Source organism: Schistocerca cancellata, chromosome 1 (genome assembly GCF_023864275.1).
Source record: "Schistocerca cancellata isolate TAMUIC-IGC-003103 chromosome 1, iqSchCanc2.1, whole genome shotgun sequence".
Lineage (NCBI taxonomy): Eukaryota > Metazoa > Arthropoda > Insecta > Orthoptera > Acrididae > Schistocerca > Schistocerca cancellata.
Window position 1 is genome coordinate 1,274,920,091 of NC_064626.1, and position 144,179 is coordinate 1,275,064,269.

Sequence of the window (144,179 nt, forward strand, 5' to 3'; positions counted from 1 at the left end):
AGTTGTTTGCTGGTGATGCTGTGGTGTACAGAAAGGTGTTGAAGTTGAGTAACTTAGGAGGTTACAAGATAACCTATACCAAGATGAATGACAGCTAGCTCTAATGTAGAAAAAGGCAAGTTAATGTGGATGAGTAGGAGCAATGAACCATAATGTTCCATGTATAGCATTAGTATGTCCTGCTTGACACAGTCATATCATTTAAAAATCTGGGCATAACATTGCAAAGTGATATGAAATGGAATGAGCATGTGGGGATTGTGGTAGGGAAGGTGAATGGTCAACTTCGGTTTATTGGGAGAATTTTAGGAAAGTGTGGTTCATCTGTAAACGAGATTATATAGAAGACACTAGTGCAACTTATCCTCGGGTACTGCTTGACTGTTTGGGATCTGTACCGAGTCAGATTAAAGGATGGCACTGAAGCAGTTCAGAGGCAGGCTGTCAGATTTGTTACTGGTACGTTTGAAAACCGCACAAGCTGATGGAGACGCATCAGGAACTGAAATGAGAAACCATGGGGAGAAGGCAATATTTTCTTTGAGTAACACTATTGAGAAAATTTAGAGAAGTGGCATTTGAAGCTGAAAGCAGAATTATTCTACTGCCATCAGCAGACATTTCATGTAAGGCAACAAAGATAAGAATGTAGGGCTGATACAGAGGCATGTAGACAGTCATTTTTCCTTTGCTCTGTTTGCAAGTGGAACAGGAAAGGAAATGACTAGTAGTGCTATGGGGTACCCTCCGCCATCCACCACACGGTGACTTCTGCAAGCAGGTGTATACACAGATGCAGATGTGATTTGCAAAGTCATGAGCACATCAGATCTAAATTAAAGTTAGTAAACTGTCCATATTAATGAAATATTATTGTTATTTATAGTTGAGAATTTCAATTATATTAAATTCTATATTTTTAAAATTTATTTTTTAAAATGATTTCAGAAATACATAAAAGCTCCCCACAACAGTATAAAATGTGTACATTTGTAAATATTACTACTGGTACTCTGCTGTTCATTGTACTGGCAGTTCTGCTTGGTATCTGTGCGGGACAGACGGATAATGGAACTTTAAGAGTTGAGTCAGCGCGTGATACAGGTGCAACAGACACTACAGTTGAGTCAACTTCTGAGACGACTACCACAGACAGCACAACGAGTGACACGACTACCGTAGACAGCACAGTAAGTGACCCAACTACAGCTTCAGGGACTTCTGGATCAACACCACGGTCAGAGAATACCTTACTCATTCATTTCATTAGTGATCTGCAGTACAATATACTTCCTGTTGATAGCGAAATGGACTTATGCCAGGTTACAACAGGAGTAATATCTGAAGGTAAGCACTAATTTACACTTATGTGAATAACGTGTGTGTTGATTGGTTGTTATTACTTCTCTTTATAATCATTCAACATGCTCTGTAGACACACATACATATTTTTCCATTTTGAATCATCATTCGTTTAAATTAATTGGTTTGGTTCTCCAGTTTTCATACCCTACACTAATTTCTTCACCTTTGAATTTACAATACCCTCAGAATTATCAATACATGGTGTTAAATGTTATGATCTGTCTTACACTTCACCCTCTGGTGTTTTGGATTTCTTTGCATCTGTACCACCGCTTGCTTGTTTTGTACTCCATCATTCTTTTTACAACTCATTTTCTACTCATTGAGTGATGTTTAACATCTTTAAAATCACATTTCAAACATTTTTTCTTTCATACGCTGTCCTCTCTAGGTCTCATTATCAAAAACGACCTTCAGAGATAAGGAATGAGAACTTTAACAGGACACCAACAGTACTCAATAGTTCAAAAAAGAGAACTCAACAGAGAATGGATAAAATGCACAACGTTAATAAATTCACTGACAATATAATAAAATTTATAGAATATAAACTTGAAAATGGCTTTATCTGTTCGGATATCTTCACGAAACAGGAGCATGTTCATTTTTTAAAAACCCTGCAGTTAGCTTTTTTGCAATATTTCAAAGGAACTGTAGCAAAAACGCTGAGATATATACATTTCTTCCTCTTCTGACATCCACAGAGAGGATTAAATTTGATATCTGTTCATTGTAACTGGAAAAAAGGCGAACAATCATTGGGGTGCACAGCAGTTATTAAGCTTTTTGCTGGACTAAATCTTCTAATGGTAGGCTGGATACAGCTTAGTATTGTGTCAACACATGGATCCTTTCCAACTTTCCCCAAGCTCAACATCTTGTTGTTCAGAGAAAGGAACTAACAGTTCTGAAAACCAGGAATAGCATTTTCCTTAGTTTTCTTCCTATTTGTTGGTGGCACATGAAATTTCACATCCTGAAGGCAAATACTAGCCAGCCATTCTGCGTGTCTGTAATTTTACAGTTTTCTCATGTGAAGTCTCTTTTTGATACAATCAGTCCATTAAAGAAAGGGATCACTTGATGGAAAATACATCCATGGTAGAGGCAGGCGACCATTCAGATTTGACACAACTCTGAAATATAGAAAGATCTTGATTGCACAATTCTTTATATGACTTGTTTGATCAAGACCTTTCTATATTTCAAAGTTGTGCCGAAGAAAGTAGTAATGCTGGAGTAGATCTAACAATGAATTTAAAAAATTAAGTATGTGAGTGAGCTATTACAAACAGGCAACTCCTACATCAAAAGTGGAAGTTTATATTCCTCCTAGCCTGACAGATCATGAAGAGACTGAAAGTATGTATAATTATATGAAAGAAATTATTCAGATTGCAAAGAGAGGTGAAAATTTAATTGTGATGAGGGGATGAAATTTGACAATATGTAATAGAAGAGAAGGTGAAATAGTAGAACACGAGCTGGGGGAAAGAATGAAAGGAGAGGCCAGCCGGCAGAATTTTGAACTGTACATACTTTAATCATTGTTAACAGTCGGTTTAAGAATCATGAAAGAAGGTTGTATACATGGAAGAGGCCTGTTGGCACAGATTTTCAACTGTAAAATTTCTCGGGGAGCAGATGTGGACTTGGACCATAATTTATTGTTTACAAACTGTGGATTAAATGTGAAGAAATTGTAGAAAGGCAGGCAATTGTGTGTTTAGATGGAACCTAGATAAACTGAAAGAACCAAAGGTCACTGAGAGGTTTTTGTTTTTCTTTCTTTCTCTCTCTCTCTCCTTTTTTTATAGTGAAGGCAGCAGGTGATAAAATAGGTGAAACAATGAGGTCTAGTAGAAATCCTTGATTAACACACCAAGAATTGAATTTAACAACAATGTCCAGCTGATTCCAAACTTATGACATCCTTCCTACTCACCTTAATCAACTTTATACTTACCAACAACTACTTCATCTTTGAGGAGCAGACATACAGGCACAAACAGAGCAGAGGCACAGTCATGGGAACAAGGATGGCTCCTTCCTATGCTAACCTTTTCATGGGTTGTTTAGAGGGGACTTTTCTGGGATCCATAAGTCTTCAGTCCCTGGTTTGATTTAGATACATTGATGACATCTTTATCATATGGACTCATGGTGAGGCTGACTTTCCTCCAATTAAATTTCACATGGCCCTCTTCTGAATCCCTTGCCACTTTCCTAGATGTTGTTCTCATCCTCATCAAAGGCCAGCTACACACTTCTGCCCACATTAAACATACTAACAAACAACAGTACTTACATTCTGATGGTTGCCATCCTTTCCATGTCAAACGTTCCCTCCCATATAGCCTTTGCATTTGAGGCAAACGTATTTGGATGCAGACTCTTTACAGCAAAACACCACCACTCTCATGCTAGCCCTTGCACTGGACGTAACTATCCCAACTGCCTAGTTCAAAAGCAGATTTCCTGGGCCATCACAGTCAATCCTGGTACTGCTGATCCCTCCAAAAAACAACTTCAGGGCACACCACTTGTCACTCAATATTATCCTGGTCTTGAATGTTTTAATCAGCTACTTCAATAAGGCCATGGCTTCCTAAAACCATGCTCTGAAATGAGACCCATTCTGTCTGAGATTTTGCCCACAATACATAGAATAGCTTTTTGTTGCCCTCCCAATCTCTGCAATATTCTTGTCAGACCCTATGCTCCTCCTGCACCTACACTATGTGATCAAAAGTATCCGGACAACCCCAAAAATATAAGTTTTTCATATTAGGTGCATTATGCTGCCACCTACTGCCAGGTGCTCCATATCAGTGACATCAGTAGTCAGACATCGTGAGAGAGCAGAGTGGGGTGCTCCGTGGAACTCACGGACTTCAAACGTGGCCAGGTGATTGGATGTCACTTGTGTCATATGTCTGTACGCAAGATTTCCACATTCCTAAACATCACTAGGTCCACTGTTTCTGATGTGGTAGTGAAGTGGAAACATGAAGGGACACATACAGCATAAGTGTACAGGCCGACCTTGTCTGTTGACTGACAAAGACTGCGGACAGTTGAAGAGGGCCATAATGTGTAATGGGCAGAAATCTATCCAGACACTCGCATAGGAATTCCAGACTGTATCAGAATCCACTGCAAGTACTGTGACAGTTAGGTGTGAGGTGAGAAAACTTGGATTTCATGGTCGAGCAGCTGCTCATAAGCCACACATCATGCCAGTAAATGGCAAATGTTGCCTTGCTTGGTCTAAGGAGCATAAACATTGGATGATTGAACAGTGGAAAAAAATTGTGTGGAGTGACAAATCATGGTACATAATGTGGTGATCTGATGGCAGGGTGTGGGAATGGTGAATGCCTGGTGAACGTCATTTGCCAGCATATGTAGTGCCAACAGTAAAATTTGGAGGCAGTGGTGTTACGGTGTAGTTGTGTTTTTCATGCACCCCTTGTTGTTTTGCATGGCACTATCACAGCACAGGCCCACATTGATGTTTTAAGCACCTTCTTGCTTCTCACTGTTGAAGAGCAATTCGGGGATGGTGATTGCATCTTTCAACAGGATCGAGCACCAGTTCATAATGCACAGCCTGCATTGGGGTGGTTACATGACATTAACATCCCTGTAATGGAATGGCCTGCACAACATGATGACCAGAATCCTATAGAACACCTTTGTGATGTTTTGGAACGCCATCGATACCTCTCCTCAGTGCAGCACTCTATGAATAATGGGCTGTCATTCCCCAAGAAACCTTCCAGCACCTGATTGAATGTATGCCTGTGAGAGTGGAAGGTGCCATCAAGGCTAAGGGTGGGCCAACACCATGTTGAATTCCAGCATTACCAATGGAGGGAGCCTCGAACTTGTAAGTCATTTTCAGCCAGGTGTCCGGAAACTTTTGATCACATAGTGTATGACCCTCCCCTAAGGCTGCTATCCCTGTAACCATCCCCACTGCACAACTTGCACTATGCACCCTCCTACCACCACCTATTCCAGCCCTGTAACTGGCAAAACATATACTATCGAAGGGAGAGCCACCTGTGAAATGGCACATGTTGTACACTAGTTATGTAAACACTGTTACGGCCTTTTACATAGCATGACTACCATCCACTTATTAGTCAGGATGAATGGGCATAGGCAGAGGGTGTATGCTGGCAAAACACAATATCCTGTTGCAGAGCATCCTCTAGAATATGACAGTCATGACCTACAACATGACCTGGGTGCTTGTTTCACCACATGCGCCGTCTGGATCCCTCCCCCAGACACCAGTTTCTCAGAACTCCGCAGGTGGGAACTAGCCCTACAACTTGTTGGTGGTTCTCACCACTCACTTGGCCTTAATTTACATTAATTCCTTCTGTCTCACCATTTCTTCATAGTATCTACTTCTTCCTTCAGTCCGTTTTAGTTTTGTACAGCTGCTGTCCTGTTCCCACCTCTGTTATGTACAATGCATTTAGCTTTTCACTTTTATTAACTAGTACATGATGTTTTAGCAGGAATCTCTGTGTTGCATATTACCTTGTCTACCACCTTTAAGCTCTCAGGTTTTCAAATCTCGTCCGGTGCAGTCCCCAACAATCAGTCTTTCCTTCTCATCCTGTCCAGTAAGTCTCCCCTATACCACAGTTATGGGTGACTTTTCAACTCTACTCCCTTTCCTAGATCTCTGCAGTCCTTTTCCTTCACCCCTCTTCCTTCCACTTCAACTCTTCTGTCTGAAGAACGAGCCACTGGCTCCAAAAGCTTGCCTAATTATTTGGGTTGGAACTTAAATAGTGGCAACTATTTATTCACAACTGATACAAAAGAGTTGCATGTTTGCACCTGTTACTGTCCTTCAAAGTAGTCACCAGTGTTGTGTAGAGCCCATTTCCAGTGATGTGGAAAGTGTAGTATACTGTTAGCAGAGCCTGTTCTGTTGATGGTGTGAATGGAGCAGTCTACTGCCTGTCGAATCTCTGGAACAGTTCTTCATCTTCAGAATCAAATTAAAGTCCAAGGACTTAAGTCTGGGAAGCATGATGGATGGTACAGTACTTCCCAGTCCCATCGACTGATCAGAGCAGCCACAGCTTGCGTTGTATGTGCCCACGCATTGTCGTGCAAAATGATGGGTGAGTTGCGCAGAAAGTGTTGCCACTTCTTTTGCAAAGCTGGTCACAGATGATACTCCAAAAATGAACAGTAATACTGTGCATTGATGGTCTGCCAGGGAGGGACGTAATGTGTTAGGATAACACCATCACAGTTGTACACGAGAATCACCATAACTTTAGACCACTCCATTCACACCATCAACAGAACAGCCTCTGCTAACGGTACACTATGCCTTCCACATCACTGGCAATGGGTTCTACACAATGCTATCGACTACTTTGAAGGACAGTAACAGGTGCAAACATGTAACTCTTTTGTATCGGTTGTGAATAAATAGTTGTCACTATTTAAGTTACAACCCTCTTATAATTTTCTTTTATGTACGTGTTCTGCCACCACTTGGTGAGAGTTATTTTTATCTATCTACCACATTACAAATATTGAAATTAATTGAGAAAAGGAGAAAATATAACAATGCAGCAAATGAAGCGTGCAAAAGGGAATACAGCCATCTAAAAAATTAGACTGGCATAGACCTTAAAATGGTGAAGCCGGAATGGCTAGAGTTAAAATACAAAGCTGCAGAAGTGTGCGTAACTATGGAAAAGGTATGTACTGTGTATGGAAAAATTAAAGAAACCATCCGAGAGAAGAGAAGGATCTGCATAAATGTTGAGCACCCAGATGGCAAGCTAGTATTAAGAAAAGAAGCGAAGGCTAAAAAGTGGAATTAATATTCAGGGTTATTTCTATGTACCTTAGGGGCTTCAGGAGACAACTGTGCAAATACTACAGAAAGTAGGCACGTGTCAGTGGACAAAGCATCTCTTCAAGTTTCTTACTCACATTACAGCTGCTCAATATGGACACTGCTTGTGACTTGGTAAATGTCAATATGTTAAAAGTCTTACCATATACACCCCAACACACCATAATTGATATTAATGATCGTATGACAATTCACCTTCCCAGACACATGAGGTGTGTCTTCATCACTGGAAACCAGCTTCTGTGGAAAACTATCTTCCTCCAGTAGCCACTGCAAGTCATTTGGAAAGTCGGAACAAAGTCCACTATCAGAAGTAGCCAGCACATATGATCTTAACTATAATTCATGACGGAAGTTAGTATGTGCTGTCATCCCTGATGTAATTTGAATACTACCAATTCAACAGTGAATAATAATAATACAAAATAAATAAAATAAATAAAAAAACTTGCACAATATACTTATCTTTGTTCTTGATGCTCTTGTAGAATTGAAACTGGGCAGATATTACCTTTAGGTTTGTTGTCTCCGTTTGCAGAAAATGTTATAATGTATTCAGTTTCCACAAATAAAAAGCTAGACAATAGTCTCAATGATCTTCATAATGTATTCAGGCTCTTTGTTCCAAATGTAACTCAAAACCAAGAACATTGCAACATAAGTGCTAAGGTTGTGGAGTATCATAAGGAGTGCGTACATGGAAGTTTGTTTCCTAACACATTTTGTCAGCATCTGTCTCACCTGGATTTCAGTCCTAAACATAGTGCACTTAATATCTCTACTTCTTAGACATGATCATATTCTATAAAATTATAATTTAGCATTCCTGTTTTAAATGGATCACAAAACTTTATCTTATCAGTTATGATACTTATAAAACCAAAATTGTGATTTAATGTTGACTTTTCTCCTAACATAGCTTTTCAGGTTTTATATATTGTTTCATTGTTACAAAAAATCTAAATATGATGTTAGTATTGGTAGTAGTGAGGATTAAGTATATTTTAGAACTTCACTTAGATACACAATTTATGTTTTTAATACTTGGATTTTACCCCAACACAACAGCTTTGACATAATTTAAATGCATTGTGTTCACTCCTTTGTCCAAGCTTTCCAGTGAGCTATTATTTATTAAGAGGTAATGATTTTTTTACAAATATGTGAATTTCGAAGCTAAGTGTATCATGAAATTATGTATCGATTTCTGTTCTTTAATAGTTTGAGTGGTTTTTCATTTTGTTTAGGCAAGATGTGGTCATTGTCAAAGTAAATCAAGTATTATCCACAGTTAAATTGTTCTTCGAGATATTATCTTTAGATACTTATTTGTCACAAATATGGTCATAACTACTGTTTATCAGAAACCTTTCTTTTCTTTATTAATCCATGAGAATATAACTGAACATTATAAAATTATGTAAGCATAAATGTCTAAAATTGTATTCTGATGCACATTCCTTCATCTACAGGAGTTATACACTGATATTTGAGCATGCAAACTTCTAGTGTAGCACCCAACACATGGCAACTGGTACAGTAGTATCCATAAGTGGGCTAAAATATTATAACATGTAACAACTTAAGCTGATCTAGTTTCACATGTTTGTGTATAATGCAGCAGACTACTGACTGTGGTACCTGCAGCTCCTGAGACTATAGATACCATCTGTGGTCTAAATGCAGTTCTATGCTCGCACTTTTCATCAGTTTCTTCAGATTCCTGGTGAATGATTCCCACACATGCTCCACCTTCTCAGCTAATGGTCCCGAGAAACCTGTTTTCTTTGCACCACATAAGCAGCTAGTCTCACGATATATGATGTACTGTACCACCCATGAATTGTTTTGTCTGTTGGAGCTTTCACTTCACATTTAGTATGAAATCATCACCGAACCATCACAACTGACTCATGTTTAACAAATTCAAGAAAATATAATGTACACATCACTGCATTATATGTCATGTTCTGATATGTCAGTCCCATAGTGTTGTATTCTGTAACTATCCCACAGCACATATTACAAACAGATGCACATTTCGTCACAGCGCTATTTGGTAAGTGTGATAGCATTACAGAGATGTTTAGCAAACTCAAGTGGCAGACTCTGCAAGAGAGGCACTCTGCATCACAGTGTAGCTTGCTGTCCAGGTTTTGAGATGGTGCGTTTCTGGATGAGGTATTGAATAAATTGCTTCCCCCTACTTATACCTCCCGAGGAGATCATGAGTGTAAAATTAGAGAGATTCGAGCACGCACGGAGGCTTTCCAGCAATTGTTCTTCCCGTGAACCATACGCGACTGGAACAGGAAAGGGAGGTAATGCAGTGGCACGAAAAGTGCCCTCCGCCACACACCGTTGGGTGGCTTGCGGAGTATAAATGTAGATGTAGATGTATGTGTTACTTTTATGTGTGTCTTGTAGTTTTCACACAGTTGCCTCCTGGAATCCTGGAGGTACTGACGAATAATGCTATTTAGAAGGACAATCCAGCATTGAATAATGACACTGTTATGAAAAGGATAGGTTACTTCTGACCTTATATAGGAGATGTTGAGTTACAGACAGGGATATCCTCTTTATAATATTATAAATCATAATAATTAAAATGTAATAAATTACAATAATTATTTCATAAAGATATTCACAATATTATGAAAAGGATAGGTTGCTACTCAATCTGTAGAATATTGCAGATAGACATACCCTTTTTGTAACACTGCCTGTGTATACAGTATCTGCCATTAAGATCCCACCTCTGTGATTCAAACTGACATGCAGTCCCTTCTAAAAACCTCAGGCTCCTCACAAGGACTTACACCTCAATCCATAGATCATCTTACCCCTCTGAAACCACGCACCCCCACCTTTTACCTTTTTCCTAAGATCCACAAACCCAATCATCCTGGCCGTCCTATAGTTGCTGGCTTCAAAGCATCTACCAAATGTATATCTGCCTTAGATGATCAACACCTACAACCCATAGTACAAGGACTTCCCTCCTATATTAAAGATACCACCCATTTCCTAGGTCACCTGAAATCCATCCCTGTTCCACTCCCACCACACACTTTGCTTGTCACCATTGATGCCATCTCCCTCTATACCAATGTCCCCCATGTACATGGTCTGTCTATTGCTGAACATTTCCTCAATCAGCAGCCACCTGATTCCAAATCTGTGACATCCTTCTTGCTCACCTTAATCAACTATATATTTACCAAAGATTACTTCACCTGTGAGGGGCACACATACAAACAGATCAGGGGTACGCCTATGGGAACTAGGATGGCTCCTTCTTATACCAGCCTTTTCATGGGTCACTTAGAGGGGGCTTTCCTGGGATCCATAAGCCTTCAGGCCCTGGTTTTGTTTAGATACATTGATAACATCTTTGACATATTGTGAGGCTGCCCTTTAAAATTCCTGGGATCTCTTAATACCTTCTCCCAATTAAATTTCACATGGTCCCCTTCTGAATCCCATAACATTTTCCTTGATGTTGATCTCATCCTCACTGAAGACCAGCTACACACTTCTGGCCACATTAAACCTACTAACAAACAACAGTACTTACATTTTGACAGTTGTCATCTTTTCCATATCAAACGTTCCCTGCCATATGGCCTTGGCATTTGAGGCAAACATATTTGTTTGAATGCAGACTCTTTACAGCAATACACCACCACTCTCACCTCAGCCTTCACTGGATGTAAATATCCCAACAGCTTAGTTCAAAAGCAGATTTCCCAGGCCATCACAGCCAATCTCGGTACTGCTGATTCGTTCAAAAAACTACTACGGAGCACACTACTTGGCATTAAGTACTATTCTGGTCTTGAATGAATTAATCAGCTACTTTGACAAGACCATCACTTCCTAAAATCATGCCCTGAAATGAGATCCATTCTGTCTGAGTTTTTGCTCACCACGCCTAGAATAGTTTCTCATAGCCCTCCCAATCTCCTCAGTATCCTTGTTAGACCCTATGCTCCTTCTGCACTCATCTCCCTACCCTATGGCTTCTACCCCTGTGACTGTTCCCACTGCAAGACTTGCCCTATGCACCATCCTGCAACCACCTATTCCAGCCCTGTAACTGGCAAAGGGAGAGCCACCTCTGAAATGACACATGTCATATGCCTGCTGTTAATAAACACTGTTCGGCCTTTTACATTGGCATGACTACCCACCGGTTATCAGTCAGGTGAATGGGTAGAGGCAGAGGGTGTAATACAAGCAACACACAATATCCTGTTGCCAAGCATGCGCTACTACGTGACAGTCATGACCTACAACATTACCTTTGTGCCTGTTTCACCTCATACACCATTTGGATTCTTCCCCCAGACACCAGTTTCTCAGAACACCACAGGTGGAAACTAGCCGTACAACAAGTCCTTGGTTCTCGCCAGCCACCTGGCCTTAATTTACATTAATTCCTTCCATCTCAGCATTTCTTCACAGTAACTATTCCTTTCTTCCCTCCATTTTAGTTTTCTTCATCTTTAATTTTCTGACCTGTCTATTTTTTGTTGTCACCTCCTCGAACCTCTGTTATATATGATGACTTAGTTTTCCATTCTTGTTAACTTATGCATGATGTTTTAGTAGTAACCTCTGTCTTGCATATTACTCTGTCTTCCACCTTTAAGCTCCCAGGTTTACGAATCTCATCCAGTGCACTCCCCAACAATCGGTGTTTCCTTCTTATCCCATCCAGTAAGTCTCCCCGACCTGGTCTTCTGGGTGACTTTTCTGAACTGTACCCCTTTCCCTAAATCTCTCCAGTCCTTTTCCTTCACCCCTCTTTCTTCCCCTTTAGCTCTTCTGCCAGAAGAAGGAACCACTGGCTCTGAAAGTTTTAAAAGTTAAATCTTTTTGTGTGTGTATTCTCCTGTCACCACTTGGTGAGCAGATTTTTTATCTTTCCACTTTCATTATATTGCCTATGTATAGGACTAGACAAATTAACTTGAAGGCAATGTTATGGTAATAGAAGGAGGAAGTAGATGTAGCTTAAATGGAAAATGTATCACATTAAGTCGAAAGAAGGCACATTCTCTCAGAATTATTAAGATCTTAGGCACATACTATGATAAAATTAATTCACCTGGTATGCAAGGTACATGAGAAATACCTACAGACTTCAAGAAAAATATAACAATTCCAGTTCTTTAAAGGAGACAGCTGCTAAAGGTGTGAAAACTTCAGAACCAGCAGCTTTACAAGTATTGGTTGCAAAATGCTGTCACAAACTTTTACAGAAAAGTGGAAAGACTTGCAGAAGTTGCCCTCAGCAAAGACCAGTTTAGCTTCTGGAGAAATGTAGGAATATATGAGCCAATACTGGCCCTGCAAGTTATCTTAAAAGATGGGCTAAAGAAAAGCAAACCTATTGTACCACGCTCTATGTGGGCACAACAACTAATGAGCTGTCTGTCCGTACACGTTGCTAATACCAAAATGTGGCTCATTCATGCCTGCGGTCACCCTGGCCAGTACACTGAGCCTTTGTTAGTCCCTGTCCTCCTGCTGCCTATCACCATCCCTGCTCCCACTCCAGCCCTCCATATTCATTATAACCCACCAAAGCCCCTGCATAATCCTTTTCCGTTGTCTATCCCACCACCCAGCACAGCCTCCCAATGCTGCACAAGGCAGCCCTATCCTGTCTTCATCACATCCCTGAACACCCCCCACATGGCCCCGCCATAACCATACTATTTCAACCTCTTCTCACACCTCTACCTTACCCCCACTACATGCTGCAGTTAGACTGTTGGCCAAGTTAGACACGGTTACAGTTGCACCTCAGTGCCTTGAGACAGTGGCAATGAATGTGAGAGTTGTCCTTGTGTGAATGTATGTGCGTTTTCTGCTTTCGAAGAATGAGTTTGTTAGAAAGCTGAAATATTTCTGGTATTCATTTTCATTGTGCCTGTCTCTGACTCAGTGCCTCCTCTGAATAGGGAGTAGCAATCTGTCTCTCCCATGTTGTTGTTAAATCTATATTTATAGCATCTGTGGATTCAAGAAAGCTTTTGACAATGTTAACTTGAATATTCTCTTCGAATTTCTGAAATTAACAGCAGGTTGAAGAGGCAGTAGGTTATGCAAAGGTGAAGAGACTTGCAGAAGATAGACTAGGATGGAGAAATGTGTCAGCAGCAGCAGCAGCAGCAGCAGCAGCAACAACAACAACAACAACAACAACAACATATTTTACAGTTATGAGAAGCATACAGTAGAACTGCTGCAACACTTAGACATATCTTTGTTTGCAATGTAGATGTTGTCATTTCTTTTGTTGTTACACTTTATTTATTCCTTATCCATGAACATCTGAAATTTAATATAGTTACAGGCCTTTTATTATTATTACAAAGTTATGAGCAAGTAACTAGTTTCTGTTCCTAATTGTTAATTTAAATTTTGATGTGCACCACTGAAGATTGCTTTGGAGGCTATGGCCGGCTCGCTACATACATGAGGGACAAGAAAGTGGACACAGACATCTGGTTGAATGCTGGCAATATGTTGCAAGGCAGCCTGTTCAGTATACTGAAGTTTGACCCCATAGTTGAAGCTATGAATAGTCTTCAATTTGATGCTGTGGTAAGTAAAAACTCTGTTTTGTAACTTCTCCTATGAGGAGTATGAACTAAGAAAACATTGCATGTAATCAGGAACTGATATTTTTGTGGTTATTTGCTGCATAAGAAAGTGCAGCTTGTACAAAATCCTGAAAATTAAAGGAGAGCTAAGCACACTCATTTGAAGAATAAAAGCTGTGACCTCTGTAGAAGACACTGTAATAAATTTTCTTAGACACCTCAGACACCATAGACAGCTTAGACAGCTCAGCAGCATTGCACTTACATAATTTAATTTCTATCACAAATTAAAGCTTTATTCATTCTTAAGACATGATATTGATTTGCAAGACTTGTCCTGATTAAACTTACTACCATGAGTTGGTGAACTTATAAAATATTATACTGAGAAACACAGATATGATGGCCACATTCAATTTGCCACTATGTCCTGAAAATCACAGCCGATTCTGAACATGACCTATGAAACATTTATAGAAACTTTCTCTGAAAATTACCTAGATCAGCTGTTTCATCACCCTACCTATAATGAAAAAACACTAGACTTGTTGGTGAAAAAATACCTGGCCTCCTTGAGGACCTTCACATATAAACTGGCATCAGTGACCACAGGGCAATTCTAGCAAGCAGTGAGCACTAACACACAAACAGTTAGGACAGTAAGCACATGTAAGTCTACATTTTGAGTAAAATTGATAAGCAGAAACATGTAAGACATGGGGAAGGCTGCTGTGTCAGATGTCAGGGAGGAGCAAGTACAGATTAGATTAGATTCAGTTTTCATTCCATAGACCCAAAAAATGAGATGATTCTCCTGGGTGTGGAACATGTCAGAAAGCATGACACAAAAACATAAAACATTTGAATATAATACTTACTACCCTGACCATTTGTGAGGAGATAGACAAAAATAAGCTAATACAATGCAGTAAACTGGGCTAGCTAATATTTACAGAATTAACACACTGTCAGAATGAAACACTGTTATCCACTATTAGTGAATTTATCATACACAAAATACCTAATCTTGACTGTTGTGACCAAGTGTTGTCAAAACTGAATTCCAACAGATATTTTTATTAAGCTGACTTAACAGTCTCTGTTAAGATAATCATCTATGGAGTAGAAGGAGTTGCCTATCAAAAAGTCTTTCAAACTCTGTTTAAACTGTGCTTTATCTAAAACCAAGTTTTTAATGGTTGCTGGCAATTTATTAAAAATGTGTATTCCTGAATATTGGACCCCTTTTTGGACCAAGGCAAGTGATTTTAGGCCTTTGCGTAGATTCTTCTTATTCCTAGTATTGATACTGTGTACTGTGCTATTGGTTGCAACAAATTTCATTAAGGAATAAATATACTGAGCAGCAGTGGTTAGCATACAAAGTTTCTTGAAAAGGTTTCTACAAGATGTTCTTAAATTTACACCACAAACGATTCTTATCACACACTTTTGCACCCAAAAAACTTTTGCTCGGTTTGATGAGTTGCACCAGAAAATGATCCCATACAATGAAATAGAATGAAAGTAAGCAAAGTATGCAAGTTTTTTTTATATTTATATCTCCTACATCTGACATCATTCTCACGGCAAATACAGACTTGTTTAGGCGTTTAAGCAATTCTGTGGTATACACTTCCCAACTGAATTTATTATCGAGTTGTAATCCCAGAAATTTAACACTGTCAACATCTTTGGTCTGCATGTATTCATATGTTATACTCATGCTGGAAGGAAATCTCTAAAAGGTTCTGAACTGCATATAGTGGGTTTTCTCAAAGTTTGATGACAAAGAATTAGCTTTAAACTACTTATTAATGTCAGTGAAAATTTGATTAGCAGCTGTTTCTAAATCTGTACTTGACTTGCTACTCATCACAATGTTTGTATCATCTGCAAACAAACTTAGCATCTGGCAATGTAACAGATGAGAGGTCATTAATATAAACAAGAAAAATGGATCCAAAATGGAACCCTGAGGAACACCACATGTAGTTAATTCCCAGTCAGATGAAGACTGACTGCTTACTGCACAGGTATTTTGCAACGACACCCTTTGTTTCCTGTTAAATTGATAAGACTCAAGCCATTTCGCAGCATGGCCAGTGACACCATAATACTCTAATTTACTTAGGAGAATGCTGTGGTTCACAGAGTCAAAGGCTTTTGACAGGTCACAGAAAATGTCAGTAGCCTGTAATTTAGTATATAATGAATTAAGTACATTCCCACTGTAAGTGTAAATAGCTTTCTCTATATCAGAACCCTACAGAAATCCAAAGTGTGACTTGGACAATACATAATTTGCAGTCAGATGCTTAAGGAGACGCTTGAACACAACCTTTTCAAATATTTTTGAGAAAGCCAGCAAAAGTGAAATCAGTCGATAGTTTGATGGTATCTCTTTATCCCCCTTCTTGTAATGAGGTTAGGTTCAGCATATTTTAGCCTGTCTGGAAATGTTCCACTGACAAGAGATTAATACACAAATAACTTAAAATAGAACTTAACTCGCATGAGCACTCTTTGATTAACTTTGTTGATATGTTATCATACCCACTGGAATACTTGGATTTTAAGGATTTTTATGATGGATGCTACTTCTTTGGGAGATGTGAGTGTCATTTCCATTTTACTGAAGTTATTTTTAAAGATTGGTCTCAGATACTCCATTGTACTGTTCACCGAACCTGGTAACCCCAAGCTGTCAGTAACAGAAATGAAGTAGTTGTTTAAGAGGTTTGCAACACTAACTGTCCTTGTTACCAAAGTTTCATTTATTTTTACAGCTACCCGTTCCTCTTCCTTTTTGACCCCACCTGTCTCCGTCTTCACAATATCCCACACAATTTTTATTTTGTTACCTGATGTAATTATCTTTTTCTCATAATAAAGCTGCTTTGATTTCTGGATTACTTGCTTCAATATTTTGCAGTATTCTTTGTAATGCATTACAGTTCTATCCTCAGAGCTGTTCCTAGATAGTAGATAGAGTCTCCTTTTTGTCCTACGTGATATCTTTATTCCTTGTTTAATCAACGGTTTATTTTTTGACTTGTGTGTGAGCTGAGTTACCTTTAGGGGAAAACAATTCTCAAAAGTGGAGGCAACTTTATTAATGAATGCTTTGTATTTTCCATTTGAGTCAGATGTATTGGTTCAAATTGCCCAGTTGGCTGTGTGGTCTAACGCACGGCTTTCCTGGTGGTGTGATGGATTTTTTTTTTTTTTACGTGCGTGCATGCGTGCGTGCGATGCACCAACTGCGACGGATTATACGTCGCTGCTGCAATGCAATTTCTTTATAATTTTTGTTCACCTACCTCTTTACAGCGGTAGATCTTCGCACGTAAACTCCTGACTGCAGCTACTTACGAGATCACAGAAAAGCAGTGTTGAGGAAACTGTAACCTCATAGCTACACGCCGGAGGCCACTATAAGTAAAATTTGCTGAAAGTTGTCTGTGTACTTTAAAGAAATGATTTGGAAAGGGGATGTCACTCCTGCTTTAAACATGAAGTTCAAATTTAAACCTTCAATAGATCTTTATTGCCATTAAGCAAGATCATCAGCCCACATTTACGAAAATTACTAAAGTTTCTGCTCACAGTTATCACCATACCTAAAACAGCCAGAACTTTTACCTTCCCAAGTTCCGAAACCAATTACTTGTAACACAGTCAATGATTGGCCAATTACTTCTGCACATGATATTCAGTGGTTGTCTTTGGTAAAAGTTTATGCTCGCCATAAAATACTCAGTAAGAATATACGCAGTATCGCCATGCTATATAATTCAAAGTTCACTTGCGATTTTCGTCAGAACGAATTATCACAACACTCTAAAGTTTTCATAAACAGTTTCTGGTCACTACCAGATACCATTAACACTGGACCATAATGCGGAAGTCATCCCAAGACTTCATCTTACACATAATGCGAAAAGTCACATCCAGCATAACCGCCTCCATTCAAAGCTAGCTCGTGATTCTCCTCTCACTCTCCCACCGCTCAAAACTATATCTCCTCGCTAGGTGGCCAACTGTCTCGCTTCTCATTGGCTGTCAAGACTTAAGACCAATGAGAACTCACTTCTAGGGCGCGGCTTGCGCCAATATCTAGCAAGCACCAACCACTTCTCTAGGCTCATTGACGTCATCAAATTAAGTAACACAAAACTCTCTAATTAAATAAACAAACCAAAATGAACTATAAGCTTTACTCTATATCTGGAAATTTATTATGTAGTCGTGAATGTTCTGGCTGTCTTATACATAAGCATACATACTTGTTTAATAGGGAAATGATACATACTTGGACATCCGACATTCACTTGTAGGGGAACTACTAGTGGATTCGTTCCCACATTACAGAGTTGGAACACTTGCCAGTTCCTGTAGAGAATTACATGAATGATTTTTATTAATGCCGAATGTCTCACATACTCTCACGCACACATTCTCATTCACACGCACCCTAACACACGATACACGTATTTACTTAGAATTCTTGAAATTATTATTATAGAAAAGTCACAGAGGTTTTCTGAAACTAAAAACTTTCCAAATTTATATATGAACACTGAAAGTGTCATCAGATCATCGTACGTAGACACTGAAGGTGAACTATTACATCACTGTATTTATTTAAATTCTTGACTGTTGGAAAATTACATTTTTTTATGGAATTTTACTAATTTCCAAAATACAACTATTTTTGATCTCGGACTTTGACATATTGTTTGTTTTCACAACAGAAGGATGTACATCAAATATGACGTTCCTCAGGTTATTCCTTTATTAGTTATTAATATTTTTAGTTTCGTATAATGTAAGTGGCCTGCCAGCACTACTCCACTGCTTTCACACGCGCAGCTGCAACAGAGGGTCGTGACGTCAGTCTGCAGGAGACAACTCGTCCCTTACTGACCGTATAATACTCTACCGGCTTACATTGCAGCCCACATACATTCTGAAGTAAAGCTTTTAATAGGCAAATGGGCGATCACGCACTAGTTGCGACGCCACAGCGGGAAGGAGCGCTGGCCCCCAGCACGAATCCACCCAGCGGATTTGTGTTGAGGTCCGGTGAGCCGACCAGTCTGTGGATGGTTATTAGGCGGTTTTCCATCTGCCTCGGCAAATGCAGGCTGGTTTCCCTTATTCCGCCTCAGCTACAATATGTTGGCAATTGCTGCACAAACAAGTTCTCCACGTATGCATATGGGGGTGGAAGTTCAACAATGGCTACTGTAAATGATGTAACCGACAGTTGCACAGTTGTGTTTCACAGTTCTTTACTTTCACTGTTCACAACCCCCCAATATTACACAATTATATGGCCAGTCCACTAATGGTATTTATTTGGATCTATTCGAAAACGTATTAGCAAAGCTGGCTCTTAACTTATTCCAAAATAATTACCAGGTTAGTCAAAAGTATTGCTGAAGGAACTGTTGAAAAGAAGGAATTTTTTATGTATTTAGTTAATTGAATGAGTTATGTTTTAATTGTAATTTCTGTTACTTAATCATTGAACTATGTATAGTTTCAGTGCCTATTATTGTGAGGATACACAAAGGACTGATTTTTGGTCTTGAGACAGTCAGTCCATGGCCCATTTTCAGACATGAAACATGTATTCGTTATATTAACAACACTGTGTCAACTTAACACTGGAATAAGTGTAACACAAATAGGCCACGTGTTAGAACAATTAATGGCAATGTCTGTTTAATTCATTTGAAAAATAGTATCACACATACCGTATTATTCTGCAAGAACTGTGAACTGTGTGGTTAGGTTTTTACTGCTCACAGATGTTCAACAGCAAACTGTTGTAGCAGTATGCTGATGTTTTCTGCAACCTATTAATGAGGCTTATCAACAATTACCAGTAGTGAACTGGCCATATAATTGTGTAATATTGGGGGGGGGGTTGTGAACAGTGAAAGTAAATAACTGTGAAATGCAACTGTGCAACTGTCGGCTACATCATTTACAGTAGCCATTGTTGAACTTCCACCCCCGTATTTCAGCCAGTATAACAGTGCAGTACGTCAACACTGCTGAGGACTGTCAACAAAGAAATAAAGCAGGCAAATGTCACAATTTCACTTCACAATACAAATCAATATAACACAAATAGCTTGTATTGTGTCTCGCACTTCAAAACTTGTCCAGCCAACTCACTGCACAAAAAACAAAGATTTACCTCTAACATGTATCATATATTGATCTATTTAGGCAAAATCATATTTGAAACAAGCATTACATAAATAAAATAAAATAATTGCCTATCAATTTTGAGAATTCCATAATCATCATTGTAATTACATCAAGGGTTTATAAAAGTTGACATTTAAACATTTTCAGGTAGCTATTTAGTGGTGGGTATTTGGTTTTTATGTTTTTGATATGGTATTGGTCATTTTATATGATCCAAGATCGATTAGTACATTTATCTCACCATAACTTGTTTTAATCTGCAACGGGGAAAAATAGTTCAACATAGTATTCACATTTCCCTTTCAGAAAATCCCACATGGTTACACCATATTCTGACCATTGACACCCTCTTGTTTCCCAAAGTTGATTCATTAATTTTTGAAGTAAGTTACTAATGTGGGTGGCTGGTCACATTTTCACAGCGCTTGCCATGCTGAGATAGTGACAGACTGCAGCGAAAGATAGTGACAGCAAGGGAAAACTACAGCTGTAATTTTTCCCAAGGGCATGCAGCTCTACTGTATGGTTAAACGATGACGACATCCTCTCGGGTAAAATATTTTGGAGGTAAAATAGTCTCCCATTCATATCTCCAGTCAGGGACTACGTAGGAGGATATTATTACCGGGAGAAACAAAACTAGCTTTCTATGGATCAGAGCATGGAATGTCAGATACCTTAACTGGTCAGATAGATTAGAAAATTTAAAAAGGGGAATGGACAGGTTAAAACTAGCTATAGTGTGAATTAGTGAGGTTCGGTGACAGGAGGAACAAGACTTCTGGTCAGGTGAATACAGGATTATAAATACAAAATCAAATAGTGATAATGCAGGAGTACTTTTAATGATGAATAACAAAACAGGAACACGGGTAATCTACTGTGAACGGCGTAGTGAACCTATTATTGTAGCCAAGATAGACACGAAGCTTGCATGCATCACAGTAGTACAAGTCTGTAAGCCATCTAATTGCACATATGAGGAGGAGATTGAGGAAACGTATGATGAGATAAATGAAATTATTCAGATAGTTAAGGGAGACAAAAATTTAATAGTTGTGGGGGACTGGAATTCAATAGTAGAAAAAGGAAGAGAGGGAAAAGTAGTAGATGAATATGGAATGGGGGTAAGGAATGAAAGAGAAAGCTGTCTGGTAGAATTTTGTACAGAGCATAATTTAATCATAGGTAACACTTGGTTTAAGAATCATGAAAAAGGGTTGTATAAGTGGAAGAGACCTGGACACATTGGAAGGTTTCAGGTTGATTATATAATGGTAAGACAGAGATTTTGGAGCCAGGTTTTAAATTGTAAGACATTTCCTAGGGAAAATGTCGACACAAACCACAATTTATTGGTCATTAACTGTAGATTAAAACTGAAGAAACTGAAAAAAGGCAGTAATTTAAGGAGATAGGACCTCGATAAACTGAAAGAACCAGAGTTATAGAAAGTTTCAGTGGGAGCATTAGGGAATAACTGACAACAAAAGGGGAAAGGAATACAGTTGAGGAAGAATGGGTAGCTTTGAGAGACAAAATAGGGAAGGCAACAGACAACCAAGTGTGTAAAAAGATGAGGGCTAGTAGAAATCCTTGGGTAACACAAGAGATATTGAATTTAATCAATGAAAGGTGAAAATATAAAAATGCAAAAATTGAGGTATGTGAAAGGGAATACAAACATCTAAAAATTGAGATTGACAGGAAGTGAAAAATTGCTAAGCAGAAATGGCTAGAGGAGCATATATCACTAGTGGTAAGATAGATGCTGCATACAAGAAAATTAAAGAGATTTTTGAAGGAAAGAGAACTACCTGTATGAATATCAAGAGTTGAGGTGGAAAATCAGTCCTAAGCAAAGAATGGAAAGCAGAAAGGTGGAAGAAATATGTAGAAGTCTAAACAAAGGAGATGTACTTAAGTACAGTATTATGGAAATGGAAGAGGGCATAGATGAAGATGAGAAGGAAAATATAATACTGCGTGAAGAATGTGACAAAGCACTGAAAGACTTAAGTCAAAACTAGGCCCAGGAATAGACAGAATTCTGTTATAGCTACTGATAGCATTGGGAGAGCCAGCCATGACAAAACTCTTCCATATGGTGAGCAAGATGTATGACACACGTGAAATACCCACAGACTTCAAGAAGAATTACAAAGAAAGCAGGTGCTGACACGTGTGAAAATTACTGAACTATCAGTTTAATATGTCACAGGTGCAAAATACTAACACAAATCCTTTGCAAAAGAATGGAACAAGTGGTAGACGCTCACTTCAGGAAAGATCAGTTTGGATTCTGAAGAAATGTAGGAACACGTGAGGCAATACTGACCGTATGATTTATCTTAGAAGATAGATTAAGGAAAGATAAACCTACATCTATAGCACTTGAAGACTTAGAGAAAGCTATTGACAATTTATTTATTTATTTATTTATTTATTCATTCATCCATGGAACAATAAATATTGTATGGATGTCGTCAGTTTACAACACATGAGCACACATTTACATTTACAATGAAACAGGTTTCTCATATTTTGTGTAGTTTTTATAACTAGTCATACACACATTTATAATTACATAATATTTTGGTGATAATGTCATATGTTGCTAATAATCTACATCTATGTTAAATATTCTTTTACAGTATAACAACTTTTACTTACTAACAAGGTTTTAAGCTTTTGTCTGAAAGTGAGGGGCTCATTTATTTCTTTAATTTCCTGTGGTTATTTGTTATACAGTTTTATCCCATTATAAAATATACTTTTTTGCGTCTTTGCCTTGTTCTTTCTATCTAGATGGAGGTGGTGACAAGCTCTTGTTTCATGGTCATATTGAGATTTTTCTTAATGAACATAATGTTCTGAAAGATATACTCACAAGAAACAGTTAGAATGCCTAGCTTTCTAAATAATTCTAGACAGTGGGCCCTGTTGTCGCTGTTTGTTATTATCCTTATGGCTCTTTTTTGTACTTTGAACACAGTTTGTATGTTGCTGGCACTTGTTCCCCAAAACATGATCCCATAGCTGAGGACTGAGTGTAGATATCCGTAATATGTTATTTTAAGACAGGTATTATTGCATACCGGTGCAAGAATTCTAAGAGCATAGCATGCTGTGGATAATTTCTTTGCCAAAATGTTGACATGGTTTGTCCATTTCAATTGGCTGTCTACATTCATCCCTAAGAATTTGGCACTTGTTACACATTCTAATTCATTATTATTAACTTTTATTCTAATGGCATTGTGTTTTTTGTTCAATTGGAAATTTATATAGTTAGTTTTCTTTACATTTAGGGTTACTTTATTTTTTAATGACCAGTTGTGGACATCATTGAGAGTCTCGTTTGCTCTTTCTGACAGTTGTGTTGGATTTTCACCTGTTATTACTATGTTGCTGTCATCAGCTAAAAGTATTTTTTCTCCATGTCTGATACTTTGTGGGAAGTCATCAATGTATATAAGAAACAATATTGGGCCTAATAAACTTCCCTGTAGGACGCCTATATTCACATTTTTTCCGGGTCAGACAGGTGTTTTATAAGGGAATTGTTGACTGGAATACTCTCTTTCAAATTCTAAAGGTGGCAGAGGAAAAATATTGGGAGCAAAAGGCTATTTACAATTTATACAGAAATTTATACAGCATGAAAGGGAAGCAGTGGTTGAGAAGGGAGTGAGACAGGGTTATAGCCTATCCCCAATATTATTCAATTGCTGTATTGAGCAAGCAGTAATAGAAACAAAACAAAATTGGAGTAGGAAATAAAGTCCACGGAGAAGAAATAAAAACTTTGAGGTTTGCTGATGACATTGTAATTCTTTCAGAGATAGAAAAGGACTTGGCAGAGCTGTTAAATGGAATGGGCAGTGTCTTGAAAGGTGGATATGAGATGAACATCAACAAAAGCAAAATGAAAATAATGGAATGCAGTCAAATCAAATCAGGTGGTGCTTACAGAATTAGATTAGGAAATGAGACACTTAAAGTAGTAGATGAGTTTTGCTATTTGGGACAAAAAATAACTGATGATGGTTGAAGTACAGAGGATATAAAATGCAGACTGGCAATGTCAAGAAAAGTATTTCTGAAAAAGAGAAATTTGTTAACATCAAGCATAGATTTAAGTGTCAGGAAGTCTTTTCTGAAAGTATTTGTATGGAGTGTAGCCATGTATGGAAATGAAACATGAGTGATAAACAGTTTAGACAAGAAGAGAATATAAGCTATTGAGATGTGATGCTACAGAAGAATGCTGAAGATTAAATGGGTAGATCATGTAACTAATGAGGAGGTACTGAATAGAATTGAGGAGAAGAAAAAATTTGTGGTACAACCTGACTAGAAGAAGGGATAAGGCATCAAGGGATCATCAATTCAGTGCTAGAGGGAAGTGTGAAGGGTAAAAATTGCACAGGGAGACCGAGAGATTAAAATAGTAAGCAGATTTAGAAGGATGTAGGTTGCAATAGTTACTTGGAGATGAAGAGGTTTGCACAGGATAGAGTAGCATGGAGAGCTCCAGCAAACCAGTCTTTGGACTGAACAAGTAGTTTTATTACACTGTCCAGTCAACACCTGAAACCCCTTATCTGGTTCAAATTCACTGAAAGAATTTTTATGATCTGGATGCATGGCAGGGACAACATTTGCTCTTTCCTCCATCCTCAACATCTACTCTCAAATCCACAGCACCTGGTCCTTCTGAAGTCAATAAGCCAGCTTCCTATATGTTGTACCTTTATGTCCATCTTCTGAGTGTCTTGACCTCTTGAAACTATAGCATGCATGTCATCCTTTAAACCTGAGTTTCAGAAATCCATTGTGGCAGCTGCAGGTACTCATATCTCTGGGTTATTTGCTGGAAGGCAACAAAGTTTGAATTAACTTCTTGTAACTGACTCAGGATCGTAATCGATGATGTGGGGTCCAAAACATCTTGAGACAATGTTCAATGAAAGTGGTATTATAGGGTGTTCCTTGAGAGCTAATCTAAACGGCTGGATTCAATGATTTGCCCGCTGAAACTGCTATTGGGATTCATTAAATCCTTTGTCAGGAGAATTTTGATAGCTTGTTTCCCACTTGAGTCTGCAAAAGACGAGGTTGATGCTACAGTTTTGACACTGTCATACCACGCAGAATGTCCTGTATCAATGCACTGCTGTGCTACAGCCAATTTATCAGGCTCTAAGCCATGTGTATCATCAATGTTTGATGACTCTCATGAGTTGTTCACATCATCTGCCCAATGTAAGGCAGCCAACAACTGCAGAGGAACTTCCTGGCAGATTAAAACTGTGTACCGGACCGAGACTCAAACTCGGGACCTTTACCTTTGACGGATCCTGTTATTTCCAGCCTTATGAAGTATCAATTCATTTTTTATGGAACCACAAAGTTATCTTGAACGGAGGTGGAAATTCTCTCTGATTTTATGCTTTGTGAGGATCTGGCATACTGTTGATTAAAGAGTTCCTGTTTCATCTTCCTCATTCTATAGCTCCACCCTAGGTTGTATCCTTAATGTCCTGTGAATCTATTTTGACTGTTATTCAGCTATTGAAAGTAGTCATTTTCCTACATGGGGAAAACTACTTTTTTCAAGATAATTGTACAGCTGTGAAGCAAAGAATAAGAAAGACTGTTCGTATTAATTTGCCTCACAAACTCTTTTTAAGTGTGCATGCATATCTTACAGGTTTTCCTTGAGAGCAGTTCTGTACAGCCTATGCACTAGAGTACTATGGACATCCACAGACTTTTATCTTTTTTGGTATGTTTCCTTATCTCTGTATATTAGAAGTAATTTTTTTTACAGGCAGCTGAACCTGGTATGTTCAGATATGGTACAGATGCAGCAGAGCAGATTTATAAGGAAGGTCTAAAAGATGTATTGGTCCCCTTTAATTACAAAGAGCAATCTACAAAACAGATACAAAAAAGTGAATGCAAAATTGCATTTGTTGGATTTATTGATAAGGAAAAGGCAGTAAGTAAAAATCAATCTAATGATATATATGAAGTAGTGTTTTGCTTAAAGATTATCCTACACATGTGTGGTCAGGAGGAAACTGGATGGGCGAGGGTGGGGGATGGGGTCAAAGCCATTTGCTTGTTGTCACTGCCACTGGCAGACTGTTGAAAAAAAATCTACTTGCCAAAGCTAATCAGATATGACACGACTCTAGCCCCCCTTATAATGGATACAAACTCGCTATAAATTTTAAATAAATCTGGTAGAACTGCAAAATTAAATGCATGAGCTCACTGTTCCAAAATCCCAAAATATTATATCTCCAGGCCAGCACTAATTGTGATAAACACAAGGCCATCCAACACTCGACAAAATTATGCTAAGTGCCAAATGCTGTGAAAATTCAAAGTCCACATTGAAGCGTGAAAATTTTCTAAGTTTTTGAATAGAAGATCTTCTAAGTCCATGAAATTGTACAGCTAAATTGATACTCAGACTAGCATCTTATCAGAGCGATGATGGTGCCCAACTTTTATAAGATTGGTTCCACTAACCTTGCGATTTCCACAAATTTACGTCAGTCAGTGAGTGAGAAAAACCACCAGTCTGAATTACAACTTTTGATACAGAAATGCGATCTTAAAGCTAGAGGTGTCAGTTGAAGAGCACTGACATGCTGATTAAAATGATGTATTACAATGAAATATATATTAAGTGGTTCACCCACAGTCTTAATCAGAATGATTTCACATTTCAAATGATGAGATTATATTCAGTTTTTGTTGACTGTGCCTTCAGTAGTTGCAATACATACATAAGTAGCCCTTCAGTTTTGTAGGAAATGAGCCTGCTGTTTCCATTGATGCTATACAAATTTATGTATCTGTAATAGAATTTAAATTATGGGCAACACTATGGAAAATTTTGATTAATTAATTAAAATCAATACTTAAACACAGAAGAATTATTATTTAAGTGATTTTATAATGTGTGACTGCATTTACCAACACATACAGCTATGATGTTCATTTAGCTGTCTTGTGTAAGTTAATTAAACATCTGATTCAGTCACTTCTCACTGCCTAATTAAATTGGTAAATAAATGTGTAGTTAGCTCACTTGGTGCATTTTGATGAGCATTTTTATAAGGCAGATCAAACTATTTTGTAGTTACATTACTGCAGTTGTCAATGAAGTTGTTGTGAGAGTTCATTACAAATGAATGAATCAGTGAATGCTCTAACCACAACAACTGTCAGCATTAATTCTGTGAAGCACATCAGTAATATTAAATTAAAGATTACAATAGATATTACAAGAACTTTTGTCTTTTTAAAGGATGCCATGGGTGTTAATGATGTAACATTACAAGATGAAATGGAGTACATTAAAAAAGAAGTGGCAGCACTGGTGACAGGAGACAATGACATTATAATTTTAATGGGCAAGTATATTGACTTTTTGTAACTAACTGTTATGATGTAGTTTTCTGTAAGATCAAGCAAGTTGACTGCTACAATTGCATATGGAAATAATAAACGTAAGAGCAGATGTGAACAGTTTAAACTGACTGTAATGGTTAAAGACTGGGGATGGATGAGAGAGTGAGGGAGGGATGGGGGGGGGGGGGGGGGAGTGAGAGAGAGAGAGAGAGATAGAAAGAGAGCAAGAGCGGGAGAGAGAGAGAGAGAGAGAGAGAGAGAGAGAGAGAGATATCAAACTTCTGTGTGGGATTTGACGCTTGTGACAGCTTCTAGTATGGAGACAAGTTTGAAAAATAACAGTTTATATTGAAAGAAGATTCAATCAAGAAAACTAATAAATATGAGACACCTGCTGGCAACCACTTACCTTCAGGAGTCAAAATGTGTAGGACTGCCAAAAGACACATGTAAAAGTGAGACTATTAGTTCCTTTGTTAGGAACAAGAGAAAGAGAAATAAGAGTGAGGAAGGTTGAAAAAGAAAGTCATATCACTGAGACCCCAGAATTGTAAGAAACATGCTATTGAGAATGAAGGTACACAAGGATGACAGTGAAGGATGTAGTGCCTCCTGCTTCATCATTGTCTGTTGTCTACCCTTGTCCTTGCTACTGCCTGATCCCTCTCATTCTGGGGTCTCAGTGACATAGTTTTCTTATTCAACCTTTACCACTCTCTCTCTCTCTCTCTCTCTCTCTCTCTCTCTCTCTCTTCCTCTTCCTCTTCCTCTTCCTCTTTCCCTCTCTCTATGTCTCTTCCTCCACCCTCCTTAAGGAAGGAACTGAGATAAAGTCATCACAAAAATAACAACATATTGAGCATCTTTGGTCAGAATTTAAAGGTATTGTCCACTGTGTGCTAGAGAAGTATGTGCCTAACTGAAGTATAGAGGAGGGAAAGGATGCACCTTGGTACAACAAACATATTAGGAAGTTGCTGAGAAAGCAGAGCATTTTGCACAGTCATTTTAAACATAGTCACTGCCCTGCTGACAAACAGAAATTATGCAAAATGAAAGCAACTGTCAGAAGGACAACGTGAGAGATTCTTTTAACGAATTTGAAAGCAATATTTTATCTGCAGATTCTAAAAATAGCCCCAAAAAATTTTGGTCGTACGTAAAATCTATGAATGCTGCAAATAATTCAATGCATTCTCTCACTGGCAGTGTGGGTAATATAACTGATGAAGATAAACAGAAGGCTGAAATTCTAAACCTAGCTTTCAAAAACTTGTTTACGATAGAGGACTGCAGCACCATTCCCCCTTTCAATTATCAAACAAACGAAAGGATGGCTGACACAGTGTTTAGTGTAGCTGGGATTGTAAAACAGTTAAGATCCTTAGACGCCAGGAAGGCATCTGTCCCAGACGGTATCCCCGTAAGATTTTATGTTGACTATGCTACAAATATAGCACCATTCTTATCCGTCATCTATCAGAGGAACGGCGGAAAGTTCCATGGGCCTGGAAGAAGGCCCAGGTCATAGCAATCTATAAAAAGGGTAGAAAATCAGATGCACATAATTACCGGTCAATTTCACTGACATCGATTTGTTGTAGAATCATGGGACATATTTTGTGTTCAAACATAATGACCTTTCTAGACTCTGAGAAGCTCATCTGGAGAAACCAGCATGGTTTTAGGAAACAGTGGTCATGCGAGACACAGCTGGCCCTCTTTGTTGATGCCATATTTCTCGACTTTCGAAAGGCGTTCGTCTCAGTTCCACACTATTGCTTGCTACAGAAAGTGCGCACTTATGGCCTGTCCAATGATATATGCAGTTGGACAGAAAGTTTTCTAACAGACTGGGAGCAGTATGTCATCCTGAATGGGATGACTTCAACAGAAACAAGCGTAACTTCAGGCGTGCCCCAGGGCAGCGTAATAGGTCCTCTGCTTTTTACGATTTACATAAACGATCTGGTTGATGGTATTGACAGCGACCTTAGACAGAAAAGTAGTATGACTTTGATGCGAATTGTGCCCTTCGCCACACACTGCTTGGTGACTAGCGAAGTATATATGTAGATGTAGATGTAGAACAATTTTTGTGCTGTACTTGTAAGTCCCCATAAAACTGGGTTGTGGTGCACTCTATAACTGCTGATTTTTCATTTTAGATTTCCACTATAATTATCTTACTTAGTTGAACATATAATAATCTTTCTAGCTTTCAGACTCTATATCTTGGATAGTTGTATCCAGGAGAGATTTCCACATCCCTTTTCCATAGGCCAATCTGGAAAGTCTTGGGTTGAATTTAAATAATGCAAGGAGCAAAGGTAGTTAATAATCACTCATACTATAGTAGAGTTGTTGATAGATTGAGAGACACATAAACAAGATTGAAAACACCGCTGAGCTTTCAAAAAATGTCTTTCTTTGGAGATAATTAATGGTAAAAAAACACACACATGTGGATATATACTTATATTATAATTCATTTTCCACTAGACAGCCTTAGATTTTTTTTGGAAAGCTAGTATTATATGGGCCAATGGCTATGCCGCAGTGGTAACACCTGTCCCCGTCAGATCACCGAAATTAAGTGCTGTTGGGCTGGGCTAGCACGTGGATGGGTGACCATCTGGTCTGCCAGGCACTGTTGGCAAGTGGGGTGCACTCAGCCCTTGTGAGGCAAACTGAGGAGCTACTTGATTGAGAAGTAGCGGCTCCGTTCTCGGAAACTGACATATGGCCGGGAGAGCAGTATGCTGACCACATGCCCCTCCATATCCACATCCAGTGACGCCTATGGGCTGAGGATGACACGGCGGCCGGTCGGTACCGTTGGGCCTTCATGGCCTGTCCGGGAGGAGTTTAGTTTAGTTTTAGTATTATACAGACAATCATGCAGGTTTTTGGGTTTTTAGACAAACTTCTTAGTAACTCCATATCTAGATACCGAGGTACATTTTCAGATACTGTCAGTTGGTGTGGTATGCTTCACTTCTCATTCTGCCTCTGTGTATTGTAGATGTGTACACTAGCATTTGTAATCTGCTCTGGACTATCTTGTGTCAAATGTATTACTGTTTGATATGTGTACAAAGATATAAAAGTGAAGATCCCCAGATTTTTTAAGTAGTTACTGCATGTTTCAGAAATCCTCCTCCATAAAATGATCCTAATTGCCCTTTTCTGTAATGTGAGTATTTTTTTGTCAACTGAATGTTTGAGTTTTCTCACACTGTCATGCCACAGAGCATATATGGTTCAAAGAATCCATGGTATACTGTGCACAGAAGACGTTTATCTGCTTATTGTGATAGCTGTTTTATTATGAATATGGTAGAGCTAAGTTTTCACAAAATTAATATGCTGTTTCCATTTCAGCTCATTATCCACTGTGATACCTAAGAATCTAATGGATGCTACTTCTTCCAGCTTTCTGTCATCCACCTCTAAATTCTTATGCACTTTGTTTCTGAACATTGTGTACATCTACTTGGGGGTGTTGTCATGACTGGAAAGCTGTTTGGGCTTGAAATTAATATATGGCACTCATGTTCAGAAAGAGAAACACTGTTGCTTTATTTGCTCATTGCCAGAGGGTGAAAGAAGATAGCTCCAGCCCAGATCCATCTCAGATTAGAACGAAAATGTGAAGGTAAAGAAGACTAATCCATTTAGCATCTGCTTTGGTGGCAGCTTGGAAGAAAAGAGAGGGATGCATTTTGGCTGTGGTTCCAAGAGTTCTCGGTCTCACAAGTCAGGTGATCCTGTGGTGTGACAGCAACTTTGCTGACAATTCAGCCTATTCTAGCATGAGCCAGTTGATTGTTGCTATATCAGCAGAAAGGTGACAGACAAAAAAAAGGCGACCTCTTTGTAAAATTTAAATGATAAAAAATTTATTGTGTTTGGAGCCTGGGGCACCTTGTAAATTTCCTCCCCTCTCCCTGAAAGAATTCACCATGAGTGAATTCAACAACCTCCGTGGGGTTTTAAATCTAGGTGAAACAATATTTTATTTTCATCTAGCAATCAAGATCTTGAAATATGAGTACAATTTTATGTCACTGTGCAGTGACCTCAGTTGGTGATATAGGACTGTGGTGGTGATGGTAACATGAAGGTAGCTGAAGCTGGTTTCAGAGAATCCGAAGGAGTAAAATCAACTGAAACACTTGTATGACAGTGATTAGAACATAATGTGAAGGTATCAGTACATGTTTACAGGTTTTCTTTCTAAAATTAATTAATGAAGGAAGTGAATAATTGACTTCTAACATTACTAGAGGATGTTTCAACCTGGTGTGTTTCATAATACAATGGGAGCCGTATGACACTGAAAGAGCTCGTCACACTGCAGTCAGTTCTTTTTAAAATGACATGGGCATACAGTGTTCAGCATCCTTACAGTGACTAGGTAACCACCAGGGTGGCAGCTGTGATCATGGAGGACCAAAGTATTGCAAACAAAATTTATTTCAAGTTCATTAGCACCACTGATTAGATCCTCCAGATGATGTTGTAACTATTTAAATGACCAAAAAAAATTTGCAAAACTGAAAACATATTACTGTGAGGAAGGCACAAGTCAATCACTTGATTAAATCTTTCTCAGTGTTAACCAGAATGACGTATGAAACTAAATAGATTCAACTAACAAAAGTATGAAAATGACAACAGCAAAATATGATGATGCTTCTCATTGTGATAATGTGTATTTGAACAAATAACAATGCATCGAAGAACCTGACTGCTGTGAACGAGTTAACCAATCATGCTCCACTGCTACCCAGGTGCTATGGGTGCATTTAAGGGTGGCCACTGAGTTTTCCTTAAGTGCCATTGACATGTTTATGCATTCTCTTCTGCTGGTCCTCTCACTGCTGTGGATGAGTTTAAGCATCTGGGCCACAGGTACCTGCATACTCTAGACATGTTAACTTGCAGAGCTGAATTTCTACACAATTCTTCCACATAGTTTTAGAGTTCCCACTGCATAGTTTGAGTGTGCGCCTATGTTGCTGCATTTTTCCACTTCACCTTCTGTGTTTTTGTCAGTATTGTCTTTGCACTCTTCTATTGTACGAGGGAAATGTCACATCACTTTGGTTGTGCAAATGGAGATACTTACTACAATTGATGGTGAGAGACAGTGATGAGTTTCAACATAATCTTGAAGTAGTAGTTTTCAGCCCTGAACATCAGCTGGTATAGCAGACTAGTTTTACATTTCTTCAAGGGGTTTAGTAAGCAGATGTTCAGAATCTGCAGAATCAGAAAATTATAGCAAAACAATTTGGAAAGGAGCACACCTTCGTGACACTTTTGATTGGAAAAATTGATTTTCAGCCATTAAGGCATGCAATGATGAATCAGCTTCAGGGCACAAATGTCAGTTCATTAATTACTGAACCACTCTGTCATTTTTTATGATATTCCTGCCTGAAGGCCTCGGGCATGGATGTGTGTGATGTCCTTAGGTTAGTTAGGTTTAAGTAGTTCTAAGTTCTAGGGGACTGATGACCTTAGAAGTTAAGTCCCATAGTGCTCAGAGCTATTTGAACCAACCTGCCTGAAGACATATTTCATTTTATGCCAGATGAAACGAATCAATTTTACATTTACATCAAGGTAAATATGGAATGATACTGTATTTGAAGAACTTTATGGTTTTGGTGCCATTTGCCTTCTAATGGCTCAAGAAAAAAGTTGAAAGTAACTGATTATTGGTCGATGCAGACACTCAAACAGTCCATGGCTGTACTATTGGTCCATAGTGTCCAATGGGCACAATATTTTGGCAATTAGACATCTTGCCATCGTCAGGTGCACTGACAAACTGAGCTCCTGATGGTGGGTGGCTGTCTTCAATTGCCTCCCCCTGCAAGGTGTTCTCTCTGTGGTCTGCTCAAGTGGCCACAAGTCGGTGGTCACTGAGACACTGGCATCGGCATCTGTGGTGGCATCGGTGTAATTGCCTCGTCCACCTTGGTTTCCTGTTTGTTTTCTTTGCTGAGCATCTTTCTAATTAGACTCAATGCTGGTTCCCATGCCTTGCTGAGGTTATAGCCACAATCTCAGTTGATGAATCTGTCCCTGGTACGAATTTTGATAGCCTCTCTAATGACGCTGCCCCAGTATTTAGATGTCTGTGCCAAGACCCTGGTATGTTGGTAGTCCATTTCGTGATTTTTGGACAAGCAGTGCTCTGCAACCGCCGACTGTTGGGATACCTAAGTCGAGTGTGCCTCTGATGTTCTCGGCAAAGATCTTTGATGGTGCACACTGTCTGTCCAATTAAGTCTTCCCACACTGACACCGAATCTGGTATATGCCGGCCTTCCGCAAACCGTGATCGCCTTTGACACTTCCCAATAATGCTTGTGTTTTATTGGGTGGGCAAAAGACAGTTCCTACTCAGTGTTTCCTCAATATTCGTTCTATTTTTCCAATAGTGTGCCAGTATATGGTATATAGGCAGTGGCTACCTTTTCCTCCGTGACATCTTCCATCTCCACATGCTGTACTGTAGAGTTGGGGCGGAGAGCGAACCTGATCTACCATTCCGAGTACTCGTTTTTTTTTTTTAATACAGTTTTGAGGTGTTCCAGCTCATGGATGATGGGATGAATGACCTCAGCTGGTGGGTGTGACAGATGTTCAAGAATAGTAGCTTTAGCAGCAGAGTTTATAATGAGTGGGTTGTGGGAGGTCGGTCTTGTAAGCGACTGATGAGGCAAATGAAACATGAATTGTCACCTATTATGCTGTGGATTGCTAAAGCAAACCAAGTCTTTGGGTTGTCTTTCAGGTATCTGCCAGTCAGAATCTGCTCATAAACATCGACCAGGCCAGGAGCCTGAAGGACCTGGGTAGTGATGAGGAGCTGTGGTCAGCAAAATCTTGATCGAGCACTACATATGGAGGTAGATGTTGCAGAGCTGCGTCACTCGTGGTTGCCATGGAGGAGGGGGGGGGGGGCAGGAGGGTTTGAGGTGATGTTCAATGTTCACATGATGTGGCATTTGCTAGGGTGTGGTCGACTGACGTGGCAGAGATGACCATGGTCATCAGTGCAATACTGGTATGCATTTGGAAGGTGAGAGAGCATGATGTGCTGCAATGCTTGAGGTCTCTGCAGGGGATTGAGTAGACACAGTGCGGAAGGTGCGGGAGCACAGTTGACTGCCTTGGGTGATACAGGCATGGTTGTGAAAAATGGTAGCAGTAGATGTATAGAAAACAAATCTGGTGATGCTACAGTACACTGAGGTGCATTGTGAAACCAGTAGTTCACTGTTTGATGATTACCAAACACTAGTGGTGGTGTTTGTTGCATATTCACACACTGGGCAGTAATATCGCATTTGAAATGCATATGTTCCTGCAGCTTGTGGAAACATAAGGGCAGTAGATGCTGATTCTGCCATTCTGAACCTGGATAGTTAGGGAGATCACATGTTTTTCATGTGGAAGTAAATGTTCCTGATCCATTTTAACTGTGGCATGTACTGGCAGAAATGCTTAAGATTCACAGTTTGGAGCAGAGATATGAAGCGGAAACATGGGATTTGGTAAGCTTTACAGTTAATGGTTCATTCACATGCACCACACAGTAAACAGACATCAGAATAAAGTGCAGAGAAACAAAAATGAGCTTGGTGTCTCCAATGTGGTGTGTCCCCTTGCAGTAGATGATGTAACACAAACACACATTAACTTATTGAACACAGTTTGTAGGGAAGCAGCCTACTCACGCTGTAGTAAATTCACATCAGTTTCCATTGTGTGCCAGCCAGTCTGCTGTAACTAGCTCTGACGTCATAAATGTTGCGCAATACCTTAAAATTCAAGCAAATGATCTGAAACTTTTCCAGCATGTAAGGAATAATACTAAATTAATGTGTATTAAATATCAGTTCGATAACTTCAGCCATTTTTGTAATTTGGACGTTTTTCTAAAAAAATAATTGGCGCAACAGAAAGGAGCTAGAGACTTCAAAATTTATATTTAGACTCATCTTTCATAATGATTTAATAAAAACGGTACTTTGGATTTCACAGGTTAAGACTTTAGTGGAAATTCATGATTTTCTGGTTTTCATCTCAAAACTGAAGGAAGCAAGATAGATTAAGTAGGCTAATAAATAAGGCTAGGATGTTTAGATTTAAATAGGTTGGAGGTCCGCTATGACTATGAAGATGTGAAAAGTTTCTTTTGAATACCTATAAAATTATAGCGATAGCGGATCTCAAAAGGACCAGTTCAGAGCTCATCTGCTGCGTGCAGCGTAACTTAATTATTTCTCTCGCCCAAGATATTTAACTTAGCCACGTCATAATTTTATTATAAATACTTACCTGCGTGCTAAATGCATGATTAAATTAACAGCTTCATAAGCCATCAGCAAAAGAAGCTATAAATTATTATGTAACTTGAAGTGGTGCGTTACTAGCCCAGCGGCCAGTCGTGAGAGCCAACTTAGAGCCGGCGTTCTCTTAGCCGTCCGCACCGAGGCTATATATATAAGAGCACTGCGCGAGTAAGGAAGGCCCCAGTTCTCTCCAGACGCTGAATAGCACGTCAGCTGTGTCGGGAGTCGCTTCGCTACGGTAGCGCTGCTACAAACTGCCTCGGGTGCCGTATTGAGTTACGATGTATACGCGTAACTGTGAAAACATTTCAAATGAAGGATTATTTTTGGAATGATTTTCATTATCTAGCTTCAGTTTGCGTGTTGTTGTATTTTCACGTGCCGTCGCGGTACAGACATTCTACCAATCATTTTAGCGTGGCGTTTGATGAGATTTTCTCATCAAATTTTGGCGAGCATTCTTTTGACATTCAATTCGGACATTTATAGTTGCATCAGCGAATTAGACTCTGAACTGCTCTGTTTGTTAGGCTGTTGGGATAATTGTGATGTTATCAGTGAATTTCAGAATATACTCAACTATTTTGGAAAATTGTTTTTGATTAGAAATCCCGAACAATCTCCTACTTTTTCAGAGCTATAAGCTGCAGCTATAATAATATTCTCAGGTTAAGTGGGCACTAGGAACTCTCATTACAGGCTCCACGTTTCGTTAAATCACTTTCTGGGTGCCAAAAAGCAAAGAGAGAGCCAGTGTTGAGAACGGCGAAAGACAGCATTATACAACATTCCAAAAGCCGGGAAGTGCAGTGTTTTTTCCCACATTTAAATAACAAACTTTATTTTCACAAGCAATTTTGCTTACTCACTCGCCGCCCCACATATGGTGTATCGGCCGGGAAATCAACTAAGTGAAAGTGATTTTTAACTATTCGGATTCGCGAGTGAAATGCGACACGCAACTGAGTATAGAACAGTGAAAGTGTTACATAGGCAGGTGGACAACGCAGTTGAATCAACAACGCATCTAGATTGACGGAGCTGGCACTGAGTCTAGCGGTGCTGCCGGCATCGCGAGAAGCCAGTTTCGCCGTACCGCAGTCGTCCGCCGCAGCAGCCGGGGGCCGCGCCTGCAGTTACGGGCCACGTAAACACACCACAGCCGTCGGAGTGCCGTCTGCAGTTCAACGTGCCACGTCGCATCAGGAATCCTGGTACGCCGCGCCGGCTACGGCAACGTCGTGCAGAAGGAACTAAGTTAAGTGGAAAACTGTTAAAAATTTTACTAACCTGCACTAAGAGACTGTCGGCGATGGAACCGCCAAAAGAAACTGAGGTTAAACTTATATCAGAACCTATGTCTGAGGAGGGAACTGTAAATCCAGACAACGGTTCAAGTGTAAATATGCATAAAAGTGGTAATGTTAAAGTAAAATATGAAGTATTATCTCCTGACAGTAGTGTGGGAAGGGGTAATGATTCAATAATAGAGACCCCTGTAGTAAAGCAGAAAGTAGAAATTGTAAATTTATTGGATGATAGTTTCTCTGATGAATTAAAAATGAAACAGTCATCAGAGATGGTAGAGTTTAAGAAGGAGAAGTTAGATAGGACTAATCAATCAGAAGTTTCATTTAATTTTGATGATTCTGGTGTTGGAGCTAGTTTTTCGTCACCTGAGTGTGATAAAAAGCCAGCTAGTGAGCAACCCAAAAATGCTGGGGCTGTTGATCTAAATGTTATATTACAAGCAATCGCTGCCAGTAATGCACAAATGACAGCTGAATTAAAATCTGAAATAAGTGAACAGGTCAAAAACAGTAATGCTGAATTAAAATCTGATATAATTGAGGTAAATAACAGGATTGTGGCCAGTCAAACTAATTTTAATAAACGATTGGAGGTAATGGACGATACCTTCAAGGCTGGTTGCAATAAGTTGAAAGAGGATCTAGACAGTTTGAATTATAAAATTGATTACAACCATGAGGATATTAAGAAAAAGGTTGCTCAACAATTTTCTGAAATGTATAAAACAGTTAAATCTGAAGTTGCTGAGGTTCGCAAAGACTTCCAAATGGAAGATGCGAAGCTGGAGCACAAATTAACAGAAAAGATCGAGTCGGAATCTGAACTGTGCTCAGATAGATTTAAAGATGTTAATATTAAAGTAAACATATGTCAAGCAGACGTAGATGCAATCAAAAGTGATACTACTCATATTGTACAAAGAGTAGATAATGTTGAATTGAGAGTAGAAAATATCAGTACTAACATTGCTAACATTGAGAGTAAAGTAGCTTCAGTAACTTCTGGTAATGGTAGTGTACAACAAGTTGTAGCTGCAAACGCCGCATTTATCGGGTGTCGGCAGTTCTTGCGGTTTGATCCAGATAAAAATATCCACCCGCTAGATTTCTGGAACGATTTTGAAGATGTAATTCCACCAAATTGGTCTGAACGAGAGAAAATCTCATTTATTAAAAGCCATTTAGCAGGTGACGCCTTGCGTTGGTCCGCTGATGTTATGTTGAAGTGTAAAACTTTAGCGGAGTTTAAAACAGCTTTCATTAATGAATATTGGTCTAGTAATAAGCAAAATGAAGTGTTAAGAGAATTTTGGAGTGGAAAACGCTTCAGTGCAGGCAAGGAATCAATTAAAGAATTTGCTAGGTCATGGATTTCACGTTTGTCACATTTGGCGGAAAAGCTAAAGCCAGAAATGATTATATTAGGTCTTGAAGCCAAACTGCCATGGTATTGGCAAACCAGAATTATATCGGCCCCTAGAGACAATCTTGATCGTTTCATTGAATATTTGGAACGTGTAGAACGTGTTGCTGCCAATGAGGAGCAGGCACGTAATAACAGAAATGCCACTAACAATAATAGTAATTTTAGGAATGAGCAGAATGGCAATGTAAACATCAGAACAGTAGGTATTCGCCATCCTAAGAGAGGTAGGAATTGGGGAAATAATTATCAGAACCAACAATGGCGTCCAAGGGATAATAATAATGTTCCAAACAGAAATATGCATGTAAACAACAGTACGGAAAGCAATGCTATGCCAGCTAACTATAATGAAACTAAAGGAAACAGTAGGCCGAGGCAGGAAAACTAGTTCCCGTCTATGAGGACACTGGCGCTCACCAGGCGGTTACTTTTCCTAAGCCAGTAGTTAAGGGAATTGGTAAGACAGATCAGAATACTCAGACTGAACATGTGGATGAAGAGTCGGTAGCATCTAAGGATACAACAGAAATATTAGATCACTCACAGTATTTGATAGATACCGTGTTAGAAACGCTTTCTAAGTGGGAAGAAAAAGAGAAGGCGCAGCAGTGTAACAATAGGGAGGAGCTACAAAATACTGAATTGACAGGTGAAGAAGCAGAAGAAATTCATGCTTATATTTACGATGAGGATGATATGCTCTTATCTAAAGTACCTGTGCAGGATGTTGATAATGTACTAATAGATTTAGGACGGGAGATAAGTGAGAATGTAGAGGGTAGGCTGTTGAGGGTCGATGAACCCAGTAGCTGTGACCAGTTGTCACTTGAGAAGGAAACTGACGATAATGGTAAAAGTGGTTTAGCTGTAACTAGTGTTATGCCCGGTCTGGAGACGCAGAATCTCTCAGACTACAGTAATTTGGGTTATGTTCAGCAAACTAAATGTAATGAAGTTGTGCAGTGTTTCGATTTAAAATTAATAGACCGACTGGAAAAGGCAGCTGAAAATGTAATTCAGGAAACCCCTACACACTGTGACCTAAATGTAATGAAGACAGATGTCAATCACTTTAGTTGGAGGCAAATCAAAAAGGAACTACTAGATGAATTTGAGGAACCACCTGTACAACCTAGAATAAGCCACCCTATAATAATAGTAAATATGTTGGGTATCAATGTACGTTGTCTCTTAGACAGTGGAAGTGAGGTAAGTGCAATATCTCAGTCCTTCTTTGATGCATTACCTGGTAAAGATAAGCTTACAGTAATGAGGGTATCAGGACTAAGAATAATTGGTGCTACTGGCAAGGTATCAAAAACGGTAAAGCAAGAAGCTTTACTACCCTTTAACATTAATGGTAATTTAATTGATCATCCATGTTTAATTGTAAACAATCTCAGTATTGAGGTTTTAATTGGCATAGATTTCTTGTCAAAATATCAGAGTGTTGTTGACTTTGAAAGAAGCCAGTTAAAAATGGTCTTGCCAATAACCGGAGTAATTATAGTACCTTTTAGTGATAAACATGTAGTAACTGATCATGAAACTTGGGAGCTGCCTATACGAGTTCTGAAAAATAGGAGGTATTGGGACGAAGGTGTTAATCTTAGTAACAGTAAGTTGAACACAGAAGAAGAAGAAGAAGCAATTATTTTAGACAAAATAGAAGCTAAATTGCAGGAAATCGATAAAATTTCCGCCAATCAAAAGGAAGAACTGAGACAGGTTCTAAAAAGGCATCATAAGGTATTTTCAGATCGACCTGGCATAGTCAAAGGTTATGAATGTCAATTAAAAGTGAAACCCGGCCAAGTGTTTTTCAGGAAGCCATACCAAATACATGTAGCTAGGAAGGAGGCGGTTCGAAAGGAAATACAGAGAATGCTGGAGTGGGGTGTGATTGAGAAAGCGGTCAGTGAGTACAATAATCCTCTTGTTGTTGTACCAAAAAGAGACGGGAGTGTCAGATTGGTCTTGGACGCTCGTTGGTTAAATGAAATAGTGGTTAGGGAAAGTGATAGACCGCAGAATATGGACGAATTATTGCAAAAATTCCGGGGAGTAAAATTCTTAACTTCTATGGACATCACGTGTGGATATTGGAACTTGCCACTGGCGGAGAGTTCAAGAAAGTACACAGCTTTCTTGTACGAAGGAGTTTGTTACCAATACCGTGTGGTACCTTTCGGACTTAATATCTCTGTTTGTGCTTTCGTACGTGTGATGTGCCATGTTTTAGGACCAGCTTTAAGTAATAAAATAACAGTCTACGTAGATGATCTGTTAATAGCAACTCCTACCTGGGAAGAACACATAGCTTTATTAGAGGAAGTGTTAGAGGCTATTGAGAGAGGTGGCATGAAACTAAAGATTGAAAAGACAGAGTGCATTAAAGAGGAAATAGGTTTCTTGGGATATAGGATAAGTGGAAAAGGTATTCTGCCTGACCCAGGCAAGCTAGCAGTCATTGAAAAATTTGAGGCTCCCAGAAACAAGAAGCAGTTGAGATCAATGTTCGGTCTTTTCGGCTTCTATAGGCGTTTTGTTAGTGACCAGGCTTTTAATGCTCCCTGTCTTCACCTCCTGCTGAAAAAGAATACCCCTTGGGTTTGGACAGCAGAATGTCAACAGGCGTTTGAGGTGCTTAAACAATCTTTAATTAATAGTCCAATTTTACATCATCCTGATTTTGAAAAGCCATTCTGTATGTCTGTTGATGCTAGTGGCTATGGTATAGCTGTGGAAATATTCCAGGTAGAAATAGAGAACGAGCAGGAGGTGCACAAGACTATAGCTTTCGCAAGTCGATCTTTACAGGCAGCAGAGAGAAATTATGGCATCTCCGAACTGGAAGCATTAGCCATTGTATTTGGAGTACAAAAGTTTGAGCAGTATTTATTAGGTCACAAGATAATTGTTTACAGTGACCATAAGGCGTTGACCTTTTTAAAAACCTGTAAGTTGAGGAATTCTCGGTTGGTAAGATGGTCATTGTATCTCCAGCAGTTTGACCTTGAGGTTAGATATATTCAAGGGAAAGACAATCTGGTAGCTGATGGGTTATCTAGAAGTGCGGAGCTCTGTGATGACGCGGGGATTACAGCAACAGACCTAAATGAAGTCCGAATGTTTGCATTGCACGAAGTAAAGGAAGAAGGTGCATTAAAGAGAGTGATTAAGAACTTGAGACGTGAGCAGAATGCAGATGACCAACTGAAATTAGTGAAGAGCTATTTAGGAAATGCGAACTATCCTAAGGTTTCACAATACTATTGTTTGCATAAAGGTATTCTGTTTAGGAGGAAAAAGATAGGTGTTTCTGAGTGGAAGCTGTGCTTTCCCTCACAACATGTAGACTTGCTAATCGACTATGTACACCTGAGGTATGGGCACTACGGTGCAAAGAAGTGCATTGCAAAATTAAAGGAAAAGGTTGTGTTTGACAACATGTACCGCCATGTGGCCAAGCGTCTAGCATCTTGCGTAGTGTGCCAGAAGGTCCGTGCTGCTAACAGCAGAATACAAGGGGATATGCATTCAGTAGAGCCCACTGAAACCCTAGAATTACTGGCTTGTGATTTGTTTGGCCCTCTTCCTGTTTCGAGAGGTGGTTGTACCCATGTTTTTGTTGTTGTGGATGGATTCAGTAAATATGTTAAGCTATACCCAATTAAAAGAGCGAATGCAAAAACATTGGTTGAAAAGTTGGAAAAAGACTTCTTCGTGAACGTTGGCGTTCCGAAGAATTTGCTGTCAGACAATGGGCCTCAATTTACTTCTGATAGATTTAAGGAATGTCTAGATAAGGCCGGCGTGAAACATCTGAAAATATCTGCGTATTTCCCCCAAGGAAATATGAGTGAACGTATTATGAGGGAATTGAATAGGCTTTGTAGAACTTATTGTGCTCGAAAACACTCAAGTTGGGCAGAGCACATTAAGTATTTTGAGAATGTAATTAACAACTTAAGACATGATGCAACTGGTTTTGCACCATGCGAATTGATGTTTGGCCAAGAACCTCACAATGTGATAGCAGATATGGTAGAATTCCCTATTCTAACGCAAATATCCACAGACGAAAAGAAACTAAAGGCTAGGGCTAATATGAGAAAAAGAGCGTTGGAAAGGAAGAAGCGGCATGACGCAAAAGCTGTACCTACTAGCTTTGAAATAGGTCAATTAGTCCTTGTTAAAACCAAAGAAAAATCCAAGAAGGTAAATGCAGAAACAAAGAAATTCATGTTCGTATACCAAGGACCTTTCAGGATCATAGGAAAACCACATGCCAATGCATATAGGCTAGAATACCCTAAAAGTAAGAAGCTATTAGGTCTAAGGAACGTGATTGACCTAAAGAGATTCATAGGCAGCCAATGAAGGCTGTAGGGAGGAGGTTGTTCTGTAACCTCTACACAGTGTGGCAGCTGTGCAGTCCCAGCTGTGTGAGATCTTCTTTCCCTTTCAGGTCTCACTCATTCTTCATCTTTCCTATCCACCAAAATTTAGATCTCTTCTTTCAGACATGAAATTTTTCTGTCATGACTATCAGGCCATGAGTTATGTTACCATTCTATCTACCGATCAGTGAAGAAAGATACCTAATGTGATAAACTGAACAGTGACAAACAATAGAGAAGTATGACGTAATTAAGATACAAATGTATTTGAGTAACAATTATGTGTAGTACCCTGGTAATATAGTAAGTACAAAGTGTTGTTTGGTTGGAAATGGTCCATCAACAGTAATTTAAAAAGATGTATGAATTCGTGTACAAGCAGAATCTGAAGTTGTAATGAAACCTAGTGGATACATTAGAGCTAACTAATAAATAATAAGAAAGAGATTGCTAAGTGTTATGAAAAATATGCAGATAAGTTGTAAGTTTAAACTCACCTGATGTAGCAAGGAAAGGCAGTGTAATAGAAGTGAGCAGTGTTTGTGGTTGAGTCGTGAAGGACACGTCCCTGAAGTATTTATAAGGTTGGAGCTGGCCATTATTTTAGTGTAGTGTATGACAGGATACACCTACGCGTATTGAGGTTATGGGTTGGAAGCGTGAATGCGACCATAGGTACCCTTATGTTAGATGAGACAGAGCAGCTCATGGTGTCCTATAGGTTTAAGGAATTTAGCATTACGCTCGTCCATAATTATTTGATGCACTTTAGTGGTAGGTCCGAGAGAGACTACCTGAGGTTTCAGCATCCGATCGAGTGGAAATGGATTGCCACGTGAGCAAACTAATCAGCTGCAATACACTATGAATATGAAATAAATGTGCTATCCTATGCTTTAAATATTAATAGAGTGAGTGGTAAATAAGTACATACACTAGCAATATAAATAAGAAACATAATAGCAGACGTGAAACAGTAATTTTAGCTCAGCATAAATACACTTCAAAGTAAGTAAGACCCTAATTGCAGATGTGGAACTGACAACAGCAGAGGACCAATAAGTGGATTTTGTAGGCAACTAAACGTAGTGTGTTTTGAACACTCAGGACTGTACTATTACCAAAAGTTACTCACATATACAAAGAAGCTGAGAAAACAACCACTAATCATACTCATACTATCTCTAAGAATAAGATAATCAAAGATGATTCAGTTAAGTGCTTAATATACAAATGTCAGGAATGTACCGAGCATTGGTTCAGTGTTCCGGCCCAGAAATAATAAATTGACGTTAAATAGGATTCATGATTGTATGCCATGAGCATAGATTTTCTCTAGTACGTGACTAACGGCGTTTTGAGCCATTTATTTACTGATTTTATGACATTTAAGTAACCGCAAGAGTAATGTTGAAAAAAAGTTCTGTTAACTTTGTTCCAGTAATATATTGGAAGTTAAAATGTATATATCCCCATTTCATTGTGACCCACCCTTAGATATTAAGTGAACAGGGTCTGAGGCACTCTTTTGTTTGTTCTACAGGACAAACCAGATAATGGCAGCCTGGTAGCTGCGTGAAAGCGTGGAGTGACTTGGACACAACTCACAGTGACCCTCCCCTTTCCCCCATGTAAGTTAGAGAGAACGTGAAGGACGCACACCATAGCAACTTCCCCTCCTCTACCCTTGTGAATGGAAGTGTAGGACGCCAGCCAAAGCGGCTACAACCACGTGTGTAAAAATTATTTGTGAACTTTCTTTCAGGTTTAGAAAAGACTGCTAAGAGATAATCATCTGTTTATGTATCATGTTATTTTCTTTGAATTTGTGTATGTAAAAGTGTATTTAATGTATTTAATGGGTCTAAGATTTTCATAATTTTTCAATTATTATGTGTTTGTTGGTCTAAGGCAATATGTATGCCGAAATATTTCAGTGACTTCGCTTAAAATTTTGAGTACTGACATTGTTTAAAAGGCAGTGAACATGCCCACAATTTAAATAATTAATGTAGATAATCAGTTTTCTTTAATGTTTCTACATGTTTATATTTCAATTTTGATTTTTATAGGGAGTTAAATTGTACTCTTGCTTCCCTTTTTGTAATTAAATTTTTTTTCTCATTCATTAACATTCATAAACAAAAAAATTTAAGTAGAGGGTGATGTAGGGAAGCAGCCTACTCACGCTGTAGTAAATTCACATCAGTTTCCATTGTGTGCCAGCCAGTCTGCTGTAACTAGCTCTGACGTCATAAATGTTGCGCAATACCTTAAAATTCAAGCAAATGATCTGAAACTTTTCCAGCATGTAAGGAATAATACTAAATTAATGTGTATTAAATATCAGTTCGATAACTTCAGCCATTTTTGTAATTTGGACGTTTTTCTAAAAAAATAATTGGCGCAACAGAAAGGAGCTAGAGACTTCAAAATTTATATTTAGACTCATCTTTCATAATGATTTAATAAAAACGGTACTTTGGATTTCACAGGTTAAGACTTTAGTGGAAATTCATGATTTTCTGGTTTTCATCTCAAAACTGAAGGAAGCAAGATAGATTAAGTAGGCTAATAAATAAGGCTAGGATGTTTAGATTTAAATAGGTTGGAGGTCCGCTATGACTATGAAGATGTGAAAAGTTTCTTTTGAATACCTATAAAATTATAGCGATAGCGGATCTCAAAAGGACCAGTTCAGAGCTCATCTGCTGCGTGCAGCGTAACTTAATTATTTCTCTCGCCCAAGATATTTAACTTAGCCACGTCATAATTTTATTATAAATACTTACCTGCGTGCTAAATGCACGATTAAATTAACAGCTTCATAAGCCATCAGCAAAAGAAGCTATAAATTATTATGTAACTTGAAGTGGTGCGTTACTAGCCCAGCGGCCAGTCGTGAGAGCCAACTTAGAGCCGGCGTTCTCTTAGCCGTCCGCACCGAGGCTATATATATAAGAGCACTGCGCGAGTAAGGAAGGCCCCAGTTCTCTCCAGACGCTGAATAGCACGTCAGCTGTGTCGGGAGTCGCTTCGCTACGGTAGCGCTGCTACAAACTGCCTCGGGTGCCGTATTGAGTTACGATGTATACGCGTAACTGTGAAAACATTTCAAATGAAGGATTATTTTTGGAATGATTTTCATTATCTAGATTCAGTTTGCGTGTTGTTGTATTTTCATGTGCCGTCGCGGTACAGACATTCTACCAATCATTTTAGCGTGGCGTTTGATGAGATTTTCTCATCAAATTTTGGCGAGCATTCTTTTGACATTCAATTCGGACATTTATAGTTGCATCAGCGAATTAGACTCTGAACTGCTCTGTTTGTTAGGCTGTTGGGATAATTGTGATGTTATCAGTGAATTTCAGAATATACTCAACTATTTTGGAAAATTGTTTTTGATTAGAAATCCCGAACAATCTCCTACTTTTTCAGAGCTATAAGCTGCAGCTATAATAATATTCTCAGGTTAAGTGGGCACTAGGAACTCTCATTACAGGCTCCACGTTTCGTTAAATCACTTTCTGGGTGCCAAAAAGCAAAGAGAGAGCCAGTGTTGAGAACGGCGAAAGACAGCATTATACAACATTCCAAAAGCCGGGAAGTGCAGTGTTTTTTCCCACATTTAAATAACAAACTTTATTTTCACAAGCAATTTTGCTTACTCACTCGCCGCCCCACAAGTTTCATTCCCAAAAAAGAATCCACAAGAACACAGTTTTCACACCAGCCAGCATGCAAAAATAAAAGTGAAATAATACCAAAGAGTCTGTCTAGTCAAAGCACAAAGCTACTGTTTTGGTGGTCAATAGTCACCACACATTTATAAATCAATAATATTTGTCTCAAAATATAGTTCAAAGTGAATAACAAATGCAGGTATTCACACCCACAATACATGGAGGAAGAACCAGTTATGAATCATATATCGCCGGCTGAGAATCATTGATAATGAACACCAATACTCATGTATCAAGTCTGTAAGAAGTCTGCCCAGAAAGAAAGGTATGATGATGGTAACTTTGCACAGAATATCAAAAACTATCCAGTGGAAAAGGAATATTACAGTGTTAAATAATGTTATACATATTCATTGGTGTTAGAAAGCCTAATAAAAATTTCTGCTCTTTAAGATATATGTGATTTTGAAGGTTTTATACTATTGACCTATCTTATATTACATGTATACTCAATTACACAATGTAATCCTAAAGGATCAAATGAAAGTAAATAAAATAAGATTTTCTAGATTGTGAGCTTGAAATACATTTTGTAGGATAGCACACCTTATGTAAAACTACCATAACAGCAAATACTCTCACCCAAATGGCCATTTACAAATACAACATTAAAGATCTAGCTGTACAGGGGTATGGCATTCAGTTATCCTCTCTGAATGTAAATAATTTTTTCTATACATGGCCTCTCTTTTTGAAATATATAACTTGTAAATTTTTCTATACTTAATGTAATAAATGCACTACAAAAATATATGATTATTATATTTCTTATTGTATTCTAGGGACTACATCCAAAGGCAAGGCGTTGGAGATGGCTAATATTGAAGGAGTAGATTTGGTGATATACAGTGGTGCTGAGGCAGCAGGTAAGAATTGTTTAGTTGTTTACTTACATAATTAATAACTTTTAATTCATCTGGATCTTTATGTGTCATGTAATTTTAATTCAGTTGGACCTCTTTGTCAATGACAAATAATACACTCCAATGTATTACTAAACTAAGAAATGTCAAAATACACTGACTGAAAAAAAAATGGCAACACCAAAAAATAATTAATGTAAAGTAATGAAATTTCAGGAATACATTTGTCTAGGTAACAAACATAAGTCATTAACATAGCAAGATCACACGTTAATGTAAGTGTAAGATAAGCCATTGCAAATGAGATATGCTGGTACATTAATAACCAGTGTAACAGTATGATGTGCCAGAGCTATACGAAATGGAATAACATTGCTATGGGCGGAGCTGGTGTAGTACGCATTTCTGCCACTAGGTGTGTATAGTTCAACTCATTGCCAGTTCAGTGCCACCTGTGTTGCCAACCTGGCCCATTCCGTTGATCTGCAGTGATTGTTTTTGCTATCATGGTTTTGTTCTTGTTTCATTTTTTATTGTGGCAAGTTTAAGTAAACAATTTGCAGCTGTGAAGTTTTGTTTTCTGCTGGGTAAAAATGCTGCCAAAATGGTTTTAATGTGGAAATCAGTTTACCAATATGACAATATGAGAAAAACTCAAGTGAACAAGTGGTTGCTTGATTTAAAAAAGGCAACATTTCGACTGATGACAAACCTTGTTCTGGATGTCCAACTGCCTGAATTGATGAAAATATTGAAAAAATTCAAGAGCTTGTACTCACAGATGGTTGACAGACAACTGATCATCTGTTAGAGATTAGTGGGTTATTTTGGAGCTCGATTCAGTGAATTTGTGGCAGACAGGAGGCTGGTTCTTCCACTGCAACAACACACTTGCACACACAGCCAGCTGTATTAGACACCTTTTGGCTAAAAATGGCATGGTCCCACTGCCCCGTGCACCTTACTCACTTGACCTGGCTCTGTGTGACTTTTTCTTATTTCCACGTGTGAGAAGGGCATGAAAGGACACCAATTTGACAACTCTGAAGAAGTCAATTAAAAAAAATAAAATGAGGGAGGGGTGTCAACTGTTTCTAAAGATGAAAACAAAAAATGTTTCAAAGAGTGGAAGCATCAGTGGGGCAAAAGTACTGGCTATAGTGGAGAGTATTTTGAAGGGGATAAGGTTGTTTTGTAAACAATTTGAAAATATGTAGCTTTTAAAAAGTAATTCCAATTTCTTTTTGGGTACCCCCTCATACATTCTCTTGACCACCACTGCCAGCAGCCATGTACAGTGGCTACATTCCTGCCAAGTCTTTCTGCAAAATCACAGAAGCAACATCCAGCTTCCAATAGCCCTATTACGTGAACTTTTTCAAACTCAGTGAGGTGCTGATAAGGGCATCTTTGTTGCCTTAAAGGCATTCTTGACTACCATCAACTCACCGCCTTCAATCTCAAAGATAACTAATGCTCACGATTTTTGCTATTGAAAGCAAAACTGATTTGCATCCTCATGGTGGTGCTACTGTGCCACTCTTATGTAACTGGTATGAAATTTTCATAGAAATCACCTTTGTGATGTAGAAACATGTTTTACAACTTTCATTTATGTTGCAAAACTCCTTCTTGGTGTTGTGATTTTTCTTCAATCAGTGTAATAACAATGAAAACATTAATGAATCTTTGAGTTATCAAATTTATGTTATTGGGTTTTGTATTTATGTCTTGTATGCATTGAAATTATGAACATCAGTGAAAAGCACATTCAAAGAAGTCCTCTCAACCTGATTGTGAATTGTGTTTTATTCATCTCATGATGTACATTTGCAATCCATTTGGTTTGCATATAGGAGACATGTCAAAAATTTATAAAACAATTACAATGATTTTTACATTAATAAATAATAGCACTATAATAAATAATGACACTATAAGGATAACACATTGCACCCAGCTCAAATTTCCAGTTTGTCCCGCATGAATTCATCCACTGAGTAATAACACTTCAGTGTCAGTACCTCATATAGCTTTCTTTTAAGTGAACCTAAATTCATCTGCATCAACTTGTTCCCTTTTATTTTATTACAAAATTTCATTCCCGCGTATTGCAGTCCCTGGGCATACGGTCTGAGGTAGTGGGTGGGGAGCATAAAATTTTCTTTATTTTTGGTATCATGTGAATGGACAAAATGGTTTCCCTCAATAATTCATGTCTGGTGTACAAGACTATGATGATCTCATATATGTGTAGGGGTAATTTCACTACATAAAGGAAAACACTTGTGTGGAATTTATACTGTGAACGACCACCTTTATTGTACCGCACAAACACACTTGATACATCGTTAACGCGGGAAAACGAACACTCATCGTGTCCCCCAAAGAACCCCGCTCGTCAAGAGAATCTCTCAGTGTCTTGTCGACTATCGACTTGTCACTCCCACACAGCCCCCCCCCCCCCCCCCCCCTGAAGTGCGGAGCACCCGGTATGGTGGGGTACTTAAACTTCACCTCTCGGCCTGCCCGAGTGCGGATAGTGCGGGTGCTGCTTGCTGATTCTGTTGCTGCATTAGGCCCCCTGGTGTGGGGCTCATGTGGGACACAGCTGTCTGGTTCTGCGTAAGGTGTGGGTTCGTTGCAAGTTGTGTCTGAAGTCGTCTGTGAGACTGTCGTCGGTGCTGGCATTGTCCAAGCGGGTTTTACTCGCTCAATGGAAACTTTGGTCGACTTTCCCTGGAGGAGGATATCCATTGTGTGTTTGTCCCATCCTAGCACTTGGTACGGTCCAGTGTACGGTGGCTGTAACCAATGACGTACCAGGTCTGTGCGGAGCATGATGTGGGAACAAGTATCGAGGGACTTGTGTATGAACACTGGATGCGTGCCGTGCTGAGACGTCGGGGCTGCACGTAGTGTCTCTGCCTGCTTCCTCATTTGTTGCAAGAGGTGGGGTAGTTGTGTGTCATCTGGGAGAGGAACTGGTGCAAGGAATTCTGCTGGAACTTGGAGTGGTTCTCCGTATACCAACTCTGCCGAGGAACAATTGATGTCTGTTTTTAATGCGGTCCGTAACCCCAACAAAACCAATGGCAACGCTCGAGTCCATGAGTCCTCATGGCACATCAGGGCAGCCTTTAAGGTCCAGTGCCACCTTTCCACCAAACCGTTGCTGGCCGGGTGGTAGCTAGTAGTACGGTTTCGGTGGAAGCCGCAGAGTTTTGACAGTTGTTGGAACAGTGTTGACTCGAACTGGCGTCCTTGGTCAGTGGTAACGAAAAATGGGCACCCAAAACGAGCCATCCAAGTTTCCAAGAATGCACGTGCAGTAGTCTCTGCAGAAATGTCCCTGATTGGTGTAGCCTCTGCCCACCGCGTGCAACGATCCACTGCCGTAAACAAGTACCTGTAACCTTCTGAAGGGTGGAGGGGTCCAACCAAGTCAATGTGTACATGCCCAAAACGTGCCGTTGGGTTTGGGAATTGTCCTACTGGAGCATGAACATGGCGTCCCACTTTGCTACGTTGACACTGATAGCAGCTGCGGGCCCACTCCCGTGTATCTTTCTTGATTGAAGGCCACACAAAACGGTCCGTCACTAATTTCACTGAGGCATTGGTTCCCGGATGTGCCAGGTTGTGAATGCTGTCGAATACCTTTTGTCGGAACTGGGGGGTGATGTATGGGCGTGGTCTAACCGTGGAGGTGTCGCACCATAGCTTACATGGGCTGCAGGGGACATCCACAAGTTGTAAATGTAGGCCAGTGGACGGGTCCGCCAACAAGGATTGCAGCTGCGCATCTGAAGCCTGAGCCCTTTCCAATTCGGAATAATCTAACATTGGACTTATCCCATTAATACGTGAGAAATAGTCTGCCACAATGTTTTCGGCACCATGGATGTGACGCACGTCTGTCGAAAACTGGCATATAAACTCTATATGGCGGGCCTGGCGGGGGGGAAGATGAATCGCTGACTTTGTAGAAAGCTGCCACGAGAGGTTTGTGGTCGGTGTATATGGTGAATTGCCTGCCCTCAACTAAGGGGCGGAAGTGCCTGACACTTTCATACATTGCGAGGAGTTCCCTGTCATATGCACTCCAACGAGTTTGACTCATCTGTAGTTTTTGTGAGAAGAAACTTAGTGGCTGCCAATGACCCTTCACTCTCTGGTGCAGTGCTGCCCCGATTGCGACTTGGCTTGCGTCCACTACTATGGCTAGCTGAGCTCCTGGTGCAGGGTGTGCAAGCCCCACTGCGTTGTGAAGGCTGTTTTGCAGTGCCTTGAAAGCCGAGTCCATCTCGGGTGTCCATGGGAGTGGGCGCTTGCCAATTTTGTTGTGTCCGGCCAAGGCATTGTTCAGTGGCATCTGGATTGCTACTGTTCCGGGGAGGTGGCGACGATAGAAATTTATCATCCCTAGGAACCGTCGGAGATCGTGGTAGGTTTGAGGCCGTGGTAGGGTACGCAACAACTCCAGCTTCTCTGGCAGTGGGAAAATGCCCTGAGCTGACACTTTATAACCCAGGAAGGTTACAATGGGTTCCCCAAACACGCACTTGTCCTTGTTAAGTGTAATTCCATGAGCACTAAGCCTGCTTTGCACCTCACTCACGTGTTTCTGATGGTCAGAAACATTCTCCAAAAACACCAGAATATCGTCTAAATAGGCGAAACAATATGGTAGTCCTCTTAGTACGCTGTCTAGGAACCGTTGCCATGTCCAGGCCGCATTTTTCAGCCCAAATGGCATCACCAAAAATTCAAACAGCCTGAATGGGGTTGTCACTGCAGTCTTTGGTATGTCCTGCTCTGCCATTGGGATCCGATTATAAGCCTTACGGCAATCCAAAACACTGAATATGGATGCTCCGGCCAGTGAATGGGTGAAATCCTGTATATGTGGCACAGGGTATCTGTCTGGAACAGTTCGGGCGTTCAAAGCTCGATAATCACCGCACAGGCACCATGACCCATTCTTTTTATGGGCGAGATGCAGAGGAGAGGACCACGGACTGTTGGATGGCTGTATAGTTCCTTCCTGTAGCATCTCGTTGAAAATGGCCTTGGTTTCCCGCAAGCGATCAGGTGCAAGCCTGCGAACACGTGAGGAGACTGGTGGGCCTGGAGTTGTACGGATGTGGTGCACCGTCTCATGCTTCGCCCTGCTCTTTCTTGTTCCCTGTTGTGGTTTGGGTGTCACCTTTGTGGTTGAAACAGCAGGAGCCTGTTGTTGTGTCGTTAACTGTTTTGATGTCGTTTGAGCCATGTGCCGGTCAGCTTCCTTCGTTGCTGTGGTGTCCTCCCAGGTGGGTGCACTGAGGTTATCTACCCTTTGGCATGCATGAGAAGTCGGACGTCCTTGTATTCCCGGAATAACAAATCCATTGACAGAATGGATGAGTTGTGACTTGTGTAAATCCACGGACAATGCATGTTTTGCCAGGAAATCAGCACCTAGTATAGGTTGGTCGATATCAGCCATAACGAAGGTCCAGTTGCATTCTTCTGGTAGCCCAATGTCCACTGGCAGTGTTTTCTGTCCATATGTGTGGATGACTGAGTCGTTGACTGCTTTCAAAGTGGTTTCTTCAGTGCGTTTGTCTGAAGCGAAGAAATTTACAGGCAGAGTGCTGACATCTGAGCCAGTGTCGACCAAGAACATCCATCCTGTAGAGCGATCAGGAACGAAAAGTCTTTGTGAAACAGCGTACCTTACAGCTGTGGGAGAAGTCGATCCACATAACGTAGGCTCGTGCTGAAATGGGGGTGTTCCCCTTCCATGCGTCTGTGAGTTTAGGCGCAGTTGCTTGTTGTCACGGTCGGCTGCGCCTAAAGCAGGCCGTGGGATGCGTTTGGGTGTGAGCACGGCGTCTTACACTTCGTAGCTTGCGCGCCGAAGCGCTGGTGGAACCAGCAATAACCGGTGCCGTTGTTTGCGTGACGCGGCGGTCGCATCGGCTGGCGACGACGTGTGTGTGTGTCAGCTGCCGCAACGTCGCGTGGCTCTAGCCGCTGCAGCTGGGCGGTCAGCTGATCGATGGCAGCGCGGAGAGATCGGAAATCTTCGGTCGCATCCGGCGCTCGTCGTGCGGTCGTGGCAGCACAAGTTGGAGGCGCCGCGGCGACCGGTTCCGGCCGTGCTCGGCTGGTGTCGTTGGCCGAGGTGGTTGCGGCGGCGGCCACTGTGGCGTGCGAGTCGAACAGGGAGTGCGCTCTATCGGCTACTTGCAGCAACTCGTTTAATGGCCAGCCCTCGTAAGCAATTAAGGTTAAGCCCACCTGCGGAGGTAACTGCTGTTGCCATATGTGCAAAAGTAATGTGTCTGAGAACACGGAAGGGTCCACCATAGCACGTAAATGCCGGTAAAAGTCTGAAGGTGACCTGTCACCGCATTTCTCGTGGTACAGGAGCTGTGATATCCGCTGATCCACAGGTTTTGTACAACGCGAAATTAAAGCCGTCTTGAGAGTGGTGTAGGCTTGTTGTGGTGGGGATTGCATAATTATATCCGATACCACTGACGACGCACGTTGGTCCAGGTTGCATATCACTAGCGTGAACTGTTCAAAATCGTTGACTATTTGTTGCTGCACGAAAATGTTCTCCATAATAGCGAACCAAATTTCCGGACGCTCGGGGACGAAAGGTGGGGGTCGAATTTGTAACCGAGACGCGGGTGTCCCACGATCACTGGCGAACGGAAAGTGCGAAACTCGTGGGAGCGTTACCGACGCGGGTGATGAAAACGGGAGCAGTTTGGGTCTGATATCGGCGTGTCCTGCGCGCTGGTTGTGCGAGGCAATGTTCTGTGGCAGCAGCGCGGGACCCACCGGCACATGCGGCGCGGTTGGAAACGTAACGTCGTGGGCGAAGTCGGTTTGAGATGTACGCGTCCGTGGCACTGTGAACTGAGGGTTTTGCTGCATCGTGTCGAGCTCCTTTTTGATGTTTTGGATGACGCCGTCGATGTGGCGGAAGAGGTTCTGTGCAGACGACATGTCGATACGAGACGTCGTGGAAAATATCTCAAGAAACTTGCCTACTGTCACACTGCTTAGTTACGGGGTCACCACTTATGTAGGGGTAATTTCACTACATAAAGGAAAACACTTGCGTGGAATTTATACTGTGAACGACCACCTTTATTGTACCGCACAAACACACTTGATACATCGTTAACGCGGGAAAACGAACACTCATCGTGTCCTCCAAAGAAACCCGCTCGTCAAGAGAATCTCTCAGTGTCTTGTCGACTATCGACTTGTCACTCCCACATATGTATAAGGATGCAGAGTTAATATTTTAAGTTTTCTAAATAATGGTCAACATGGTTCTTTGTGATTTGCAGTGCACATATTTCGTATGATTTTTTTCTGTATTTTTAGTATCCGCACTATGTTTGTCGAGTTACCTCAGAAACCAATACCATACGTTATAATGGATTCAAAGTAGCTTGTACATGCTACTTTTCATGTGTCCATGTCAGTTGCAGTTGACAATATTTGCATTGCAAATGCAAAGCTGCTCAGTTTGTTTGCCAGGTGTTCAATGTATGCCTGCCAGCTCAAATTTTTATCTACATTTAAACCTAAGAATTTGACTGAGTCAACTTCTTCTATACCTTGGTTGTTGTGTACAATCTTAAGCTGCTCACATTTTGACTGTTTGGTTCTGAACTGCATCACGTGAATCTTACATATGTTTAGATTCAACCCATTTAGCTGAAACCAAGTTTCTAAGGTACTGAAGGTACTGATATCAGATTTGTGAATTTTTTCCGAGTCCTGATCTTCAACTAAGACAGAAGTATGATCTGCGAACAGAACTGATGGGGAGCTGATATGTAATGGTAAGTCATTAACCTTAAAAAAAAAAAAAAAAAGGACTGGGCCTAATATGGAGCCTTGTGGAACATCCTGAGACTTTTTTTTTCCAGTCAGAAAAATAATATGTGCCATTTTAAGAAATGCTAACTCTTTGCTTTCTGTTGGATAAGTAGGATTTAAGCCATTGTAGGGCACTGCCGCTAATGCCATACTTTTCAAGTTTGTAAGCAATCAAGGTCGCAGAAAATTCCAGCCACCTTATTTCTCTTGTCTAATGATGTAATTATTTTCTCAGTGAAACTGATTACTGCACCGAATGGTGTTTTTACCCTGCTGAAATCAAACTGATTGTTTAGAATGACAGAATATTTTGCAATAGTGTTTTTACCCTGCTGAAATCAAACTGATTGTTTAGAATGACAGAATATTTTGCAATAGTGTTTTTACCCTGCTGAAATCAAACTGATTGTTTAGAATAACAGAATATTTTGCAATGAAGTCTTTGATTTGTGCAACAGCACGTTTTCAGATATTTTAAATGGGACTGGGAGAATCGAGATAGGGTGATAATTTCTTATGATCTCTCTTGATCCCTTCTTGAAGATTGGTTTGACTTCAGCATATTTCAGTACCTCTGGGAAACAGCCCTCTTAAAAACATTGATTTATTATCTGAGCTAGTGGGTTTGCAATTCTATTGTGTACCATTTAAATAACTTTGCTGGGTATTCCGTCCAAACCAGCAGATTTTTTGTTTCTTAATGTTAGAATAGCATTTTCTACATCCTCCACAGAAATGTTTAGGAATTTGATTAAACCATTAAACGATGTTGTGAGTGAGACTCTGTCTCACTCACATCTCTTATCCAGATAAAATCAAGCATACACAGTAATTCATTATTGAATAAATAAAGTCAGTTGGCCAACACTGATCTTCAGAAAGTGCACATCCTAGAGCAGTTGAGAGAAACACACATATACAAATACAATAGCACGCCTAGCTTTTGGTACTAGAGGTTCTTTTTCAGGGGAGAAACGAGTAAAGCATGTAGAGGCATTATAAATGTGGCACATCACGCAAAATCCAAGTTATGAGGGCACTATTATGAGTGGGGTGGTGGGAGGGAGGATGTGAGTGTGAGGGGGGAGAGGGGGGAGAGGGTAATGCAGGAAAGATCACGTGAAAGTTCCAGTTATTTATAGTACAGCTTACAGTTCACAAATTGACCTCTTATTTGCTAGGCTGGACAAGCATTCACTACTAAAATTTTCTGAGCTGTGACTGTTTTTAGGGTAATCCCTGACACAGCTTGAGCTTTTTTTTTATAACTTCTGCAGTTCTTGTTTCTACAACCTTTTTTGCCTTCCCTACCCTCTCAGTGTAAACTGTGAACTACTTTCTGATATAAGTCTTCTATTTCAGATTTCTCACCTGATAGTAACTATCTCTGGAATGATACTCAAAAAAGTAATGGTGAAAAGGTTTACATTGCGAGCCTGAAAATTGATGCTACAAAACCAGAATCTTTCTTCACAGTGGGAGAAATATCTCTGACAGTCACTGATGACTGCACAGTGTCTGATGCAATATTTAATAATGTTTCAGACTATGGGCAAGCGAATATCAGTAAGTTCCTTTGCTTGTAAGAAATTTACTGTAATATTTATTTATTTATTTATTTTCTTAAATTAAGCTGTAGTCACGCAAGTATAAACAAAGATATACTCATTCTACATTTTGATCTCTCTGTCTCTCCTGATGATTTGAATGCAAGTTCTTTGACTGAGTATCACTTTTAAACATGGCTGCTGCAGCACAGAACTCAATGATCTGCACGTACATGTTAATACCCACGTCATTTAGATACTCACAAGTGCCATAACAGAAACACTTACCCATGTTCATGTTTTTTGTTCTCATTTAAAATGACTTACTGAATTAAAGGTACTACTAAGTGTGAAATACATGCACTGATTTATTTTATGAATGCCATAAATGAAAAATCCTCAAAATTCCTCGGTAGATAAGTTAAATTTATGGAGAAAACACTATGAGCAACAGCTGGCAAGGGAATGGATGAGAATATTTGATGATGACCACGCTAATGCCCATTATTAATTGTGAAGTAGGTGACTATCCATCATCACCGAAGACATAATGCAGAAAGTTGATGCAAAGTTTGATAGACACTTTACAAATTTGTCCTTCTCGTATGAGTTTTCATAATTTTTGAGAATTGTTCTGTATGAGATTCATGCAGAATGCTTTAACTACTGTCAATAGTGCTCCTGCTGGGTATTGAAAGTGCTGACTGATTTGAACAAAACCAATTAAGTAGCCAATACTTTCAATTTTCTTGAGTGATACAGTAATGATGAATTTTAAGCTGAATTATCACTGGAGATGGAACTTGGGTGGCTTGTGTTACATCAGAATCAAAACAAGATTCCATGGAAAGGAAACATTGGACATTGCCTCAGAATGTGATTATCGTGAAAACATTTTCAGTTTGAAAAAATGTGCACTGTGTTTTGGGATTGACAGGAATGTTGCTTGTGGATTTTTTTACTTCAGTGAAACTCATTCAGTTCCGAGATATTGTGCGATCTTTAACAAGCAATTATGGACAAAGGCATGGGAAGCTCAGTAGAGAGACTGAGGTTTATTACACGAACATCCCTGTCCACGTATGGCTCAACAAATAAATTGACTCATCATTTCATAAGATTAGATTAGATTAGATTAGATTTACTTTCATTCCAAATGATCCGTAGTGAGGAGATCCTCCAGAATGTGGAACATGTCAGAAAAACAACAATACATGACAAATATTTACAACTAAAATAAATAAGCTAATGTACCATTCCACAGGTCCCAAGTGGAATGATCATCATTTTTTAATAAACACTAAGAGTCATTTTACAAATACTAATGCACTGAATTTAAAGTAAAAAAGCTTTTTATTTATTTATAAGGTAATAAACATGTAATACAACTACTGTAATACTTATTGACAATGAACACATTACTGCACTGAAATGGTGCAGAAGTTAGATTATACTTACACACACACACACACACACACACACACACACACACACAGATTTTCAATGAACACATTACTGCACTGAAATTGAGCAGAAGTTATGTTGTACTTATATACAAATCAATGATATGAATATAATATACGGAAACATTCCACATGGTAAAAATATATCTAAAAACAAAGATGATGTGACTTACCAAACGAAAGCGCTGGCATGTCGATAGACACACAAACAAACACAAACATACACACAAAATTCTAGCTTTCGCAACCAACAGTTGCTTCGTCAGGAAAGAGGGAAGGAGAGGGAAAGACGAAAGTATGTGGGTTTTAAGGGAGAGGGTAAGGAGTCATTCCAATCCCGGGAGCGGAAAGACTTACCTTAGGGGGAAAAAAGGACAGGTATACACTCACACACACACACATATCCATCCACACATATACAGACACAAGCAGACATATTCAGAGGCAAAGAGTTTGGGCAGAGATGTCAGTCGAGGCGGAAGTGCAGAGGCAAAGACGTTGTTGAATGACAGGTGAGGTATGAGTGGCGGCAACTTGAAATTAGCGGAGATTGAGGCCTGGTGGATAACGGGAAGAGAGGATATATTGAAGAGCAAGTTCCCATCTCCGGAGTTCGGATAGGTTGGTGTTAGTGGGAAGTAACCAGATAACCCAGATGGTGTAACACTGTGCCAAGATGTGCTGGCCGTGCACCAATGCATGTTTAGCTACAGGGTGATCCTCATTACCAACAAACGCTGTCTGCCTGTGTCCATTCATGCGAATGGACAGTTTGTTGCTGGTCATTCCCACATAGAATGCGTCACAGTGTAGGCAGGTCAGTTGGTAAATCATGTGGGTGCTTTCACACGTGGCTCTGCCTTTGATCGTGTACACCTTCCGGGTTACAGGACTGGAGTAGGTGGTGGTGGGAGGGTGCATGGGACAGGTTTTAGACCAGGGGCAGTTACAAGGGTAGAAGCCAGAGGGTAGGAAAGGTAGTTTGGGGATTTCATAGAGATGAACTAAGAGGTTGCGAAGGTTAGGTGGACAGCAGAAAGACACTCTTGGTGGAGTGGGGAGGATTTCATGAATGATGGATCTCATTTCAGGGCAGGATTTGAGGAAGTCGTATCCCTGCTGGAGAGCCACATTCAGAGTCTGATCCAGTCCTGGAAAGTATCCTGTCACAAGTGGGGCACTTTTGCGGTTCTTCAGTGGAAGGTTCTGGGTTTGAGAGGATGAGGAAGTGTCTCTGGTTATTTGCTTCTGTACCAGGTCGGGAGGGTAGTTGCGGGATGCGAAAGCTGTTGTCAGGTTGTTGGTGTAATGGTTCAGGGATTCCGGACTGGAGCAGATTCTTTTGCCACGAAGACCTAGGCCGTAGGGAAGGACCGTTTGATGTGGAATGGGTGGCAGCTGTCATAATGGAGGTACTGTTGCTTGTTGGTGGGTTTGATGTGGACGGACGTGTGAAGCTGGCCATTAGACAGGTGGAGGTTAACGTGGAGGTTAACGTCAAGGAAAGTGGCATGGGATTTGGAGTAGGACCAGGTGAATCTGATGGAACCAAAGGAGTTGAGGTTGGAGAGGAAATTCTGGAGTTCTTCTTCACTGTGAGTCCAGATCATGAAGATGTCATCAATAAATCTGTACCAAACTTTGGGTTGGCAGGCTTGGGTAACCAAGAAGGCTTCCTCTAAGCGACCCATGAATAGGTTGGCGTACGAGGGGTCCATCCTGGTACCCATGGCTGTTCCCTTTAATTGTTGGTATGTCTGGCCTTCAATAGTGAAGAAGTTGTGGGTCAGGATGAAGCTGGCTAAGGTAATGAGGAGAGATGTTTTAGGTAGGGTGGCAGGTGATCGGCGTGAAAGGAAGTGCTCCATCGCAGTGAGGCCCTGGACGTGTGGGATATTTGTGTATAAGGAAGTGACATCAATGGTTACAAGGATGGTTTCCGGGGGTAACAGATTGGGTAAGGATTCCAGGCGTTCAAGAAAGTGGTTGGTGTCTTTGATGAAGGATGGGAGACTGCATGTAATGGGTTGAAGGTGTTGATCTATGTAGGCAGAGATACGTTCTGTGGGGGCTTGGTAACCAGCTACAATGGGGCAGCCGGGATGATTGGGTTTGTGAATTTTAGGAAGAAGGTAGAAGGTAGGGGTGCGGGGTGTCGGTGGGGTCAGGATGTTGATGGAATCAGGTGAAAGGTTTTGTACGGGGCCTAAGGTTCTGAGGATTCCTTGAAGCTCCGCCTGGACATCAGGAATGGGATTACCTTGACAAACTTTGTATGTGGTGTTGTCTGAAAGCTGACGCAGTCCCTCAGCCACATACTCCCGACGATCAAGTACCACGGTCGTGGAACCCTTGTCCGCCGGAAGGATGACGATGGATCAGTCAGCCTTCAGATCACAGATAGCCTGGGCTTCAGCAGTGGTGATGTTGGGAGTAGGATTAAGGTTTTTTAAGAAGGATTGAGAGGCAAGTCTGGAAGTCAGAAATTCCTGGAAGGTTTGGAGAGGGTGATTTTGAGGAAGAGGAGGTGGGTCCCGCTGTGACGGAGGATGGATCTGTTCCAGGCAGGGTTCAATCTGGATAGTGTCTTGGGGAGTTGGATCATTAGGAGTAGGATTAGGATAATTTTTCTTCGTGGTAAGTGATATTTCCAGCAGAGAGTATGAGTGTAGGACAGTAAATCTTTGACGAGGGCTGTTTGGTTGAATCTGGGAGTGGGGCTGAAGGTGAGGCCTTTGGATAGGACAGAGGTTTCGGATTGGGAGAGAGGTTTGGAGGAAAGGTTAACTACTGAATTAGGGTGTTATGGTTCCAGATTGTGTTGATTGGAATTTTGAGGTTTTGGAGGGAGTGGAGCTGGAAGTGCGAGATTGAGTAGATGGGAGAGACTGGGTTTGTGTGCAATGAGAGGAGGTTGAAGTTTGCTGGAAAGGTTGTGGAGGGTGAGTGAGTTGCCTTTCCGGAGGTGGGAAACCAGGAGATTGGATAGTTTTTTGAGGTGAAGGGTGGCATGCTGTTCTAATTTGCGGTTGGCCTGTAGGAGGATGCTCTGAACAGCCAGTGTGGATGTGGGAGAGGAAAGATTGAGGACTTTTACTAAGGATAGGAGTTGACGGGTGTGTTCATTTGGCATTCATTCCCGGGATTGGAATGACTCCTTACCCTCTCCCTTAAAACCCACATCCTTTTGTCTTTCCCTCTCCTTCCCTCTTTCCTGACGAAGCAACCGTTGGTTGCGAAAGCTAGAATTTTGTGTGTATGTTTGTGTTTGTTTGTGTGTCTATCGATGTGCCAGCGCTTTCATTTGGTAAGTCACATCATCTTTGTTTTTAGATATATTGTATACAAATCAGTTGGTTTTACTAAGAAATTCATCAATGGAGTAGAAGGAGTTGGCCACCAATAAATCCTTTAGGCTTCTCTTAAACTGAATTTCATTGGTTGTTAAGCTTTTTATGGCTGCTGGCAAGTTATTGAAAATGTGTGTTCCTGAATAATGCACACCTTTTTGTACAAGACTAAGTGACTTTAAATCCTTGTGAAGATTATTCTTATTTCTATTATTGATTCCATGAATTGAGCTGTTGGTTTGAAAAAGTGATATATTTTTAATGACAAATTTCATTAAGGAATAAATATATTGGGAAGCAGTAGTTAGTATCCCTAGTTCCCTAAACAGACTTCAGCAGGATGTTCTTGAGTTCACACCACATATAATTCTTACTGCACGGACAACTTTAGCTTGGCTTGATGAATTACCTCAAAAAATAATCCCATATGACATTATGGAATGAAAGTAAGCATAGTATGCCAGCTTTTTCACTTTTATATCCCATATGTCTGACAAAATTCGCATTGCAAACAGAGATTTGTTAAGAAACTTCAGCAGTTCTGTGGTGTGCTCCTCCCAGTTGAAGTTATTATCAAGCTGTAATCCCAAGAATTTTACACTGTCCACTTCTTCTATCTTCTTGTCATTGTATGTTATACATATACTCTTGGGACACCCCTTACAAGTTCTGAACTGCATGTAGTGTGTTTTTTCAAAGTTTAGTGACAAAGAATTGGCTAGGAATCAGTGATTAATGTCCACAAATATTTTATTGGCTGATCTTTCTAAGACTCCACTTGACTTCCTATTTATTGCAATGTGTATCATTGGCAAACAAAACAAACTTGGCATCTGGTAATGTTACTGATGAAAGGTCATTGATATACACAAGAAAAAGTAAGGGCCCCAAAATGGAACCTTGTGGGACCCCACATGTAATTAGTTCCCAGTTGGATGATGCCTGATAGCTTGATACATGTCTCTTTCCTAATAACACCCTTTGTTTCCTGCCAGAGATATAAGATCTGAACCATTTTGCAGCATTTCCTGTTACACTATAATATTCTAGTTTACTTAAAAGGATATTGTGATTTACACAGTCAAATGCCTTTGACAGATCACAAAATATACCAGTTGCCTGCAATTTTTTGTCTAATGAATTAAGCACATTTTCATTGTAAGTGTAGATAGCCTTCTCAATATCAGAACCTTTTAGAAATCCAAACTGTGACTTTGACAGTATGTTATTCGAGATAAGATGGTTATAAAGACGACTGTACATTACTTTTTCGAAAATTTTTGAGAATGCTGGCAACAGTGAAATTGGACGGAAATTTGATGCTATTTCTTTATCTCCCTTCTTAAACAGTGGCTTAACTTCAGCATATTTCAGCCATTCAGGAAATATTCCACTGATAAACGACTGGTTACACAGATAGCTTAATATGTTACTTAGCTCAGAATCACATTCTTTAATTAACTTTGTTGATTTTCATCATACCCACTAGATGTTTTTGATTTTAAAGATTTTATGATGGACATTATTTCTGTTGGGTTAGTGAGGGTCAAATTCATATTATGGAAGTTACTTGAAATGTCTGGTCTAAGGTAATCCATAGCAGTATCTACCAAACCTGAAAACCCCATCTTTTCAGTAACAGTTATAAAATGTTTGTTAAAAAGTTCTGCAACACTATACACATCTGTCACCAATGTATCATTTACTCTTAATGCTATTTGTTCCTCTTCATGCCTGGTTCTACCGGTCTCCTCCTTCACTATATCCCATATTGTCTTTATTTTGTTATCTGGTATGACTATCTTTTCCTTGTAATATATTTGCTTTGACATCCGTATTACAGTCTTTAATATGTTGCAGTATTTCTTATAATGTGCTGTAGCATCAACATTGGAAATGTTTCGGATTGACAGATACAGTTTTCTTTTTGTTTTACAAGATACCCCTATCCATGGCTTCTTTGTAGACTTTGCTCTAACCTTGGTAAGTTTTGGGGGAAAGCAGTGTTCGAATAAGGTAAGCACTTTATTAGCAAAAATGTTATATTTTTCATTCATGCCATGAGCACTGTAAACATCAGTCCAGTGAATGTCTCTAAGGAGTGTCCTAAAATAATCAATTTTTGGCTTACTGATTACCCTCTTGAGCTCAGATTTAACAGATTTTATATCCTGTTCAGTATTAACATTTAACAGAAGGAACTGCATGTCATGGTCTAAGAGGCCATTGACTATTGGTTTTGTAATATAATTTTGTTCATTGGACTTTTCTATAAAGATATTATCAATGGCTGTTTGTGAGCAAGTGGCTATCCTAGTGGGGAACTTTACAGTGGGAATTAAGTTGAATGCTAGTGTTACTAACTCAAATAAGTTCTTATTGGGAGAGTCTTTAAGGAAATCTACTTTGAAATCACCAGCAACCACTATTTCTTTGTTTTTGGTTGTTAAATGGGCCAGTCCAGCTTCAAGGTGGTTTACAAACAGATTAAAGTTACCTGCAGATGCTCAATATACACTTAATATTATGAAGGATTTTTTGTGAAAATCTAATTCTGTTGCACATGCTTCCATATGCTGTTCTAGGCAAAATTTATGAATGTCTATGTTCTTAAATTTATGACAGTTCCTGATGAATGTGGCAACTCCTCCTATCTCCATTTCTGAAGGCCGGGAACAACCTGATTTGGCACAGTATAGTCCCAATGATTACTAATTGTTCCTGCACTTGAAAAATCATTTAGGCAATCAGTGCCATTATGGTAACAATGATGTCACATTGGCCTTTCTGCAATGTTGACAAATTACATGGAAGACTGTTATAAGAATGGGATCTAGAAATTGATTGTGAGAAGTGCCACAGTATTTCAGAAAATTATGATGAAAAGTAGATTAACATAATTGGAATTCACATAATAATAATTCATATGTGTGTATTTAATAAAAAAAATAACACATTCTTAAAAAGCACACCTCATTTTAAGTATTCAGTTTTCCAGTTAAGTGAACCAATCAGAAATGTGCATTGTTATTGACAAGTGTCAGTCTCATCATCTTTGCTGGAAGTCACTTATGAGCTACATCATATCATTTGTTAGTGAACTGATGAAGTTACCATAATTAGCCCATGAGTGCTGCATTAATCACATCATTACTGCTTCTTTCACTAATTTTATAAGAATGCCTTTCTGTTTGTGTGCTGCTAAATGAAAGGTATTAGTAGTAGAAAGTAGTTGGTAAGCTGAATTGCTAATTATAAGAAGAAAAAGAACAAGAAGAAGAAGAAGTGGATTAAACATGTGGGAATTTGCATCCTTATCATTATAAATAATAACCAATTGATCCACTTGTTAAAACAATGAGCACATTTATTGCCACACTTCAGATATACGTCATTACACATCGAAAGTATCACATAGACAGAACATAATGGCCGCCTTGGCCCAACGAGTTTTGCACGCCGAAATTTTATGGCACGTCAATGTTGCCACAGAGAGAGCCCCTCCCCCCCCCTGCAGTGCGGAGCACAAGGCTCTGGCTGTTGTGGGGTGAGGGAGCAGGTGTCACGCCATCTTCGTCCGGAGGGGGAACTGGGTGGGGCGGAGCCAGGGTTCGAGCCCTTTTGGGTGGAAAAATGTAATCACGTTGCCACACCAGTGGGAGTATGTGGCGACCGGTTCCTGAGGTGACAGAGGGGGTGGGGGGAATAGACGGAATAGACAGAGACACGGGGTTCAACACGTACAGTGTCCCCGTGGCATCAATGAAAGATTGAATGAGGGAAGGCTCTAAGGAATTGGGGAACGGTGAGGAGTGGAGAACGGAAAGTTGGAAGGTGTCATTGTTGGCGGAGCAGGGGGGAGCGTGGATGACTAAGAGAGAATCATTTGTGGTAGTTATACAGATGTCAGATGGTGAAAAGTGTGAGAATTCTATGGAGATGGTAGTGGGTTGTTGAATGTCGGGTGAGAAGTGTGTGACTGGCATAGTAGGAGAGATTGGGGTGAAGGACGTGGATCCCGGACTCTGCCCAGTGAGGGTTCCCGGTGTTACGGAAGGGGGCATGGCTGGCGTGTCGTCTCTTGAGGAGGCGGCGGTGTGGAGGTCGTCGTCCACCGCGGTCGGTGGCATCGGGTCGCTGGAGGTGTTGTCGTCTGCAGTGACCCACGTAGTTGCGCGAATGCTCGGGTGGGCGAGACTGTGCAATGCATCAAACACTGAGCGACGCAAAGAGGAGGGGCCGAGGGGGTGTGACACGCCAGTGGAAGTGTCACACAGTAGCTCCGAGCGTGTGCTGGGAATCGTCTTGCGTGCCAGGTGCAGAGAGTGATTATTGTCAGATAAATGTCTCGCCAAGGAGTCATCATTTGTTTGCACTCGAGCAAGAGCGTCAAAGTCGATTGAGGAAGATATGCCCAATATCCAGGAGAAATAATCAGCGGCTATGTTGTCGGATCCTCGAACGTATTGTACATTAGTTGTGTATTGTGAAATGAGTTCGAAATAATGGAACCTCCTAGGAGGTGGGTCGGCTGGAGGGTTTGTGAGTGCTTGGGCGAGAGGTTTGTGGTCTGTAAAGATTGTGAAGGGGCATCCCTCGACGTCTTCACGGAAATATCTAATGGCTTCGTAGACAGCTAAGAGCTCTCTGTCGAAAGCGAACCATTTGCATTGAGAAGGAGAAAGTTTTTTAAAAAGGACTTAAGAGGTTGCACCACCTCTCCTCTGTGTTGTTGAAGTACTGCGCCGATAGATATTTCAATAGTGTCCATGATGAGCGAAAGTGTTGCATCTGGGTGTGGATAGGCAAACATGATGGCTTCTGCAAGTGCGGTTTTGAGTTTTTTGAAAGACGCATGCGTGACCTCTGTCCACGGCAGTTGTCGATAATTTCTATTTTCTCTTGTGTGGACCAGATACCATCGGCTGAAACTATGTGTCCCAGAAAAACAACAGAATCCTGTCTCTGTTTGCATTTGTCTTTGTTGACAATCACACTGTGGGATTGTAATGTGTCAAACAGCGCCTGGATGTGAAGTTCGTGTTCCTCCCGAGAGGAAGAAAAGATAAAAATGTCGTTCAGGTACATGTAGCAGAAAGGTAAGGGTTGTAACACTGTATCTAAGGACCTCTGCCAGGTTTGGGCAGCGTTTTTCAATCCGTAAGGCATGTAAACGTATTCGAAGAGGCCAAAGGGTGTGGTGATGGCCGTTTTAGGGATATCTTGTTCATACTTTGGTATTTGGTGATATGCTTTTCACAGTCTACCACACTGAAAATTTTAGCGCCTTCCAACTGAGAAGCGAAGTCCTCAATGTTCGGTATTAGATAATTATCCATGATTGTGCGGTCATTGACATCTATAGTCGTCACAGAGTCTGTAGGAACCATCCTTCTTCGGTGTGATATGAATCGGTTATGACCAGTCACTGGAGGATGGGCGTACAATGCCTGCTTTTAATAGGTTCGAGATGATTGCTTTTGCCGCTTCGAGTTTGTGTGGATTCAGGCGTCGTGGTCGGTGTCTGACTGGAAGGCCCTCGGTCATATTGAGTTTGTGACATGCGCCACCCGTTATTGATAACGTGCTACATGCGCGGGATGTGTCGTAAGTGTTCAAACACTCGTGCAATGAGTCAATGATTTGAGTGCACGCCGGTTTGTGCAAAGAGCGAATACCTCGAAGTGAGGCGAGTTTGAATTTCATGCTCTGTAATGTCTGTTCAGTACGTTTGATAAGGGAGGTGAGCTTGGCCTCTGTTTGCTTGAGTTCACTGATTTCTTGTTGTTGTAGTAGCACGTCGCAACTTTTACTAGTTAACTTGGCCGCAAGAAGAGCACATTCGGTCTGCAATAGTGAAATGTCAATGTTTGTTGACCGAATGGGTGATACAGATGCAGTGGCCATAAGGGCGATAGTCTTTTGCGAAGTTTGGTGGACTAATGTACTTCACGGAATGTCTAGCAAAAATTTGTGGTGTCACAGAAAGTCGATGCCTAAGACCGGACAAGTCACCTGTGCCACATGAAAAGTCCATGAAAACTTCAAGTCTTTTGACAGTTTGAGCATTAAAGGCACTGTACCTAACACTTTGATATGAGAGTTATTAGCTGTGCATAACAGTCTGGGCGAGGAAGTTAACACGGTAGGTGCGAGAGCTGGGGGTATTACACTAATATCAGCACCACTGTCAACGAGGAATTTAGTTCCTGAGACGAGGTCAAGAGTGAATAGACAACTGTCAGCGCTTACCTTGTTAGATGCTGTTGTTGCTGTAAGGTGTCTTTTTTCCTGTGTGCAAGACGCTGCGCCTATGGTACCTCGCGAGCTGCATTTCCCGTCGTGCAAGGGCTGCGACATTTCCTGGCTGTGTCATCGAAGTTGGCGTGGAACCGACACAGCAGCCAGGCTGCGTTAGGCAGGGGTGGTGAAGAGCTCCTGGTGTCAGCTGTGTCTGTTGTGGAGTGCTGCAGTGCGGTGTCAGTTGTCATGGCAGATGTCGCGGAAGCTGTATCTGGTGCCCCGCGACGACGGGCAGATGTCACCACTGTTGTAGCGTGAGCACTGAGGAAGCGTGCTCGCCTGAAACCTGGAGGGGGAAAGGGGGGGGGGGGGGTGGCATGCCATTGAGATCGTTACCTCCACTCTTCATGCTGTGCGCTCGCCTGTTAATAATACTGAAAGCTCGATCCGCGACCGAAAGCTTCGCGTCCGAGATGCTGTTGGTGGGCAGCAGGAGCTGTAGTTGTAATGCTTGCGGCATTTTGACGAGCCACATCGACCATAACACTGTATTGGATAGCAAATCCACAGGTGCGAGGGCGCGGAGTTGTCACCATAGTCCCAATGGGGTGACATTGTGCAGGTGTTCCTTGTGAATGATATGATGAATAATCTCGTCCGGAGCTCGAGGAAGTCTTTCACAAATGAGTCTTCTCGCATTTGTATATTTCAGTGAAGGCGATGGGCTGATCACAATGTCGCTAATCGGATCCAAATGGTCATGCAAATGTCCCACCAAACATGAAGCGTGATTCTTCTGAGTCAATGCCTGTGGCGGCGAAAATAGAGTCGACTAACATGAACCGTGTGTTGGGCTGCGTTTTTGCAAAATTTGGCAGTTTAGGTAACTTAGGTGGTTTGAAATCCACAACCACTGGATGTCTAAGAGCCACAGGTGCGTGAGCAGTCAACATGGCGTCTGCCAGGGGAGGGGGAGGGAGAGGGGTAGGCTCGGGGGCCTGTAAACTGTTACACCCCTCAGATCGGTCGTTATTGCTGTCTGATGTCTATCAAAAGTGGGCGAGGTACTAGGAGAGGTCACATTCACTATACACTGTTCAGTTCGATCAGAAAATTGAGAATGTGCTTAGCCAGGCGCAGAACCGATTCGCGGCATGGATGATGTAGCAGCTGTGTAGTGGCACTGCTCCAAAAGTTGGTGCAAAGTTCTGAGGGGGTTGTGCATTCCTGAGCGTGCGACATTAGCGCTGGAATGTCCGGATGTCTTTTCACACTTTGTCCTGTATGTTCGAAAGAACGATCTTTAGGCAAGATGGCGGGCGGTACGTATGCGTTGTCTGTGAGTGTTGTGGTACTGCTATCCACTCGCAGGTCGGAGGGCCTCGAAATGTTCAATGCATAGAGTCCATAGAAATCGTACAGCAGTACATATCGTTGCATAGGCCACATGACGATACAGGCGGTTCACTCATAAATACATGATTGTTATTGTTATTGAACTCAGGTAGAACACGAGAAGAGCGTCACAAACTGTCGTCGGGGTCACCAATGTGGGAGTTTGGGTCCTTATCATTATAAATAATAACCTGTTGATCCACTTGCTAAACAATGAGTACATTTATTGCCACACTTCAGATATACGTCATTACACATCGAAAGTATTACATAGACAGAACATAATGGCCGCCTTGGCCCAAAGAGTTTTTGCGCGCCAGAGATGTTATGGCATGTCAGTGTTGCCACAAGCACTTTGTACTGAACTGAGATACAAGCTTTGGGCTACATTTTAGATTAGTTGAAATGTACTTTCATTCCAATGTCTAATTCATTCCTCTGGGATGTGGAAAATGTCAGAAAACAAGAGTACATAATAAATACTAACAAAATAAGAAACAGATATGGTAATGTACCTTGCACAGTTCCCAAATGAAATTACTCTTGTAGATGTGGGGGATGGAAATGTGTACCATTCTGAATATAAAAAAGTTAATTATGGGGTGCCCCAGGGCTCGGTATTGGGACCTTTGTTATTCTTGCTTTTTTATTAATGACCTACCTCAACAGTTTTCAACAGCTGATACCATACTGTTTGCTGATGATACCAGCTTCACTATAAAAGGGAAGAATGATTATGAGATGCAGCAAAAAAATCGACAAAACAGCAGAACTGGCAGAAAAATGGTTTAAAGATAACTGTGTAGTTGTCAATGACAAGGAACAAAAATAGCACCAATGTGAAATTCACGTTATTGAATAGCCAAATTCAGCAAAAGAATCACATAAATTTGTTAGGATTATGGGTGGATGAGCATCTAATGTGGGAAAAACATGTAGAAATGCTCAACAAAAAATTAAGCAAGTACTGTTACATATTAAGAGTGCTTAAAGATTGTTGCAGTACCAAAACAGTGTTAAGTGCTTATTATGCATACATTATGCAACAGCTTCTACAGCATTAATGAATACCTGGAATTTTGCTCAAATCTGTAGATCTAATTCATAACTCTCCAAACAAAAATTCATAACTAACAACCATATCTAGATAAAACCAAAATTCTTTCATCCATGTGTGTATGTAATTATGCACCTAGCTTTTGTGCAATATGTTACTATGCCTAGTTAACTAATGTACTGGTATCTAATAGTTTTAGTAAAATCAACCAATTGGTTTTGCAAGCTTTTCTTCTATCTGTATGTACGTAAGCAGAATAATGTTTTTGTTATTACGATGTGTTGATACCAATGATAAGATTTTGTACATGATATAAATATGTAATATTTTATACTGTTCTGCACTTTGACAAGTCCAATATCATGAATGTGATAATACAGGCACTAAATAAATAAATAAAAATAAATAAATAAACGTTATTAATAAAAGTGTTGTCTTTCTCATTAATGCTGTGAGCACTGTACACATATCTCCAGTTCATGTCTTTGAGGTATTTCCTAAAACAATCAAGTTTTGGCTTACTAACAACCCTCTTGAACACAGACTTAGTAAATTTTATATCCTGATCAGTATTAACATTTAGTAAAAGGAACTGCATGTCATGGTCTGAGAGGCTTATTATTGGTTTTATAATATAATTTTGTTCATTAGACATTTCTATAAAGCTATTATCAGTGGCCATCTTTGAGCCTTTAGCTGTTCTAGTTAGAAAGTTAACAGAATTGATTAAGCTGAATGAGAATGCTATACTCTGTAATAAGTTCTTCCTGGAAAAATTTTCACAAAAATTTACATAAAAATCACCAGAAACCACTAATTCTTTATTTTTTATTTTTTAATAGGCCAATACAGCTCTTCAAAGTGATTTATGAACAGATTAAAATTACCTGCTGATACTGAGTACCCACTTATTATTATGAATGATTTATTATGGAATTCTAGTTCTGTTGCACATGCTTCCATTTGCTGCTCTAGGTAAAATTTATGAATGCCTATGTTATTAAATTTATGGTAAAAATTCTTGATAAATGTGAAAACTCCTCCATCCTCCATTGTGGCCCTACAAAAGTGAGAAGCTAACCTACATCCTGCAACACTTTACACATCTATACCAGTGATTATATAAATCTCCTATCATTTGAATAATTTATTCAATGGAAAATCCTGGATGGAATGTAACATTATTATGAAAAGGAAAGTTGCCACTCACCATACAGCGGAGATGCTGACAGTCTTTTTGTTGTGCCTATCTGTGATTCAGAATCTCCACTACATGGTGAGTGGCAGCTTTCCTTTTCATAATATTGTTACAAATAATTTATTCATTCATTTTAAATGATAATCAGTTTACAAGACATCAATATCATCCACATAGTGCACAAACTATGCTTTCATTAAGTACAAAACAGAAACTACACCGTCTTTCTATGCATGAGCATAACCTATACACCATTTGCTGTACAGACTGTATTAAGTAATGAAAAATACAGGGGATAGGCAAAATAATGTGAACACCTGTACTTACTTGGGAATGGTTTATTAATAAGGGGCTGGACCCCATTTGCCCATAATACATCTGCGATTCTTCTTGGAATACCGGCATATAATGGTTGTATAGTCTCCGGTGGAATGTTATGCCACTGTTCGATCAGAAGCTCTTCTAACTCTTGTAGTAATGAGGGAGGTGGAAATCTGCTCCAGAGGTGGCATTGCAATGCTGCCCACAAGGGTTAATAATGCTCAAGTCCGGGAGCTGTGCTGGCCAGGGAAGACACTGCAGTTCAGTTGCATGCTCCTGGCTGTGTGTATGGGTGCATTATTCTCCTGAAATATGGCATTATTGTTGGGGAACAACATTTGAATCATGGGGTATATCTGATCACTTAAATTGTTCATGTAATCATTGGCCGTAACACAGCCTTTGAGAGTAATGATGGGATCAGTAGAATACCATGATATGGTTGCCCACGCCATCACACTTCCACCTCCATGCTTAACTATTGGAATCAAACAAAACAGGATTGTAGGTTTCTCTTGGTGTTCTCCCTATGTAAGCCCAGCTCAATGTTGGAAATAATGAAAATGTTGACTCATCAGACCGTATGACCTGTTTCCACTGATCAGCCGTGCAGGCTTTATGCTCCTGACGCCATGTTTTACATTTATTTGCATTGGTTGTCATCACTAATGGTTTTGGTACAGCAGCTCATCCATGAATCTTTACGGAGTGCTTGGCAGACATTGTTGACAGATACGGGGGTCTTGAAGATGGCAATTGAGTTCTGCTGCCACTCTAGTCACCGTAGTTTTGTGTTGTTTTGACACAGCTTGTGTTAGCGTATGCCGATCTCTGTCATTTAGTTTTGATTTTTGCCCATTGTTGTGTTTACACGATGATGTCTTTCCATGTTTTGTGTAGGCTGTCATGACTCTCGAAGCAGTTGCTCTTGAAATATTCAATAAATTTGCTGTCTTGGTTACTGATGCCACCAAAATCTGCTCTCTTTGGAACTCCGTTACATCTTTCATTGCACATCAACCTTGGCCTCTGAATGCAAATATGAAGTGTGCACTACTCATTAACAATCTGCACTGATGACTTTTCCGTAATGAACATTCACAGTCCAGTGTGACATGTGCCTTACCCGCGTTGTTGACCATCAAATGCAACCATCCCATTACTACCACTGTTCACATTATTTTGCTTATACCCTGGATGTATAGCATCCAGTGTTGTGATGGCTCCATTGATGTTTGCACTTAATTATGCTGTATATGGAAGTTCATAAATCAACTCATTTGGTGAAACATCCTGGCAGATTAAAACTGTGCCGGGCTAAGACTCAAACTCATGACCTTTGCCTTTCGCAGGCAAGTGCTCTACCATCTGAGCTACCCAAGCACAACTCATGCCTCGTCCTCACAACTTTACTTTCGCCAGTACCTCGTCTCCAACGTTCCAAACTTTACAGCAGGGGGAGGTTTCCAGAATGAAATTTTCATTCTGCAGTGGAGTGTGTGCTTATATGAAACTTCCTGGCAGATTGAAACTGTGTGATGGTCCGAGACTTGAATGCAGGACCTTTGCCTTTCACGGGTAAGTGCACTACCATCTGAGCTACCTAAGCACGACTCATGCCCCGTCCTCACAGCTTTACTTCTGCCAGTACCTCATGTGGCTAAGCCATGTCTCCGCAATATCCTTTCTTCCAGAAGTGCTAGTCTTGCAAGGTTCGCAGGAGAGCTTCTGTGAAGTTTGGAAGGTAGGTACTGGTGGAAGCAAAGCTGTGAGGATGGGGTGTGAGTCATGCTTGGGTAGCTCAGATGGTAGAAAACTTGCCCCACAAAGGAAAAGGTCCCGAGTTCGAGTCTTGGTCTGGCACACAGTTTTAATCTGCCAGGAAGTTTCGTATCAGTGCACACTCCGCTGCAGAGTGAAAATTTCATTCTGGACACATCCCCCAGGCTGTGTCTAAGCCACGTCTCCACAATATGTATCACTTAATACAAAACAGCTTTTGCTATGAAATTACCTTTTTCTCATTCACTCTTCTTCTGCTGCTCTGTTGCTGTTGTTGTGGTTGTCATATTGATCCATCGTCTACACGGGCGCAGCAAGTTGTAAGTTTTTGGCAAGGCATCTTGTTTACCTGCGGTCAGCTGCATCCACCTGCGTGCTGATTGGCTGCTCCTTTGCTCAGTGGCTGCTTCCATAGAACCTGCTCGCTGATTGGCTGGTGTCATACTGTGGCCATGAAACCCGTGTGTTGATTGGCTGTTACACCACTATACTGTAAACAGCTGTCAAGTTCATGGCTCAAAATTTGCAAGTACTTGTTTATTGTGGCTATGTACAATATTCCTCATCCGGGGCACCATGTGTAGAGGATTGCCTACTTTGTTTCTTCGTTTGTTGTCCTTGGTGTTGACGTACTGGCTGAAAAAATAGGGGGTGGACGTGCAGTACTATATACTGCAAATGATGTATCTGACAGATGCACAGTATATATATATATATATATATATATATATATATATATGATGTGACTTACCAAATGAAAGTGCTGGCAGGTCGACAGACACACAAACGAACACAAACATACACACAAAATTCAAGCTTTCGCAACAAACTGTTGCCTCATCAGGAAAGAGGGAAGGAGAGGGAAGACAAAAGGATGTGGGTTTTAAGGGAGAGGGTAAGGAGTCATTCCAGTCCCGGGAGCGGAAAGACTTACCTTAGGGGGAAAAAAGGACGGGTATACACTCGCACACACACACACACACACATATCCATCCTTATTTTTCCTTCGTGGAATGTTTCCTTCTATTATAACCATATATATATATATATATATATAAAAACAAAGATGATGTGACTTACCAAATGAAAGTGCTGGCAGGTCGACAGTCACACAAACGAACACAAACATACACACAAAATTCAAGATTTCGCAACAAACTGTTGCCTCATCAGGAAAGAGGGAAGGAGAGGGAAAGACGAAAGGATGTGGGTTTTAAGGGAGAGGGTAAGGAGTCATTCCAGTCCCGGGAGCGGAAAGACTTACCTTATGGGGAAAAAAGGACGGGTATACACTCGCACACACACACATATCCATCCACACATATACAGACACCAGCAGACCAACTTAATGGGGTGGTTGTGGGGGTGTTGTGAGGGTGACATGGTATTAGAAGGTGGAAAGTTTAACATGAGGTTGAAATGAAAAAGAAAGATAGAAATATATGGGGAGAGATGAAGGTGAACTAGAAAGCAATTGGAGATCTGGTCTGAAAAAAGGCGAAAAAGTGTTGGTTAAGTTGATCCTGTGGTGAACTTGGGTTGGTAGACAGCGATGTGCAAAAAGGTTAGGAGGTTGTGTTGCCGCTAAATCACGTTAAAGGACGGAGAAATTCGGGAAAATTTCGATAAAATTTCGAAAAAACGTATTAAAGGAGTGGTGTTGTGGTGAAAGATTACGAAAATGGGGCTAACAATTGTAGAAATAATGACGTTAAAACCTGTGGGGAGCGGCTAAAATGATCAGTGATGTGCGAAAAACGGAAGTGGAAATAAAGTTAAAGTTATTAGAACTAGCCGAAATGGTTGTTAAATACGTGAAAGCAGCTGTTATTGAACTAGAAACGGTGGATTTTATAGCAGCGGTAGTGTTGAAAGCGGAAACTAAAATTTTTGGTTATGGTCGGGAAGTGGGTTACGTATTGTTGAGCGTATATAGGCGGGATAAAATTGTAGAGTAGATTACGGTAAAAGGGGAAGGTGAATACAAAGTGAAACTACTGGTAAAAACAGAAAGAGAAAATAAAGAGAAAAAAAAAAAAAAAATAAGACGACAGGAAAGATTTCGAAATGCAAAGGCGACAATAACAAACGTAATTGTTGGGTTCAAATTAATGATAAACTATATATATATATATATATATATATATATATATATATATATATATATATATATATATATATATATATATATATATACATTTGTGCAGACAAATGTCTGCTTGTGTCTGTGTATATGCGGATGGATATGTGTGTGTGTGTGCGAGTGTATACCTGTCCTTTTTTCCCCCTAAGGTAAGTCTTTCCGCTCCCGGGACTGGAATGACTCCTTACCCTCTCCCTTAAATCCCAAATCCTTTCGTCTTTCCCTCTCCTTCCTTCTTTCCTGATGAGGCAACCGTTGGTTGCGAAAGCTTGAATTTTGTGTGTATGTTTGTGTGTCTATCGAAGGGCAGAACATTGGTGGAGCTGCGATTTGTACTCAGGTGATTCATGTGAAAGGTTTCAGGCATGATTATGGCTGGACTATGGGAGGAATTAATGGACTCTGAACTTGGAATGGTAGTTGGAAAAATAAAATATATATACATACATACATACATACATACATACATATATATATATATATATATTTAAAAAGAAAGATGATGAGACTTACCAAACAAAAGCGCTGGCAGGTCGATAGACACACAAACAAACACAAACATACACACAAAATTCTAGCTTTCGCAACCAACGGTTGCCTCGTCAGGAAAGAGGGAAGGAGAAGGAAAGACAAAAGGATATGGGTTTTAAGGGAGAGGGTAAGGAGTCATTCCAATCCCGGGAGCAGAAAGACTTACCTTAGGGGGAAAAAAGGACAGGTATACACTTGCACACACACACATATCCATCCACATATACACAGACTGGTGTCTGTGTATGTGTGTGTGCAAGTGTATACCTGTCCTTTTTTCCCCCTAAGGTAAGTCTTTCCGCTCCCGGGATTGGAATGACTCCTTACCCTCTCCCTTAAATCCCAAATATATATATATATATATATATGTGTGTGTGTGTGTGTGTGTATATATATATATATATATATTTTTTTTTTTTTTTTTCCAACTACCATTCCAAGTTCAGAGTCCATTAATTCCTCCCATAGTCCGGCCATAATCATGCCTGAAACCTTTCACATGAATCACCTGAGTACAAATCGCAGCTCCACCAATGTTCTGCCCTTTCGTACTTAAGTATGCAATACTATCACTAGCTGTATATGTATGTGCTCATCGCTATCCCATGACTTCCGTCACCTTAGTATATATAATTTAATATGTTTCAGGTGACTCATTCTATGACCAAACAGTCGCCCTCCTGGAAGGTATGCAGACAGCAGTTGCCAAAACATCTGTCCCACTGACTGGAGCTGACAATGTATGCCAGCTGGGAGAATGTCTGCTGGGCAACTTGGTGGCTGATGCAGTGATGTCAGCAGTTTCAACAGCGGAAGAGATCCCGGTAATATTTTCTGTTTTTCCGACATGGACACTGTTCACAAATGTTTCTTTAACAGGTATGCAACTTACAGATTATTATAAATTCCATGTGTGCTTGTACACTACTGGCCATTAAAATTGCTACACCATGAAGATGATGTGCTACAGATGCAAAATTTAACCTACAGGAAGATGTTATGATATGCAAATGATTAGCTTTTCAGAGCATTCACACAAGGTTGGCGCCGGTGGCGATGCCTACAACATGCTGACATGGAGAAAGTTTTCAACCAATTTCTCATACACAAACAGCAGTTGACCAGCGTTGCCTGGTGAAATGTTGTTGAGATGCCTCGTGTAAGGAGGAGGAATGCATACCATCACGTTTCCGACTTTGATAAAGGTCGGATTGTAGCCTATCACCATTGCGGTTTATCGTATCGTGACATTGCTGCTTGCATTGGTCGAGATCCAATGACTGTTAGCAGAATATGGAATCGGTGGGTACCGGTGGGTAATACGGAACGCTGTGCTGGATCCCAACGGCCTCATATCACTAGCAGTCGAGATGACAGGCATCTTATCCACATGGCTGTAATGGAATGGGCAGCCACGTCTCGATCCCTGAGTCACCAGATGGGGATGTTTGAAAGACAACAACCATCTGCACGAATAGTTAGACGATGGTTGCAGCAGCACGGACTATCAGCTCGGAGACCGTGACTGCAGCAGTTACCCTTGATGCTGCATCACAGACAGGAGCGCCTGTGATGGTGTACTCAACGATGAACCTGGGTGCACGAATGGCAAAACGTCATTTTTTCGGATGAATCCAGGTTCTGTTTACAGCATCATGGTGGCCACATCATTGTTTGGCGACATCGCGGTGAACACACGTTGGAAGCGTGCATTCGTCATCCTCATACTGGCGTATCACCCGGCGTGATGGTATGGGGTGTCATTGGTTACACGTCTCGTTCACCTCTTGTTCACATTGACGGCACTTTGAACAGTGGACATTACATTTCAGATGTGTTACGACCCGTGGCTCTACCCTTCATTCGATCCCTGCGAAACTCTACATTTCAGCAAGATAATGCATGACCGCATGTTGCAGGTCCTGTATGGGCCTTTCTGGATTCAGAAAAATGTTCAACTGCTGCACTGGCCAGCACATTCTCCAGATCTCTCACCAATTGAAAACGTCTGGTCAATAGTGGCCATGCAACTGGCTCGTCACAATACGCCAGTCACTACTCTTGATGAACTGTGGAATCATGTTGAAGCTGCAAGGACAGCTGTACCTGTACATGCCATCCAAGCTCTGTTTGACTCAATGCCCAGGCATATCAAGGCCGTTGTTACTGCCAGAGGTGGTTGTTCTGGGTACTGATTTCTCAGGATCCATGCACCCAAATTGCGTGAAAATGTAATCACATGTCAGTTCTAGTATAATATATTTGTCCACTGAATACCCGTTTATCATCTGCATTTCTTCTTGGTGTAGCAATTTTAATGGCCAGTAGTGTATATTACGTGTAAAAACATTTTATTCTCTCATATCACTAATAGGTCTAACAGTTTAGTCCTATGAATTACATAGATTAGAATTGTTCTTAAAATACATCCTTCAATTCTGGCATTCTCCTGGCCTCTGTTTCCACTACAATACATACTTATGGAAAAGTGGCCTCGCATAGACAGTCAGCAATAGTGAAGCATGAACGGAATGATGTTTACTTGTAGGTGGTATCAAAGAGTGAGGAAGGTACCATTGAAGTTGCCACACCTTGGGGCTGTGGACAAAGAAAAAAACAAAAGTTGTAAGTGATTTTGATCAGTTTGTCATTAGACCATTTTCTTGTTAGCGAAAATCATCCTTTGTACCATGATGATGTTCCATCAGATGCTGCACAGCTATAGCATGAGATTCATCTCTCTGTGCCTGACAAGAGAGGTAGACTGGCTGATGCAGCTTTTCTGAAGACTTTAATTACGATTTTTCTCTAGTAGATGATCATCTGCTGACACCATTATCAGAAACAGTTGCAAGCTATGTCTTTTTAGTGTGATTTGGCGTATATTATAAACAAATACAAGTACACAGTCACATATTTATAATAAATTGTCTGGAAGTCATGTTTTACATATCTTCTTAATCATGTAAGCTCTGCAACTTTTCCATTACAGACAATAACAGATTTCAGAGAGTTGCAGACTTCTTGCAATTTGGATGCTTCCAGGCAATGTAAGACCAAATTTTTCTAATATTTCTTTTTGTTTACAATTCATTATATATTTTGCTTACTGAATTCACATGATTCTGCTGTCAGTTCTTGTGTCTTCAAAAATGCCAACAATATGAGTCACACTTTCAAATTCACATCATAAAAAAGTTATAAACATTCAAAACTATCTCACTTGCCTGTTTCTGATGCGTTTCTTGTTTACTACTGCCACCTAACATATTTATTTACAGATCATACTAGCACACTTACAGACAAACATTGACAGCTTGATAAATTACACTGTATCATCTCAAATCAGGGCAACAGTGCAGACTGCAAAAAAGCAGTTACTGTCATTTGCTGTTATGTCACAGCTACGTGCACAGAAAGAGAATAAATCTTACGATTTTCTAGTGATTACATAGATGGGATGTGCAGAAAAGCTGAAAATTGGGCCACCTACCAGCAAGGTGTGAGCTGTAGCCTCTGCCCCACTCTCATCTGTCCCCAAGCTTCCCACTTAACTCCATTAATCCCTACATTTACAGTACAGTCTCTCTCTTTCTTTGTTCTACCTCCCACACCTCTTCCAAACCACTCCTTCACCTCATTGTTCTTCTCAACGAATCCCCTCCACAAGACACAACACACCCCAGTCAAGTTGCAGCACTGCTGAGGGACAGTGAAGGGACAATGTGTGAGTGAGGCTTGGCTATAGTAGAAAATTGAGAAAATGCAGATAAGGAGTAGGAATATAAGAAATGAAAAAATATGTTCCTGGAAGCAAAAATATCTGTGGCACACATTGCCTGGAAACTATTAGAGAAGACAGAAAAAATTGTGCTGCCAGTACTTTTTTGTCGATACAGCTACACAGGTAGGTATCAGCAACTATTAACTCTTTCATTTTAAATATATCTTTTTATTCCTGTTCAATAAAATTTGCATCACTCTTTAGATAGAATTCCAGAGGAGCTATTCTCTCCTGTTGTGTCTCTCATTATATTTCCTTCCAGCTATATTTACAATTTGTGCTTTAAGTTTTGGCAAACGGGTCTTCTACATGTATGTACATACTCCACAAACCACCATACAGTGCATGGTGGAGGGCATCTTGCACTACTGCTACTCATTCCCTTTCCTGTACTACTCACAGATGGAGCATGAGCCCTAATTTATTTTATCTTGTCTTTGTGGTGAGTTGATGGCAGTAGGATCATTCTGCAGTCTGTCACAAATGCTAGCTCTCTAAACTTTTTCAATAGTGTTTTGTGTAAAGAACATCTTCTTCCATTCAGGAATACCCATTGGAGTTGACTGAGCATTTCCATAATACTAGTGTGTTGATCAAATCTGCCAGTAACAAAACTGCTAGCACGAATCTGGATTTCTTCAACGTTTTCCTTTAATATGGCATGGTAGGGCACCCAAAAACTCAAGTGGTTCCCAGGAGCGGGTCGCACAAATGTTCTGTACACAGTCTCCTTTATCAAATTGTCCCTGTTATAATGTCAAGTTTAACACATATATTTCAGAATGACACAACACATATAAGTCACAAAGTAAGTTGACAAGCAAGACATGTGTACACATTGGCATTCGAATGAGCACTGAGTCCCAGTCTAGCGGCCGCTGCTCGGCTGGCCACTTAGGTGGCGCAGCTGCTGCATGGCTGGCAGACAGCGCCGCATGTAGAGGACGCGCGTAATTGCGCAGCGGCACTTTGAATGATCAGCGAGTCACAACACTTTTCCCCCCTTTGAAATTGTTGCACTGGTCTTGATGGAGGTGTCCTGGAGATGGCTAACGTCCATAGGCGTTGTTTGACTCACCGTAAAGTCTCGAGGAGGAGGCTTCCCGTACGGACGGAAGTGTCCCTGATGATAACGGGTCGAGATGACAGGAGACGTAGGGGTCGAATCTGCTGGGGCCCCATGCACCAGCCGGCCGCGGTGGCCAAGCGGTTATAGGCGCTCCAGTCTGGAACCGCTCGACTGCTACGGTCACAGGTTCGAATCCTGCCTTGGGCATGGATGTGTGTGATGTCCTTAGGTTAGTTAGGTTTAAGCAGTTCTAAGTTCTAGGGGACTGATGACCACAGATGTTAAGTCCCATAGTGCTCAGAGCCATTTGAACCCATGCACCAATCTGCCCGTTGCGGTAAGTCCAGTTGATATGACAGGAGACATGGGCGATGTGTCGGCGTCCGTTGGAGGAGGAGGCGAGTAGATTTGCTCTGACAGAGGATGGTCATCCGGTTCCTGCATGGGCACGTCTCCTAGTGGCATCCATTCTGGTGCTGGCATCGCGATGACGGGGAGAGGGCTGCATTGTGAGTATTGAGAGATGCCAAGATCCCGAGCGTCAGGTAGAGCCAAAGGTGGTGTACCAGCATACGGAACAGGTGTTGCTGGCACACGAGGCCGAAGCTGGTCCGAATGACGCACTGCAACACCTGTGTCCGTCTGGATTTCATGCAGGCGTCTGCCACAGTGTCTTAAGATGTGGCCTGGGCTCCATTTTGGCCACCTGCCATATCCCTGTACCCAGACGAGGTCATCGGCGGTGAACCAGCCAAGTGAGGGCACCCGCAGAAGATGAAGTAGCATGCGGGGCTCTCAGCCATGTAAGAGCTCAGCCGGGCTGTGGTCGCCCATGGGGGTGAAACGGTAAGATGTCAGAAACTGGAGAAGCGCATCATCAGCAGCAGAAGAAGTCAGAAGTTTTCGCATCTGAGCCTTAAATGTGCGGACCAGTCGTTCAGCCTCACCGTTGGATTGTGGATGGAACGGCGGGGCCATGACATGCATAACGCCATGACGAGCACAAAAATCCGCAAATTCAGAAGAGGCAAATTTCGGACCATTATCAGTAACAAGAGTAGAGGGGAGGCCTTCCAAAGAAAAAATGCGGGCGAGAGCACTGGTGGTTGCCGCAGTGGTAGGCGACGTGCAACGGACAATGAAAGGAAAGTTAGAGTAGGCGTCAATTACGAGGAGCCAATAAGTACCTAAAAAGGGTCCCACAAAGTCAGCATGAATGCACTCCCAGGGCTCTCAGGCGAAGGCCACGGTGACAAAGATGACTTCGGGGCAGCGGCCTGTGATGCACAAGGGCCACAGGCAGTGACCATGTGTGCTATTTCAGAGTCATTGCCAGGCCAGTACACGTGATGGCGTGCCAGAGATTTTGTGCGAGACACACCCCAGTGATCTGGCCAACCCTTCTGAATACAGCGTAAAACACGGGAGAGAGTAGGGTCGGAACCCGTAGCAGCCGCCAGCCGGTCCCCAGTGATGGGGAACCTGTCCACAACCTGCTGCTCGGCAACATCCAGGTGGAAACACAAAAGTTCATCCCTATCGAATGCCTGATCAGGACCCATGGGAAGGCGAGACAGAGCATCAGCATTTGCATGTTGAGCCATTGGCCGGAAATGAATCTCATAATTGAAATGAGACAAGTAAAGAGCTCAACGCTGGAGGCGGTGTGCAGCCTTGTCGGGAAGTGACGTTGATGGATGAAACAAGGAAACAAGTGGTTTGTGATCTGTAACAAGATGAAATTTTGAGCCATAGAGAAAAACACCAAACTTATGAAGAGCATAAATAATGGCCAAAGCTTCTTTCTCAATTTGAGAATACTTTTGTTGGGCATCCGTGAGCGTTTTGGAGGCATAAGCAATGGGTTGTTCCGAACCATCAGAAAAACGGTGCGCAAGGACTGCACCGACCCCGTATTGAGAGGCGTCTGTGGCAAGAACAAGATGTTGGCCAGGTTGATAAGTAGCCAGGCACGGGGCCTGTTTCAGCATAGTCTTCAGTTTCTGGAAAGCCGCTTCGCATGATGCGGACCAGTGAAAAGGCACGTTTTTATGCAACAGGCGATGCAACGGCTGAGCTACTGAAGCCGCAGACATAAAAACTTGTGATAGTATGCTATTTTCCCCAAGAAGGCCTGCAGTTCATTAGCAGATGTAGGGCGAGGAGGGCATCGATCGCAGTGACTGTTTGCTGAAGCGGACGAATACCATCCCTAGAGAGTTGAAACGCCAAGTACATGATAGATGCCTGAAAAAATTGTGATTTCTGAAGATTACACTTAAGACCGGCAGTCTGTAAGATATGAAAAAGTGTGCAGAGATTTTGAAGATGTTCTTCAGTGGTGGAGCCAGGGACAACAATGTCGTCCATGTAATTGATACACCCAGGGACAGGGAGCAATAATTGTTCCAAGAATCGCTGAAAGAGAGCAGTGGCATTAGCAACCCCAAATGGCAAGCGTTGGTATTGATAGAGGCTGAAAGGCGTGTTAAGGACCAGAAACTGCCAGGAAGCAGCATCGAGAGGAAGTTGATGAAAAGCTTCTGACAGGTCAATTTTAGAAAAATACTGGCCTCCAGCAAGTTTAGTGAACAGTTCTTCAGGACGGGGCATAGGGTAAGTGTTGATGAGGTATTGAGCATTTACAGTGGCTTTGAAATCGCCACAGAGATGAATATCACCATTTGGCTTAGCGATGACAACGACAGGAGAGGACCACTCACTGGAAGTGACAGGAAGCAAGACCCCTGAAGTAGTGAGACGATCCAACTCCCGTTTTACCCGATCACGAAGGGCCACAGGAATGGGCTGAGCCCGAAGAAACTTAGGCCGAGCAGTGGGTTTGAGCATAATATGAGCTTCAAAGTCGTTTGCACAGCCTAACCCAGGAGAAAAAAGGGACGAAAATGTCGTCAACAAGGAATCCAGTTGAGCATAAGGAATAGCATCAGAGACAATATTGACAGAGTCATCTATGGAGAACCCAAAAACGCGAAAGGCATCGAAACCAAAAAGATTTTTTGCGTTGCTCTGGTTGACCACAAATATGGGAACAGTGTGAACGATGGATTTGTAAGATACCTCAGCATTAAACTGTCCCAAGAGAGAAATCTTCTGTTTATTGTACACCCGTAATTGCCGAGTGACAGGTGACAGGAGTGGAGAACCCAACTGAAGATACGTCTGAGAATTAATTATAGTGGCAGCAGAACCAGTATCCACTTGCACTTGTAACATCTCGACCAAGGATTTTGTGGTGTCACCGCCAGACACCACACTTGCTAGGTGGTAGCTTTAAATTGGCCGCGGTCCATTAGTACATGTCGGACCCGCGTGTCGCCACTGTCAGTAATTGCAGACCTAGCGCCACCACATGGCAGGTCTAGAAAGACGTACTAGCACTCGCCCCAGTTGTACGACGACTTTGCTAGCGACTACACTGACGAAGCCTTTCTCTCATTTGCCGAGAGACAGTTAGAATAGCCTTCAGCTAAGTCTATGGCTACGACCTAGCAAGGCGCCATTAGCCTTACAGTGCTTGTATTTACAGACTCTCAATTGTATCGTCAAGAGCGATGTACCACAATGATGGAATAAAGTTAAGTATTCGAGGAGCTGCATACTTTTCTCTATAGCATTCACAAAGTATCCTGTTCCAGAACTCACGCCAGCTGGTGTGTACACGTGCTTTCGGTTACCCATCACTGTGGACTGGCTGTCTTGTCAGTCCACTACAGATTTGGACAGTGAGGAATAACTTCCCTGAAAGGGAAGAAGTGCAATTGACAGACAACACAGAATCAGAAACAGCATCATGTTCATGAACATCATGTATGTGGTCGGATTTGCAAACGGAAGACACATGACCTTTCTTTTTGCAATTGTGACACACAGCCCAACGTTGGGGACAATCCTCGCGTGAATGTTTTGTAAAACACCGCGGACATGAAGGAAGTTGCCGGGGGTTTTGCTGCAGTTTCTTAGCGGGTTGTTTACGGCTAAGTTGAGGCTGTGCGTGGGCGCACACTGCGGCCACGTCGGCTGGCAGGGACACGCCGCACGCATCGTCAACAGCGCACAGAGGTTGTATTTCCCCGACATCACCCCACGCCTCTATTTGCGCCCCAGTGGCGCGAGAAATTTCAAAAGACTGCGTAATGGAGAGAACTTCATTTAAAGTCGGATTCGCCAACTGAAGGGCACGTTGCCGAACTTCTTTGTTGGGCGCCGACCAGATAATAGCATCCCGTACCATGGAATCAGCATAGGATTCTTTGTGAACTTCAGTAACAAATTGATACTTTCGACTGAGGCCGTGAAGTTCAGCAGCCCATTTGTTACATAGTTTAATTCTTAATTTCTTTGCATGTTTTTGGTACTTGCATTATTTAAATCATAAATTTCGGGCGTATTATAGTATTTGAGAGTTGTAGCATCGCGTTTTAGTACCTGAATAGTGTAAATTCGCGTAGTCGTCTGTCTTCTGTTTTTGTTTTGAACGGCCAGTGTCGGTTGGTCACAGTCAGTGTGCTCCCTGCCGCCGTTGGATAAGCAGCTGCCGCAGCAAGTCGTATACTCCTAGCTCACTCATTTGTTACATAGTTTAATTCTTAATTTCTTTGCGTGTTTTTGGTACTTGCATTGTTTAATTCATAAATTTTGGGCGTATTATAGTATTTGATAGTTGCAGCATCGCGTTTTAGTACCAGAATAGTGTAAAATCGCGTAGTCTCCTTCCGCCGCCGAGCAGTGTGTCAGCAGTGCTCAAGTGGCAGCATTACTGCATTTACTAGGCAATCTTGTATTTTAATAACCATTTAAATTTTGTGTCGATTTGTTTGCGCTCTGTAGATTAGTTCAGACGTTCTTTGCACAACAGTTTTTAGCATGGATAGGGACTGCAACTGCTGTGTTCGGATGCAGGCTGAGTTGGCATCCCTTCGCTCCCAGCTTCAGGCAGTGTTGGCTACGGTCACACAGCTTGAGGCTGTTGCCAATGGTCATCACTGTGGGGGTCCGGATGGGGGTTTGTCGGGGACAGCCAGCTCGTCCCACGCATCCCCCGATCGGACTACGACTGTGGTTGCCCGGGATACTGCCCGCATTGAGGCTGATCCCTCACCTGTGGTAGAGTGGGAGGTCGTCTCAAGGTGTGGCAGGGGGCGAAAGACATTCCGGAGGGCTGAGCGGAAGGCCTCTCCAGTTTGTCTGACGAACCGGTTTCAGGCTCTGTCTCAGGCTGATACTGATCTTCGGCCTGACATGGCTGCTTGTCCTGTTCCAGAGGTTGCCCCTCAGTCTGCAAGATCCGGGCGGTCGCAGAGGGTGGGCTTACTGGTAGTTGGGAGCTCCAACGTCAGGCGCGTAATGGGGCCCCTTAGGGATATGGCAGCAAGGGAGGGGAAGAAAACCAAAGTGCACTCCGTGTGCATACCGGGGGGAGTCATTCCAGATGTGGAAAGGGTCCTTCCGGATGCCATGAAGGATACAGGGTGCACCCATCTGCAGGTGGTCGCTCATGTCGGCACCAATGATGTGTGTCGCTATGGATCGGACGAAATCCTCTCTGGCTTCCAGCGGCTATCTGATTTGGTGAAGACTGCCAGTCTCGCTAGCGGGATGAAAGCAGAGCTCACCATCTGCAGCATCGTCGACAGGACTGACTGCGGACCTTTGGTACAGAGCCGAGTGGAGGGTCTGAATCAGAGGCTGAGACGGTTCTGCGACCGTGTGGGCTGCAGATTCCTCGATTTGCGCCATAGGGTGGTGGGGTTTCGGGTTCCGCTGGATAGGTCAGGAGTCCACTACACGCAACAAGCGGCTACACGGGTAGCAGGGGTTGTGTGGCGTGGGCTGGGCGGTTTTTTAGGTTAGATGGCCTCGGGCAAGTACAGAAAGGGCAACAGCCTCAACGGGTGCGGGGCAAAGTCAGGACATGCGGGGACCAAGCAGCAATCGGTATTGTAATTGTAAACTGTCGAAGCTGCGTTGGTAAAGTACCGGAACTTCAAGCGCTGATAGAAAGCACCGAAGCTGAAATCGTTATAGGTACAGAAAGCTGGCTGAAGCCAGAGATAAATTCTGCCGAAATTTTTACAAACGTACAGACGGTGTTTAGAAAGGATAGATTGCATGCAACCGGTGGTGGAGTGTTCGTTGCTGTTAGTAGTAGTTTATCCTGTAGTGAAGTAGAAGTGGATAGTTCCTGTGAATTATTATGGGTGGAGGTTACACTCAACAACCGAGCTAGGTTAATAATTGGCTCCTTTTACCGACCCCCCGACTCAGCAGCATTAGTGGCAGAACAGCTGAGAGAAAATTTGGAATACATTTCACATAAATTTTCTCAGCATGTTATAGTCTTAGGTGGAGATTTCAATTTACCAGATATAGACTGGGACACTCAGATGTTTAGGACGGGTGGTAGGGACAGAGCATCGAGTGACATTATACTGAGTGCACTATCCGAAAATTACCTCGAGCAATTAAACAGAGAACCGACTCGTGGAGATAACATCTTGGACCTACTGATAACAAACAGACCCAAACTTTTCGACTCTGTAAGCGCAGAACAGGGAATCAGTGATCATAAGGCCGTTGCAGCATCCCTGAATATGGAAGTTAATAGGAATATAAAAAAAGGGAGGAAGGTTTATCTGTTTAGCAAGAGTAATAGAAGGCAGATTTCAGGCTACCTAACAGATCAAAATGAAAATTTCTGTTCCGACACTGACAATGTTGAGTGTTTATGGAAAAAGTTCAAGGCAATCGTGAAATGCATTTTAGACAGGTACGTGCCGAGTAAAACTGTGAGGGACGGGAAAAACCCACCGTGGTACAACAACAAAGTTAGGAAATTACTGCGAAAGCAAAGAGAGCTTCACTCTAAATTTAAACGCAGCGAAAACCTCTCAGACAAACAGAAGCTAAACGATGTCAAAGTTAGCGTAAGGAGGGCTATGCGTGAAGCGTTTAGTGAATTCGAAAGTAAAATACTAGGTACCGACTTGACAGAAAATCCTAGGAAGTTCTGGTCTTACGTTAAATCAGTAAGTGGCTCGAAACAGCATGTCCAGACACTCCGGGATGATGATGGCATTGAAACAGAGGATGACAAGCGTAAAGCTGAAATACTAAACACCTTTTTCCAAAGCTGTTTCACAGAGGAAGACCGCACTGCAGTTCCTTCTCTAAATCCTCGCACAATCGAAAAAATGGCTGACATCGAAACAAGTGTCCAAGGAATAGAAAAGCAACTGAAATCACTCAACAGAGGAAAGTCCACTGGACCTGACGGGATACCAATTCGATTCTACACAGAGTACGCGAAAGAACTTGCCCCCCTTCTAACAGCCGTGTACCGCAAGTCTCTAGAGGAACGGAAGGTTCCAAATGATTGGAAAAGAGCACAGGTAGTCCCAGTCTTCAAGAAGGGTCGTCGAGCAGATGCGCAAAACTATAGACCTATATCTCTGACGTCGATCTGTTGTAGAATTTTAGAACATGTTTTTTGCTCGAGTATCATGTCGTTTTTGGAAACTCAGAATCTACTATGTAGGAATCAACATGGATTCCGGAAACAGCGATCGTGTGAGACCCAACTCGCTCTATTTGTTCATGAGACCCAGAAAATATTAGATACAGGCTCCCAGGTAGATGCTATTTTTCTTGACTTCCGGAAGGCGTTCGATACAGTTCCGCACTGTCGCCTGATAAACAAAGTAAGAGCCTACGGAATATCAGACCAGCTGTGTGGCTGGATTGAAGAGTTTTTAGCAAACAGAACACAGCATGTTGTTCTCAACGGAGAGACGTCTACAGACGTTAAAGTAACCTCTGGCGTGCCACAGGGGAGTGTTATGGGACCATTGCTTTTCACAATATATATAAATGACCTAGTAGATAGTGTCGGAAGTTCCATGCGGCTTTTCGCGGATGATGCTGTAGTATACAGAGAAGTTGCAGCATTAGAAAATTGTAGTGAAATGCAGGAAGATCTGCAGTGGATAGGCACTTGGTGCAGGGAGTGGCAACTGACCCTTAACATAGACAAATGTAATGTATTGAGAATACATAGAAAGAAGGATCCTTTATTGTATGATTATATGATAGCGGAACAAACACTGGTAGCAGCTACTTCTGTAAAATATCTGGGAGTATGCGTGCGGAACGATTTGAAGTGGAATGATCATATAAAGTTAATTGTTGGTAAGGCGGGTACCAGGTTGAGATTCATTGGGAGAGTCCTTAGAAAATGTAGTCCATCAACAAAGGAGGTGGCTTACAAAACACTCGTTCGACCTATACTTGAGTATTGCTCATCAGTGTGGGATCCGTACCAGATCGGGTTGACGGAAGAGATAGAGAAGATCCAAAGAAGAGCGGCGCGTTTCGTCACAGGGTTATTTGGTAACCGTGATAGCGTTACGGAGATGTTTAACAAACTCCAGTGGCAGACTCTGCAAGAGAGGCGCTCTGCATCGCGGTGTAGCTTGCTCGCCAGGTTTCGAGAGGGTGCGTTTCTGGATGAGGTATCGAATATATTGCTTCCCCCTACTTATACCTCCCGAGGAGATCACGAATGTAAAATTAGAGAGATTAGAGCGCGCACAGAGGCTTTCAGACAGTCGTTCTTCCCGCGAACCATACGCGACTGGAACAGGAAAGGGAGGTAATGACAGTGGCACGTAAAGTGCCCTCCGCCACACACCCTTGGGTGGCTTGCGGAGTATAAATGTAGATGTAGATGTAGATGTAGCCCAAGCGCGATAGGATTGATGTGGCTGTTTTTGACAACGATAAAAGGCAACATGAGAGGCTACCACATGCGTTTGCTTTTGAAAATAGGCAGACAGAAGTGAGCACATTTCAGCAAAGGACAAAGACGCAGGATCCTTCAAAGGAGCCAATTGCGACAACAACAGATACATTTGAGGTGAAATCCAGGAAAGGAACAGAGACTTGCATGGTTGTTTGTCCGTGACATGAAATGCCAAGAAGTGCTGTCGAAGACGTTTTTCTTAATCAGACCAGTCTTCCGCCGTCTCGTCGGAAGGAGGAAAAGGAGGTATAGCCAATGACGAGAAACGCCCCGCATTTGATGCCGCAACGAAATCGCGAATCGCCGCTGTTAGAAGCATTTGCTGTTCAAGGAGATTTTGCAATAGTTGCTCGACAGTAGCCATGGAACGCTGTGGGTCAACAGTGAAAAGGAAAAATCCCATCCTCATCGCCAATTGTTATAACGTCAAGTTTAACACATATATTTCAGAACGACACAACACATATAAGTCACAGAGTAAGTTGACAAGCAAGACATGTGTACACGTTGGCATTCGAATGAGCACTGAGTCCCAGTCTAGCGGCTGCTGCTCGGCTGGCCACTTAGGTGGCGCAGCTGCTGCATGGCTGGCGGACAGCGCCGCACATAGAGGACACGCGTAATTGCACGGCGGCGCTTTGAATGATCGGCGAGTCACAACAGTCCCAATAAACTGAAATTGATCATTTGTCTTCCCTACAACTGACCTTACTTGCTAGTTCCATTTAATAATACTGTGCAACATTACACCTAGATTTTTAGTCAATGTGACTGTGTCAAGCAGCACACCACTAATACTGTATTCAAACATTATATCTTTGATTTTCCTACTCGTCTGCATCAGTTTACATTTTCCCACATTTATAATGAGCTATCATTTATCACACCAAACATAAATTCTGTCCAAATTGTCCTGCATCCTCTTAAAGACACTTAACAGATGACACTGTCCCATACACTACAGTGTCATCAGCAAAGAATTGCAGACTGATACTCATTCTATCTGTCATAAGTGAAGAAATTGTGTAAGCCATCTTTAAATGTTTCATATACTTTTCAGTGTGTACAGTTCTCTCTTTAGGTTTGTTGTATTCATGATCTGTCATATTTTACTACTATGTCCAGGGGAATTAACTGCATACTTTTTGATTTTTCTGAAATCAAAATATTGTGCTTAGGCAGTGGAGTAATTTCAGTAAATTCTGGTAGGGTCCTAGGTTATAATTTTGTCTGCAACTTCATTCAGTGATTCACACATGTTGTTCTGTAAAACCTACCATCAAGGTGAGGGTTGTGGAATATGTCAAGTTATAAATTAGGAGATAGAAGCAGCCTTTGCAGATTCCATCTGTCACTACACTAACAACAATTTGTTATTCAGCTGCAGTCTCAAAATCTCTTTGAACAACAAATTATTGACTGTTGTTACTGTACACACATAGTAATTATGAGAATTACAAGTAATGCTGCAAGGACTCAAAAATCTAAGTACAATTTTTAACTCAATTAATATTTATGAATGTGTCTCTACATTTCTGAGCTCAGAAATGTGTTGGAAGGACATAAAACTAATCAATTCATATATAAAATGATCACATGATCAAAATTTCATGTAGCTGCTTTTTACAAACAAAAAATGTTGGTCACAAAATGTGTGCTTCAGAAAAACTGTATCTCCTCCCGACTTGGCTGGTAGAGACACATGGTGGATATTTCCCTCAGAAAAGATGTGATTTTTTTTATACATATCCTCTGCATATTGCAAACATGAACCATGAAGTCTCCTGCATGGTCACTTGTTTTGACATCCATGTGTTGGTGGCTTGTTCTGGCCACAGGAAGTTTTTAAAGGTAGTTCCTATAACAAAAATTTTAATATTAATTACTGGCTAAACTGTTTGCCACACAAAGAAATGGAAGAGGTATTTTCCTTTGCAAGTTATATACATCTTCTGTGGCTGACATTTCTGTATACATCAACAAGTAACCTCATACAAGGGTTGTTCAAAAAATAAGGTGACTTTTCAAATTGTGCGGGCAATCTACATTTGATTATCAATCTTTTGCTTTTTGTTATGTTGGAATACATGTTCCCAAAACATGTTCACAGTTTCAAGTGTACAGCATATTTGTTTTGTTTTTGACAGATAGAAAGGTTAGACATGTTTTAGTGTGCTCGGCAATTTTTGATTATTACAAAAAATTACAAAGAATTTGCATCAAATTTTGTGTGAGAAATGGAATCAAGTGCTCCAAAACACTTGAAATGTTGACAGTGACATATGGTGAGTCTACTTTAACTTTAAAAAAAATGTTTATGAATGGTACAAGCTCTTCAAGATGGACGAGAAGATACCAATGACAAACCTCACTCTGGACACCCTAGCACTTCAACAACAGATGATAAACTCAATGCTCTGGAGGAAATTGTTTTAGAAAATCATTGAATTACCATAAGAGAAGTTGCTGAGGATGTTGACAAATTGGGTGGCTCGTGTCAAGCAATTTTTTCAGATGTTTTGGGCGTTAGATGTATGTCAGCGAAGTTTGTTCCAAAACTTCTCAATTTTGAGCAGAAGAACCTTCGCATGAGCATTGCTCAGGAGCTCTTGAATGACATCAGTGATGATGACTGGTGACAAAACATGGGTTTATGGTTATGATGTCAAAAGCAAAGCCCAATCATCCCAATGGAAGCATCCTGGAGAGCCAAGACTGGAAAAGTACGCCAAGTTCGATCAAATGTCAAAGTTTTGTTCACTGTTTTTTTTCAATTACTGTGGTGTAGAGCATCATGAATTTTTGCCTCAAGGTTGTACAGTCAATAAGGAGTATTACCTTGACATTATGTGCCATTTGCGACAAGCAATAAGCAGAAAACATCCAGAATTGTGGAAAAACAATTCATGGCTTTTGCATTATGGCAATGCACCTGCTCATTCATCATTGCTTGTGAGAGACTTTTTGGCCAAAAACAATATGATAATCATGCCTCAGCCACCATATTCACCGGATTTGGCCCCCTGCAACTTTTTCCTGCTCCCAAAACTGATGAGACCTATGAAAGGATGAAGATTCTCAATGATTGAGGAAATAAAAACTGCTCACTGGAAGTACTCAAGACTGTACCAAAGAGTGGTTATGAGAAGTGCTTCGAGGATTGGAAGAAGTGTTGGCACAACTGCATTGTAACTGAGGGGGATTACTTTGAAGGGGACAATATGAATATTGATGAATAAATAAACATTTTTTCATAAAAATATAAAGTCACCTTACTTTTTGAGCACAGCTCATATATTCTCTGCCTGTCAGAAAAAGTGAAGCATCCAGAAGACATTGTTTGATGTTATACATACGTGTTCACATACACACCATCAACAGGTATGTAAATTATTGTAGTTGCAATACTCTGTGACAGATAGAATGGCCAAGGGGTCTGAACAGCATTAGATGTTGAGTGGCCACTGTGAAGGACAAGGAGATCATGTGCAGTCATGTGAGACAGCCTTTTCAGAATCTGACAGAGTTTGAAACAGATCTCATTGTGGGCCTCTATTTGGCCAGCTAGTCAAATCATGTAATATCCAGATTTTTGGGGGATTTTGATGTGATAGTGGCCCATAGTGGACTGTATGGGAATGTGAAGGCAGTGCATCATTGTTCAGTAACTAGCAGCAACCAGACAAGGAAATTAACATCCCATGCATAGGCTGCCATTAACACCACAACATAAACATCTGCATTTGGAACTGTTCTGTGACTGGGAAGTATGGACTACTGATGAGTAGCATCTCATTGAGTTCCTCCTCTAATGTTTTGGAGACATAAAGCAGTGTTACTCTTGGCATCACACTGTGGGAGCCATTGGGCAGAACTTGAGGTCATGGCTGGTATTGATGAGGGAGCCCTGATGATATAATGGTATGTCAAGGACAACCTGTATCCTCAATGTGTCAATATTCATACAGCAGAATCATGGTGCCATTTTTCAACAGAACAATGCTCATCCACATATGGCCCATTTCTCCTAGAACTGTCTGTGTAATGTTGAGGTACTCCCATGGCCAGTGAGATTCCCACATCTGTCCTCATTAGAACATGTGTTGGTCCAGCTCGGACATAAACTCTGTCCCACCACCAGTGTCCACGATATCACGGACCTGTTACAACAGTTGGTCAGCTTGCCTCAGGAAAGGATACAATGACTTTATGACATAACTAAAACAGTGCAAGCATCCAGGCCACAGGGGAATGTAACATCATACCGACACATGGGCTAATACTGACAAGGTCATGGAAAACTGACTTGATTTTGTAAAGCCTGAATTAACATCACATACCCTCTCAACCCATTAAGTTTCATTTAATTTCCTCCTCTCTTTTTGGGTGCTTCACTACTTTTGTCAGGCAGTGTATATACTGTGTTGTCTCCACCTGAAAAGTTACAGTAATGTTAGATACATGCGATAGCTATCATGTCCACACACCATCCTCAATCTGTACAAATAGCTTTTGCCTGTACTGAAAGTACTGGATATACTGGGCTATTACAAATGATTGAAGCGATTTCATAAATTCACTGTAGCTCCGTTCATTGACATATGGTCACGACACACTACAGATACGTAGAAAAACTCATAAAGTTTTGTTCGGCTGAAGCTGCACTTCAGGTTTCTGCCGCCAGAGCGCTCGAGAGCGCAGTGAGACAAAATGGCGACAGGAGCCGAGAAAGCGTATGTCGTGCTTGAAATGCACTCACATCAGTCAGTCATAACAGTCCAACGACACTTCAGGACGAAGTTCAACAAAGATCCACCAACTGCTAACTCCATTCGGTGATGGTATGCGCAGTTTAAAGCTTCTGGATGCCTCTGTAAGGGGAAATCAACGGGTCGGCCTGCAGTGAGCAAAGAAACGGTTGAACGCGTGAGGGCAAGTTTCACGCGTAGCCCGTGGATGTCGATGAATAAAGCAAGCAGGGAGCTAAACGTACCACAGCCGACGGTTTGGAAAATCTTACGGAAAAGGCTAAAGCAGAAGCCTTACCGTTTACAATTGCTACAAACCCTGACACCCGATGACAAAGTCAAACGCTTTGAATTTTCGGCGCAGTTGCAACAGCTCATGGAAGAGGATGCGTTCAGTGCGAAACTTGTTTTCAGTGATGAAGCAACATTTTTTCTTAATGGTGAAGTGAACAGACACAGTGTGTGAATCTGGGCGGTAGAGAAACCTCACACATTCATGCAGCAAATTCGCAATTCACCAAAAGTTAACATGTTTTGTGCAATCTCACGGTTTAAAGTTTACGGCCCCTTTTTCTTTTGCAAAAGAAACGTTACAGGACACGTGTATCTGGACATGCTGGAAAATTGGCTCATGCCACAACTGGAGACAGACAGCGCCGACTTCATCTTTCAACAGGATGGTGCTCCACCGCACTTCCATCATGATGTTCGGCATTTCTTAAACAGGAGATTGGAAAACCGATGGATCGGTCATGGTGGAGATCATGATCAGCAATTCATGTCATGGCCTCCACGCTCTCCAGACTTAACCCCATGCAATTTCTTTCTGTGGGGTTATGTGAAAGATTCAGTGTTTAAACCTCCTCTACCAAGAAATGTGCCAGAACTGCGAGCTCGCATCAACGATGCTTTCGAACTCATTGATGGGGACATGCTGCGCCGAGTGTGGGAGGAACTTGATTATCGGCTTGATGTCTGCTGAATCACTAAAGGGGCACATATCAAACATTTGTGAATGCCTAAAAAAACTTTTTGAGTTTTTGTATGTGTGTGCAAAGCATTGTGAATATATCTCAAATAATAAAGTTATTGTAGAGTTGTGAAATCGCTTAAATCATTTGTAATAACCCTGTAAGCTTTAGGTGGATGCTTGGGTCAGTTATTCCAAATGACACCTCATCATCAGTAGTTCATTTATTCACATCTTTACACAAGCAAGGCTTACAAAGAACTGGATGGTGGAACTGCACAAAGATAATGTTTAGCTTAGTTCAAAGACGATACTCAGATCAATACTGGTGACGACGTCATCGGCGCCACAGTCCCCCCCCCCCCCTCCCCAACCCCTGCCATATGGAGTACTCTTGAGAGGCCGGGGGAAGGGGTTGATTATGGCGTTGGCAGGGGTGGTTCGCGGGAGCCAGACCGCGGTCAGCTCGACAGCGTCATCGGGGAGCCGAGTGGGTAGATGTCGTGAAGGAAGGTCCGGCCACCAAACCTGGAAGTTGTTGAAGCACTCCGGGCATCGTACTGGGCGTGCTGGTCGAGCGGCGACAGGTAGGCAGGCAGTTTGCGGGAGGAACGGAGCAACGACGACGATGTCTCCGGTGGGCGTGGCGAACATATGAAGCATGTCCAAGTCGATGTCGGGCGAGAGGGGAACACATTTCACCAGGAGGCAGGGAATGGCAGAGGTTGTGTCATGAGCACCAGATTGAAGGGAAACACACGATGAACAGTGTATCATCACATAGTATTATGGAGATGTCGTGGATTATGTCCGAGGGAACAGGCACAAACACTTCGAGCGAGGGCACGTTCATGATGGGGGGGGGGTGTGAGAAACCTCGCAGGGCGAGGCAGGCGAAGGGGAAGAGGTCGAAGGGACCAGCAAAGGGACAGGGGGCAAGGGCATGATCATAGGTAAGCTCGACTTGGGGAGCATGGGGTCACTCGACGGAGTGCGTGAGACCGGAGCAGGGAGCGAGGTTGGAGGAGAGCTCGACGAATGAAGCTGGAGGTCACTCGATTGAGTGTGTAAGTCCGACCTGGAGGGAGTGGTCAGAGCATCGTGAGCCACGACAGTGAGTGGCTGGTCGTGACCTGAAGGGGGGTAGAAGAAGGCTTGACATGAGCAGGCTTACGTCTGTTGATAGAGACTGTGACAACTGAATCTTTTATCTGGATGTCATAGGTGTTGGCTGAGCGCCGGAGAACTCGGTACTGGCCGGTTTACAGAGGTTGGAGGGGAGTACGGACAGTGTGATCTTGGAGCATGACGTATTCGCAATTGTCCAGAGATTTCAGGATGTGAACCTTAGGGCGGGAGTGGCTGGCAGGCAAAGGGATATGGAGGTTGATGAAGTGGTATCTGACGCAGTCCACAAAGGAAGATAAGTCAGACTGAGGGAGAGAAGCGGAAGGGTCACAAGTTCGCCAGGGAGAACAATGTTCTGGCTGTATACGAACTCGGCTTTTGTGCCCTTGAGGTCTTCCTTATAGATCGCACGAATGCCGAGTAGCACAAGGGGAAGGGCCTCCGTCTATAGAGAGTCATGGCATCGAAGAGCCGCTTTGAAAGTGCGGTGCCAGCGCTCAACTAGCCCGTTACTTTACGGGTGATATGCTGTGGTATGGATGCGCCGGATGCCGCAGATGTTACAAATCTCGTTGAACAGGGCTGACTCAAATTGTCTGCCCTGGTCAGTCATGATGATAGCTGGACATCCAAAACGCGTTACCCATGACTCGACAAAAGCTTGAGCAACAGTTTCTGCCGTAATATTGGGGAGGGGCACAGCTTCGACCCAGCGAGTTGTTCGGTCGATAGACGAGAGGACATAACGAAACCCATTAGAGGAGGGGAGAGGGCCGACAATGTCAATATGAATATGCTGGAAACATCCAGGAGGGATCGAAAAGGCGCCGAGGGGGGGTGAAGTGTGCTTGTGTACTTTGCAGCATTGGCACATGACGCAGGAGCGTGCCCATTGCTGGCAGTCCTTGTTGACATTTCTCCACACAAAGTGCTCTGCAACGAGACGGGTGGACGCAGGAACACCGGGGTGGGCTAAATTATGCAGTGTGTTGAAGACAGCTCGACTGAGCTTGGTTGGGATGAGGGGGCGTAACGTGCCTGTACTGTCGTCACACTAGATCTCACCAGAAATGCCAGGGAAGGTGGTGTGGACGAAGTGTAGTGAAGAGGTGGAGTCTGAAATCAAGTCCTGTGTGTCCTCATCGGCGGGTTGGAGGATAGGCAGTTCAGAGAGGTCTAACAGCGAATGAACAGGGTTGACTCATGAAAGGAAATCAGCAACTATATTGTGTCTGACATCGGTATGAAGTCCATGTATCTGAAGCGGCGAGAAGGCGGGTCCGCTGGTGGGTTTGTAATGGCCGCAGCCAGGGCTTTGTGGTCCGTTAAAACATAGAAAGGGTGTCCCCCAACGTCAGTCTTATAATGCTTGATCGCTTCGTAGACCGCGAGCTACTCCCTGTCAAATGCGGAATATTTCCGTTGTGCGTTGGTGAGCTTGTGCGAGAAGAACTGCAGAGGCGAAGTCTGGCCGTCGATTGTCTGGCTAAGGACAGCGCTGATGGCAGTATCGCTCACGTTTGTGGTGATGAAAAGCTGCGCATTGGGATGAGGATGCGCGATGGTGCAGACCTTGGCAAGAAGACTTTTGAGGGTGGTGAAAGAGTAAGTCATAGCAGGGGTCCATGGAACGGTCCGAGATCCAGAAGTGTGGGTGCCTGCCAAGGCATCCGTCAGTGGAGCCTGAATCTCTGCAGCTCGAGGTAGATGTCGGCGATAATAATTAACCGTCCCCAGAAAGTGCCGGAGCTCTTTGAATGACGCAGGTCTGGGTAGGTTTAGTATTGTTTGTACCTTCTCAGGGGGTGGTGAAATGCCGTTGGCAGAGACCCGAAAAATAAGAAAGGTGACAGTGGGTTGATGTAGCTGCAATTTGTCCTGGTTGGTCTTGATGCCTGCTGCTGCAAAATTGTTCATAACAGTTTGCACATGTCGAATGGTGTCCTCAATGGAGGAGCTGAACACAAGAACATTATCAAGGTATGCAAAGCAGAATTTTAGGTCGAATAGCGCTTCGTTGATGAAGCGTTGCCAGGTCTGCGTTGCATTTTTCAGACTGAAGGGCATGAGTCGAAACTGAAATAACCCAATTGGGGTGGTGATTGCTGTCTTCTCAATGTCTTCAGGTGCCATGGGGATCTGGTGGTAGGCCCGTTTGCAATGACCGAGAACATGTTCGCACCTGCGAGGGAACTGGTAAAGTCGGCAATGTTGGGTATGGGGTAGGTGTCCATAATTGTTCGTGCGTTTAGTCGACGCTAGTCTCCGCACATGCATCAGCACCTGTCTTTCTTGGGTGTCATATGTATGGGCGTAGACCAGCTACTGGCAGAGGGTTCAATGACGCCGGATCTTAGAAGTTCAGAAATCTGCTTTTTAAGGTCGGAGAGGCACTCGGGACAACGTCGACGTGGTTTACTGGAGATCGGAGGGCCTTGCGTGAGGCGAAGCTTGTGAACCGTGCCATTGGTGATGACAGAAATGTTGCCGGCTCCATGGTAGGAGGCTTGTTTACAATGTGTGGCGGGTGGGGCAGACGGAGCACGGTCGTGGTGTTCGGAGCCACTCGGCGGATCTGACAGGATCCGAGGCGGCAAAGTGTCCCAGGAGTCAACGTGACAAAATGGCCGCCGGCTCAAAGCAGTGGCACCGTGGTCGGGTGAGCTCGGTAGAGCTCGTGAAGCATTAGTGAGTCCATTGTCCGAGGGCACGGCCTGTGGCAGCACGGTCGCGGACGAAGCAGTAGGCGCGAGTGCACTGTTTTTGTTGTGAGTGGCGGTCGCACAGCAGCACGCAGGAACCGAAGTTGCATAGTTTGAGGTGCTGTCTGTGAGGAAAGGGGTAGGAGCTGTCAGTTCGGGAATACGTGAAGCTCGTTGCGCATGTGCACTCGTGTCTGGCCGAGTGTCAAATGCTGCCGTCTTAGGGGGGTGTGGTCCTGTGGAACTGTCAGTACATACTATGGCAGACTTGATAGCACAGTTGCGAGGGGTAGTGGGAGGTAAGCACACGGAGGCTCGATTGGAGGGACTACAAGCAGATTCAGCGCACTTACTGACCTTGCTTTGTCCTTGCTGCAGTGTCTGTAGTTCCTTTGCTGCACTGGAGAGCTGGAGCTGAGTTTTGTGGAGCCGGAGGGAGAGCTCAAAGTTTTCCTTGCATATGCGAGTGACATTTTCTAGCTCGACAAGGCACTTGTGCGTTGTTCCTTGTAACATCGTCGACAGAGACGAGCATGTACGGACGAGATGAGCCCGCACCGATGTGTCACGGGGGGTTTGCTCGACGGAGCACAGGGGAAGTGAGTTTTGGACGGGTGATGAAACGTGGTGTTTCGCACTAGGTCTGATGAAAGTTTGTGGTGTTGCAAGAAGTCAATGCCTACAATAGGTTCCTCAATATTGCACACTAAAAAAGTCCACTCGAGTTTGCAGTTTGCGGAGAGTGAGACGACGTGTGAGGTTGAACCCGAGCATTGTAGTTTAGTTGAATTCACAGCTTGCAGTGAAGTATGATGAGGGTGGATGTTCAATGACACTAAGGATGTAGGCAACAGCGAAACATCGGCGTCTGTGTCCACTAGGAAAAAGTATCCCGACGAAATGTCTTTAATATAAATTTTATATTTAATTATATTAATTTTATATATAATTATCCAATTGTTCCCGGACAGAATGGAGCACTGGGAGGTGCCTGTCATGTTGTGTGCAGGAGGTGGCACCCGGACCTACCTGCGACTGGCATTTGGGAAGCAGCAGGGTGGTCTGCAGTTCCGTGCCTCCTCACCAAACCGTGTGTGGAAGTAACAGTACAGGTAATGCGGTTGCATTTCCTGCGGAACGTTCGTTGCCAATGGCGGTGGCCAAGGTTCAGTGGCACAGCAGGTTTGGTTGCAGGAGGGGGCGTGACCGAGTGCGGAGCTGGTGACGTCCCAGCTGCTTGTTTACTGCTTCCTGGAGCGAGCGGAACAGTCAGTACAGTACGGCCCCGGCCATGGGACAAAGAGCCTGAACCTGAGACTTGCCAGGTAGGCAGTGGCTGGCGAAATAGAGCAGTGATGCATTATGTAGTTTGTCAGCAATTGTCATTTGTTGCTCGACAGGTTCAGGAGACCTCTGAGCCAGAGCAAAGCGGATGTGAGGAGGTAGTTTATCTGAGCAGATGGCAAGGAGAGCTGTGTGGGAGAGTAGATCGTCACTGACCAGGGCCAGAAGCCGTCTCCAGAGTTGGGAAGATTTGTCATTGCCCAGTTGCTCAATGTGGAGCACTTGCCGTATTGCTGTCTCGGTGAGTGTACCGGGTAGCTGAGTCCGGGGCATCAACCAGGTCAGCAACCGAGCCCTCCTGGTCGTGCAAGTGGGTAATAAGGCACAGAAATCTAGTTGATTCGTCAAGTTTGAAATGGTCGAAGACTTCGTCCACAATTTTGAACCAGGTTGTTGCCCTGTCGGGATTGAACAGCGGCAGCGTCGGGAAGCGTTGTAGAATGTTCGGAAGAACAGGTTGAGTTGAATTCGTCAGGGCACTGCCTGAAACGAGCTGCTGTTGCTGCAGTATTCCAGGAGAGTGTGTCTCCAGGGTATATGGCGACGAAGGTTGGTCTGGTGGCAGCATGAAGGTGACACATTGTGGTTGAGCGTGATCTGTCATGACGTGGAAGTGCATTGTGGGTGAGACACCATAATGTGTCAATTGCAGTTGCGGAAGTTCAACACGTTGCGGGTGTGTTCAGATTGACGTGTCGTTGAAGACCGACGCGGATGAGGCACCGAGATGTGCTGAGAATGGAAGCGGAAACTCGACTGGAGCCGGTGCGGGGGCGACAGGTGAGAAAAAGTTCAAAGTTTGAAAACGCGTGCCAGTCCGCAGAAAACTCGACGTGCAATCAGAGTCGGAGCCACCTGTGTTGCAGGGAGGCAGCAGAGGTGCGAGCTGTCCAGAAGCACAGTGAGGAAAATGGTGTTGAACGTCGGCCGGAATGTGTGAATGTTCACTGTTCATAGTCACTCCACTCAAAACGGTGTGTGGATAAGGTGAATGTCGTGGCACAAAACATTGAGGCGTAGCATTGGGACGGAGGTGGAGGTCAGGCACAGATAACAAGTTATTGTTCCTGTTGCAGGCCAAGGTACTGAAGCAAGAATACATGTGTTGATGCTGAACAAGGCAGGCACGGGTGTGGTCGGATGCTGAAGCAGTTCCGGCCACGTGGCAGGAATCCACATGGTACTGCATGGATTGCGGCGTGGCAAATCATTGTCCTGGTGGTGGTAGGTTGTCCAACGAAGCATTTGCAGAAATCGGCATTGGTCCCACACTGCACGGAGATCCGTAAGAGGTAACTGCACCGTCAGTGAGGGAGGGCACATCTGGTGGGAACAAAGGAGACTGATAGCAGGAGTCATGCACACATGCACACTCCTAACCTCACTTATTGTTGCAGGCACGAAAAGGTCCGGCGAAATCGGCGTAATCGTCGAGTGAGATGGAATCGTGTGGCAGTTCTGGCAGGTGTACATCGGCCGCAACACGATGCATGTCGATCTCAAAATCCGGCGTTAGGCCAAAGGCATTGTTTGAATGTTTTTTTGATGTAATACACACGAAAAAAACTGGTGCGGAGGCCGCGGACACAGTATAATGGTGAAAACGTAAGATGTTACAACTCGGGGTCACCAGTGAGGTGGATGTCCAAACAACACCTTATTGTCAGGAGTTCATTTATTCACCTCTTTGCACAACACCTTATTGTCAGGAGTTCATTTATTCACCTCTTTGCACAAGCAAGACTTACAAAGAACTGGATGACAGAACTGCAAAAAAATAATGTTTGGCTTAGTTCAAAGACGATACTCAGATCAATACCTCATCGGTGCCAGAAGCTCACATCAGTAGAAAATCTTAATATTCATGGAGGAACACTTCCATTTCAACCAGAGCCTCCTCTCTCTCTCTCTCTCTCTGTCTCTCCCCCCTTCCCCCTCCCTCTCCCCTTCTGTTCTTCCTTCTCTCTCTCCTCTCCATCCCCCCCTCACACACATAGTCCCCCCCACAAATACACACACGACGATTAGAATTTCATCGTTATGCAATCTTATTTTTGGTACAGAGAGAAGCCGTTTCTACAACATTCATGTGCCTAACATTACTGGAACTTTTCAGGTGGAGATTGCAACACAGCACACTCAAACTTTTAGAAAGATCCCCCCTTTCATGAGGGACATGAGAGAAACACCTAAAGATGGCACAGACATTTGGCTATAGCATAATGACTACAGAATGAGTGGTGATGAGGTGGTATCAGGAAAACATTTTGGCAAAAAGAGTAGGCACAAGGTCTTCCAGAAGAACTACAACATGACAAGACTTTAGGATTGTGCTATTGGCTCTGAAGAAGGGACAGGTGGTGGAAGCAGAAATCTTGGCAGATTTTAGGTACAGAGTGTCACCACAAACCCTCTACAAGAGATTACTGGAAGCCTGATTGAGATTTTGAGCTTTCATATGTCACTGACTGCTACACTATGCTACAAACAACAAAGGCTCACATAATTTAGAGCCAGGACCAACTAGGATATTGAGTGGCATTCTGTGGTGTTCAGCAATGCCACCCATCAAGCTCATCTGGTGTGCAAAGCTAAGCTGTATACTTCCATACCAGCCTCCTACCAGCAGTCCTAATGAAATGACACAGGAGGTGTTTCAGCCATTGCAAAAAATTTCTCAAGATGAAATTCAGAGCCTTTTTGGTTCCATGCCTCAGTGAATACAAGGGTATACTCATGCCTCATGGGGGGGGGGGGGGGGGGGGGGGGAGGGGGGGTCACACCTCCTACTGATTAATCGATACATCTGTTTAGAATTGCAAGAAAGTGTAATATTTGAATGCTCATTATGTGATGAATGTCTCCACATGTTTGGACTGATCCTCCATTTAGTTAACACTTTCCAACCCAGTAGATCATTACCTGTATTCCTACAGCAAACATGCTCTTGCTTTAGCCAAATAACAATACCACAAACTTATCCTCTTCCTGCTTAACAATAAGTACTGCTCCTACAGACCTCACATTAAATTTTCCCAACTCTGGTTGCACCGCTCTTTCTACCAGTCCTCAGATTCCAGAATGTTCAGTCCTTAGCTCGTATCCTCCTTGTCCTTGACCAACAGATTACATCTGCCAACCACCAATCCCAAAAACTGCATTCTCAATGTAATTCTTCTTGAAGCCATCCATAAATCTGAACAAAATTACTCACATTAGCTAAGTAAGTATCATAGCCTGCTAATCAAATTTAAAATATCTCAAAAGCCGTATCCCTCTCCCACAACTACCATTCACATCACCACTGCCACCACCACCACCACCACCACCACTACCACCAGCACCAGCAGTAGCAATACACAACCAAAGATCCCTCCCAAACCTGAGACATCTGTTCTTTTCTTCAGTGCCACACCAAATACAGTCACACTACACTAGTCAAGGACCTCAAATGCTAATTGGAAATACCACTTCAACATTCAACCCCAACCTACAACCAACAGAGTGAACTTCAAATGCTGCCTAAATCAGTTCCAAGTCCAGTTCCAAAAGTCCCCCTTCTCTTCTGCAGAACCACCCTCTTTGGACGTTCAAAGAATTCCTAACTTCCAGCATTGTCGCACAGCGTCCCTCAGAAACATCATCGAAACCTTGAACTTTACTCAAACCAAATACTAAGCTGTCCCTGACCTGAAGACAGACCACTCTATTATCATCCTCCCCTGTGGAAAAAGGCCCCACCACTGTGATATTTTACCATGAGAAGTAATTGACAGACGGGCTTTGACAACTCTTCGATGTCTCAGCATACAAAACTGTTCCTGACAACTCCATTCCTTCCGTCCACACTGAGATGCAGAAAATCTTGGAAACCCCCGGCCCCCTCATAAGGACTCACCACTATTTCTATATACACTGCTGGAAATGGAAAAAAGAACACATTGACACCGGTGTGTCAGACCCACCATACTTGCTCCGGACACTGCGAGAGGGCTGTACAAGCAATGATCACACGCACGGCACAGCGGACACACCAGGAACCGCGGTGTTGGCCGTCGAATGGCGCTAGCTGCGCAGCATTTGTGCACCGCCGCCGTCAGTGTCAGCCAGTTTGCCGTGGCATACGGAGCTCCATTGCAGTCTTTAACACTGGTAGCATGGCAGACAGTGGTGCTAGCACTAAGTAGTCCACCGGAAAGTATGGACACTCGCCATATACCGTGTTGGCCGTAAATGCATCAATGTCACATTTGAACACTGTTTGGAGGCCTAAGAGAACCGAGGGAGGTGGGCCGGTCCACTTTTCTTGGTGACACTTTAGTGATGCCTTTAAGGTGCTGTGCCACTACTGTATCTACATCTACATCTACATCTACATCTACATCCATACTCCGCAAGCAACCTGACAGTGTGTGGCGGAGGGTACCCTGAGTACCTCTAACGGTTCTCCCTTCTATTCCAGTCTCGTATTGTTTGTGGAAAGAAGGATTGTCGGTATGCTTCTGTGTGGGCTCTAATCTCTCTGATTTTATCCTCATTGTCTCTTCGTGAGATATACGTAGGAGGGAGCAATATACTGCTTGACTCTTCGGTGAAGGTATGTTCTCGAAACTTTAACAAAAGCCCGTACCGAGCTACTGAGTGTCTCTCCTGCAGAGTCTTCCACTGGAGGTTATCTATCATCTCCGTAATGCTTTCGCGATTACTAAATGATCCTGTAACGAAGCGCGCTGCTCTCCATTGGATCTTCCCTATCTCTTCTATCAACCCTATATGGTACGGATCCCACACTGCTGAGCAGTATTCGAGCAGTGGGGTGATAGCTAGTTGTGTGGTGTTATTGAAAGATGCATAGTTTGACTAGCTCCTGGAATATGATGGAATGAAACTGGCAACCTTGATTGGTTGTAGTTGGGAGCAATCACTCAAAACACACAATCCACATACAAGTAAATGTTTTGCACTAGTTTTAGCTGAGGTAAAATGTCAGTAATAGAGTTGCCTCCATCCATCTTGTATGTTTGTCCATGGCAGTGGACAAGTACCTGTGTCAATCTGACAGTGGAAGAGTGCCGACCAGTTTGATGTGAACATAGGTGAATCTAGCTGGTGCACCCTATAATTTAGTGATGCCAATGTGTACTTGATGCTATACTCTGTTGTCATGGGATGCAGGGACATGCCCACAAACGTGTGTCCTTCTTTACAGAGGGCCACACAAAGCAGTCTGTAAGCAACCTGATTGTAGTCTTGTCCCCTGGTTGAGATAGTCTGTGGATGCTATTGAAGGCTGTCTCGCATAATTTCTGAAAAATGTATGGGTGTGGTTCATTCTGGGAGAGCTCATGCCACAGCTTTAACTTTGAGCTTGCCACAGGAATCTGACTGAGGTGTAGCCCTGTGGAGAAATCCTTAACAGTGATTGCAGCTGTGGATCTGTGCCCTTCTCTGCACTGAGTTCACTCTAGTCTATAGTCTTCCATCGTGCCACAGTTACGAGGGAAGCTGTCCGCCAAAAAATTGTTGGCACCTTTTCATTGCAGATGTCAGTTGTAAGTTGATTTATGAACCCAGTATGGAACTGTCTAGGTGAGCACTTCTCATTAACATTCTTGAACATGAAGGTAACTATTTTCTGGTCTGATAAAAATAAACGTTTGTCGAGCTTTGATTTGAGATCAAAAGTATCTGACTGTGTCGTGAACTGTGAACAGCTCTCTATCATGTGCACTTCCAGGCTGCTTGCATCATTTTTGAGAAGAGTTATGTTGGCCAACCTGTTGGTGGAGTGCTGTGCCAGTTCCTAACTGAATCACACTGATAATCATAGTCAGGTGAATGTGAGACACAGGACAAATGAGAAGCACTGCTAATTTATGCTCACCTGGAGACTGCAGAATGCCTTTTCCATCTGGGTGTCCACTTAACAGGTCACCATCATATGGTGTCACAGCCTGTGAGCACATCCATGAGAGGTGCCTGTACAGCTGCCATTACCTGAAAGTACCTCTGTTGCTGATAATCTGTTGGTTTTGAGCAGGATTTTTAGTGTTGCAGTCTTCTCTTTCAATGGCATGTCATTGGCCAAAATGGTTTGGCAAAGGAAAGTGATTTGAGCATTTCCAGTGATGCATTTGTCCTCATTCACAATTATTCCATGGTCAAACACTACCACATTTCACACACATTAAAAGAATTTTTGGTGGCCAGCTCGTTCTGTTCCCTCCATGAGTTTCTCAACAAGTGCAGTATACCATTTTAATGAAAATTTATTATACTTTAATTTTTGACAATACTTGGTTTTTAACAGCCAAGTAACTACCTACTGTGTGAATGATGGATGTATGGAAAGCAGATGTACGTCTTAAGTCTGTAAATAGTGGAAGTTTAATTTTAAATCTTGTACATAATCTGACTGTTCTTAACTGAGGATCATTGAAATGAATAATTTACTTTAATTTTTGACAATACATGGTTGTAATAGCCAAGAAACTAGCAAATGTCTGAATGATGGATTGAATGAAAGCAGATGTAAGTATTAAACCTGTAAATATTAGAAGTTTAAATTTAATTCATGTACATAATTGTACTGTTTATTGACTGAGGGTCATTAAAATTAATGAATCTCAAGTTTTTCTAATTACATTTTTGTAATGTGTTTATCTGACGTTTTCCACACCCAGGAGGATTCCCTCTTTTATGGGTCTAAGGAATGAATAATTAATCTAATCTAAAAATTTAATCTCATGCTGTTCATGTACTTTATTGTCAATAGAGAACACCAAAATGTCACCCAAGTAAGCAAAAGAAAATGGAAGTCCTTTCAATACGTCATCCTGTTGATGCAGTATTTTTAAGGGCTAAAAGCATGAATAAAAATTCAAATAAACAAATGATGTGATCACCACAGCCTTCTGGATGCCTCTCACCACTAATGGTATTTGGTTATCTGCTTTTCAATTGACAAGGGTGCTGAAAACCTTTGCACCACCTAAGGTGCACATGAAGTTCTGTACATTGGGCACCAGGCTCCCGTCTGCAATTGCTCTTGTATTTAAAGAATAGTAATTGCGACATGGCCCCCATGATCTGCCTTCCTTGCAGAAGAGATGTAGGTGGTTGATGACCACGGGCTGTCAGACCCACAGATGATCCCAAGCTGAAACACCTCCTCAAAAGTTTCCATTGTTTCCATATGCTGTTGAAGTGCAGTTCTGCATGCACGTAATGAGATGGGTTATCTTGCTGTGGTGCAGGTGTGATGCACTGTATTATGCTTGATGCCACTGTAGTGAGCCTGCATCTGTAACTTGCTTGATGATTTTATTGCACAGCTCTCAGGTGTCCTCTTTATAGGAGCATTTCCGCATTTCAAATAGGCAATTACAGTCTTGGCCATCACTAACTCAGTTTCCATGTGAGATAATTTTGCTTTCATGTCCTGGTTTTCATTGCAAATATCTTCTTTGTGTTGTATTACATGATCACACCTTGCTGTCGCAACACGTGGCTCAGCTTGTAAATCAAAGCACTCCATTGTCAGTTGTGTGGGGTTTTTAATATTGCATGCTGAAGAAGCTGTGATGTGCTTGTCAGAGGCATAGACATGTCAACCCTCTGTAATGCACTGTAAGCAGGGAGACTTCTGGCCCCTTATACTGCACTGTTCTCACTTCTGTCCAGCAAGTATGTTCTCTGCAGATCACTGTTAGTGCAAAGTGTGTGACAAAGTCAGCGGCCAAAATAAGCAACATCAGCAACTACAAATGATCAACTGGAAGGGTTGGAGAGACCGACATTGAAGGTGAGCACTTTGTGGCCATAGGTGCTGATTGCAGAGTTGTCAACTGCTTTAAACCGTGCCTGAATATGTTTGTTGCCTGGTGCATAGCTGGCAGGCAGTGTACCAAAGTCAGAGTACATCTCTCGTGCCTGTATGCCTGTCTGATACATAAAGACCTTTAGATGCATTAGTATGTAAATGTGGAGATAGCTTGTTGAGGGTAGTGTGTAAATGCTGAACTGCTACAGTGTACATACTGGTTATTGTGGTTCAGACTGTCTCTGAATGTTTATTGACATTCTATGCATATGTTATTGTACTGTTGGCACTTTCTGTCGGATGTGCAGACTGTCGTGCCTAGTTCAGATTGCAGTTGCCATTTGGACAACAGCATGGTGAGGTACACTTTACAGCATTTTGGCAGAAATGTCTGTGGCACCAGCTACCCCCTGGATGTTGTTCCCCTGTCACCGTAGTCCTTGTGATGGTGACACCAGGTTACACTGGGCCTATGGTTGACTGTTGGTACCCCACTGTTACTGCTGCGTCTGCACCTGTGCTGCCAACACTACTATTGTGGTTCATAATCTCCATATTTCCTCAGAAGCACTTGTGGGTGTAATTACAGCCCGGGTTCGGTCAGGCAGTCCGCCAATGCTGCCACAGCCACTGTTGCAGGAAACTATGAGGATTATACAGAACCTATCAATGACCTATAGCCATTTGTTGGGTGATTTATTGTCATATTCTGCCAGTGCTGTGCCAGTAGTAGTTGCTGCCAAACGCGTAGCAACACAATGTTGGACACTGTGGAGCTGTTTACTGAATTACATATATGTCGCGGGAACTCTGATGGGGTTCTTTCATCACTTTTCCTTGTTGTATCACCTGCCTGATTTTGAGGTCGGTGGATTCTGTATAGCAAACAATCAACATACTTTTAGCTTTTTGTAAGCTCAGTCTCGTGGAGCATGCACAATAATGTCCAAACCCAATGCTGTAGTTTGGTGTTCCAAATTATTAATCATCAGAGCAAATGTTTTGTTGTTGTTGGTCATTACTGTAGACAAAATATGTTTTCCATTACTGCAGTCCAAGTTTGTGGTTGGATGGGCATAAATGATGGAGCCTGTAATTGAAGGAGTGGTGCAGACGAACTGGGGAGCAGAGCCTGTAATTGCAGGCATGTTCCAGATGAAATGGATCCATTGGATGAATAGTTTGTTGCTCCAAGCTGTGGTCACACATGGACGATGTCACCAGTACCGTTAAAGTTCTTGAGGCTGATATAACCACATGCTCAATTTTTGCAGGAAAATTCACTGCACCATGGTTTGGAACTGACCAGGTCACCTGCATTTGTGGTTCCATTATAGAGTTTATCATTACATGTGGTCATGACATGGAAGAATTTACATGGACCAACAGAGTTTTTAAGTTCGATTTTACATTGCCTTCCACTTTAGCAGTAGCATTCACTGCACTGTGGTATGGAGCTGGCCATGTTGCCTGCATTTCTGGGGTCTTTACAGAACTAGTGCTGTTTTCATTACACTGCACAGGGTTCATATTCTGTGGTGAGTTCCAAAACTTGTATGTCATTGCAGTGTTGACTGATGTTGTCAATGGTGGTGAGGGATAGCTTGTTGTCATCCGCCATCATTTGAGTATGTATTTCACTGTTTGTCAAGGACACTAGTCACAGAAAGATATGAACATTATTAAGGGCCAGCAATTATGTAGTGAAATAGGCAACACAAATAAATTATGGTATGTACCCCTTAAGGGTGCAGAATTAACTTTTATTCATCAATGAAAGCTTACAATAACATTCAGTAAAGAATAAAGCGAACTGCACTGAATTTACGAGACCACAGCAAACATCAGAAATGCATGTCATGAGTGCATATCAATAGTCTCACGGCACACAAACACAAAATACATTACTGCTGAAAGCATTCCGTTGTGCTTTACTCTCAGTTCAGTATGTTTTTTCTTGTGTTGCCCACCAATATAAAAAACAACTAAAATTGTGAATACAGAAACCACAGCATGAATTGGACAGATTGCTATTCACCATACAGAGAAGGCACTGATTGGCAGACAAGCACATTTAAAAGTAGACTGTTGAAAAATATTAGCTTTCAAAGTCTTTATTAGATGACAGACAAACACATATGCCCAACTCACACACATGCATGACCACTGTCATCTTTGGGTGTTGTGACCTGCAACATAATTAGTTGCTCCAGTGCTTCCATGACAATGATTCTGTCAGCTTTACTACACTTAAAATTCTTATGAATACCTTTTATTCATTTTCATGGAGATGGGAGATTGATTAGTTGAAGAGAGAGGGCATCTAAGGCCAAATAATGTACCAGACATACAACGTTTATCTTTCATGTATTTTTTGAGACACATACCATTCTAACACTCCATTAAGTACATAGTCCAGTCGCATCAATATGATCACATTTATGTTTGCCATCAACGTTCAATAACCACTCACAGGTGGCAACACTGGCAGTGGAGGGTATATAAGCATGTCAGAGGGATGCAGCAAACAGTGCAGTCTCTGCTGTAATGCAGAAACTCTAACATAGCCACCTTGTGATTAATTAATTAAACTCCATGCTTATAGAAACTGATTAACTTAATAACAAGTTGCTGTCAATTTAAGTGAACTTTAGAAGGCTGACTGCTTAGATCTTATAACAGAAATCTCCAGCATGTTGTAGAAACTGTACATTGGGGTGCTTAATCCATTTCCAGATAGTCCTGAGAACTCAACATGTGATGCTCTGATGTTTTAAATAAAAGTAAACTCCAGCGAACCTTCCTTTTGACAGCCTATATTTTCTCAAACAATGTAATTACACAGACCTCCCATTACAGATCAACGACAACCCATAACTTGTTTTTTATTTAACATGCAGCACTGCTTATATACTTGCTTGACAGTACATGCTCTTTTGGTGTTATTGTTTACAAAATAGATCTATCAAATTACAGTTAGCAGTTTAGAAGGCTACAAAATATTCTGTTATCACAATTCTGAAGTAAACAAATGTTTGCTTATAATGAATATAGTTTCAAGTATTGGATTTTAGGTTTTGAGACCAAAATAAAATGATGAAATGTGGTTAACAATGCTTGACACAAAATTACAGTTACCTTATTAATTACTGAATAACCTATTGTGCTAACGTAAATAGGAGAACTTTACAGACTGTGGAATTAGATTACAAGCTTCACATGTTATACAAAAACTTTGTTTAGTCAGAATCTCCAAAACGTCATTTATTTATGTCTGAAAGTTTTAGAAGGTGTAATTACAAAATTAATTACAGGAATTCTGAGTCTGGCATCTTTAATAACATGATTCTCTAAGATCCTACACAAATTTGATCACATCTGATGTCATGAAACATTTTGAATTGTTAATTTGGCCTTACATGAAATAATCAAATTTTAGTGATTAATTTGCTAATTAGTTACAAGCTGGAATTTGATACTGACATTATCATGAGATCTTCACTTATTGTTTTCAAAAATTACATAATTAGTTTTCTCATACCCATTATCAAATTGCTGATTCAGAAATAATGCATTACTGATAATTACAGATTATGGCTAATTACTTTTACCTTGTAGGCTGATAAGCTAAATTGATATGCTACATCATGTACATAATGTATGTATTAGCATATGAAGATAAATTATGAAGCAAAAGATATTTCATTACATAATGAATGTAATGTGGATTGGGTGGAACACTGAGGAACTGTCTTGTGTGGTACTGAACAGTTCATAAACAGTCCCTCACTAAGTCCTATTACAAAACTGAGTGATTGATCTGATGCCCAAAAGGGCCTGATCATCACCTTTCAGCCCAAGGGTAGAAGCATTTCCAAGACGGCTAAGTTTGTTAAGTGTTCATGTGCCTCTAAGGTTAAAGTATACCGTCTAAGGCAAAATGGCACTATCCAAAACCAGCAGCACGGCGACTGTGAGAAACTGACTGCCCAGGTGTGTCAAGGGGCTACCACAGTGTCTCCTCAATGACCGTGCAGTGAATGTTATTGCTTATGGGCCTCCACAGCAGCTACCTAGTTCATGCATCCATACTGACTGCTGTTCATCAGTGATATGCTCCATCAGACCGATGGCTGTTGGCAGGTGTGGCATGAAATGTCTGAAAGCAAATGCCCTGCTCATGTTATGGCCTGGGAAATGTTCTCATGGCATTCCCTGCATGATCTCATCATTCTGCAAGGCACAGTGGATCAACACAAGTATGCACCTGTCCTTGGGGACTATGTACACCCCAAAATTCAGTTTGTTTTTCCTCGGTCGGATGGCACCTACGAGCAGGACAATGCAATGTGTTACACAGCTCACAGTTTACGTGTGTGGTTTGAAGAGCACAAGGGTGAGTTTACAGTACACCCCTGGCCACCAAACTCCCTGGATTTAAACCTAATTGAGAATCTGTGGGGCAACTTCGACGGGGCTGTTCGTGCCGTGGATCCTCAGCCGAGAAACCTAGCACAGCTGGCCGTGGCAATGGAGTCCACATGGCTCCACATCCCTGATGTCTTTAAGTGTTCCGTGCTGCAAAAGCTGGATATTCAGGCTTCCGACATTTGGTCACCATTAATGTAACTGGACAGTGTAAATATCTGTTACATATTCTTACATGGACCGAATATTATTGGATCAAGTATATTTATCTCATCAACATCTTTAATGTTTACAATGATATCTTTTAGTAGTAATAAGCATTTGCACGATTTCAGGTAATATCAGTGTGGCTGATATATATGGGATCTTTGAGAATGATTCTTACATTTATTCTGTAACGCTGAATGGGCAACAACTGAAAGAAATGTTTGAAGAGGCAGTGTCTGACTATAGGTCACCCTCTGAACCGATGAAAAATTTCCTGCAAGTATCTAGTAAGTAATATTCCCAGGTAATTCATACTGAAATATTTTTCAAACCTGTAACAGGGTCACTTTAACTAATTAGAATTAAATACTGATACAGGCATAAGGCATACATATTTGTGATTCATTCATGTATTACTTTTTAAGTGGCTCTTCTATTTTATAATGTAGACTGTTTCCTGCAAAACAGCCGGCTGGGGTGGCCAAGTGGTTGTAGGTGCTACAGTCTGGAACCGCGCGACCGCTACGGTCGCAGGTTCAAATCCTGCCTCGGGCATGGATGTGTGTGAAGTCCTTAGGTTAGTTAGGTTTAAGTAGTTCTAAGTTCTAGGGGACTGGTGACCTCAGAAGTTAAGTCCCATAGTGCTCAGAGCCATTTGAACCTGCAAAACACTATACGTAAGATTACAGTTTACTATGATGCCCTTACTTTGGGCCTAATTAATTTTGCCTTTTATTTTAATCATTGCATTAATGCATTATTAGCACAGTAATTAATTCTCCTTCTTGTTAATATTTCAGGTTACCTTCATGCTACTTACAACCTGGAAAATAAAGCAGGGGAAAGAGTGAAACAAATACAAATATTTAATATTAGTGACCCTAGAGGATTCAACACTGTGAATCTTAATGATGCAACAATTAGTTATAATGTAGCACTTCCAAAATTTGTTCTGGAAGGAAATCACTTCTCATTTGTTAAGAGTGAATCTTTGAATCCTAAATTTTATAGTGAGTATCAATTCTGATTCTAGTATGAAACATTTGAAGAGTACTTTTGTATTGAAAACTTTATTTCATTAGTTAAATACACAACTTCTCTGCAGAGTTTACATTCCTGGATAGTTTGACTGACTACATTTCATGGAAAGGTTCACTTCAAAGCAGTGCTATACCTGTTATTCCAACAGTTGGTGAGAGAATTAAATTTTATAAAGGAACAAACAATTCTGGAGAAACCTGCTATAACAATACAGGAGAGGTTGTAATAAGTAAGTAATTCTATTAAGTTTTCATTCAACTTTTATTTAGTTAATTCATATGTGAAATTATATAGTTATAGAAAAAGAAGGAAGGAAGGAAGATCAGGGTTTAATATAATGTTGATGAGTCAGAGAGGATGTCAGAGATTTAGCATGAGATTGGATTGAGGAAAATGTGGGGAAGGAAATTGGTTGAATCCTCCTCAAAAGATCCATCATAGCATTTGTCTTAAACAAGATGGAAACTATGGGAAACCTAAATCTGAATGGATAAGATGTAATTTGAACCAACATTCTCTGGAATGTGAGAGGCAAATAAGTCATAATGAAGTACTTGACAGCAGTAATAATTTTTTGGTAGTCATATTTGATATTCTCTTATTCTGAGGTCAGTTTTATTTGTAATGGAATGCATTTAGTATCTTCCACCTGCTGGGATAAAACTTCAGTGTTGTATACCGCATTCGGTTTTTGCTGTAGCTCCTGATATTTATATGGGTAATTCAAGATAGTACCACTGCCACAGATTATGTATTCATACAATGTGATGTTAAGTGATCCAATAGAAAACTCAACATCGGTGCAAATTAAGCATATTTTAAGTTCTAATTTTACTTTTATCATAAAAGAATCATGCTATTTATTTAAAACTGTGAACATCTTGAAGGACCATGTTCTCATTTTCCAGTTACTCTGGTAATAATTGTGGTAATAGCTGGTGCAGGATTTGCTGGCTGGAAGTTCCTGTACCCTAAATATAGAGCAAGGCGAGGATCAAGGATAGCACTGATTATGTGATCCTGGAAAAAAAATTACAGTGTGGCTATAATGAAGACAAAAGACTGTTATGACCATATACAAAAGAAAGTACCTGATGGTTTTTAATGGTTTTAAAGATGTAAAGCAGAGCCTTGATTAGATTATACTAATATCACTTTATTGGAATATAAAACACTGTTTAAATTTATGTTTACATTTATCAGTTATAGCAAAGATAGCTTTATCACAAAACTATGTGAAAACTATACATTTTGTTTGACAAATATGAAGACACACACACACACACACACACACACACACACACACACACACACACACACACACACACACACACGAGAGAGAGAGAGAGAGAGAGAGAGAGAGAGAGAGAGAGAGAGAGAGATCGTTTGACTTAAGGAATATTAGATTTTTTTCAGCAAGCTAGTACGTCCTCACTTTGAGACTGCCTTGTGAATAAATTTATAAAACCAAACAAATGCATACTGATAGCAATCCTTTTGCATCTCCCTGTTTGAGAAGTAACTCAATATGCCACACATGTTTTCAAGTGTTATACTGTTGACTGATTATTTTGTCTGTCTAGTAATATGTCGAATGTACCTCTATTGTCTGTTGACATGTATCTCTATTCACAAACATATTTATTCCACAGACAAAATGCAGTTGCAAAATCAAGAAACTTTTGTCAATATTACGTTGCCAGTATCTAACAAAAAATGTTGTTATTGTGAACTGTTATCTCAGTTATTGTAAATAATCCTGTATTTCATTCAATACACTTTTTACACTGCTGTTGTATTCTGATCTTGGCTTCTCATTTACTTGTAATAAGTTTCTCTTCAAATGACAGTATTTCTGCCCAGAGCTGTATGTTTTTATGTGGAAACTAACCCACTGGTTTATTTATCACTGTTATGATGTATATGACAGATATTATTATTATTTTTTTAAATTTATTTCATGTTCCATAGATCTTCTATTGTGAGCACATCACATGAGATGTGGAACGAGTCAAACGTACAAAACAACAAACATACAAAAAGATATATAAGATGTTCTACATAACTGCATATAGTTAGTACAAAGTTTAGAGGAAAAACAGATATTGTACATATAACAGCAGATTTCTTTGAGTGTTAATACAAAATTTCATGTTTTAATTTGGAGAAAAATTGCAAGCACATTTCTTTGTTAACAAGATGGATAATTCTATCTAAATGCTATTTCCCTTTTTGCATCATAAAACTCTTCTAATGTATAAACAGACATATTTAACAAATATTCTTTTAGTTTTGCTTTAAAAAGAGTTTCATTTTCTCTTAAACATTTTATCTGGTCAGTGAGATGGTTAAAAATTTTTGTTCCTGACCATTTGACACCTCTCTGAACAACTGTCAGGTTCTTAAGTTCACAATGAGGATTTTCTTTCCCTCTTGTATTATATTTGTGATTGTTCTTATTTGATGGAAATTGTGCAGGGTTCTTAATTACAAAACACATCAGCGAATATATGTACTGGGATACAGCGGTCATTATTTGCAGCTTTTTGAAAAGGTTATGGCATGATGTCCTAGGGGGTACTCTGCACATAATTCTAATAGCCCTTTTCTGGGTCACAAAAATTTTCTTTGCCAAAGGTAAATTTCCCCAGGAGATAATTCAGTAACACATAATGGAGTGAAAATACCCATAGTATGCGGACTTCATAGTGGTTAAATCTCAATGGAAGACATCATTCTGATAGCAAACATAGCCGAGCTAAATTTTTTTAGGGTCCGTTGTATATGGAAGGTCCAGTTCATTTTGCTATCAATTTAGACATATCCATTCTTTCTATGTTACATTTATTTCTCTAACTTTTTTTGTTTTTGTATGGAACTGGATAAAATTTGTCTTACTTGAGTTTAGAGAGAGACCATTAACACTGAACCAGTTAATCACTTCAGAGAGTATGTTGTTAACGGACTCCTCAAAATTAACATCTGATTTTCCACTCATGAAGATGGTGGTATCATCAGCAAAAAGAGTAAATTTGTAAGGCAGGCTTGCACACAATTGTAAATCATTTATAAACATAAAAAAAACAACAGTGGCCCCAGAATTGAGCCTTGAGGCACACCACAACTAATAGAAGTCCATTCAGACTAAGCGGAGGTATCCCTTGACTCATCTGAGCTGTTTAAAATACAGTTCGCACACCATTCTGATTCTCCAACCACAATAAGATGAAAAAACAGTCTTTCACATCAAACAGCATGATTCTTAACCTTATAAAGACACATATTATGCAATTACAAACTAATAAAAATGACTTAAAAGTACCTCAAGTATAGATTAGTAGACACATACTGGATGAGGCTCCATATGTGAAGATCCTGGACATCCAGATGCATAATAAACTAAGGGGGCACTAGCATATGCATGTTGTTGTTGTTATTGTGGTCTTCAGTCCTGAGACTGGTTTGATGCAGCTCTCCATGCTACTCTATCCTGTGCAAGCTTCTTCATCTCCCAGTACCTACTGCAACCTACATCCTTCTGAATCTGCTTAGTGTATTCATCTCTTGGTCTCCCTCTACGATTTTTACCCTCCACGCTGCCCTCCAATGCTAAATTTGAGATCCCTTGATGCCTCAAAACATGTCCTACCAACCGATCCCTTCTTCTAGTCAAGTTGTGCCACAAACTTCTCTTCTTCCCAATCCTATTCAATACCTCCTCATTAGTTACGTGATCTACCCACCTTATCTTCAGCTTTCTTCTGTAGCACCACATTTCGAAAACTTCTATTCTCTTCTTGTCCAAACTGGTTATCGTCCATGTTTCACTTCCATACATGGCTACACTCCATACAAATACTTTCAGAAACGACTTCCTGACACTTAAATCTATACTCGATGTTAACAAATTTCTCTTCTTCAGAAACGATTTCCTTGCCATTGCCAGTCTACATTTTATATCCTCTCTACTTCGACCATCATCAGTTATTTTACTCGCTAAATAGCAAAACTCCTTTACTACTTTAAGTGTCTCATTTCCTAATCTAATTCCCTCAGCATCACCCGATTTAATTTGACTACATTCCAATATCCTCGTTCTGCTTTTGTTGATGTTCATCTTATATCCTCCTTTCAAGACACTGTCCATTCCGTTTAACTGCTCTTCCAAGTCCTTTGCTGTCTCTGACAGAATTAGAATGTCATCGGCGAACCTCAAAGTTTTTACTTCTTCTCCATGAATTTTAATACCTACTCTGAATTTTTCTTTTATTTCCTTTACTGCTTGCTCAACATACAGGTTGAATAACATCGGGGAGAGGCTACAACCCTGTCTCACTCCTTTCCCAACCACTGCTTCCCTTTCATGCCCCTCGACTCTTATAACTGCCATCTGGTTTCTGTACAAATTGCAAATAGCCTTTCGCTCCCTGTATTTTACCCCTGCCACCTTCAGAATTTGAAAGAGAGTATTCCAGTTAATGTTGTCCAAAACCTTCTCTAAGTCTACAAATGCTAGAGACGTAGGTTTGCCCTTTTCTTAATCTTTCTTCTAAGATAAGTCGTAAGGTTAGTATTGCCTCACATGTTCCAACATTTCTACGGAATCCAAACTGATCTTCCCCGAGGTCCGCTTCTACCAGTTTTTCCATTCGTCTGCAAAGAATTCGTGTTAGTATTTTGCAGCTGTGACTTATTAAACTGATAGTTCGGTAATTTTCACATATGTCAACACCTGCTTTCTTTGGTATTGGAATTATTATATTCTTCTTGAAGTCTGTGGGTATTTCACCTGTCTCATACATCTTGCTCACCAGATGGTAGAGTTTTGTCATGACTGGCTCTCCCAAGGCCATCAGTAGTTCTAATGGAATGTTGTCTACTCCCGGGGCCCTGTTTCGACTCAGGTCTTTCAGTGCTCTGTCAAACTCTTCACGCAGTATCTTATCTCCCATTTTATCTTCATCTACATCCTCTTCCATTTCCATAATACTGTCCTCAAGTACATCGCCCTTGTATAAACCCTCTATATACTCCTTCCACCTTTCTGCCTTCCCTTCTTTGCTTAGAACTGGGTTGCCATCTGAGCTCTTGATATTCATACAAGTGGTTCTCTTCTCTCCAAAGGTCTCTTTAATTTTCCTGTAGGCAGTATCTATCTTACCCCTAGTGAGACAAGCCGCTACATCCTTACTTTTGTCCTCTAGCCATCCCTGCTTAGCCATTTTGCACTTTCTGTCGATCTCATTTTTGAGACGTTTGTATTCCCTTTTGCCTGCTTCATTTACTGCATTTTTATATTTTCTCCTTTCATCAATTAAATTCAATATTTCTTCTGTTACCCAAGGATTTTTACTAGCCCTCGTCTTTTTACCTACTTGATCCTCTGCTGCCTTCACTACTTCATCCCTCAGAGCTACCCATTCTTCTTCTACTGTATTTCTTTCCCCCATTCCTGTCAATTGTTCCCTTATGCTCTCCCTGAAACTCTCTACAACCTCTGGTTCTTTCAGTTTATCCAGGTCCCATCTCCTTAAATCCCCACCTTTTTGCAGTTTCTTCAGTTTCAATCTGCAGTTCATAACCAATAGATTGTGGTCAGAATCCACATCTGCCCCTGGAAATGTCTTACAATTTAAAACCTGGTTCCTAAATCTCTGTCTTGCCATTATATAATCTATCTGATACCTATTAGTATCTCCAGGATTCTTCCAGGTATACAACCTTCTTTTATGATTCTTGAACCAAGTGTTAGCTATGATTAAGTTATGCTCTGTGCAAAATTCTACAAGGCGGCTTCCTCTTTCATTTCTTCCCCCCAATCCATATTCACCTACTATGTTTCCTTCTCTCCCTTTTCCTACTGACGAATTCCAGTCACCTATGACTATTAAATTTTCGTCTCCCTTCACTACCTGAATAATTTCTTTTATCTCGTCATACATTTCATCAATTTCTTCATCATCTGCAGAGATAGTTGGCATATAAACTTGTACTACTGTAGTAGGCATGGGCTTTGTGTCTATCTTGGCCTCAATAATGTGTTCACTATGCTGTTTGTAGTAGCTAACCCGCACTCCTATTTTTTTATTCATTATTAAACCTACTCCTGCATTACCCCTATTTGATTTTGTATTTATAACCCTGTATTCACCTGACCAAAAGTCTTGTTCCTCCTGCCACTGAACTTCACTAATTCCCACTATATCTAACTTTAACCTATCCATTTCCCTTTTTAAATTTTCTAACCTACCTGCCCGATTAAGGGATCTGACATTCTACGCTCCAATCCATAGAATGCCAGTTTTCTTTCTCCTGATAACGACGTCCTCTTGAGTAGTCCCCGCCCGGAGATCCGAATGGGGGACTATTTTACCTCCGGAATATTTTACCCAAGAGGACGCCATCATCATTTGATCATGCAGTAAAGCTGCATGTCCTCGGGAAAAATTACGGCTGTAGTTTCCCCTTGCTTTCAGCCGTTCGCAGTACCAGCGCAGCAAGGCCGTTTTGGTTAATGTTACAAGGCCAGATCAGTCAATCATCCAGACTGTTGCCCCTGCAACTACTGAAAAGGCTGCTGCCCCTCTTCAGGAACCACATGTTTGTCTGGCCTCTCAACAGATACCCCTCCGTTGTGGTTGCACCTACGGTACGGCCATCTGTATCGCTGAGGCTCGCAAGCCTCCCCACCAACGGCAAGGTCCGTGGTTCATGGGGGAAGAGCATATGCATAAGTTAACCAAACACTCAGTTCTGCCTACTTTGCACTTCTCACTCACTGTGTTGACTTGCCTACAGAACTTGTGCAATACTTTGCTTTCTTTCACTCACCACTATGGCATAATGTTCTGGTGCCCCTCTTCAGGAACCACATGTTTGTCTGGCCTCTCAACAGATACCCCTCCGTTGTGGTTGCACCTACGGTACGGCCATCTGTATCGCTGAGGCTCGCAAGCCTCCCCACCAACGGCAAGGTCCGTGGTTCATGGGGGAAGAGCATATGCATAAGTTAACCAAACACTCAGTTCTGCCTACTTTGCACTTCTCACTCACTGTGTTGACTTGCCTACAGAACTTGTGCAATACTTTGCTTTCTTTCACTCACCACTATGGCATAATGTTCTGGGACAATGCAGCTAAGGCAAAAAAAGTATTTATTCTTATTAATTATTTATTTATCAAGAAGGTAAATAGATTAATCTGTACACTGTGGATGCTCACCTGGAACTTACTGACCAACTATTCTGCTGTGCACACATATATATGACGCATATTCAAAAAGATACTGAACTTCCACTGAGACACCTTTATTGCTTATTGTACAACATTTCCAGCACTGCCACTCTCAGATCCGCTCTATTGACAATACACGTTACCAATGTTTCTTCCACTATTGGAAAGCCTCCTGGAATGCATTTTCTGGAATGGGGTGCATGTCTCTTGTTGCATTGTCCTCAATTACCTCTGTGGTTTGTAAGGCTGTCGTTTCAACATAGTTTTAAGCCTGGGAAATAAAGTAGGTCCAGAGAATATGGTGGATGGTGCACAACAGGAATGTGATGTTTTGCTAGATAAGTACAGACAAGGAGTGATACATGAGTAGGCAAATTTTGTACTAACTCGTTGCTTCTCAATTCTGTTACTCAAAATTTGATGGCATAATCCTATGCTGATGCTCACTTCGGCAGCAACTTCTTGCACAGTTAAACAATGATTTCCTCAGATTGCAGAATGAAATCTGTCGACATGGTCATCTTCGCTGATGTGGAAGGTTGTCCAGGCTTGGGTTCACCACCAACTGACATTCTACCATGTTGAAAACACTTAAACCACTCATTGCACTGCATGTGACTCACACAGACCTCTCCATATACTCAGCTAAGCAATTGCAATATCTCTGTTAAAATTTTACCATGTTCATCTACATCTACCTCTACATGGATACGCTGCAAATCACACATTCACCTGCCTTGAGATGACTGGGTGTTTGTGTTGTCCTCATCATTTCATCATCATCCAGGAAAGTGGCGAAATTGGACTGAGCAAAGGTTGGGAAATTGTACGGGCGCTGATAACCACGCAGTTGAGCGCCCCACAAACCAAATATCATCATCAACGCTGCAAATCACACATAAATTCCTGGCAGAGAGTTTGCAGAACCACCTTCACAAAAATTCTCTATTATTTCACTCTTGAACAGTTCATAGAATAAACAAACATGTATATTTTCTGTGCAAGTTCTGATTTCTCTTCTTTTATTATGATGATCATTTTTCCTTATACAGGTCAGTGTCAACAAAATATTTTTGCAGCTTTGTTGAGTTGGTGATTGAAATTTTGTGAGAAGATCCCAACTCAATGAGAAATTCCTTTGTTTTAATGATGTCCACCGCAAATTCTGCATCACATCTGTGACACTCCCTCCCCTACTTCCCAATAATATAAAATGTGCTGCTCTTCCTTGAACTTTCTCAATGTACTCTGTTAATCCTGTGTGGTAAGGATCACACACCACACAGTAGTACTTCTAAAGAGGACAGACAAGCATAGTGTAGGCAGTCTCTTTAGTAGGTCTGTTGCATCTTCTGAGTGTTCTGCCAATAAAATGCAGTCTTTGGTTTGCCTTCTCTACAAAATTTTCTATGCATTCTTTCCAATTCAAATTGTTCATAATTGTAATTCCTAGACATTTAGTTGAATTTATGGCCTTTAAATTTGATTGATTTATCGTGTAACTGAAGATTAATGGATTCCTTTTAGCACTCGTGTGGATGATCTTACACTTTTCATTATTTAGGGTCAATTGCAAATTTTTGCACTATACAGATATCTTTGCTAAATCATATTGCAATTTGTTTTGAACTTCTGATGACTTTACTAGGCAATAAATGATAGCATCATCTGCAAAAGACCTAATAGGGCTCCTCAGATTGGCCCCTAAATCGTTTATATAATTACGAAACAGTAGAGGGCCTATAACACTACCTTGGGGAGTGAGAGAAATCATTTCTGTTTTACTCGATGACTTTCTGTCAGTTACTATGAACCGTGACCTCTCTGTCAGGAAATCACATAACTGATATGATATTCCAGAAGCACACAATTAAATTACAAGCTGCTTGTGAGGTACACAGTCAAAAGCCTTCCAAAAATCTAGAAACACACAATCAACTTGAAATCCCTTGTTAATAGCACTCAACCTTTTGTGTGAGTAAAGAGCTAATTGTGTTTCACAAGAATGATGTTTTCTGTCTATTTTGACTGTGTGTCAACAGACCATTCTCTTCAAGGTAATTCAAAATGTTTGAACACAATATATGTTCCAAAATCCTGCTGCACATCGACATTAATGATATAGGCCGCAATTTAATGGAATACTACTATTGCTTTTCTTGAATATTGGTGTGACCTATGCAACTTTCCAGTCTTTGGGTATGGATCTTTTGCTGAATGAATATGTAGCAAAATATCACATATGTGTATTTTTCTTCAAGCTCTTTCATTGTCACTTTGGCACTAATCCAAAAGGTAGCTTGTCCACATGTTCATTTCAATGGCTTTAGCTTGCTTCATATACATCTACATCTACTTGATTACTTTGCAAATCACAGTTAAGTGCCTGGCAGAGGGTTCATCGAACAACTTTCACAATAATTCTCTATTATTTCACTCTTGAAGAGCACGCTGAACAACCAAATACCTATATCTTTCTGTGTGGGCTCTGATTTCCCTATTTTATTGTGATGATTGTTTCTGCGTATGTAGGTTGGCATCATCAAAATATTTTTTCATTCTGGGGACAAAAATGGTGATTGGAATTTCATGAGGAGATTCCCCCACATGGAGAAACATCTTTGGTTTAATGATGTCCTCCCCAAATCCTGTATCATGTCCGTGACACTCATTCCCCTATTTCCTGATAATACAAAACAAGCTGTCCATCTTTGAACTTTCTTGATATACTCTCTTAATCCTGTCCAGTAAAGATCCCACACCACACACCAGTACTCCAAAAGAGGACGAACAAGCGTAGTATAAGCAGTCTCTTTGGTAGATCTGTTGCATTTTCTAAATGTTCTGTCAATAAAACACTCTTTGGTTCACCTTCCCCACAACATTTTCTTTGTGTTCTTTCCAATTTAATTTGTTCATAATTGTAATTCCTATGCTTACTAACAATCACATCGAAACGTGGAAAATGGCACTTTGTTGTTTAAATCTGCCACTAAGTGCACTTAGTAGCCACTGACCGCTGCCTTTGGTAGTTGCCATGCTATTTCAAAAGTTTGGTTTCCTTTTTAACACAACTTCTGTACTAAACAGGCAGTGCCACATGCACAACAATTCTGGAACACTCATTGCTAGGAACCGTCCAGATGTTTTTGACATTCTCAGTGCAAATGTACTACATACCAACAATTCTACAAAAATGTCATAAGAATGATGTGTTATGTTGATAACCAAACACCTTGCAAGTGCCTCTTCAGAGACCTTGTGATTATTGCATTTTCATGTTAATATGTTTATTTTGTAATAGTATTTGTGGTAAACAACAAAAGTGATTTAGGATTAAATGTGCAATTCGCAATGACAATACTGAAAATAAAAATAATTTCTACACAAATTAGTCATCACTATCCAGAGTTCAGAATGGAGTTTTATGTTATGGTGAAAAAGTTTGTAACACGAAGCCAGCATAAATCTGACAGGATATTAAAAATCACCAAATATGCAAAATTAAATTAAAGGGTACTTTTTTAGTCATGCTTTCTGTAATTTATCAGAACAGTTGGACTTTTCGATGTAAATTCTGGTTAAATATCATATTCACATCAAATATGCTTTAACTTGAGCATTATGTACGTGGAAATTACATAAATTTCTAGTATGTAGTAACAGATAAAAACAGTAACTGAGCAGAATAAGAGTAGTAGTGGGAGCTTTTCTCTAAATACAGTAATTATGTTCCTTTTGGAACAATCAGTTCCTGCTTGTGGAGGTGAGAGACTTGGCTTGGGGTAAGTTTAAAAAAAAAAAAATAGCATGTCAGACACACCCTGTGTAAGTGATACCCAGTGTAGGCGTGTGGGAAAGGTTCCCATCATTTTGAGGTCTGTCTGACCTGTTCTTCTTTTTTAACCTGCCCCAAGCCATCCCTTTCTCCTCCAGAAGGAAAGAGCCAATTGTTCTGTGAACTATGGTACTGTCATGTATTTTTATACATGAAAAATATTTCTCCCTTGTTTCTATGTCAAGAAATGATAGTGCAACTGAATTTCATAAATTTAATAATTTGAAAGCAACTTTTGAGCAATCTTGTACTCATGCAGATTGGAAGACATTTGCAGCAAGGGAGCGCAATTTGTGTGCATTGTACAAGAAGTATATGCTGGCTGCTCTACCCATCACTATCAGCAATGTGTGGTTCACTAGATCTTCTACAATTGCTTGTACCTACAAAAGGATTTTTTTCTTATTATTCCCCAGTGCTGGCTGTTACAGACCAAGTTTTAATGTGTCATATAATGAATCTTTGGGAGAATAATATGTTCAGATCTTGAGTTTCTTCAGTGTCTTGTTAAATAGTTAACTTTTTTTCTTTATTCTGTAAAAAATAATTCCAGGATAGAGAAAAAATAACAGCAGATGATGTACAAATAATAATAATTGCCAGACAACAAGCTGAAAATGTAGTTCCTTAATCCATGTAAAAGACATGCATAGTGACTCCAGAATATGACAAAATTCATAAAGAGAGACTCTAGGCATGGTTGCAACCAACAAAATTGAAGGAAGTGAGATCAACTACAAAAAAATTAAGCAAGTACTGTTATATATTCCGAATGCGTAAAGATTGCTGTAATACCAAAACAGTATTAAGTGCTTATTAGACATACTTGCATAGTCTACTGAGGTATGGTATAGTATTCTGGGGAAATACCTCTTTTACAAAGCAGTCTTTTAAGCTGCAAAAGAAAAGTTTTAAGATTAACAAGTGATGTTGCTTACAGATCATCATGTAAAGGTATCTTTAAGGAATTAAAAATCCTGACCTTACCATCTATATTTATATTTGAAGTATCTGCTTAATTAAAAACCATCGAGTTTCAGCTTTGAATAGTGAGATCCACAAGTACTGAACAAGGATCAGGGATGACTATTGTAGGGATGTGTACGGAAAATCAATATATAAGGACATTGCTGTTTACAAACCAAAAATTCTTTACAGTGCATTGCCAGATAACATTAAAAAAACCAAACATTAATATATTTAAAAAATAATTTAAAAAATCCACTTACAATGAATACCTCAAATTTTGCTCAAATCTGTAGGACTGCTTCATAACTCTGTACACAAAAATTCGTAATTATCAAACCATACCTATATAAAACTAAACTTCTTTTATCCATGTATGTATCTAATTATGCACTTAACTTTTGTGCCATATGTTACTATACCTATTTAACTAAAGTACTGGTATTTAATAGTTTTTGTAAAATCAACCAAGCTGATTTGCTAGCTTTTATTTAACCTGTATGTATGTATATAATTTTATAATTTAATTAAACAGAATAATGTTTTTGTTATAAAGATGTTTTGATATGAATGATAAGATTTTGTACATTTGTAAATATGTAATATTTTATAATTTTTGTGCTTTGACAAGTTTAGTATCAAGAATGTGATAAATAAATAAACATATGTAAGTGAAACCATTTAGCTTTTTTGCAGAACATTGGGGAAGTGGTTCCTATTTAATATTGCTGCCATGTTCTGCCAAGCAACTATAGAAAATTCAGTTAATGAAAGAGTGGAAAACAGCCAACACTGCAGAAATAGAAAGTTGAAGATAGGAAGAAGAATAATCACAGGGTTCATACACAGAAAAACACACACACACACACACACACACACACACACACACACACACACACACACACACACACATACACATACACATACACATACACATACACATACACACACACACACACACACACACACACACACACACACACACACACACACCAAGAGAAAGAGACAGAGAGAGAACCAGATACTGGATGCTACCTTGAAATGAATATAGAACTGACAACGAGCATGATCAGGAATGGGCATTTCATCCTTTGGTCTCCTAACCATGACACTAGAAAACATAATTGTCTAGAGAAATTATGGAAGAGTAAGAGCAACATTAAATGGATTTCAGAAACTGAAGAAGATATGAGGATACTATAACTACAACAGAGATCTAGAAAACAATGCAGATAAAATCAAGAAAGAAAGAGATAAACCAGACTTCAGACAAATATAAACAAACAAGGAAAAAGTTACATCAGACAAAGAAAGAAAGTTGAGATCTGAGAGCATGAAGATCAAATAGATATACATGTGATATACAAAAATGATACCAATAACCTTCACATGGTTGTAGAGCATGTGTTGAAGACCAAACTTAGGATAGGAAGCTATGTCCTGAAATGTTATCCAATGATGCTACAGAGTGTTGAAGGTATAGGTGTAAGATCTGCCACTATTATAGTCCTGTGGTAGTCAATGTAAGACTATACATTGACAGAGAGCAAGTAATACTAACCATAATAGACCTGACAGTGTCCACGATGTTAGACTGCACTTGTCACAACATTTTGTCAGCATTCAAACTTATAATTGCTGCTGAACAGTGACCTAGCAGCACTCTTTGTTCCCTATAACTTGACACTACGTGAGTCATTGGTTGACATTCCCAGACATGGGTTTGTAACACTTACATTAAATTGGTGTTGAGTGAATCACAATACTAGTAAATCACAATATGGTGCAATAGGTTAACAGACCTACTGTGTGGGCAGAAGACAGAAGTGGCACCTGGAAACGGCGTCGTCACTTAGCTACTGGCTTACCAAAGCTCGATCATTTCACGCAGTACAGATTTTCTGGGGTTGTGACTAATTGAAATACTAGAGACAGAAACTCTCTTGCAGTGGCAGAGGACTCAGCCTTGGTCCACTACCAAGTGCAGTTATGTAGAAATATTGTTGCTGTTGTTGTTGTTTTGGTCCTCAGTCCTGAGAATGGTTTGATGCAGCTCTCCATGCTACTCTATCCTGCGCAAGCTTCTTCATCTCCCAGTACCTACTGCAACCTACATCCTTCTGAATCTGATTAGTGTATTCATCTCGTGGTCTCCCTCTACGATTTTCACCCTCCATGCTGCCCTCCAATACTAAATTGGTGATCCCTTGATGCCTCAGAACATGTCCTACCAACCGATCCCTTCTTCTGGTCAAGTTGTGCCACAAAATCCTCTTCTCCCCAATTCTATTCAGTACCTCCTCATTAGAAATATTAATATTATAAAACTGGGTTAATAATGGAAGAAGAAAGTAAAATTAGGGTTAATAATAATAATAATAATAATAATAATAATAATAATAATAGCTTTATTCAACATCGAATGGTACACTGCACATGTACAAAGAAACAGTAATGATTAAAGTTATTTGTACAATACACAAGACACATTCTTCTGAATACGTCATTAATTTACAACAAAATTACAATAAGGTGTTTACTTATTTCTATTCACATAATTTCACAAAGCATTTGTTGTTCTTCATATAAGTATGGTATTCTTCTAATGTGTAGAAAGGGTGTTTTACTAAAAATTTCTTAAGCTGATGTTCAGTTTAATTGTAGGAAGAGCCATGACTGCTCTAGGCAGTGCATTAGCTAATTTTATACCTGCATACTGAGGCCCCTTTTTGTAAAGTGCTGTTCTGTGGCTGCCAATGTAAAATCTTTAATGGAAAATCTCATATGAGATGTGAAACAAATACTAACAAAGAGATAGAGGGGCTGGCCAGTACTTACCTCAGCTCAGTACAGCCGATAGATACACATAAAACAGAACCGAAAATTTACGTTCCTAGCTTTCGGAACAAATGTTCCTTCATCGGGGAGGAGAGAGGGGAAAGAAAGAGAAGAAGGGAAAGGAGATTCAGTTACTCACAACCCAGGTTATGAAGCAACAGGGAAAGGAAAATAGGGAGGGTAGCAAGGATGGAGGCATGGTTGTCAGAGGGAAGCCAAAGATATTCTACTGTAAGTACTGTGCCAGCTTCAAACCAAAGAGGATGCATACAGAAGTAAAGAGGTATATAGTATAAAGATAAACACAACTATGTAGGATGAAAAGATGCATGAATGGCTATAGAGGAAAGGGAAAGAGGAGAAGACTGAAGAGTAAATGGGATTGAGGTTGTTTAACGTAGGTTCAGTCCAGGGGGATGGCGGGATGAAAGGATGTGTTGGAGTGCAAGTTCCCATCTCCGCAGTTCAGAGGGACTGGTGTTGGGTGGGAGAAGCCAAATGGCACATACGGTGTAGCAGGTTCCTAGGTCCCTAGAATTATGCTGGAGGGCATGCTCCGCTACTGGGTATTCGGCATCTCCTAGGCGGACAGTTCGTCTGTGTCCGTTCATGCGCTCAGCCAGTTTAGTTGTTGTCATGCCGATGTAAAAGGCTGTGCAGTGCAGGCATGTCAGTTGATAAATGACACCTTCCTGAATGTTGACCTTCGTCTTGTTGAAGCTCACATCCACACCTCTGTCCATATCAAACCCACAAACAAACAACAGTACCTTCACTTTGATAGCTGCCATGTTTTCCACATCAAACGCTCCCTTCCCTACAGCCTAGGTATTCGTGGCAAACGTATCTGCTCTAGTGACGAATCCCTCAACAATTACACCAATAACCTGACCAGTGCTTTCCTCTCCCGCAACTATCCTGCAGACCTTGTCCACAAACAGATTTCCCAAGCAATACATTCCTCCCCATCCAACAACAATGTTCCTACCCCCAGACCACACAGAAGCATCCCCCTTGTCACCCAATACTATCCTGGCCTCGAAAACATCAACAAATTACTCCGCCAGGGATATGACTTTCTCAAGTCAAACCCTGAAATGAGATCATCCCTTGACAAAATTCTCCCCACACCACCCAGAGTTGCCTTTCGTCGCCCCCCTAACCTCCGTAACATCCTTGTTAAACCCTACAATATTCCCAGACTACCGTCTCCACCCAGCATTTCCTACTCCTGTAACCGACCCCGCTGCAAAACCTGCCCCATGCATGCCCCTACAACCACCTACTCCAGCCCCGCTACTGGTAAAACATACACAATTCAAGGCAGGGCCACGTGTGAAACTACACATGTCATTTATCAACTGACATGCCTGCACTGCACAGCCTTTTACATCCTTCCAAACTTTGCAGAAGCTCTCCTGTGAACCTTGCAGAACTAGCACTCCTGAAAAAAGGATATTGCAGAGACATGACGTAGCCACAGCCTGGGGGATGTTTCCAGAATGAGATTTTCACTCTGCACCGGAGTGTGCGCTGATATGAAACTTCCTGGAAGATTAAAACTGTGTGCCCCACCGAGACTCGAACTCGGGACCTTTGCCTTTCGCGGGCAAGTGCTCTACTATCTGAGCTACCGAAGCACGACTCACGCCCGGTACTCACAGCTTTACTTCTGCCAGTACCTCGTCTCCTACCTTCCAAACTTTACAGAAGCTCTCCTGCGAACCTTGCAGAACTAGCACTCCTGAAAGAAAGGATATTGCGGAGACATGACTTAGCCACAACCTGGGGGATGTTTCCAGAATGAGATTTTCACTCTGCAGCGGAGTGTGCGCTGATATGAAACTTCCTGGCAGATTAAAACTGTGTGCCCGACCGAGACTCGAACTCGGGACCTCTGCCTTTCGCGGGCAAGTGCTCTACTATCTGAGCTACCGAAGCACGACTCACGCCCGGTACTCACAGCTTTACTTCTGCCAGTACCTCGTCTCCTACCTTCCAAACTTTACAGAAGCTCTCCTGCGAACCTTGCAGAACTAGCACTCCTGAAAGAAAGGATATTGCGGAGACATGACTTAGCCACAACCTGGGGGATGTTTCCAGAATGAGATTTTCACTCTGCAGCGGAGTGTGCGCTGATATGAAACTTCCTGGCAGATTAAAACTGTGTGCCCGACCGAGACTCGAACTCGGGACCTCTGCCTTTCGCGGGCAAGTGCTCTACCATCTGAGCTACCGAAGCACGACTCACGCCCGGTACTCACAGCGTTACTTCTGCCAGTACCTCGTCTCCTACCTTCCAAACTTTACAGAAGCTCTCCTGCGAACCTTGCAGAACTAGCACTTCTGAAAGAAAGGATATTACGGAGACATGACTTAGCCACAGCCTGGGGGATGTTTCCAGAATGAGATTTTCACTCTGCAGCGGAGTGTGCGTTGATGTGAAACTTCCTGGCAGATTCTCAGGAGCTTCTGTGAACTTTGGAAGGTAGGAGACGAGGTACTGGCAGAAGTAAAGCTGTGAGTACCGGGCGTGAGTCGTGCTTCGGTAGCTCAGGTGGTAGAGCACTTGCCCGCGAAAGGCAAAGGTCCTGAGTTCGAGTCTCGGTCGGGCACACAGTTTTAATCTGCCAGGAAGTTTCATATCAGCGCACACTCCGCTGCAGAGTGAAAATCTCATTCTGGAAACATCCCCCAGGCTGTGGCTAAGTCATGTCTCCGCAATATCCTTTCTTTCAGGAGTGCTAGTTCTGCAAGGTTCGCAGGAGAGCTTCTGTAAAGTTTGGAAGGTAGGAGACGAGGTACTGGCAGAAGTAAAGCTGTGAGTACCGGGCGTGAGTCGTGCTTCGGTAGCTCAGATGGTAGAGCACTTGCCCGCGAAAGGCAAAGGTCCCGAGTTCGAGTCTCGGTCGGGCACACAGTTTTAATCTGCCAGGAAGTTTCATGTCAGCGCACACTCCGCTGCAGAGTGAAAATCTCATTCTGGAAACATCCCCCAGGCTGTGGCTAAGTCATGTCTCCGCAATATCCTTTCTTTCAGGAGTGCTTGTTCTGCAAGGTTCGCAGGAGAGCTTCTGTAAAGTTTGGAAGGTAGGAGACGAGGTACTGGCAGAAGTAAAGCTGTGAGTACCGGGCGTGAGTCGTGCTTCGGTAGCTCAGATGGTAGAGCACTTGCCCGCGAAAGGCAAAGGTCCCGAGTTCGAGTCTCGGTCGGGCACACAGTTTTAATCTGCCAGGAAGTTTCATATCAGCGCACACTCCGCTACAGAGTGAAAATCTCATTCTGGAAACAAAGGAGGTGGCTTACAAAACACTCGTTCGACCTATACTTGAGTATTGCTCATCAGTGTGGGATCCGTACCAGGTCGGGTTGACGGAGGAGATAGAGAAGATCCAAAGAAGAGCGGCGCGTTTCGTCACAGGGTTATTTGGTACGCGTGATAGCGTTACGGAGATGTTTAGCAAACTCAAGTGGCAGACTCTGCAAGAGAGGCGCTCTGCATCGCGGTGTAGCTTGCTCGCCAGGTTTCGAGAGGGTGCGTTTCCTTATGAGGTATCGAATATATTGCTTCCCCCTTCTTATACCTCCCGAGGAGATCACGAATGTAAAATTAGAGAGATTCGAGCGCGCACGGAGGCTTTCAGACAGTCGTTCTTCCCGCGAACCATACGCGACTGGAACAGAAAAGGGAGGTTATGACAGTGGCACGTAAAGTGCCCTCCGCCACACACCGTTGGGTGGCTTGCGGAGTATAAATGTAGATGTAGATGTAGATGTTTCACGCAAGCAAGAACTAGTGGCTGACAATACTCTTCCACTGTCAGAAATAGCTAATAATAATGTTATGGTAGAAGAAACCAGGGTAGGTCAAGATCTACAAGATGAAAGAAACGGCTTTCAAATTGTCGTTGATCTTAGCGATCCAGAACCTGGCTGAGTATTATAATTTTACGATAAGAGCAATTAAGGATGGTCCCCAAGACATTAGTGAAAAATATGTTACACTTCCTATGGATAGCAAACCAAGAAGCTATTTTAATGTTTTTCATTGATTCCACCATGTTTCAAATGGTGAAACAGTTAACCAGACGTGACTTGCCGATTCTAGAACAAAAGATGATGTGTACTGCTTTTGTTGCAAGTTGTTCATCGAGTGCTGGTGCTATCACAAGAAATGGTTGAAGAGACTGGCAAAACACATAAATAGTTCTCTCTAACCATGAACTGTCCCACAATTATACACAGATCAAAAAAGTTTTGCATCACCTCGGTTCCAAGAGTTCCGGAACCTAAACAGAAAATTGGAATAGAGATCAACATAAACATCATTTCCATCCCTTTTATTGCTCTTGAAAGCCACACATTGCATGTTGTACCACCATACAGCGAGACCTTCCAGACTGCTGTACACACCAGTACCTCTAATGCCCAGTAGCAAGTCCTCTTGCATAGATGCATGCCTGTAATCGTTGTGGCATACTATCCATAAGTTCATTAAGGCACTGTTGGTCCAGATTGTCCCACTCCTCAACGACGATTCGGCGTAGATCCCTCAGAGTAGCATGTCGTCCATAAACAGCCGTTTTCAATCCATCCCAGGCATGTTCGATAGGGTTCATGAGTGGAGAAGATGCTGGTCACTCTAGTTGAGCGACGTCGTCAACCTGAGGGAAGTCATTCACAAGACGTGCACGATGGGGGCGCGAATTGTCGTCCATGAAGACGAATGCCTCGCCAATATGCTGCCGATATGGTTGCACTGTAGGTCGGAGAATGGCATTCAGGTATCGTACAGCCGTTACGGCATCTTCGATGACAACCAGCGGCGTATTTCGTCCCCACATAACGCCACCCCAAAACAGCAGGGAACCTCCACCTTGCTGCACTCGCTGGACAGTGTGTCTAAGGCGTTCAGCCTGACCGGGTTGCCTCTAAACACGCTCCGCCGATTGACTGAAGCCCGCATCTCGTGGTCGTGCGGTAGCGTTCTCGCTTCCCACGCCCGGGTTCCCGGGTTCGATTCCCGGCGGGGTCAGGGATTTTCTCTGCCTTGTGATGGCTGGGTGTTGTGTGCTGTCCTTAGGTTAGTTAGGTTTAAGTAGTTCTAAGTTCTAGGGGACTGATGACCATAGATGTTAAGTCCCATAGTGCTCAGAGCCATTTGAACCATTTGATTGACTGAAGGCATATGCGACACCCGTCGGTGAAGAGAAAGTGATGCCAATCCTGAGCGGTCTATTCGGCATGTTGTTGGCTCCATCTGTAACGCGCTGCATGGTGTCCTGGTTGCAAAGATGGACCTCGCAAGTGAAGTCGGGAGTGAAGTTGCGCATCATGCAGCCTATTGCGCACAGTTTGAGTCGTAACATGACGTCCTGTGGCTCCACTAAAAGCATTATTCAACATGGTGGCCTTGCTGTCAGGGTTCCTCCGAGCCATAATCCGTAGGTAGCGGTCATCCACTGCAGTAGTAGCCCTTGGGCAACGTGAGCGAGGCATGTCATCGGCATTTCCTGTCTCTCTGTATCTACTCCACGTCCGAACAACATCGCTTTGGTTCACTCTGAGACGCCTGGATAGTTCCCTTGTTGACAGCCCTTCCTGGCACAATGTAACAATGCGAACGCGATCGAACCGCGGTATTGACCGTCTAGGCATGGTTTAACTGCAGACAACACGAGCCGAGTACCTCCTTCCTGGTGGAATGACTGGAACTGATCGGCTGTCAGACCCCACCGCCTAATAGGCGCTGCTCATGCACGGTTTCTCACATCTTTGGGCGGGCTTACTGACATCTCTGATCAATCAAAGGGACTGTGTCTGTGACACGATATCCACAGTCAACGTCCATCTTCCGGAGTTTTGGGAACCAGTGTGATGCAAAACTTTTTTTCATGTGTGTATTACTGAAATGTGCAAATGGTAAGAGCTTTCACAGAGAATTAAAAACTCGAAAGTAATTGATCAGGCAGCTCAAGATCAAACTGATCGAGGATGAAAGAGGTGGAGATTGGTTTTGTTAAGGTTATTTTCCATAGTATGTTTCCCTGCCGATAGTAATCTTCATTTGAGAAGTGACCCTGAAACGTTGGGAAATCCAGGCAATGGAAACTTTTTAAGGCAAGTAGGGCCCGTCGCTGAGCTCCATCTTGTATTAAATAATCATATTAATAGTGTTGCTAAACCTGGAAGGTCTGTTACTTACTTAAGGATTTTTTTTCAAGCGAGTGACACTATTGGAAAAGTCTTACAGAATTGTTACTTCAGACACTAACCGTGGCATTCCGCGTGCAGATTATAGGGGGCAATCGTACGACAATGGGAGCAACATGAAGGACACGAAGAGTGGTACTTCCGCTCATATCATCAAAGAAAATCGAAGAGCTTATTACAGGGGCGGGCAAACGCTGCACGTGGCTCATAAGCACACAGCGCTGCACGTGTGCTGCTCGCGTGCAATCGTCGAACGGGACAGTGCCGACAGTCTGCAGGTTGCGGCAGTGTAGTACCAGGCTAAGATGCGGACGTTGAAGCGAAGCGACCACTACGTAGTGAACGTTGTATTTCAATAACCGGAAAATGCAGAGTGAATCAAGGAAATGGAGACTTGGAGATTTGCTATCTTTTAAAAAGGAATGGGAGAATCATTTGTTCTCTGTGGAAAAACGTGAAAATTTGAAATGTATAATATGTGACAGTATTCTCGCTGGTGAGCGGAAGTTTAATATTGAACGCCATTATAATAAATTTCAGTATGTCGCCGTTCTTAGTACAATAAAAGAGGAATTTCTCAAGCGATTTGGGGATATGTCTTACTTATCCCAAGGTTTTGAATAGTTCTCGAGAGAATCTGGTTTCTGTAGATGATATTCATCTCAGTTTGCAAATGGAATTAATAGATCTACAGTGTAATTCTCGTCTGAGAGACAAGTTCCTTTTGGTAAGACGTGTAATAGATTTTTATCACGACTTTCCACAGCAAGAGTTTCCTCGTCTCCATCGTGAAGCCATGAAGATAGTTAATGTTGGGCTTGACATACTTTTGTGAGAGATTTTTTTCTGTTATCAAAATTAATAAGTCTCGGTTAAGAGCAAAAATCAGTAATGAAAATTTACGTAACTGTTTGCGTTTGTCTGTATGTAGAAATTTTGTTCCAGACATTAAACGTATTGTAAACTCCACCTGTGATAATTAAATAAAACGTATCGTAGGTAATAGGTACTCTTTCAAACCATGATTTCTGTCAAGCACTCCTACTAACCTTATACCTTCATTTAATATTTAATAAAGCAGGCCAGGAAACAAAACCCATTACAGAGGAAGAAGCGGAGAGACGGTATGGTGGGGAGGGGAGATAAGCGGGTGGCCAGCTTGCCCCTGTGTGCACGCAGAACACCTGTTAACTGCACGCGTGCATGTGCACCGCACACGTGCAGAATTCTTGCCCGCCCCTGGCTTATTATATCCCTTGCTGTGCTCATAGCTCGAACTTTTTTCTTCGTGACGCAGTTAAATCATCTATAATTGTGCTAAGATTTTTTGGTATAGTTCAAATATTGTTCACGTTGTTTTCTGCCTCTGTGAAATACTGGGAAGCACTCGAAAATGACGTAAACCTGAGTCTGACGCCACTGTGTGATATAAGATGGGAGGTTGTGATAGAACGTGTTCGAGTTGGATTATCTGAGCTTAATAACATAAGACTAGCACTAACAGAGCTAAAGAACAATGCAAAACTGATCCAATGTCTTTCAACGAAATATCTAGTCTCTTAGAAGAAATCTCAGAATTTAAGTTTTCTTTGTGTGCTGTGATATGTCATAATGTTCTTTGCCATGTCAGTAAAGCAGTTCAGCAAGAAGGAATGCACTTAGACAGTACAGTAAAACTAATAAAATTAACACTTAGTGTTACTGAGGGATATAGAGCAAACGAAGACTAAAGGAGAAGCAGTGGGAACGATTGCACCTTAAGAAGTGTTGCTGAGGTAATAGAATCCAGATTTGCAACTATTGAAAGGCTGATTTCTTACGAAAGTAAGGATGAAACCACTCAAGGAGAAGAGAATAGCTTACGGGAATGCTTGTGTGTTGTAGCAGGCACCGCCACAACGTCTTTGGAGGAAAGGATTCAGCAGGTCAGTAACTGCTGTGGTGAGTTCGGTGTTATTTTTGACGTTAAATAGTTGGCAACAAAGAAATACGATCTCCACATGGAATGTAGAAACTTGGCAGAAGCTTGAGGCTCGAAAGTACATTCAAGAAGCATAAATTCGCAGGATCTTGCAAGCGAACTAGAACTGTTGCCCCCTACGCTTTATTTATAAATTTAAGAATGAGTGTAAATAAAGTTTATTTCTAAGACAACTCTCACCGGCTGCTTGTCATGATTGTAAAACAACGTTTCACGCAGTCTAGAAACCCAGTGTAGAATCAGCTGCTCTTGGTTCTTAAAAAGTAAAGATTATGATGAAACACTGAGTTGTTGTAGCTGCTGCAACATCTACATCAGTCTGTGATTCCCTCAGTTTATACGAAATACTGTGAGTAAGTTTTTTAGTACATTTCAAAATCGCCACATACTTGCTTACTGTTAAATTTGTGATTTAAAGAAAAACGTTATATCAGGCATTATGATTCCAGACGTACTTTTCAAAGTTTATTGTGCAAGTGACGTAGCAACAATGAAGTTCTACTTCGTACCATAATGCGAGGCAGAGGGGTTTCTTTTTCAGACGTGAAAACTATTTTTATAGATGTAGGGTAGGCCTCTGAAAGATTTGGAAAAATATTTAGCCAACTGGCAACTTGGCAACACCACCATGTTTATATTTAAAAAAAGATGAAAAGAGTTATTGTGAAATCTACACTCACTGGTGTTCTAACGTGTCGCAGTTAACAGGCTACACTCCACATAAAAAAAATAACTGATTGGGTTTACCATGCAAAGTCGCGGAAATACTTCATGAACTCTTGACCCCTTGGTACGTAGGTTCAAAGAAACTTCAATCCGCGAATTTCATCGAAACTGTTTGAGCTACACAAATACACAAACACAAATTCATAACAATCATACACTCCTGGAAATTGAAATAAGAACACCGTGAATTCATTGTCCCAGGAAGGGGAAACTTTATTGACACATTCCTGGGGTCAGACACATCACATGATCACACTGACAGAACCGCAGGCACATAGACACAGGCAACAGAGCATGCACAATGTCGGCACTAGTACAGTGTTTATCCACCTTTCGCAGCAATGCAGGCTGCTATTCTCCCATGGAGACGATCGTAGAGATGCTGGATGTAGTCCTGTGGAACGGCTTGCCATGCCATTTCCACCTGGCGCCTCAGTTGGACCAGCGTTCGTGCTGGACGTGCAGACCGCGTGAGACGACGCTTCATCCAGTCCCAAACATGCTCAATGGGGGACAGATCCGGAGATCTTGCTGGCCAGGGTAGTTGACTTACACCTTCTAGAGCACGTTGGGTGGCACGGGATACATGCGGACGTGCATTGTCCTGTTGGAACAGCAAGTTCCCTTGCCGGTCTAGGAATGGTAGAACGATGGGTTCGATGACGGTTTGGATGTACCGTGCACTATTCAGTGTCCCCTCGACGATCACCAGTGGTGTACGGCCAGTGTAGGAGATCGCTCCCCACACCATGATGCCGGGTGTTGGCCCTGTGTGCCTCGGTCGTATGCAGTCCTGATTGTGGCGCTCATCTGCACGGCGCCAAACACGCATACGACCATCATTGGCACCAAGGCAGAAGCGACTCTCATCGCTGAAGATGACACGTCTCCATTCGTCCCTCCATTCACGCCTGTCGCGACACCACTGGAGGCGGGCTGCACGATGTTGGGGCGTGAGCGGAAGACGGCCTAACGGTGTGCGGGACCGTAGCCCAGCTTCATGGAGACGGTTGCGAATGGTCCTCGCCGATACCCCAGGAGCAACAGTGTCCCTAATTTGCTGGGAAGTGGCGGTGCGGTCCCCTACGGCACTGCGTAGGATCCTACGGTCTTGGCGTGCATCCGTGCGTCGCTGCGGTCCGGTCCCAGGTCGACGGGCACGTGCACCTTCCGCCGACCACTGGCGACAACATCGATGTACTGTGGAGACCTCACGCCCCACGTGTTGAGCAATTCGGCGGTACGTCCACCCGGCCTCCCGCATGCCCACTATACGCCCTCGCTCAAAGTCCGTCAACTGCACATACGGTTCACGTCCACGCTGTCGCGGCATGCTACCAGTGTTAAAGACTGCTATGGAGCTACGTATGCCACGGCAAACTGGCTGACACTGACGGCGGCGGTGCACAAATGCTGCGCAGCTAGCGCCATTCGACGCCCAACACCGCGGTTCCTGATGTGTCCGCTGTGCCGTGCGTGTGATCATTGCTTGTACAGCCCTCTCGCAGTGTCCGGAGCAAGTATGGTGGGTCTGACACACCGGTGTCAATGTGTTCTTTTTTCCATTTCCAGGAGTGTATAATCGCGAAAACCTTACGAAATGTAAACAATATTACACTCCAGAAAAGAGCGGGAGTCTCAAACTCAGACTTCGGCAGAGGGCTCCAAAGCTGGGTCAACTGAAGAATGGGATACAACTCATCGGCTTTGACCAATGACGTCATATTTCAGTCTTACGAGGCCTGCGAGAGAGACAGTGCGCGGCGCGCACGTCACGAAGCTATAGTATATAGGCTTGAACTCGCTCGTTCGCTCAGTTCAGCAGACAAGATGTGTATCTACGCCTGTTAACTCGCAGCTGGGTGTGTGCGTACTAACGAGAATTGCATCTCCTACGGGAATCTGCTATTATGATGTCTTGCTTATTAACAGCACTACAACAAAATTTAATTTAACATCAATACTCGATATAAATGGTATAACTATTTGTTTAAGCATTTAGCCTCTTCTGTTGAACAGTCCTCATTTCATACAAGATGTGGTGCCTTATGCAACTGATAATCATTTTGGCACGATTTTAATTCTATTGTACTCCAGTACAGCCGTAAAAAATTAAGCAGGCCTATGGACTTCCGATCATTGTAGGACTAATAACAGTAAGACCCCATAATAGCGGATTCCGGTTGGAGATGCAGTTCTGATTTGTACTTGCACAACTAGTTACGAGTTAGCAGGTGTAGAAACGAACTTTTGTCTGCTGAACTGAATGAGCGAGCGAGCTCGGTGAGATACGCGCCGCGGCCTGTCTTTCTCGTAGGCCTCGTTAGACATAGATATCAGTTTGTTTATTTTCGAGCCGCAGATAATAAATTGGTTATCTTCTGTGGCAAAGCGGCGAAATTGTAAATAAGAATAAATGAATGCGTTATTATGAAACAGATATTATGTTTGCTTATTGTCTCTTGCGGTAATTTTAAATCATTTGTGTATACATTTTAAATTATACCTTTGTCTGATAGTGAGTCGTTCCAATTGCTGTTTCCTCCGCAACTGATTCATTCCTGTACTATGTGTGTCAAAGGTATAATTCAAAATGTGTACACAAATGATTTAAAATTACCAGAATCAACAATAAGCAAACACAATATCTGTTTGTTAATAGCACATTCATTTACTCTTATTTACGATTATGGCGCTTTGCCGCAGAATATAACCGATTTATTATCTACGGATTGAAGATAGACAAACTAACATTTGTGACTAAATTATGACGTCATTGATCAAAGCTGATGAGTTTATCCCATTCTTCAGCTGACTCGAGGATTGGGAAGGCAGTAAATATTATCTCGACATATGCTGTGTGGCTGGATAAGGCCATATCGAGTCCCTGTAACTCGTAGGGAAAAAAAGCTTCTAGATATATTCTATTAACAGGGCCAGCTAGAATGTGACAGGGCCGGTTTAAGGTGACAACTGAAGAATAATAGGATACGAGTACTTGCGAAAGCGAAAAAGCGACGTACATAACACTGGCATCTTGTGTCTCAGTTGAACTACGAACAATTCATTCTTTTCAAAACTTAATCATTTGATAGAACATCCCCGAAAGTTTTTTTACTTATGGCCGCAGTTTTTTTGGTGTAGGCTGCCACAGCCAGGCGGTGCTATGATAGACCGTGGTGCTGGTGTAGAAAACCGGAACTACTCAACAACAAAAATCTGGTGAGTCCTTCATTTCGCAAGAAGAAAGTCGTGGATTTTCCCTGGTGAGTTTGTCGTAACTACGGGCACCGTATGGGCTATATTTCATCAAAATCGGATCACGAAAAAACAAGATATTCATAAATCCTATAAAAATATATGTTCAATATCTGTTCTTCAGTTGACCTACATAGGTCGTTTTACGTTTTTCGTTTTTTTCGCCTTCGGTAGTACTAGTGCCCTATTCTTCAGTAGAGCCATACAGGATACAAATTTTACTTTTCGCTAGTGCTCTACTAGTATACCATTCTTCAGTTCACCTATAGGGGTGAACTGTGTTGAAAAGATAGTTGCTGGAGTGGGACACATTTTTATGATCACATGAAAAAATTACGGGTACAGAGGATTGTTCATTGACCAATGACGTAGGATACATGCCAAAAACACGCAAACAATATGGCAAGTGTAACGTGATGTTACTGGCGATCTTTTCAAACGGGCTGAGGTACATACCAGTCTGTCACGGGGGCGTAGCGTGCCTTACTAGGTCCATGTTGTCACGGGGCCCCTTTTACCCGATTGTGGCGAAGCTCAAATGGTGAGTAAAGATTTTTCGCAAAAGAAACAAAAAGTCTCATTTTGAATAAAAGAAATATTTACTGATTAAGAACAGGTGACACAGGTAAGTAATTATTTACAATTAATGCTCCTAAGAGCCTTGTTATCCAAGCAGTTCATATACTTTTCTCGCCTTTTCTTCGGCAAACTTACTTATTAAATCATTCATAACCAGAGACGGTTTCAGTTTTTCGAGATGTTCTGCCTCTATAGACGGCACTAAATCTGAAAGCCGTTCCTGGTTCATAGAAGCCCTAGGATAGTTTTTAATCAGTTTTAATTTCGAAAAACTTTTTTCGGCTGTTGCAGTTGTTACAGAAAGGGTCAAAAATAGGAAACATGCTGCTATTACTTCAGGAAAACTGGACACAAGGCTATTGAATTTAATCAGTAATAATTCCGTGAGTTTCTTAATGGAATGGATTTTCTGAATTCAGTTTTTAAGCACATTTTCAAAGGCGACATGGCATGTCTTTACTGTATTTAGCAGTCAGTTTTCCCGTTTCCTTTTTTATTATTTCATTTGAAAATGATAAGAATTTCTCAGGTTGTATCACTAAGAATGTATTACTAAAATCACCAAGGTTTTGAAATCTTTGTTTAGTTTGAGAAATTATATATAAACAGCAATAGCACACGTTGACTTTAAAGTACGATTCCGGGTCTGAAATTCTCTCATCTTCTGATAACTCATTCAAAATATCGCCTCGTCATCGTCCGTCTTTTATTTTTGAAAACAGTTGTTACCCCCACTCTTTTGCTAGGTCTCTGGACTCGTTTAGCGAACCATGGAATGAATTTTGATTTCTTATTTCGATCAGTCTACTCAAAACATGGCTTAGTATAAAATAGTAGCTTTCTGTAAATCATTATTTTCATGCCGTAGAGCCTTAGAAACTGAATTAATGATTTCAAATGTAACCTCCCCACAAAATTTTGAAAATGACAATAATTAAATGTTAATGGGAATCGTGTTAAACGTAACCTCCCAGCAAATTCTTACAAGACAATACAAATGTTAATGTGAACAGAGCCAAGTGTGATTTCCCAGCAAAATAAAAGAAAAGTCTATGATAATGAAAACGTGCCAAAAGTTATTTCCCCACAATATTACTGAATAATAATGACCCGAATGTTGTTGAGCTCCCACAAAACATCGTTAAATTGAAATAAAAGCGACTGTACCTTCGCTACAAAAATATTGAAAAATAATGGCCCAATGTAAACTCGACACAAAAATTGAGAAATGGACGTTCAATTGCAATGATTTTTTTTCTTTTTAATAACGATTGCTTTGAAAACAGAATTATTATTGGGGCATTTCTTGAACAAATTAATTACAATTACAATACATTATTAGCTGAGCGCAATGCTGCTTCATTACCTTATTTAACAATATACCTCGTCCTGAATCGTGACCAGACACCCATGTCGACCCCCGCCGACTCCTCACACACTACAGTACTGACTGACTACTGCAGACAGAGTGCCACTAGCAGCTGAACTACATGCTCTCGCGACTCGCTACGTACAACTACTGTTCCTGCCGGGTCGCTACACGCAACTGAACTCTCGCTCAGTCAAGCGCAGACTAGCAACGATAAATAAGTCTCTGGTCAGAGATTCTCTCATGGCTCGCCATCGCTGGTACTGAATACATACATGTTTCACAAATAATGAATATGTATTCAAATGAGTGTGAATTCCTAAGGGACCAAACTGCTGAGGTCTTCGGTCCCTAGACTTACACCCTACTTAAACTACGAGGGCCTTTTTTTTCAATTTCCGATAGGCTATAAATAAAAGACAAGTTCATAGAAAACAATTATTTTACTACCAAAAGTTTTGTACACTTATGGTTACTTTTCAACGTAATCAACGAAAAGATTGAGACAT

At 41.5% G+C, this 144,179-nt stretch overlaps 1 protein-coding gene across 1 annotated transcript; it reads left to right on the plus strand.

Annotated features, from left to right (window-relative positions):
* Nucleotides 1-980: 980 nt before the first annotated feature.
* LOC126146144 (snake venom 5'-nucleotidase-like) lies at nucleotides 981-116,448 on the plus strand. Its single transcript, XM_049915606.1, has 11 exons — nucleotides 981-1,347; nucleotides 13,728-13,891; nucleotides 25,955-26,125; nucleotides 27,449-27,554; nucleotides 47,598-47,681; nucleotides 56,937-57,140; nucleotides 77,253-77,483; nucleotides 113,756-113,914; nucleotides 114,428-114,637; nucleotides 114,733-114,897; nucleotides 115,577-116,448. Exons 1-11 carry the CDS (start codon nucleotides 981-983, stop codon nucleotides 115,684-115,686), a joined length of 1,971 nt encoding a protein of 656 aa, XP_049771563.1. The 3' UTR covers nucleotides 115,687-116,448.
* Nucleotides 116,449-144,179: the final 27,731 nt, after the last annotated feature.

Bases quoted from the DNA above. Each gene is read 5' to 3' on its own strand.
- LOC126146144 (XM_049915606.1), top strand. From the start codon at position 981: ATGTGTACATTTGTAAATATTACTACTGGTACTCTGCTGTTCATTGTA. The intron at 77,484-113,755 runs GTATGCAACTTA...GCACGATTTCAG, and splicing joins CACAAATGTTTCTTTAACAG to GTAATATCAGTGTGGCTGAT. The intron at 114,898-115,576 runs GTAAGTAATTCT...CTCATTTTCCAG, and splicing joins TACAGGAGAGGTTGTAATAA to TTACTCTGGTAATAATTGTG.